The sequence below is a fragment of the Thermobia domestica genome, chromosome 9 (genome assembly GCF_964235325.1).
Source record: "Thermobia domestica chromosome 9, izTheDome1.hap1.1, whole genome shotgun sequence".
NCBI classification, from domain to species: Eukaryota; Metazoa; Arthropoda; class Insecta; order Zygentoma; family Lepismatidae; genus Thermobia; species Thermobia domestica.
Window position 1 is genome coordinate 55609842 of NC_137462.1, and position 105902 is coordinate 55715743.

A 105902-nucleotide genomic window follows, 5' to 3' on the forward strand; every position below is an offset into this window, starting at 1 on the left:
GATCTTTATAAAAAATTCAAAATTTTGTTCCGGAAATGCCAGTGAGCGTCAGATTTTTCACCACTGTCACAGAATTAATATTCTAATGCTCCTTGCATGCGCCAGTGACTTATATGGGGCTATAGCCCCATCTAAAAAAAATCACCATAAATATCCTTAGTAGTGACATACGAAAAGAAGGTACTTTTTGTCAATTAATGTGTAATTTGGCGTCGTTGTAGCACAAAGGATGAGTTTTTCACATCTGAAATGTTATTTTAGTAACCACTGCCTTAGGGGGGCACAGGGGGCGAAGCATCAGATGATAGACCTTTATAAAAATTCCAAATTTTGTTACAGAAGTTCCAGTGAGGGTCAGATTATTCACAAATGTCACAGAATTAATATTCCGATGCTCCTTGCATGTGTCAGTAACTGATATGGGGCTACAGCCTCCCTTCCAAAAATCATATTAAAAATTCATCATAAATATTCTTAGCAGGAACATAACGGAAGAAACTATTTTTTTAAATCAATTAAGTTAAATTTGGTGTTATTGTGCTAAAAAGGTATGTGTCTTTTAATATGGGATGTTACTTTGGCACCTTAAGGGGACACAGGGGGCGAAACATAAAATGATGGATGTTTATAAAAATTCCAAATTTTATTCTGGAAATGCCAGTGAGCATCAGATTAATCATAAATTTCGCAGAATTAATATTCCGATGTTTTTTTTCCTTTTGCCAGTGATTGATATGGGGCTACAGCCCCCTTCCAAAAAATCACTTAAAAAATTAGCCATAAATATTTTAGCAGGGACATCCGAGAAACCATTATTTCTTGTCAAATTAATGTAAAATAATTTGTTATCTTAGTAAAAAGGTACGCGGTTTTGAAATATAGAATGCTGTTTTGGTGACACCGGATTAGGAGGGCACAGGGCGCGCAGCATAAGCATTTGAATCTTTATTTTAAAAAATCCAAATTTTATTCTGGAAGTGTGAATGAGTATCAGATTAATCACAAATGACACAGAATTAAGATTCCGATGCTCCTTGCATGTGCCAGTGATTGATGTGGGGCTACAGCCCCCTTCCACAAATCACGATAAATATCTTTAGCAGGGACAAACCGGAAGAAGCTATTTTTTTAAATCAAGTAATGTGAAATTTGACGCTGGCATTTTTTTTAATTCGGTATAATTTTGATAACGCACCACCTTTAGCGGCAAAGGGGGCGAAGCATAAGATTGTGGATCTTTATGAAAATTCCAAATTTTATTTTGAAAATGCTAATGAGCGTGAGATTAGTCACAAATGTCACGGAATTAATATTCTGATGCTCTTTGCATGTCCCAGTAACTTATATGGGCTACAGCCCCCTTCCAAAAATCACAAAAATTCACAATAAATACCGGTATGTCATAATTAATATGTAAGTTGTCATTATTGCAAAACGAAAAAAAATATACAATAAACCTGGAAATTACTGTAAATGAATAACTTCTGTCAGTGTAACTGATTATTCATATAGCTTTGTTGTTATGGTGTCACTGGAATATAATCAAAGAATTTTATATTTTTAAAAATCAATTAGGGCTCTTTTTATAGCAGAAAATCTCACACACAAATCAACTACGTATTTTCTACACACTTAAGCAGAACCATCTCGAAATAGAACACAAAATGACAATGGAAAACGAAGCAGGAAAAAAAATCAATGTAAAGATCTTAAAAATTAAAAGTGAGCTTTAAGTTTCAATAAAGAAAAAGCATGTATTTTCATTACTTCTTACACAATAGCCGTATTATCCAACTTTCCATATAACAACTTACTCGTATGTACTGCAGACGTAATACACACGGACACACGGTTGTAATAGAAACAAATGTTTCCCGAGGAATAAGAATCAGTTGCTGGAAATTATTCTTTGTTGAAAGCAACTCTTGTTGGCTCTACTATCACTAATTGTTTAAAAAGATCATTAACCTAAGCGCAAAACCCATAAAATCAACTTACGTTTATTCGGCATGCCCTCCTCAACGAGCAAGACATAAATTAATGCGATTTACTAAAGAAACTGTGAACACCTTCTCCAACATATCTGAAGTGATCATCTCTATACTGTGGACAATCCTCTGTTTCAAGTCCTCTACACTGTTATATGATTTGTGGTAGGCAATTTGTTTTAGGAATTCCCACAAGAAAAAATCGCATGGTGTAAGATCCGGACTTCTTGGTGGCCATTCGACACTTGACCACATAGAAATAATCCGTTCCCCAAATTTCTCTCTCAAAAGATTTATAGTCGTATTTGAGCGATGCGCTGGCGCTCCATCTTGCATAAACCATAATTCATCACTTTGACCTAAATTTAAACGATTAAGTTCAGCAAATACTTTTTCTCTTAATAGCTTTTGATATGACGACGTTGTTACATTTTCATCAAAAAAGAAAGGTCCTATCACCTCAGTCGCAGTTATACCACACCAAACCATTATTCCTCGTTTGTCCATTGACACTTCTGATCTCACGTTCGGCTGTATTGATGACCAATATCTAGCATGTGATGAGGACACAGAACCATTTAAGAAGAATTTTGCTTCATCGGAAAACATCACTTGAAATAAGAACATAAGGTTTTCATTTAACTTCTCGATAAACCAGTTACAGAAATAAACACGATCGCCATATTCACTTGCACACAATTCAGAAAGCATTCGGACCTTGTATGGTTTTACCTTCAAGTTTCTTAAAATTCTTTGTAGCGTACTTTTCTTAATATTTAAGCCTAAGCTTCGACAAGCAAGGGATTTCCGCGGGGAACTAGTAACAGATAACAACACCTGTCTTTTTGTTTCTTCAGTAGATACACTTGGAGATCTTCCTGCACTTTTTCTAGATGCAAGATGGGCAGTGTGAAAACAATTGCTGCGGAACTGTTTGTACAAACAGTGAATTTGCATCTCGTGTATTTTTAATCCGAGTTCTTTAACTATACGGGATCTTGTTGCTCTTGCAGATTTTTCTGATAAAATGTACCATTCAATTACATTAGCACGCTGATCCTGAGTTAAAGACTACATGATCGAAGGACACTACAGTATGAATGCACTCTTAAAGTATACTGGAAACGACAAGTAATTATCAAATGATTAAACCAGTCTATCTCCGAGATTCACCTACTATGTAATGTCCATTTCCGAAGAAGTCAATCTAACCTAGGTGTTGATTACAGACACGAAATCCTATTGAACTGTCAACACGTTAACTCGTAAATCGTTGGTGTATTGCGATAAGAAAAGGTCTGAAACTGTTGTCAGCACACATGAACAAGAAGTTGAGTCAGGAATTAGAGGGTGTTTTATAAACAAAAGTTTGTTGACATTGCTTAAAATCAGCTTACAGTGGGACGCCAACAAATGATTCGGACGTGTTCCAGTGCTTCTTAAACATCTCTTAGCATGCATTCTGAATAGGCCAGAGAGAAGCATGGAAAATAATAAAACAAAGTGGTGTGGTTCTTTAAATTATTTTGGGACCGGGAAGGGGGAATTGAATCACTAAAGTGGTCGCTGGCACATGGAGGTAGCTTCTAAGCATTAATTTTGATATATTTCCAAATATTTTGACGCTCACGGGAAATAACGAAAAGTTTCGATTTTTCTTACTGCCTATCTTCCCCAATTTGGAGGTTTGACGTAATGAAACTAGAAACGCATGTACTATCATAGATGAAAAGGGAGGAAGAAGAGGAATGGTATCGTATTTTCTACCTAAAACTGCTAATTTACATCAAAATTCGTATAAATATAGAGCAAACTGCTTTCCGCATTTTACATTGAAACTCCAGTTAGGCCAATCAAATTTTGAGTTCACGCCACTAAAAGGGATCAACACATGACCATTATCATATTGTCGCTTTAGTTATTTTTCTAAACAATCATTTTTCGACAATAATGCCAAATTTCAATTTAATAATGAAAAATATTTACCTTCTGCCAGTAGGTCCTTGCGTATAAGGACATTCATCACGAATTTCTATTGTTTTATGAAAGGGGATTGTAGCCTAATATCAGTCACTGGTACAGTCCGCAGCAAAAACATGCAACATGAGCATATATGTTTATTGTGAAACGACGAAGTGTTTTGCTCCAAAATAAGTGTGCAGGGGAGGACGCCGAGGTTTCTCCTGGCGTGATTCATGCCACTTAGACGTTATGTTGACTACCTGTGCTGTTAGTCGTAGTTTCACAATAAACTTACATGGTCATGTTGCAGCTTCTTTGCTGCGGATTGTACATGGAAATAGCATAGGAGCATTAATTCTGTGCGCCTTGCAATTAATTTCATGCTCATTGGCACTACCAAAATAAAATTTGGAATTTTTATGCTTCGGACCCTGTGCCCTCCAAAGCCAAAAATTACCAACCGCGCCCTTTGTCCCTCTTACCAAAATAACATTTCAGATTTGAAAAATACGTAACTTTTTATTACAATAGCGCCAAATTTCACATTAATCGACCAATAAAAAAAAAGCTTCTTCTGGTATGTTCCTGTTAAGGATATTTATCGTGATTTTTGGTGATTTGTGGAAGGTGGCTGTAGCACCACATCAATCACTGGCACATGCAAGGAGCATCGAAACATTAATTCTGTGTCATTTGTTATTAATCTAATACTCATTTACACTTCCAGAACAAAATTTTCAAATTTTTATAAAGGTCTATCATCTGATGCTTCGCCCCCTGCGCCCCTCTAAGGCAGTGGTTACTAAAATAACATTTCAGATGTGAAAACCTCATATCTTTGTGCTACAACGACGCCAAATTACAAATTAATTGACAAAAAGTACCTTCTTTTCGTATGTCACTACTAAGGATATTTATGGTGATTTTTTTTTTCAGATGGACCCATACCCCATATAAGTCACTGGCACATGCAAGGAGCATTAGAATATTAATTCTGTGACAGTGGTGAAAAATCTGACACTCACTGGTATTTCCGGAACAAAATTTTGAATTTCTATAAAGATCCATCATCGAGTGTTTCGCCCCCTGTGCCCCCTAAGGCGGTGCGTTATCAAAATAACATTCCAGATTTGAAAAACGCATACTCTTTTGATACAATGACGCCTAACTTTACATTAATTAAAAAAGAAACTTCTTCTCGTATGTCCCTACTAAGGATATTTATGGTGATTTTTTTTATTTTTGAAAGGGGGCTATAGCCCCATATAAGTCACTGGCACATGCAAGGAGCATTAGGATATTAATTCTGTGACAGTGGTGAAAAATCTGACGCTAACTGGTATTTCCGGAACAAAATTTTGAATTTTTATAAAGATCCATCATTGAGTGCTTCGCCCCCTGTGCCCCCAAAGGCGGTGCGTTATCAAAATAACATTCCAGATTTGAAAAACGCATACTCATTTGATACAATGACGCCAAATTTCACATTAATTAACAAAAAAACCTTTTTCTCGTATGTCCCTACTAAGGATATTTATGTTTTTTTTTTAATTTTTGAAAGGGGGCTGAAGCCCCATTATCAGTCACTCTTACATGTAAGGACATTGGAGCATTAATTCTGTGACATTTGTGATTAATTTCACGCTTACTGGCATTCCGAAAATAAATTTTGGAATTTTGGTAACATATCACCCACCATCTTTTTACGCCCCTTGCACCCCAAAAGGGGGACCTTCGCAAAATAATGTTTGAGACGGCTTTAATAGCTTTGTGAATGAGTGTTTTTGCATTTTGTAACAAATACAACTCATTTGCTCCAAAATCTTCACGAATAATTATTGGAGAAAACTGCTTCTAAAATTTAACATTGAATCTCCCATAAGGAAAATGAACTTTCGTGTTTACACCCCTAAAAGGGGGGCTAAACAGCAATTTTCTCTTATTTTCTTTACAAATTCGAAAAATTCAGATATTTCTCAATAAGAGTGCCAAATTTTACATTAATAGTGTATAAACTTCATCTTCTCCTAGCGCTGTAGAAAATAACACGAATTATGGAACAGTCTGTATATATATATATATATATATATATATATATATATATATATATATATATATATATATATATATATATATATATATATATATATATATATAAACTTTAAAATTCGTCGATGCAACGATTGCATTGGATTTCCTTCCTCAGCCAGAGCCAATTAGCATCGACTTTCTCATGCTTGGCGTCACGTCGAGATGAAATCGTTGGCTATCGATTGATCGAACGTTATTGTGACGATCACAGCCGTGTAAAGGTTGATGTCCATTCAATCCGTGACTACCTAGCCTACCCGCTAAAACCGCCGTTGCTCGCAGTATGTAAAACGTGTCACAGTTCAATCCTTAAGACATGTTTGGCCATATATTAAGCAAACAATGCAAAAGGATGCGTAAGACGGCTCTTATCCCCGATTATCTGACTTTTTGATTTGATTAAAACTACAAAAAATCATACAAGTATTTCAATATTGATATTGATATTTTGTATTGTTGCTATTTACATTGGCAACATAAATATGAAAATAGAAGTATATACGATACTATTGCATATAGTATAGAAATATGTATATGAGACAAATCAGTTGATAAGGGGATGATGAAAAAGGAGTTGTGATTGTACAGAACACTAACATTCTTTCTTAAGAGTCGCCTTATGCATCCTCTTGCATTGTTTACTTAATATATGGCCAAACATGTCTTGAGGATGTGAACTGTGGCACCTTTTACGTACTGCGACTCTTAGCATGTTAGAGATGAACTACTGAAAAAGTGAATAAAATCTTGATGTGAAATAATTTGATATTATACCAAATTAAGTTTATTTTATGTTCGTTTCAGTTACAATGTCAAATGGCTTTCTTGCAACTGAGTCAATCAATTTTCCATTTGCCCACAGGTATTTTTTTAAAAAAATCACATTAGTCTTTACCAAAATAGATGTGAATAACTGCTGATAAAAAACTGTATGGTCGTCATTTTTCCAAGAAGAAGAAGAATAACATCTAAAATTTATGATGAAACTTGAAGAATAGTTATTCTTCTTAAAGCCTCTGTTAGAATTACCGAACATATTATTACGAATGCAGAACAAAATTCAATAGAACTAACCCCAAGGAAAATTCAGACAAAACAGACTAAATTCAAGCGACAGAAACATAGGCGCAGCCTAATAAAAGGATTATTTTTTTTCTTCAGCTGTTACGCATCAAAAATGTTATCTGAAATTCTTCACTTTACGGAAATAACATCTTTAAAAAAATGCTGAAAACCCAGTAAGAGACGTAAGACTGTTGAGCCAATTCCATTTTAAGTGATTAAGCATGTGCCGCTCGACCATCTCCAAAAAATCTAATTTTTTCATGAATGTTTATCCTATATATTACAACATCCCATGGCGACACAGCGGCTGACGCCATTTTACGTTTTTTTTCGATTTTAGGCGTTTACATTGTTTTGAATATCTCAGCATCTATTTGCCCTACCAAATTAAAAATTGTTGGACGTCTCCAACTCGTGCAGAGCTAAAACTTTGATCTAACATTTTTGGCTAAAACCACTTGAAGGGGATGAAATCAGGATCTACAGTAGCAACATTTTTTTTTTTTTTTTTTTTTTTTTTTACATTGAAGACGTTTGTGAAGATGAAACAACTGACGTAGAGGTCTGAATTCGTGTTTGTATGTAGTCCAGGGTCATAAGTTTTCAGACCTGTAGCTGCTCCCAAACGCCTGACAGAAATCGTAAAATTGAGGAATCATGCCAATTTTGCATGTTTCACTGTCCAATATCTCCAATGGGCCTGGATGAAAAGTTCTGAAATGTTGGGAATAGGTAGTTCTTTAGTATACCATAACACACTACAAAGCGGGTTTTGTGTTTTTGATCAGAAGGGAGTCTAAGTATTAAGTAATGACGTCATGCTCTAAGAGGTGTTTTGTTCATAAATTCAACTGGAAATTTGTTGTTGTGAAGTAAAATAAAGTAGGATGAGTGGTTAGACCAGTTAAGCTCGTTCCTTTCCTCTAGTTGTAACACTGTCTTATCACAACCACAGCAGCACTGGTGAAGAATGCTACTATACGTAGAAGGCGAGGAAAGTCAAAATGCACACTTGGCAAAAGAGTCCGTAAGTACTCCTTGCTCTTGCTGCTTGCTATATGAATGATATTCAATCATGTTTATTCTTGTTTTAACTGTCAACTCATGCAGAAGACTGTTGTCCTTTCGTTTGATCTACATTCCGCAGTCACTGTTTACAGCGGATAAGTGTTCACTGACTTGGGAATGTAGATTAAACGAAAGGACAACAGTCTTCTGCATGAGTTGACAATTAAAACAAGAATAAACATGATTGAATATCATTCATATAGCAAGCAGCAAGAGCAAGGAGTACTTACGATCTTTTTTGTCAAGTGTGCATTTTGACTTTCCTCGCCTTCTGCTGATAGCGGCATTCTTCACCAGTGCTGCTGTGGTTGTGATAAGACAGTGTTACAACTAGAGGAAAGGAACGAGCTTGAGAACCTTGACTGGACTAACGATTCATCGTACTTTATTTTACTTCACAACAACTAATTTCCAGTTGAATTTATGAACAAAACACCTCCTAGAGTATGACGTCATTACTTAATACTTTGACCCACATTCTGCACAAAAACACAAAACGCGCTTTGTTGTGGATTATAGTATACTAAAGGACTAACTATTCCCAAAATTTCAGAACTTTTCATCCAGGCCCATTGGAGATATTGGACAGTGAAACATGATAAATTGGCCTAATTCCCCAACTTCAAGATTTTTTCAGGCGTTTGGAAGCAGTTACATGTCTGAAAATTTTTGCGTATTTACTTATGACCCCGGACTACATGCACACTCAAATTCAGACCTCTACGTCAGTTGTTTCCTCTTCCCAAACATGTTTTCAATGTCCAAAAGTGTTGCTACTGTAGACTCTGATTTCACCTCCTTCAATTATGTCAGCCAAAAATGTTAAGAGATCAAAGTTTTAGCTCTGCACGAGTAGGAAATGTCCAACAATTTTCAATTTGGTAGGACAAATAGATTTTGATTCAAAACAACGTAAACGCCTAAAATCGAAAAAAAGAAAACGTAAAATGTCGTCAGCCGCTATGTCGCCTTGGGATGTTGTAAGAAATAATTAATTGTGGTTTTGAAATACCCTGATATAGGGAAAACATTCATGAAAAAAATAATTTTTTTCGAAAAGGTCGAGCGGCAATTTTTCTTCTTTCTCGATCACTTCGCATGGATTGATCCTGTTATAGTAAGTATATATTTCTGATTTTGATCTTTGCTATTAAGAAAAAAAAAAAAAAAAAGTCTTGATCAGTTTTTGAGAATTAAAATAAGTATTTATACATTACTCAAAATAAAAGACTGCTATATGCAAGCACACAAGAACGACATTTTTAAAATCAAATAGCATCACAGTTACTTTCCGTAATTAAAATGAATGGTTTTACTGTAATATGCTAACGTATTTCAAATGTATTAAAGGTATAATAAATAGGAATAATCAGAACTTTTCATAGTGTGAAAGTAATTAAAGCTAATCTGCCTTTTATTATAACATTTTTACGTTTTATTGAGTTTTCAGCATTTTAAAAGAAATATGAAGTTATTTCAGTTGAAAAAATACAGATAACATTTTATAATATATGACAATTGAAGGGGAAAAAATAATCATATAGGGTTTGCCTTGGTACATCCAATATATACTTCTGTGATGTTGTTCCTTGGATTTTGCCCTCGTCAGAATTTTCCTTGCATTTTCATCGCTTGGATTTAGTTCCCGCCCTCGTAACTACAACCATTTTATACATGAGTTGTGATCTGCATACAAACACGCTAGAAGTTAAGTTTTTTGGTGCTACATTTCCCTAAACATTTCCTCCTCGAATAGAATTCCCTATCTCCAAAGATTAGATAGAACGGGAATTCCCGTTCTGCCTAAAGATATGATCAGTTTAAATATTTTCCACAAAGTCCTGGATGGCTTTAGGCAGCGCAAAAATGAATCTTTTTAATATTGCAGCCCTCTAGCTGGGGGAGTGTAAGGAATTTCTTTCCGCGAGGGTGTCCGAAAATTTTTGGGCGGTAATGGTGGGGTGTTAGGGGGTGTAGATAAATCACTGGTAGGAAATCATAATATTAGGCTTTCAACTAATATTGCAGAAAAACGAAACATTTGTCAGTTGAAAGGTTTTCAGTAATTAATTTTGGCGGTACAGTTTGTGAACTCGAACTAGTAAGTACTTTTCGCGATGTAATTAAAACAATGAACTAATTGTATGGATCAATTCCTAAAATACTTCAAATAATTGTAGTTTCTTTATTTTGCGCTTAATTACATGTTTATTTACAATTTATGTGTAATGTAAGTACTTCATATTTTGGCTAGTATGGACTTTGTGGTGAACAAACACCATGCTTGTGGGCTTTCTCGGGGTTCTCCCGTTTCCTCCCACTTTCTTCATTCCACCATTTCATTCATTTCTTATCACCGTCTCCTTTAGCCTAACAGGCATATACGTGGGACGTAAAACTCGAAGATTTCATTTTTTTTCATATTTTGGCTATATCATGGTTCTAATTCTTTTTCAAATGTTAGTATAATTTCAATTGGAGAGCAATGTATTTCGTGTTTGCTTATTAGGCTGACTCTCTGAAGACTTCTTTTGTCTATTCTAAAATTTCCAGTTGACCAAAATTAAAATAAAATTCCACAAGATAAAAGCTGGAAATTACTTATTATATCATCATTAAAATGCGCGATTACATCATCTTTATTAGCGTCAAACAACGAATACTACATTAGTTGTGCACGACTCATCACATGTTTCCAGGAGAAATACGTAATTACGACAAGTCAGCCGTGAGTAAAAATTTTATGACCTTTACTTACGAATTGTGAATTTTCTGGCCTGAACTTAGTAAAGTTTTCATCCTTATACCTTGCCTCACTGCTCGCTAACGATTAGCCGTCTTGGTCTCAAAATGAAAATTTATTCTTTAAAGTATTGGAGTGTTTGACATGGGAGACGCTAGTTCGGATTCTATTTTAAGTTGTACGACCACGTCTCATAAACCCCCGCTGCTGAAAGGGACATTAAATTTCAATCCAATCACTCCTAACACTAACATACATGGTAAGAGTTTTTTTTTTTTGGGGTGTTCGAAATGATGTTCTGTAAACTTCAATCTGGCTATGGCTCTAAATGCAAACATCATCTGCTGAGAACTTGCAGTGACCGTGTTCTGAAAAATGCTTTTTCTTTTCTGGACAGGAACAATATTGCACAAATGTTAATATTTCTGCGTTTTAGAATGTTAATTTACATGATACCAGTAAGTAATATCTTTGCTGTGAATCTAAAGTATTATGCCAATATTAATTAATTAATTAATTTTTATTTATTTATTATATTTTTATATAAACATTCTCTAACAATGTATTAACATAACACAAGATCATGCGTAGATATCTGCGTATAAATTTTGTAGATACACGATTTAAATTGGTAACCTGTCAGTCTTTGGTCGATAGACATCGAAATTTCAGGAGGCCCGTTTCCAGGCCTTGACAGGAATCACTTCCTTGATACATAAACCTATAGGTATTCAACTTTAACAATTATGAGACAGTGAATAATCTAGTAGGTTCATTTCCAGATCTTGGCAGAAATTCTCCTTTTAAAATATTTACCTCTTCCATATATTTCTGTTTTTATTAACACATAAACGTACGCAATTTATGATGCAAATCTTTCCCATATTTATAATTATAGTGGTTGGTTCTGCCAGAAGCTTTCGCTTGTGCGTGATCTTCAGCCCACTAAGTTCTCTTAGATGATATTTTAGGGGTCGAATATTGTCCTAATTAAAACACCTCAGTAATTGACACTCTAAACTCTTTGAATGATATTTTAGCCAAATATTTTCTTAAACACTATGCTTTTTAACGCCTTCTTATTTCCATTTAGAAATTAGTTTTTTTTTCTTTTTTTTTTTTATTTTTTATTTTTTATTTTTGAATCTATACATATTGTTTCTTCTTTAATTTCGTTTGTAGTATTATTACAAAGTTTTGGAGCAAAAAAGAGTTAGGTTTTGTGATATTGTTACTGTTTCAGATTTTTTAAAGTTATTTTTCTCTTTCCGTATGTTATTTTATTCCACTGGTTTTCATATTTTTCTGCGTATAAACGTATAGTTTTTGCGTATAATTTTTCTACGGTTAAAACTGTACATTCTGTATACAGAGTGTTTCAAAACAACACCGACAACGTTTGGAAGGTGATTCATGACACTAAGATAAGATAAAAATATAGACCAACAGTGGTGCACAAATGCTTCCTTTCGGAGTTATATGCAGCCGAAAACATTAAAAAATGAACTTTAAAGGTCCATAGCTCCAAAACTATGGGACTACCGTAGTCGGGTCAAGACATCACTTAGGAACTAATATGTGCCCTATCCAAATATCCAAGTTTCAGAATCCTGCGGTACTTGCGTATCAATTTTTATGGAGGTAGTTGGTGAGTACTGCAAATTATTTGCCTATAGCCAAACTCCCTCTATAAAAATTGTTGTATGAGTACCTTAGGATTGTGGAACATATTTTTGGGTGGCGCACATATTCCTAAGTGGAGTCTTGAACCGACTACAGAAGCTCCCATAGTTTTGGAGCTAGGCCTTTAAAGTTCTTTTTTTCATGTTATCGACAGCATATAACTCCAAAAGGAAGCATTTGTGCACCCAGGTTGGTTTATACTTTTTGTCTTATCTTGGTGTCAGGAATCACCTCTCAAACGTTGTCGGTGTTGTTTTGAAACATCCTTTATAGGTCTTCCAATTTGTTTTCTTTATTTTTATTTAAACAAATTCTTATTATATTATTTTGCTGAATTCGTAATGGTTTCATATGCGTTTCATAGGCATGTCCCAACTTAAGATACAATATTGTAGACTTGTAGAGTATTCTGAATAAAAGCGTAATACATAAAGCTATCACGTTTTTACAGCATGAAATCGAGACTATTGAAAGTCGCTTGGTGAACCCAAAATGCAAATTTTGTACATCTATGTTGTTTCAGTCCATAAGAAAACAAGTCTATATTGGTCGCTATTTATTGACCTTTACAAATTTTATATTTTTTTTATTATGTGGGAGTATTTTGGGCTCAATCGCCATAAAATTATTGTAAGATTTGTCCCTCCGTATCTTTCGTTTTTTTTATTTTAGTGTTTAACACTCATTATACATGATAAGTACCATTTATAACGACACATAGTAGAGGGAGCGTAGGGAAGAAGTAAAATGGCTAAATTGTTATTTTGCATCTTCAAATGTTGCAAATAATTCATGTCTCTTTCTTAGGTTATCTTCCTCTCCTCTTCGCACAAAAAGAGTTTAATTAATCTTTAAGGTCCTTTCCACTTGCCCTGTCCCGGCCTGAGTCATACACACCAAAAGGCTATAAAACATATTCAATTAAACTTTCGGGTAGAACCTAATTTGACAGTACCATTGCGATATTTGCTTAGTGGGACATGAACAACTTGGATGACTGGCAGCTGGATCGAACCTATGATGTGGTACGCGAACGTCCCTTTTGTGGCAGCTAATTTTGAACTCCTTTTCACCGAAACTCTCACTTCTAAAAAACGCTGTCAGGGAAGAGTAGGACACTATCACTCACATTTTTGTGCTTTATACTGTTCACATGATGTTTAATGTCTGAGCATTCGCCATGAATAATATTGAATGTGAAGAACATCTGTTAGAATGTACGTCAGAATCAGAAATAGTTCTCTCCAGAAATGGATATTTTTTTCTGGAGAACATCGTTAAAAACACACTTACGTTTTGTACCATTACTGACACGTCAAATAACTCGGCAATTGTAAGATCCCGATAATTGTCCTACATATCACAGCACGGGTAAATGATAAAACACAGAGAAAAAAAAGTAGCTCGTTCACAGCGCGAGGCTTCCAATGAAAAGGATGAATTAATTGCCATGACAGTTATTCCTTTGTTTGCAGTCTTAAAAAAGTCGGGACACGAGTTAAAAAGAAAGGACTGTCCTGGTCAAATCGGGATGTCTGGCAGCCTTAGTAATACACCATACGTAAAACCTTTAATTCTAAACAGACTCTTAATCGTACAGATTTATACACTAATTTTCTTAAATTCTTTTGTTACATTTTAAATATTCGATGTCCACTTTCAGTGTTCATAAATTTTTACAGCTAAATAATTCTGATTCGTAACTTAATTAACCCTTTGGGGATCCGATGGTACAATTTGTACCATACGGGTGTTTCATGGTACATTGCATTATAACTCTTCTATTTGAGCTTTTTCGTCCGTTTTTTTTTCAAGTCCAGAGCCATTGTAGAAGACCTTACTTATGGTTTCACACCTTCCTGCGTCGAGACATAGGAGGTGATGACGTCATAATTTTAAAATATATATTTTCTCTTATTAAGCCTATGTTCATTATTTTTGGCGGGCTTATTTTTGCACTAGAAGATTGAAATTTTGCACAAACATTCAGTCCAACGAGTAGTATTTAACAGATTTTTTTTCAGAATTCTGCGTTAAAACAGGGGGTCCAGAGGGGCAAAAAGTTGAAAAAAGGGATATTTAGACCAAAAAATCCCTTTTTCCGGGATTTTCCCACCTTAGATACATGATGGAGACATGTGGATGGTACCGCCTGAAAGGCAGTTCTATTCTGAAGAGAATGATTGGCGGATTATAGTCCTAGCGTAAATAGAGATGTCTCAGGAAATTTTTTCCCTGAGATCATGGTATTTTGCGGTAATTTGGGGCATTGTGGGAATTCTTGATAAAATTTCTCCCGCCCTTAGTATTCAAGATAGAAACTTGAAATTTGGCACACACGTTCAGTCTACCAAGTACAATTTTCCAGATTTTTTTTTTAGATCTCTACGTTCACAGAGGGCCGTTCCAGAGGGGCCCAAAATGTAAAAAAATTCCCCCCTCGAAATTTTCCCTTTGACATCACTTTTCCCTCTCCTGGTATATGGTGTGAGCATGCAAATAGTACCATTTGAAAGCCAGCTCCATTCTGAAGAGAATGAGGTATGAACCATGATCCTAGGATAAATAGTGACGATGCAGTAGCTGCTTGACTGAAAGTCTAAAAAATAGCCCAAAAGCCCCGGATCCCTTAAGGGTTAATTGCATTACAGTAACAATGTATAATATTAACACAATTATAATATCTTAAAAACAAAGTTTTGAGGTTGGCCAATCATTCTTGTTAAATTTAGAAGCAAATAATTTTGTTCAAACTATTGATTTACGTTATTTAATGTTATTTTCGGTTTTGTATAAGTTTTTTTCTCATTTTTTTACCCATAATTATTGTGGTATCATCCGCAAATAATTGAATATAGCCATCGATTTTTAAATTGTACAAATCATTTAAATAAATTATAAACCAGGGATACTGATACTGGAAATACTTGGATTATACTGGATTTTAATTTTGATACTGGAAATACTGGAACTTTGATCCACATACTGGAAAAGTCATGAAATACACAGATATCATTCTTTATAATCTAAAGCTGCCCCTCCCAAGCGAAGTCTGAAATGACCTCCCCTGTTTCAGGCCCGTAGACACCCTGCTCGGAGGCCTGATACAGTGAGCCAAGAGCATTATTTGTATTATGTAAATGTATTATTAAGTTATATTATAACTTGTATAAATAATTATAATTATTCTATTCTGGTTTTAGTGCACGACTCTTACTACCTTTGACTTTTGGAGTTCAAAAATACAGGGTAGATATTTGTGTATTTCATGATTTTTCCAGTATGTGGATTAAAGTTCCAGTATATTTCCAGTATCAAAATTAAATTCCAGTATTATTCAAGTATTTCCAGTATCAGTAGACACCCTGTCTCTGGTTTTCTTCATTACATTTCCGCCACCACCTTCATTGTCACTTGCCATTTTCTCTCTAATCGAAGAACACTACACAGAGTGATAATATGTTGCGGTCTTATGAGTTACAGAGCGAGCGCTGATGATCAAACAACTTTTGAACCTGCTACTGTGGCACAATCAGTGGCCTAGTGTAATACGCTACGTTAAGAACAATGACCCAAGTGTGTCCCGCGCCACTAGTGGATCCCGGGCAGTTGCTGAGCTCGCAACCAGCCGTACACCGATTTGTTGGTGGCACCACTATTTGCCCTAGTGTAATAGGCTCTGTATATTTCAATGCCCCGCCACGTGCTCTGTCCACTGCTTGCTCGACCAGTTGCGCAACCAGTGGCCTAATGTAATAGGGCTCTAAGTAGTCTCGGTTTGCGATATCAGCTTCCATACTAGATAATTGATTTACCTTAACAAGAACTTCTAGTATAGCAGTTACCCTGTAAGTCTTAATAGACGAATTGTTCATAATTGCAGGATTGAAGTAGCTGGCACCTCTAACAAACTTGAAAGCAAGAGGGCTTTTGACAAAAATCTTCATGCATATATCAACAAGGAATTTTCTGCAGTCTCCATGGAACTGAAGAACTTTCCCATCTTTTATTACCTTACCTTTTAAAGCTGCTGAGGATGTAAATCCAATGTCAACAGCACGGAAGGTGTTCAGGTTTTTTATATTCTTCAAATTGAGAGAAGTTTCTTACTAGTATTTGCCGACTCCAAAACCTGATTCTCTATAATTCTTCCCAACACGTGTCGAAGCATAGTACTCAGATCAGTGAACATAAAAGGAGAAGAGGATCATTACTCTGATATTTGGAGAGATACTGTTCTAGTTCAAGAGAAATAGAACGCATGAATGCCAACTGTGCTGTGAGCACGTCATTTCTTACAAACCTTTTTATGCTTACAAAGTTTTCTAATGTTTTTTTTCTTTCTTCATCAACATACCTATTTTATGTTGATGAAGAAAGGACCCTATTTTAACCACGTTTGCCAATTCTTTTTTGAAGTATGTCCATATGTAACTAGGTATCCAAGTTTATCCTTGTGCATCTTGAACTTTTTCGCAATTTCGCTGTCGGCAAACATCACTACAAATTCCGAGACTTCTAGCAGAAGAATGGGTCATAACTTGATTAATAGTCCACAATATTTTTGCAGTAATAACTTCATCTTTCATAATAAAATTGTTAAGACTACTTATAGGCATAACACAAGAACAGAGTTTGTAGTTTCTTCCTTGGCAAATACCATATGAAACAGTATTTTTTGCTCGAACTTGAAGAATTTACTCTTTCAATATGCTTTTTGCCTTTGGCATGAGATCGAACTGAAGACACTCTCATGTTGCTATCAAAACTGTTCATACAAAAGAGCAATACCCATTATACTTATCATTTTCCAACCTCTGAAGAAAATTCAAATCTGAATTTATTGTTCAGTCCCATCGCTCATTTTTTAAATAAGTCTCTCCTCTTATTTTCCTCATTCTCTCTCAAAAGATATGTGCAACAGTAATGATCACATATAAATAAATAACAATGGATGCAGTATATTATATATATAATATACTCAAGGCTGCAAACTAGCTGTCGGGTAAAATTTACTGACTCAATACCGGACATTACTGACATCAAATCCTCATTTAAAATATGAAATAGGCTATAATATATCAAATAATTAATTGGTTTTAAAATTGGCTACCTTCTCCCCACTGAGCAGCTGTGAAAATTGAAATTCTATCTTTAAACGATAAACGCGATAAATAGGTAATGCTGTGCAATCATCAAAGCCCAGAGAAAGTCACAGCTACTCAGGCCAATTCCTTTGCCTCCGTTTTAGTATACAATATAAAAACAAAGAAGTACGTACACAAAAATTTGTACTGCATTGCTACGGAAAAAAGAAAAACTTTCAACAAACATGTCGTAGACTTCACAAAATATTTCTTCAAAAATTAATAATTAATGCGACCTGCAACAAAAAATTCAAATTAAATTAAAGAAGAGTGGTGCTGTTACGTACATGTAGCTGCCTATGAAAAAGCTGAAATATTTTACACATTATTTATACAAGTTATAATATAACTTAATAATACATTTAGATAATACAAATAATGCTCTTGGCTCACTGTATCAGGCCTCCGAGCAGGGTGTCTACGGGCCTAAAACAGGGGAGGTCACTTCAGAATTCGCTTGGGAGGGGCAAAAGCACCACTGACATAAGAATCTCACGTTTTGTACTAGTATTTTACTAGACAATCTATTAAAGCATATGTATTCCTCAAACTCTTGGGGGGGGGGGGCCGATTGCCCCCTCCTGCTCTCCCTAAATGACGCCCCTGGCCTGAAAGTCATGAATTAAATTGTCGGTCAAAGGATGCTTAAAGTCGTGAATTTGAGTTTCAGGTCATGAAATGAGTGTTTTTATAGAACAACAATACTTATGTAATACAGTACAGTTACTGAAATAATAAATTGTGATTTTCCCCAATGTTCCGGCGTTAAGACGTTACGCCACATCTCTTGGGGTTACAGATAGTCACCAACTTCTCCTTTTCTACTAATTCTGTTTTCTCCTCGTTTTTCCCGAATACTTCACGTATAATAATAATGAATACTTTATATTATATGCAATGCTTCAAGTACAGTATACAGGGCTGCAAACTTGTTCTTAACGTAGTATATTACACTAGGCCACTGGTGGTGCCACCAGTAGCAGGTTCAAGAGTTGTTTGATCATCGGCGCTCGCTCTGTGACTCATAAGACCGCAATACGTTGTCACTTTTGTAGTGTTTTTTGATTAGAGAGAAATGGCAAGTGACAATGAAGGTGGTGACGGAAATGTAAGGAAGGAAACCAGAGAAGACAAAATGCAGGAATTAGGCAAACTGATAGTCCTTTGAAGTTCTAGTACCTATTTTTAGGTACTGAAGGAGTGTCTTCATTATTCGATTAACCCGCGATCAGTCGCGCCTTATGGAGCAATGCCATCAGTCGCATGTATAGATTTTTTCTAACGCACCATTTTACCTTTAATATACTAAGATACTAATTCTGGGCACAGACGTTTTCAGCATTTGTGAAGTGTTGTAGACAGATTGCACAGAAACAACAAAATAGGAGTAGGGGAGGTATTTAAATATAAATTCAGTGAAAAAAAGAGAAGAAAAAGTTATAGCGAAAAATATATTATGGTTAGATTTTTTCTAACGGCGGGACCGATCGCTGGTTAAAAAAGAACCAATAAAGCTTTTTACTTCGTTTTTCGTTTGCTTTTTCGATTTTAGAGGCATTGCAAAACACGTTACGTATGGTTTCACGCCTTTCTGCGTCGAGACATAAGAGATGATGATGTCTTAACTTTAATAAAATTACTTTTTGTTGGCCTATTTTTATTATTTTTTGGCGGGCTTGCTTTTGCATCTACTAGATTGAAATTTTGCACAAACATTCAGTCCACCAAGTAGCATCTATTGGATTTTTTTTTAAGATCTCAGTGTTAACGCAGGAGGGTTAAGAGGCGCAAAAATGTAAAGAAAAGGGATATTTTAACCAAAAGCTCTACTTTTTCGCGACTTTCCCGCCTCAGTTACATGATGGAGACATGTGAATGATATAATTTGAAAGGATATTCTATTCTAAAGAGAATGAGGTCCAAAACATGACCCTAGGATAAATAGGGATGACTCAGGAAAATTTTACCTGAGATCAGGGTCTTTTGCGGTAATTTGGGGCATTCTGAGGATCATTGGTAAATATTTTTCCGCCCTTATTATTCAAGATAGAAGCTTGAAATTTTGTACACACATTTAGTATACACCTTGGTATTTTAAAGTTAATATTCAGGTGTCTGCGTTAACACGGAGTCCAGAGGGCTCAACATTTAGAATTTTTTCCCAGAGAAAAATCCCGATTTCTCTCAAAATTTCCCACCTCAGGGACATAATATGGAAATGTGAATAGTACCGTTTAACCCTAGATTAGGCACGTGGGTGACAGGTGTCCCCAAGTGATTTTTGTCTCAAATTTGCATCATTGTGTTTTGGTATTCTGAGTTGCACCTTTCAGTAGCTGAAGGTTAATTATTGATGTTTATTGTGGTGGCAGTAGTACACTTCTGTTTCCCGTCTGCAGTTTCTAAGAAATAAATTCTCTCTGCAGCAGCGTATTTGGGTGACAATTTTCAACCGCGCACCTATATACGTAACGAGTAAAATGTCAAAACTCCGGAAGACAAAGACAACACAAGATAAGAATGTTGCCCTGCAGTGGCTTGAGGAGAAAGAGGAGGAGTCGGATGTATGTTATGATGAGAGTGATTATGGAATTTATCACGTAATTAAGTGCAAGTGATCACAACACTGAATAGGAACAAAATGACCCATGGTGATATTTTTTGATCTTATAAAGATATGTGCAATTAATGTACTTTGCATCCTGAAATTCAATACAGGTTCACCTCGATTGTCACAAAGAAGTTGTTTTGGAGGATATCGCCTGGAAAATGATTAAACTTAAGATGCAAAACCCATGCTATATTTCCCAAATTCCAGCTGAAATTAGGAATAGGGGCCGACTCCGACTGTTACTTGGTGTAGAGGAAGAGACAATGGTCGATCTTCAGAAGCCATCAGACTCCAGAAAACGTTGCCATGCTTGCAAAACAAGGAAGTGGTACTTGAAATTGTAAGAGATGGATGTGTGGAGAACATCTCAAAGACATTTTTGCAACATGCTTGGAATCAGTTTAGTAATCATGAAACAAAAGTCAATTATATACAGTAGAACACTATGTACAATCAAAATTATAACCTGTGATTAACATTTTATAAAATAAATGAAGGAATCTATATTTAAAGATGGTTTTACTTATTGTAGATACATTTTAGGGCTGGGTGACACCTGTTACTCACGCGCCTAATCGTGCAACACAAACGTACGCGCCTAACGCAGGGTTAAAAGGTTGCTCTATTATGAAAGAAACGAGGTATAAACCATGATCCTACGGTAAATAGGGAAGATGCTGTAGCCGCTTGACTGAAAGTCTATAATTTATCTTTAAAAACCCGAAATTTTAAAGGGATAGAGAATAAAGTGAACTCTGAGGATTTTATTTGTAGTCATCCGGACAAAGATCGTCGAATAGTATGTAATATAGACCTTTATCTTACCTTGACATCAATTTTGGGTGTACGTACACTTTCTTCTTTTTTCGCCTTCTCTTTTTTATCAAGAGGGCAAGGGAAGCATGCTCTCACTCACTGCAGGCATTTTCTCATGAAAATATTCGTCTTGTTTTGGTTGCACCACTGGTGGACGATATGCAAGAGTTTGGTGGCGCCACCAGTTGCGCAACCAGTGGGCTTATGTAATAGGGCCCTTAGGTTTCTCATCAAAGGAAAAAGTAGTGAAGTATCTCAACAACTTTGATCCAAAAACTAATCGATTGGACTGTAATCGACTATAATCTAGTCGGGTCGCTGTTCGGATACCATTTATTTGTAATCAATCAGAGTCTAGTTTCTGTTCGGGCTGCCAATGAGTATTTTCTTTAGACCTGGACTTACCTGGGTAAGGCGTTGAAGAACCTCTCCAAGAAGGGATTACAAAATCGTTTCGGAGTTGCTCGCCGGTCTCAATGATGAGATGGGCTTTAGGCGCCGAGAGGTTCGGGTATCTCGTCTCGAAAACCTCACGGACGATCAGACGGTCATCCAGAGCATAACGCACGTAAACATCACTCATACACACAACGAAAACACACTGGATAAATGACTTTGTACTTATTTATTAAAATACTATTAAAAAGAAAATAGACAAGAGAAACGATCGCAACACCTAACACTGAATATATATAATTATTTCCTTTATTAAAATCACACATTACTTTTTCATTATACTGTAGCCCTTTATCACTTTGATTATATATATATATATATATATATATATATATATATATATATATATATATATATATATATATATATATATATAGACGGAAGATTATAATTGAAATTTCACTATAAATGCTTTTCTCACACCATTGACGCACTTGAGGGAATTAGCACTGGGGCAAGTGTTGCCGGGATAATCCCACGTAGTAACCTATTTGCTGCTCTAAACAGTCCTGAAGAGTCGACATGAGTCTTCAGCAAAATCAGGTAATCTCCAAAGTGGAATGCTAATGTTGGAGGGCGCGTTTATAACTTTACGCACTAGGTATATGAACCTGGGACTTATTGATTGGCGCTAGTAGTAAAAAAACGTCCTTCGCCGGCTAATAGCTTATGTCCCTTAGCAGAATGTTATACTTGATGCGACGTGCGTGGTTGCTGCCTTGAAACCTGGAGTAACACTCCCCGAACGCAAAGGTTCAAGATAAAAGCTGCAATGGTTTATGGATCAATGTTGGCAGTTCATTCTTAAAAACACTCAGGTTAAATCACCTGAGTGTAGATACATGCAAATAGAATACAAAAAAAATATGTTAATTTTAGTCTACTGGCCACGACGCACGAGACATTGCGATAACTCGGGCGTGTGAACGTACAGATAACAAACTGATAAAGCGATGTGGCTGGCGACGATCCGACTTGGCCACCTGGTCTACTCTGATCTGCCCCAATCTACTGCAATATTTCCATGAACGATTAAAAAAGCACTTAATTCAGTTTCAAATAACTGTAGAATATATACTGTGCATATTAATAAGTCAGGGAGAAACAGTGAGAAGGTTCGTCGCTTACTGAAACGTTCTCACCACAAAGCAATGTTTTAAATATATATATGGAAAAACGAAAAAACACTTCTTTGTCCAGTTGCGTGGGAAAGAAGCAATTCCCACCGAAGGAAGAACTTATTGGCGTCGCAGAATAAAGTATAAATCGAAAAAATAATCACTGTCTTTACGAAATATATAGAGCGTCCAGAAAAAATACTTCTATAACCTGGTGGCGGTTATAGGACTATTTCTACGGACCACCTATTTCCAACGCAATATTTCCGAAGAACTGCTCCAGTTCACACAAAAAGTACTGGTTTTGTTTCACGGCAACGCTGCTACTGAAATAGGTTTTCCCATAAACAAAGAATGCCTAGTAAACAATTTTCATAAAAATAGCTTGATTGCACAGCGTTTGGTGTATGATGCAGTATATGCAGCTTGTGTGGTATTAGCGGTTAGTGTTTCGAAGATGATGAACAATGTGTCCAAAAATACATCAACATTGAGAAATGAAGCTTTAGAAAAGAATCAGAAGAGTGTAGATAACAATGTAGCCAAAAGAAAGTTAGCAGCAGAAGAAGTAGAATTGAATTAGAATTAGAATTGAAGAAATGATGTGTTATGCAGAGTGCTAAGGAAGAAACAGAAGAACTGAAAAAATACTGTCTTAAATGCGAGTACCTTTTCAGTGTAAGGTATAATTATTGGGAATTAAAAATTAATAATTCACGAATTTGTTATAAAATGTATACTGTAAACTATATATCACAGTACATAAAGTTTTGTGTTACATACTTTATAAAGTACTATGTACAGGCTAATAATGTACTAGTTTCTTCTGTGTTGCGTATAAAAGTGGTTAATTTCATATATGTCTGCGTATGACTTATTATTTAGAGCAACATTTTACTTAGAATAAGCCTGGTACAGAATATTTTATGTAAAACTGGTTATTTGTCAACAAATACCTTTTTTTGTAATTGTTTTAATAGCCTTAGAAACAATGTTGTATTCATTGAGATTGTAAATTTTTCCAAAGCAAGAGTTTTATACATTTGTAATTAGACATTTAAAACAGTGGGTGGTGAGGGGAGTGGGAAGCCCTTTAAAAATCTTCAAAAATAATTTGTATTTCAAAAAATCAAGGCAAACTAAATTTATTACAAATAAGGTATTCTTTTGATGGTAAAACAATTACAAACCTGAAATAATCAAGTGTGTGATTATTCGTAAAGAACTGTAAAAAATCATTGTATTAGGTACTGGAATTTTGCTGATAGCTATACTGAATATACTGGAAATATACTGGAATTTTGAAAGTGAAACTCAGTAGACAAAATTAGGCTTAATATTGTTCTTTGTTTTACTTCATACCTAACTTTTATAAATTCACTCGTGAAATTTCCAATTTTGACAACTTGAAATATGTTACTTAAGTAACTATAGATAACCCCAAGAAAATGGGCGGGTTGCGCGCCGAACAAAAAGTGGACGTAGGGAGCAACAGCCAACGAGCATCCTACACACTTGAGACATTAACATTTGTCTCGCTCAGTCATTGTCAAGATTTCATGTTTCGTGCGCGTTTTGAAGTTTGGTACATTTAGATTACTTCATATTTTAATTTCTGTGATTTGTGATGCTTGTGCCTTTCATTTGTATTTACTTTATTTCCATTAATGTGTAAGTATTAATGTTTTTTTGTGTAGTGCTAGTGTTACTTGAAATACATTATGGATGAGCTTCCCGGTCTATCAACTGAGTGTGTAACGCTTAATAAATAAATAAATAAACCTGATCATCGAGAATTCTCGAAGAAAATTGTAGACAATGTTTACGATTTTTTGAAGAAGTTACCTGACGAAAATGTAAGAAGAAATATTGATTGGTCAATATGTCAAGAACTGGCTGCTAAAGCCTGTTCAACGAATAAATTGTGAAATTATACTTAATGGACACTTTCATTCTATTAAGAAAAGAAAATGCAAGTCGAACAAACCCCGCTACAGAGCGAACGATGACTATGAAAGGATGTCGTGACACGAACTGTTCTCGAAGTGTACGATAGAAGTGAGTTTCCTACCGCAGACAAGCTTCGTATTCGCCTTAACAAAAGATAAATTTTTCAGGGTCTTTGGCATCTATATACCAAATATTGCACAAGTTGAGGTTTCGGTATAAGAAGTGCAACGATGGTCGACGTTTCCTAATGGAAAGAAGTGATATTGTGGCACACAAGGCTAGTTTTCTTTTAAAGATCTTCGTCAAAATCAAGACACAAGACCAAGGATTTATTTAGACGAGACATGGATTAACCAGAAACATACCAAAGCTTACATTTCGCCAACAAGTGACAGCATAGGTGGACTTGAAGTCCCAGGTGGAAAAGGTGGTGGGCTAGTTATTAGTCACGCTGGAGGAGCTAAATTTGGATTCATTGATATTTGTAAATTGGTTTCTAGGAGCAGAAAGGGAGGTAATGGAGATCACCACAGCGTGATGAACAAGACAATATTTAAGGCGTAGTTTGTTCAACTATTGAATAGTCTAGAAGAGGGTTGTGTAATTATAATAGACAATTCAAAATACCATTCAGCGTTAACTGAAAAAAATCCTTACACCTCAGCTAACAAACCAGAGATCATTCAGTGGGTAAAAACACGAAGCATTTCCCACTTAGGTAGAGAAACAAAGGCCGAGCTATTGTTAAAAAAGCATATGAGCTCGACGAAATCGCTCTCCAGCATGGTTATGAAGTTATCAGACTCCTTTCCTTCCACTGTCAATACAACCCTGTTGAGCTGATCTGGGCAAAAGTGAACAACCCTCACTGTCAATACAACCCTCTAGATCCACTCCTGGACGAGTTGTAAGTGAGCCAACACCTATTGGAGCACCTGCACGCTTACATGCTATTGTCGAAGAAGACACCAACCAAGCAAATGATTGGTCCATGTAAAAAAAAGTGAAATTTTGTTTCCGAAGACCATTTTAAGTAAGAGAACTTGAAATATGTGCGTTCCGTAATCGTAATTTCCACCTCACATTGTTTCAGTTTAAGAAAACGGAGGAGTAGAGGGAGGCTCATTTTACTATTTCAGAGAGCCTCCTTGATCAAAATAATAAAAAAAAAAAGTCAAGAAAATATTTTATTCTTCATTTAATGAATGTGAACCACAAACATCATCAAATAATTGCACTTTTATTGTTCTCAGTGTTGCTAACTGTGACATCAAAGTTAACGAAGCTTCCCTAAGTTTAAAATGGTTGCACACAGAAGAAATTCAATTTTTTCCCGGAAAGCTGGTAGCTTCGTCTTACGAACCGCAAAAACCGTAAAATTCGTACCGGAAGTGCTAAAAAAAATTCGCGAAGTTCGACTTTTCAGATAAATTGACGTCCATTTGTTAATTTATGTACAAAAAAGATGCGCATGCGCAAACCAAATTATAATAAAATATAGTTTATTTATATCCCTATGTACATACCACAACAAGAATTATAACTCTACCTGTCTCCATAGCCGAATGGTGAGGCTCCGAAGTTGACCATTTTCCATGTCTTCTACAATTCATAAATTGTACTCCCCGTCTTTGATGGCCCATTACTTGGTGGGAAATTTTTTTTTTCGACAAAACAAAAAAATACGTGTCTCTTAAAAACATGTCTAGTTGCTATAAAAATGTTTCAACAATATCTGAGATGGTGATGGTACAATTTTATATTTTTGTGCTTGAGTTGAAATGGAGGGCACCATACTTATATTTCGTATAACAGCTTGCGGCACATGCACTTGTCAACAAAGACACATACCATCAATGGAGTTTGAATGTCACAAAATCATACTTCAAAAAGGTACTCGAGATCATATCCATGAAAGGGGGACAACTTTACGTTTAGCGTGCTGACATTACATTCCTTGCTTGTATAGTAATGTACAAAAGATTCACCACATCTCTTTAGAAATTACTGAAATAGAAATAACTCTCTTCCTTATTAGAGAAAATTTAATTTGTCTTCTTAGAAATGTGTAGAAGAAAACAAATTCTTCCAAAAAAAATCACTATAAAAATAAAAACGAAGCGAATTACAATTTTAAAAATATAAATCTAAATAGAAACAAGCCACAGAATCATCGGGTATTTTGTGTTAGTGATGTAGATATACACTTTTACCAAGTAGTGAAATTTCAACTCATCTTGGTAGAGTAGCTGTTAGCGTATAACTTTTTCTATGATTGTAGGTCCAACCCTTTTTCTATGATTGTAGGCTCAAGTCTCATAATCTCTAAAACTTATTTTCCGGCGTTTTCCAAATGTGAAAGAAAATATTTCAGTTATTCACTTTCATTAATCCTTCGTGTATTTTAGCCTATTGGTCTTAAACTTCAGATAGTAAATTAAAGATTTCGTTTCAGCATAGTTTGTATGACTGAAATTTATAACTTTATTATATCATCTTCTGTGGTTAATTTACGTCTATGTACCCTTACCTATATTTTATTTTCTGTTGTATATAGTATTAACACATTTTTGTTTGTTATGAAACTTATTTAGAACAAAGTTAATCCAAGAAACTCTTAGACTGTTCAATATGCGATAAGATAAACAATATAAGTAATTTGAAATGAAAAAGAGGGTGTAAGTGTCAGTAAAAAAACGAATAAAAAATATTGAGTATTATACAGTTCTAGTAAGTTTGTTTTAAATTTCCAATTGTGATCCGAAACAAGTAAATGCACGGTCTGTTGAAAATAAGATTCTAATAAGGTATTACGTTTAGTGAATAATAGAATAGCTTTATGTATACTTTCTCTCTCTGTTGTAGTAAATATGATTATACACTAGTGTTTGTTATTTTTCAGAATTAAGGACCAAAAACCAAAAGTATGTAACAAGACTTGTACTATATGTGGAGAAAAGTTTCAGTATGCTAAATATCGTCGGGATCATATGTTGAAGAAGCATAATGTCGGGGAATATAAGTGCCCACAGTGTCCTAAACTTTTCAGCGAATTTTCTCGTCTCCAATATCATTTAATAATACACTCAAAAACACGTTCCAAAGATTGTCCATGCGAAATTTGTGGCAAATTGTTTTTCGACAAGCATCAACGAAACATACATATTCGTGTTATTCATAAAAAGGACGAGAATAGTGTGAACTGTGAATTGTGTAATAAAAAGATACTAAGGATCAAGTTGAAGGACCATATGGAAACACATGCAGAAAATGTAAAGTATAGTTGTTCTGAATGTGATAAGAAGTTTGTTTCGAGAAAAAAATTGTACCGTCATAAAAACGCTCATAAAAGTCACAATGACACACTCATTTGTTGTAAAGTTTGTGGTAAATTGGTGAAGAAACTAAGTTTTACACAACATACGCAGAATCACAATAAATCAAAACAGTGTGAAGTTTGTGGTGCAAAGTTTGCCACCAGTGTTACACTTAAACTTCACATGAGAACTCACACAGGTGAACAACCATTTGTATGTGAGATTTGTGGTCGTAAATTTGCGCGTTACAGCAATTTGCAAACGCATTTGAAACTTCATGCTGGAGTGCGTAAATTTGTGTGTGATTTATGTGGGAAGAGATTTGCTCAGAAGTGGAATATGCGAACACACATGAAGTCATGTGAGAAGAGTTCTTCTGTAGCACAAGCATCTTCATAATTTAAATACTTTAGAATCGTGAGTGACTTTTAGAATACTATGAATGAGGTATAATGTTCGTTTCCTTCGTTTTAGTTTTACTAGTTACTGGTACGTATAGTAGAGAACAGTGATTTATCCAGAATTTTGAACTTAGGGGAGGTTCAAAAAATCTTGGGGCGGGGTACAATCTTGCATTAAAGTCGTATACTATTATCGTATTTTTAATTAGCGTGTTATATATATATATATATATATATATATATATATATATATATATATATATAAACTTTAAAATTCGTCGATGCAACGATTGCATTGGATTTCCTTCTTCAGCCAGAGCCAATTAGCATCGACTTTCTCATGCTTGGCGTCACGTCGAGATGAAATCGTTGGCTATCGATTGATCGAACGTTATTGTGACGATCACAGCCGTGTAAAGGTTGATGTCCATTCAATCTTGCGTTGCGTGGTTTGCTTGAAAATTTATCTTGTCGAAAGTAAGTTGTCATTCTATTGGCACTTAAAAACAAGAATTCAAAATCTTTTAAAAACAAAATAGCAAGATCTTTAATGGTGTCTTCCCGCTCTGCCTAAAAACCCTCCAGCACTTTGTAGAAAATATTTTTAGACGACAAATTCTGTCCAGGGAGAGATTTCTTCAAGAGAATTTTTCTTTAGTAATTGTAACAGATTCTGTATGTTTTATTTTAATTTCTTTAAGTTTTATCATAAATTTTAGATGTTATTCTACTTGTTCTTCTCGAAAAAATGACTAAATACAGATCTGTTATTAACAGTGTTAATCACATCTACCTGCAGAGAAATGGAAAATTGATTGACTCAGTTGTAAGAAAGCTGTTTGACATTGTAGGTGAAACGAAGATAAAACAAACTTACTTCAGTCTAGTATCAAGTCATTTCACAACAAAATTTTATTCAGTTTTCCAGTAGTTTACCTCAAACATGTAAAGGCGGGCGGCTTTAGGATTATACTTTTAGGTAGGCCCGCTCCGTCGCGTATTGATACATATGCACATTTGATTGATTACTGACAATAGGAAATTCCTTTTACAGTAGTAGTTAATGCTGTTTATTAAATAATTAATTACCATTAATATAAAAAGTTAAAAATATATTTACTTCGTATTGTATCTTTTAGTGTTTATATATTATTATTATTTTTTTTTTTTTCAAAATTTTGGGGTAGGTCCGTGACTACCTAGCCTACCCGCTAAAACCGCCGTTGCTCGCAGTATGTAAAACGTGTCACAGTTCAATCCTTAAGACATGTTTGGCCATATATTAAGCAAACAATGCAAAAGGATGCGTAAGACGGCTCTTATCCCCGATTATCTGACTTTTTGATTTGATTAAAACTACAAAAAATCATACAAGTATTTCAATATTGATATTGATATTTTGTATTGTTGCTATTTACATTGGCAACATAAATATGAAAATAAAAGTATATATGATACTATTGCATATAGTATAGAAATATGTATATGAGACAAATCAGTTGATAAGGGGATGATGAAAAAGGAGTTGTGATTGTACAGAACACTAACATTCTTTCTTAAGAGTCGCCTTATGCATCCTCTTGCATTGTTTACTTAATATATGGCCAAACATGTCTTGAGGATGTGAACTGTGGCACCTTTTACGTACTGCGACTCTTAGCATGTTAGAGATGAACTACTGAAAAAGTGAATAAAATCTTGATGTGAAATAATTTGATATTATACCAAATTAAGTTTATTTTATGTTCGTTTCAGTTACAATGTCAAATGGCTTTCTTGCAACTGAGTCAATCAATTTTCCATTTGCCCACAGGTATTTAAAAAAAAAAATTAGTCTTTACCAAAGTAGATGTGAATAACTGCTGATAAAAAAAACTGTATGGTCGTCATTTTTCCAAGAAGAAGAAGAAGAATAACATCTAAAATTTATGATGAAACTTGAAGAATAGTTATTCTTCTTAAAGCCTCTGTTAGAATTACCGAACATATTATTACGAATGCAGAACAAAATTCAATAGAACTAACCCCAAGGAAAATTCAGACAAAACAGACTAAATTCAAGCGACAGAAACATAGGCGCAGCCTAATAAAAGGATTATTTTTTTTCTTCAGCTGTTACGCATCAAAAATGTTATCTGAAATTCTTCACTTTACGGAAATAACATCTTTAAAAAAATGCTGAAAACCCAGTAAGAGACGTAAGACTGTTGAGCCAATTCCATTTTAAGTGATTAAGCATGTGCCGCTCGACCATCTCCAAAAAATCTAATTTTTTCATGAATGTTTATCCTATATATTACAACATCCCATGGTGACACAGCGGCTGACGCCATTTTACGTTTTTTTTTTTTTTTTCGATTTTAGGCGTTTACATTGTTTTGAATATCTCAGCATCTATTTGCCCTACCAAATTAAAAATTGTTGGACGTCTCCAACTCGTGCAGAGCTAAAACTTTGATCTAACATTTTTGGCTAAAACCACTTGAAGGGGATGAAATCAGGATCTACAGTAGCAACATTTTTTTTTTTTTACATTGAAGACGTTTGTGAAGATGAAACAACTGACGTAGAGGTCTGAATTCTTGTTTGTATGTAGTCCAGGGTCATAAGTTTTCAGACCTGTAGCTGCTCCCAAACGCCTGACAGAAATCGTAAAATTGGGGAATCATGCCAATTTGGCATGTTTCACTGTCCAATATCTCCAATAGGCCTGGATGAAAAGTTCTGAAATGTTGGGAATAGGTAGTTCTTTAGTATACCATAACACACTACAAAGCGGGTTTTGTGTTGTTGATCAGAAGGGAGTCTAAGTATTAAGTAATGACGTCATGCTCTAAGAGGTGTTTTGTTCATAAATTCAACTGGAAATTTGTTGTTGTGAAGTAAAATAAAGTAGGATGAGTGGTTAGACCAGTTAAGCTCGTTCCTTTCCTCTAGTTGTAACACTGTCTTATAACAACCACAGCAGCACTGGTGAAGAATGCTACTATACGTAGAAGGCGAGGAAAGTCAAAATGCACACTTGGCAAAAGAGTCCGTAAGTACTCCTTGCTCTTGCTGCTTGCTATATGAATGATATTCAATCATGTTTATTCTTGTTTTAACTGTCAACTCATGCAGAAGACTGTTGTCCTTTCGTTTGATCTACATTCCGCAGTCACTGTTTACAGCGGATAAGTGTTCACTGACTTGGGAATGTAGATTAAACGAAAGGACAACAGTCTTCTGCATGAGTTGACAATTAAAACAAGAATAAACATGATTGAATATCATTCATATAGCAAGCAGCAAGAGCAAGGAGTACTTACGGTCTTTTTTGTCAAGTGTGCATTTTGACTTTCCTCGCCTTCTGCTGATAGCGGCATTCTTCACCAGTGCTGCTGTGGTTGTGATAAGACAGTGTTACAACTAGAGGAAAGGAACGAGCTTGAGAACCTTGACTGGACTAACGATTCATCGTACTTTATTTTACTTCACAACAACTAATTTCCAGTTGAATTTATGAACAAAACACCTCCTAGAGTATGACGTCATTACTTAATACTTTGACCCACATTCTGCACAAAAACACAAAACGCGCTTTGTTGTGGATTATAGTATACTAAAGGACTAACTATTCCCAAAATTTCAGAACTTTTCATCCAGGCCCATTGGAGATATTGGACAGTGAAACATGATAAATTGGCCTAATTCCCCAACTTCAAGATTTTTTCAGGCGTTTGGAAGCAGTTACATGTCTGAAAATTTTTGCGTATTTACTTATGACCCCGGACTACATGCACACTCAAATTCAGACCTCTACGTCAGTTGTTTCCTCTTCCCAAACATGTTTTCAATGTCCAAAAGTGTTGCTACTGTAGACTCTGATTTCACCTCCTTCAATTATGTCAGCCAAAAATGTTAAGAGATCAAAGTTTTAGCTCTGCACGAGTAGGAAATGTCCAACAATTTTCAATTTGGTAGGACAAATAGATTTTGATTCAAAACAACGTAAACGCCTAAAATCGAAAAAAAAAAAACGTAAAATGTCGTCAGCCGCTATGTCGCCTTGGGATGTTGTAAAAAATAATTAATTGTGGTTTTGAAATACCCTGATATAGGGAAAACATTCATGAAAAAATTAAATTTTTTCGAAAAGGTCGAGCGGCAATTTTTCTTTCTCGATCACTTCGCATGGATTGATCCTGTTATAGTAAGTATATATTTCTGATTTTGATCTTTGCTATTAAGAAAAAAAAAAAAAAGTCTTGATCAGTTTTTGAGAATTAAAATAAGTATTTATACATTACTCAAAATAAAAGACTGCTATATGCAAGCACACAAGAACGACATTTTTAAAATCAAATAGCATCACAGTTACTTTCCGTAATTAAAATGAATGGTTTTACTGTAATATGCTAACGTATTTCAAATGTATTAAAGGTATAATAAATAGGAATAATCAGAACTTTTCATAGTGTGAAAGTAATTAAAGCTAATCTGCCTTTTATTATAACATTTTTACGTTTTATTGAGTTTTCAGCATTTTAAAAGAAATATGAAGTTATTTCAGTTGAAAAAATACAGATAACATTTTATAATATATGACAATTGAAGGGGAAAAAATAATCATATAGGGTTTGCCTTGGTACATCCAATATATACTTCTGTGATGTTGTTCCTTGGATTTTGCCCTCGTCAGAATTTTCCTTGCATTTTCATCGCTTGGATTTAGTTCCCGCCCTCGTAACTACAACCATTTTATACATGAGTTGTGATCTGCATACAAACACGCTAGAAGTTAAGTTTTTCGGTGCTACATTTCCCTAAACATTTCCTCCTCGAATAGAATTCCCTATCTCCAAAGATTAGATAGAACGGGAATTCCCGTTCTGCCTAAAGATATGATCAGTTTAAATATTTTCCACAAAGTCCTGGATGGCTTTAGGCAGCGCAAAAATGAATCTTTTTAATATTGCAGCCCTCTAGCTGGGGGAGTGTAAGGAATTTCTTTCCGCGAGGGTGTCCGAAAATTTTTGGGCGGTAATGGTGGGGTGTTAGGGGGTGTAGATAAATCACTGGTAGGAAATCATAATATTAGGCTTTCAACTAATATTGCAGAAAAACGAAACATTTGTCAGTTGAAAGGTTTTCAGTAATTAATTTTGGCGGTACAGTTTGTGAACTCGAACTAATAAGTACTTTTCGCGATGTAATTAAAACAATGAACTAATTGTATGGATCAATTCCTAAAATACTTCAAATAATTGTAGTTTCTTTATTTTGCGCTTAATTACATGTTTATTTACAATTTATGTGTAATGTAAGTACTTCATATTTTGGCTAGTATGGACTTTGTGGTGAACAAACACCATGCTTGTGGGCTTTCTCGGGGTTCTCCCGTTTCCTCCCACTTTCTTCATTCCACCATTTCATTCATTTCTTATCACCGTCTCCTTTAGCCTAACAGGCATATACGTGGGACGTAAAACTCGAAGATTTCATTTTTTTCATATTTTGGCTATATTATGGTTCTAATTCTTTTTCAAATGTTAGTATAATTTCAATTGGAGAGCAATGTATTTCGTGTTTGCTTATTAGGCTGACTTTCTGAAGACTTCTTTTGTCTATTCTAAAATTTCCAGTTGACCAAAATTAAAATAAAATTCCACAAGATAAAAGCTGGAAATTACTTATTATATCATCATTAAAATGCGCGATTACATCATCTTTATTAGCGTCAAACAACGAATACTACATTAGTTGTGCACGACTCATCACATGTTTCCAGGAGAAATACGTAATTACGACAAGTCAGCCGTGAGTAAAAATTTTATGACCTTTACTTACGAATTGTGAATTTTCTGGCCTGAACTTAGTAAAGTTTTCATCCTTATACCTTGCCTCACTGCTCGCTAAAGATTAGCTGTCTTGGTCTCAAAATGAAAATTTATTCTTTAAAGTATTGGAGTGTTTGACATGGGAGACGCTAGTTCGGATTCTATTTTAAGTTGTACGACCACGTCTCATAAACCCCCGCTGCTGAAAGGGACATTAAATTTCAATCCAATCACTCCTAACACTAACATACATGGTAAGAGTTTTTTTTTTTTGGGGTGTTCGAAATGATGTTCTGTAAACTTCAATCTGGCTATGGCTCTAAATGCAAACATCATCTGCTGAGAACTTGCAGTGACCGTGTTCTGAAAAATGCTTTTTCTTTTCTGGACAGGATCAATATTGCACAAATGTTAATATTTCTGCGTTTTAGAATGTTAATTTACATGATACCAGTAAGTAATATCTTTGCTGTGAATCTAAAGTATTATACCAATATTAATTAATTAATTAATTTTTATTTATTTATTATATTTTTATATAAACATTCTCTAACAATGTATTAACATAACACAAGAACATGCGTAGATGTCTGCGTATAAATTTTGTAGATACACGATTTAAATTGGTAACCTGTCAGTCTTTGGTCGATAGACATCGAAATTTCAGGAGGCCCGTTTCCAGGCCTTGACAGGAATCACTTCCTTGATACATAAACCTATAGGTATTCAACTTTAACAATTATGAGACAGTGAATAATCCAGGAGGTTCATTTCCAGATCTTGGCAGAAATTCTCCTTTTAAAATATTTACCTCTTCCATATATTTCTGTTTTTACTAACATATAAACGTACCCAATTTATGATGCAAATCTTTCCCATATTTATAATTATAGTGGTTGGTTCTGCCAGAAGCTTTCGCTTGTGCGTGATCTTCATCCCACTAAGTTCTCTTAGATGATATTTTAGTCGAATATTGTCCTAATTAAAACACCTCAGTAATTGACACTCTAAACTCTTTGAATGATATTTTAGCCAAATATTTTCTTAAACACTATGCTTTTTAACGCCTTCTTATTTCCATTTAGGAATTAGTTTTTTTTTCTTTTTATCTTTTTTTTTTTAATCTATACATATTGTTTCTTCTTTAATTTCGTTTGTAGTATTATTACAAAGTTTTGGAGCAAAAAAGAGTTAGGTTTTGTGATATTGTTACTGTTTCAGATTTTTTAAAGTTATTTTTCTCTTTCCATATCAGTATGTTATTTTATTCCACTGGTTTTCATATTTTTCTGCGTATAAACGTATAGTTTTTGCGTATAATTTTTCTACGGTTAAAACTGTACATTCTGTATACAGAGTGTTTCAAAACAACACCGACAACGTTTGGGAGGTGATTCATGACACCAAGATAAGATAAAAATATAGACCAACAGTGGTGCACAAATGCTTCCTTTCGGAGTTATATGCTGCCGAAAACATTAAAAAATGAACTTTAAAGGTCCATAGCTCCAAAACTATGGGACTACCGTAGTCGGGTCAAGACATCACTTAGGAACTAGTATGTGCCCTATCCAAATATCCAAGTTTCAGAATCCTGCGGTACTTGCGTATCAATTTTTATGGAGGTAGTTGGTGAGTACTGCAAATTATTTGCCTGTAGCCAAACTCCCTCTATAAAAATTGTTGTGTGAATACCTTAGGATTGTGGAACATATTTTTGGGTGGCGCACATATTCCTAAGTGGAGTCTTGAACCAACTACAGTAGCTCCCATAGTTTTGAGCTAGGCCTTTAAAGTTCTTTTTTTCATGTTATCGGCAGCATATAACTCCAAAAGGAAGCATTTGTGCACCCAGGTTGGTTTATACTTTTTGTCTTATCGTGGTGTCAGGAATCACCCCCCAAACGTTGTCGGTGTTGTTTTGAAACATCCTTTATAGGTCTTCCAATTTGTTTTCTTTATTTTTATTTAAACAAATTCTTATTATATTATTTTCCTGTATTTGTAATGGTTTCATATGCGTTTCATAGGCATGTCCCAATTTAAGATACAATATTGTAGACTTGTAGAGTATTCTGAATAAAAGCGTAATACATAAAGCTATCACGTTTTTACAGCATGAAATCGAGACTATTGAAAGTCGCTTGGTGAACCCAAAATGCAAATTTTGTACATCTATCTTGTTTCAGTCTATAAGAAAACAAGTCTATATTGGTCGCTATTTATTGACCTTTACAAATTTTATATTTTTTTTATTATGTGGGAGTATTTTGGGCTCAATCGCCATAAAATTATTGTAAGATTTGTCCCTCCGTATCTTTCGTTTTTTTTATTTTAGTGTTTAACACTCATTATACACGATAAGTACCATTTATAACGACACATAGTAGAGGGAGAGTAGAGAAGAAGTAAAATGGCTAAATTGTTATTTTGCACTGTTATAATTATAAATCTTAATTTCATTCCTTGATTCTTCAAATGTTGCAAATAATTCATGTCTCTTTCTTAGGTTATCTTCCTCTCCTCTTCGCACAAAAAGAGTTTAATTAATCTTTAAGGTCCTTTCCACTTGCCCTGTCCCGGCCTGAGTCATACACTCCAAAAGGCTATAAAACATATTCAATTAAACTTTCGGGTAGAACCTAATTTGAGAGTACCATTGCGATATTTGCTTAGTAGGACACTATCACTCACATTTTTGTGCTTTATACTGTTCACATGATGTTTAATGTCTGAGCATCCGCCATGAATAATATTGAATGTGAGGAACATCTGTTAGAATGTACGTCAGAATCAGAAATAGTTCTCTTCAGAAATGGATATTTTTTTCTGGAGGACATCGTTAAAAACACACTTACGTTTTGTACTATTACTGACACGTCAAATAACTCGGCAATTGTAAGATCCCGATAATTGTCCTACATCTCACAGCACGGGTAAATGATAAAACACAGAGAAAGAAAAGTAGCTCGTTCACAGCGCGAGGCTTCCAATAAAAAGAATGAATTAATTGCCATGACAGTTATTCCTTTGTTTGCAGTCTTAAAAACGTCGGGACACGAGTTAAAAAGAAAGGACTGTCCTGGCTAAATCGGGATGTCTGGCAGCCTTAGTAATACACCATACGTAAACCTTTAATTCTAAACAGACTCTTAATCGTACAGACTTATACAGTAATTTTCTTAAATTCTTTTGTTACATGTTGAATATTTGATGTCCACTTTCAGTGTTCATAAATTTTTACAGCTAAATAATTCTGATTCGTAACTTCATTAACCCTTTGGGGATCCGATGGTACAATTTGTACCATACGGGTGTTTCATGGTACATTGCATTATAACTCTTCTATTTGAGCTTTTTCGTCCGGTTTTTTTTTTTTTTTCAAGTCCAGAGCCATTGTAGAAGACCTTACGTATGGTTTCACACCTTCCTGCGTCGAGACATAGGAGGTGATGACGTCATAATTTTAAAATATATATTTTCTCTTATTAAGCCTATGTTCATTATTTTTTGGCGGGCTTATTTTTGCACGTAGAAGATTGAAATTTTGCACAAACATTCAGTCCAACGAGTAGTATTTAACAGATTTTTTTCAGAATTCTGCGTTAAAACAGTTGGGTCCAGATGGGGCAAAAAGTTGAAAAAAGGGATATTTAGACCAAAAAATCCCCTTTTCCGGGATTTTCCCACCTTAGATACATGATGGAGACATGTGGATGGTACCGCCTGAAAGGCAGTTCTATTCTGAAGAGAATGATTGGCGGATTATAGTCCTAGCGTAAATAGAGATGTCTCAGGAAATTTTTTCCCTGAGATCATGGTATTTTGCGGTAATTTGGGGCATTGTGGGAATTCTTGATAAAATTTCTCCCGCTCTTAGTATTCAAGATAGAAACTTGAAATTTGGCACACACGTTCAGTCTACCAAGTACAATTTTTCAGATTTTTTTTGAGATCTCTATGTTCACAGAGGGCCGTTCCAGAGGGGCCCAAAATGTGAAAAAATTCCCCCCTCGAAATTTTCCCTTTGACATCACTTTTCCCTCTCCTGGTATATGGTATGAGCATGCAAGTAGTACCATTTGAAAGCCAGCTCCATTCTGAAGAGAATGAGGTATGAACCATTATCCTAGGATAAATAGTGACGATGCAGTAGCTGCTTGACTGAAAGTCTAAAAAATAGCCCAAAAGCCCCGGATCCCTTAAGGGTTAATTGCATTACAGTAACAATGTATAATATTAACACAATTATAATATCTTAAAAACAAAGTTTTGAGGTTGGCCAATCATTCTTGTTAAATTTAGAACCAAATAATTTTGTTCAAACTATTGATTTACCTTATTTAATGTTATTTTCGGTTTTGTATAAGTTTTTTCTCATTTTTTTTACCCATAATAGTTATTGTGGTATCATCCGCAAATAATTGAATATAGCCATCGATTTTTAAATTGTACAAATCATTTAAATAAATTATAAACCAGGGATACTGATACTGGAAATACTTGGATTATACTGGATTTTAATTTTGATACTGGAAATACTGGAACTTTGATCCACATACTGGAAAAGTCATGAAATACACAGATATCATTCTTTATAATCTAAAGCTGCCCCTCCGAAGAGAAGTCTGAAATGACCTCCCCTGTTTCAGGCCCGTAGACACCCTGCTCGGAGGACTGATACAGTGAGCCAAGAGCATTATTTGTATTATGTAAATGTATTATTAAGTTATATTATAACTTGTATAAATAATTATAATTATTCTATTCTGGTTTTAGTGCACGACTGTTACTACCTTTGACTTTTGGAGTTCAAAAATACAGGGTAGATTATAAAGAATGATATTTGTGTATTTCATGATTTTTCCAGTATGTGGATTAAAGTTCCAGTATATTTCCAATATTTCCAGTATCAAAATTAAATTCCAGTATTATTCAAGTATTTCCAGTATCAGTAGACACCCTGTCTCTGGTTTTCTTCATTACATTTCCGCCACCACCTTCATTGTCACTTGCCATTTTCTCTCTAATCGAAGAACACTAGACAGAGTGACAATATGTTGCGGTCTTATGAGTTACAGAGCGAGCGCTGATGATCAAACAACTTTTGAACCTGCTACTGTGGCACCATCAGTGGCCTAGTGTAATACGCTACATTAAGAACAATGACCCAAGTGTGTCCCGCGCCACTAGTGGATCCCGGGTAGTTGTTGAGCTCGCAACCAGCCGTACACCGATTTGTTGGTGGCACCACTATTTACCCTAGTGTAATAGGCTCTGTATATTTCAATGCCCCGCCACGTGCTCTGTCCACTGCTTGCTCGACCAGTTGCGCAACCAGTGGCCTAATGTAATAGGGCTCTAAGTAGTCTCGGTTTGCGATATCAGCTTCCATACTAGATAATTGATTTACCTTAAGAACTTCTAGTACAGTAGTTACCCTGTAAGTCTTAATAGACGAATTGTTCATAATTGCAGGATTGAAGTAGCTGGCACCTCTAACAAACTTGAAAGCAAGAAGGCTTTTGACAAAAATCTTCATGCATATATCAACAAGGAATTTTCTGCAGTCTCCATGGAACTGAAGAACTTTCCCATCTTTTATTACCTTACCTTTTAAAGCTGCTGAGGATGTAAATCCAATGTCAACAGCACGGAAGGTGTTCAGGTTTTTTATATTCTTCAAATTGAGAGAAGTTTCTTACTAGTATTTGCCGACTCCAAAACCTGATTCTCTATAATTCTTCCCAACACGTGTCGAAGCATAGTACTCAGATCAGTGAACATAAAAGGAGAAGAGGATCATTACTCTGATATTTGGAGAGATACTGTTCTAGTTCAAGAGAAATAGAACGCATGAATGCCAACTGTGCTGGGAGCACGTCATTTCTTACAAAACTTTTTATGCTTACAAAGTTTTCTAATGTTTTTTTTCTTTCTTCATCAACATACCTATTTTATGTTGATGAAGAAAGGACCCTATTTTAACCACGTTTGCCAATTCTTTTTTGAAGTATGTCCATATGTAACTAGGTATCCAAGTTTATCCTTGTGCATCTTGAACTTTTTCGCAATTTCGCTGTCGGCAAACATCACTACAAATTCCGAGACTTCTAGCAGAAGAATGGGTCATAACTTGATTAATAGTCCACAATATTTTTCCAGTAATAACTTCATCTTTCATAATAAAATTGTTAAGACTACTTATAGGCATAACACAAGAACAGAGTTTGTAGTTTCTTCCTTGGCAAATACCATATGAAACAGTATTTTTTGCTCGAACTTGAAGAATTTACTCTTTCAATATGCTTTTTGCCTTTGGCATGAGATCGAACTGAAGACACTCTCATGTTGCTATCAAAACTGTTCATACAAAAGAGCAATACCCATTATACTTATCATTTTCCAACCTCTGAAGAAAATTCAAATCTGAATTTATTGTTCAGTCCCATCGTTCACTTTTTAAATAAGTCTCTCCTCTTATTTTCCTCATTCTCTCTCAAAAGATATGTGCAACAGTAATGATCACACATAAATAAATAACAATGGATGCAGTATATTATATATATAACATACTCAGGGCTGCAAACTAGCTGTCGGGTAAAATTTACTGACTCAATACCGGACATTACTGACATCAAATCTTCATTTAAAATATGAAATAGGCTATAATATATCAAATAATTAATTGGTTTTAAAATTGGCTACCTTCTCCCCACTGAGCAGCTGTGAAAATTGAAATTCTATCTTTAAATGATAAACGCGATAAATAGGTAATGCTGTGCAATCATCAAAGCCCAGAGAAAGTCACAGCTACTCAGGCCAATTCCTTTGCCTCCGTTTTAGTATACACTATAAAAACAAAGAAGTACGTACACAAAAATTTGTACTGCATTGCTACGGAAAAAAGAAAAACTTTCAACAAACATGTCGTAGACTTCACAAAATATTTCTTCAAAAATTAATAATTAATGCGACCTGCAACAAAAAATTCAAATTAAATTAAAGAAGAGTGGTGCTGTTACGTATATGTAGCTGCCTATGAAAAAGCTGAAATATTTTACACATTATTTATACAAGTTATAATATAACTTAATAATACATTTAGATAATACAAATAATGCTCTTGGCTCACTGTATCAGGCCTCCGAGCAGGGTGTCTACGGGCCTAAAACAGGGGAGGTCACTTCAGAATTCGCTTGGGAGGGGTAAAAGCACCACGTTTTGTACTAGTATTTTACTAGACAATCTATTAAAGCATATGTATTCCTCAAACTCTTGGGGGGGGGGGCGATTGCCCCCTCCTGCTCTCCCTAAATGACGCCCCTGGCCTGAAAGTCATGAATTAAATTGTCGGTCAAAGGATGATTAAAGTCGTGAATTTGAGTTTCAGGTCATGAAATGAGTGTTTTTATAGAACAACAATACTTATGTAATACAGTACAGTTACTGAAATAATAAATTGTGATTTTCCCCAATGTTCCGGCGTTAAGACGTTACGCCACATCTCTTGGGGTTACAGATAGTCACCAACTTCTCCTTTTCTACTAATTCTGTTTTCTCCTCGTTTTTCCCGAATACTTCACGTATAATAATAATGAATACTTTATATTATATGCAATGCTTCAAGTACAGTATACAGGGCTGCAAACTTGTTCTTAACGTAGTGTATTACACTAGGCCACTGGTGGTGCCACCAGTAGCAGGTTCAAGAGTTGTTTGATCATCGGCGCTCGCTCTGTGACTCATAAGACCGCAATATGTTGTCACTTTTGTAGTGTTTTTTTAATGGAGAGAAATGGCAAGTGACAATGAAGGTGGTGACGGAAATGTAATGAAGGAAACCAGAGAAGACAAAAGGCAGGAATTAGGCAAACTGATAGTCCTTTGAAGTTCTAGTACCTATTTTTAGGTACTGAAGGAGTGTCTTCATTATTCGATTAACCCGCGATCAGTCGCGCCTTATGGAGCAACGCCATCAGTCGCATGTATAGATTTTTTCTAACGCACCATTTTACCTTTAATATACTAAGATACTAATTCTGGGCACAGACGTTTTCAGCATTTGTGAAGTGTTGTAGACAGATTGCACAGAAACAACAAAATAGGAGTAGGGGAGGTATTTTAAATATAACTTCAGTGAAAAAAAAAGAGAAGAAAAAGTTATAGCGAAAAATGTATTATGGTTAGATTTTTTCTAACGGCGGGACCGATCGCGGGTTAAAAAAGAACCAATAAAGCTTTTTACTTCGTTTTTAGTTTGCTTTTTCGATTCTAGAGGCATTGCAAAACACGTTACGTATGGTTTCACGCCTTTCTGCGTCGAGACGTAAGAGATGATGATGTCTTAACTTTAATATAATTACTTTTTGTTGGCCTATTTTTATTATTTTTTGGCGGGCTTACTTTGGCATCTACTAGATTGAAATTTTGCACAAACATTCAGTCCACCAAGTAGCATCTATTGGATTTTTTTTTAAGATCTCAGTGTTAACGCAGGAGGGTTAAGAGGCGCAAAAATGTAAAGAAAAGGGATATTTTAACCAAAAGCTCCACTTTTTCGCGACTTTTTCGCCTCAGTTACATGATGGAGACATGTGAATGATATAATTTGAAAGGATATTCTATTCTAAAGAGAATGAGGTCCAAAACATGACCCTAGGATAAATGGGATGACTCAGGAAAATTTTACCTGAGATCAGGGTCTTTTGCGGTAATTTGAGGCATTGTGAGGATCATTGGTAAATATTTTTCCGCCCTTATTATTCAAGATAGAAGCTTGAAATTTTGTACACACATTTAGTATACACCTTGGTATTTTAAAGTTAATATTCAGGTGTCTGCGTTAACACGGAGTCCAGATGGCTCAAAATTTAGAATTTTTTCCCAGAGAAAAATCCCGATTTCTCTCAAAATTTCCCACCTCAGGGACATAATATGGAAATGTGAATGGTACCGTTTAACCCTAGATTAGGCACGTGGGTGACAGGTGTCCCCAAGTGATTTTTGTCTCAAATTTGCATCATTGTGTTTTGGTATTCTGAGTTGCACCTTTCAGTAGCTGAAGGTTAATTATTGATGTTTATTGTGGTGGCAGTAGTACACTTCTGTTTCCCGTCTGCAGTTTCTAAGAAATAAATTCTCTCTGCAACAGCGTATTTGGGTGACAATTGTCAACCGCGCGCCCATATACGTAACGAGTAAAATGTCAAAACGCCGGAAGACAAAGAAAACACAGGATAAGAATGTTGCCCTGCAGTGGCTTGAGGAGGAAGTGGAGGAGTCGGATGTATGTTCTGATGAGAGTGATTATGGAATTTATCACGTAATTAAGTGCAAGTGATCACAACACTGAATAGGAACAAAATGACCCATGGTGATATTTTTTGATCTTATAAAGATATGTGCAATTAATGTACTTTGCATCCTGAAATTCAATACAGGTTCACCTCGATTGTCACAAAGAAGTTGTTTTGGAGGATATCGCCTGGAAAATGATTAAACTTAAGATGCAAAACCCATGCTATATTTCCCAAATTCCAGCTGAAATTAGGAATAGGGGCCGACTCCGACTGTTACTTGGTGTAGAGGAAGAGACAATGGTCGATCTTCAGAAGCCATCAGACCATGCTTGCAAAACAAGGAAGTGGTACTTGAAATTGTAAGAGATGGATGTGTGGAGAACATCTCAAAGACATTTTTGCAACATGCTTGGAATCAGTTTAGTAATCATGAAACAAAAGTCAATTATATACAGTAGAACACTATGTACAATCAAAATTATAACCTGTGATTAACATTTTATAAAATAAATGAAGGAATCTATATTTAAAGATGGTTTTACTTATTGTAGATACATTTTAGGGCTGGGTGACACCTGTTACTCACGCGCCTAATCGTGCAACACAAACGTACGCGCCTAACGCAGGGTTAAAAGGTTGCTCTATTATGAAAGAAACGAGGTATAAACCATGATCCTACGGTAAATAGGGAAGATGCTGTAGCCGCTTGACTGAAAGTCTACAATTTATCTTTAAAAACCCGAAATTTTAAAGGGATAGAGAATAAAGTGAACTCTGAGGATTTTATTTGTAGTCATCCGGACAAAGATCGTCGAATAGTATGTAATATAGACCTTTATCTTACCTTGACATCAATTTTGGGTGTACGTACACTTTCTTCTTATTTCGCCTTCTCTTTTTTATCAAGAGGGCAAGGGAAGCATGCTCTCACTCACTGCAGGCATTTTCTCATGAAAATATTCGTCTTGTTTTGGTTGCACCACTGGTGGACGATATGCAAGAGTTTGGTGGCGCCACCAGTTGCGCAACCAGTGGGCTTATGTAATAGGGCCCTTAGGTTTCTCATCAAAGGAAAAAGTAGTGAAGTATCTCAACAACTTTGATCCAAAAACTAATCGATTGGACTGTAATCGACTATAATCTAGTCAGGTACCATTTATTTGTAATCAATCAGAGTCTAGTTTCTGTTCGGGCTGCCAATGAGTATTTTCTTTAGACCTGGACTTACCTGGGTAAGGCGTTGAAGGACCTCTCCAAGAAGGGATTACAAAATCGTTTCGGAGTTGCTCGCCGGTCTCAATGATGAGATGGGCTTTAGGCGCCGAGAGGTTCGGGTATCTCGTCTCGAAAACCTCACGGACGATCAGACGGTCATCCAGAGCATAACGCACGTAAACATCACTCATACACAACGAAAACACACTGGATAAATGACTTTGTACCTATTTATTAAAATACTATTAAAAAGAAAATAGACAAGAGAAACGATCGCAACACCTAACACTGAATATATATAATTATTTCCTTTATTAAAATCATACATACATTACTTTTTCACTATACTGTAGCCCTTTATCACTTTGATTATATATATATATATATATATATACGGAAGATTATAATTGAAATTTCACTATAAATGCTTTTCTCACACCATTGACGCACTTGGGGGAATTAGCACTGGGGGAAGTGTTGCCGGGATAATCCCATGTAGTAACCTTTTTGCTGCTCCAAACAGTCCTGAAGAGTCGACATGAGTCTTCAGCAAAATCAGGTAATCTCCAAAGTGGAATGCTAATGTTGGAGGGCGCGTTTATAACTTTACGCACTAGGTATATGAACCTGGGACTTATTGATTGGCGCTAGTAGTAAAAAAAACGTCCTTCACCGGCTAATAGCTTATGTCCTTAGCAGAATGTTATACTTGATGCGACGTGCGTGGTTGCTGCCTTGAAACCTGGAGTAACACTCCCCGAACGCAAAGGTTCAAGATAAAGGCTGCAATGGTTTATGGATCAATGTTGGCAGTTCATTCTCAAAAACACTCAGGTTAAATCACCTGAGTGTAGATACATGCAAATAGAATACAAAAAAAAAATGTTAATTTTAGTCTACTGGCCACGATGCGCGAGACATTGCGATAACTCGGGCGTGTGAACGTACAGATAACAAACTGATAAAGCGATGTGGCTGGCGACGATCCGACTTGGCCATCTGGTCTACTCTGATCTGCCCCAATCTACTGCAATATTTCCATGAACGATTAAAAAAAGCACTTAATTCAGTTTCAAATAACTGTAGAATATATACTGTGCATATTAATAAGTCAGGGAGAAACACTGAGGAGGTTCGTCGCTTACTGAAACGTTCTCACCACAAAGCAATGTTTTAAATATATTTATGGAAAAACGATAAAACACTTCTTTGTCCAGTTGCGTGGGAAAGAAGCAATTCCCACCGAAGAAAGAACTTATTGCCGTCGCAGAATAAAGTATAAATCGAAAAAATAATCACTGTCTTTACGAAATATATAGAGCGTCCAGAAAAAATACTTCTATAACCTGGTGGCGGTTATAGGACTATTTCTACGGACCACCTATTTCCAACGCAATATTTCCGAAGAACTCCAGTTCACACAAAAAGTACTGGTTTTGTTTCACGGCAACGCTGCTACTGAAATAGGTTTTCCCATAAACAAATGCCTAGTAAACAATTTTCATAAAAATAGCTTGATTGCACAGCGTTTGGTGTATGATGCAGTATATGCAGCTTGTGTGGTATTAGCGGTTAGTGTTTCGAAGATGATGAACAATGTGTCCAAAAATACATCAACATTGAGAAATGAAGCTTTAGAAAAGAATCAGAAGAGTGTAGATAACAATGTAGCCAAAAGAAAGTTAGCAGCAGAAGAAGTAGAATTGAATTAGAATTAGAATTGAAGAAACGATGTGTTATGCAGAGTGCTAAGGAAGAAACAGAAGAACTGAAAAAAATACTGTCTTAAATGCGAGTACCTTTTCAGTGTAAGGTATAATTATTGGGAATTAAAAATTAATAATTCACGAATTTGTTATGAAATGTATACTGTAAACTATATATCACAGTACATAAAGTTTTGTGTTACATACTTTATAAAGTACTATGTACATGCTAATAATGTACTAGTTTCTTCTGTGTTGCGTATAAAAGTGGTTGATTTCATATACGTCTGCGTATGACTTATTATTTTGAGCAAGATTTTACTTAGAATAAGCCTGGTACAGAATATTTTATGTAAAACTGGTAATTTGTCAACAAATACTTTTTTGTAATTGTTTTAATAGACTTAGAAACAATGTTGTATTCATTGAGATTGTAAATTTTTCCAAAGCATGAGTTTTATACATTTGTAATTAGACATTTAAAACAGTGGGTGGTGAGGGGAGTTGGGAGGCCCTTTAAAAAATCTTCAAAAATAATTTGTATTTCAAAAAATCAAGGCAAACTAAATTTATTAAAAATAAGGTATTCTTTTGATGGTAAAACAATTACAAACTTGAAATAATCAAGTGTGTGATTATTCGTAAAGAACTGTAAAAAATCATTGTATTAGGTACTGGAATTTTGAAAGTGAAACTCAGTAGACAAAATTAGGCTTAATATTGTTCTTTGTTTTACTTCATACCTAACTTTTATAAATTCACTCGTGAAATTTCCAATTTTGACAACTTGAAATATGTTACTTAAGTAACTATAGATAACCCCAAGGAAATGGGCGGGTTGCGCGCCGAACAAAAAGTGGACGTAGGGAGCAACAGCCAACGAGCATCCTACACACTTGAGACATTAACATTTGTCTCGCTCAATTACTGTCAAGATTTCATGTTTCGTGCGCGTTTTGAAGTTTGGTACATTTAGATTACTTCATATTTTAATTTCTGTGATTTGTGATGCTTGTGCCTTTCATTTGTATTTACTTTATTTCCATTAATGTGTAAGTATTAATGTTTTTTGTGTAGTGCTAGTGTTACTTGAAATACATTATGGATGAGCTTCCCGGTCCATCAACTGAGTGTGTAACGCTTAATAAATAAATAAATAAACCTGATCATCGAGAATAACAATGAACTACATAGTTTATACGGTTTACCCAACATTGTTAGGGTCGTCAAGTCTAGGAGGCTTAGGTGGGCAGGTCATGTGTAAGTATTAATGTTTTTTGTGTAGTGCTAGTGTTACTTGAAATACATTATGGATGAGCTTCCCGGTCCATCAACTGAGTGTGTAACGCTTAATAAATAAATAAATAAACCTGATCATCGAGAATAACAATGAACTACATAGTTTATACGGTTTACCCAACATTGTTAGGGTCGTCAAGTCTAGGAGGCTTAGGTGGGCAGGTCATGTAGCTAGAATGGAAGAAAGTAGAAACGCTTTCAAAGTCTTGACTGGAAGACCCATAGGAAAACGACCATTAGGAAGACCTAGACGCAGATGGGAGGATAATATTAAGATGGATCTCGAAGAGATAGGAATACAAAGTAGAAACTGGATGCAATTAGCTAAGGATAGAAGTCAGTGGAGAGCTTTTGTGAACGCGGCACTGAACCTCCGGGTTCCATAGGCCATAGAGTTAGTTAGTTAGTTAGTTAGATCATCGAGAATTCTCGAAGAAAATTGTAGGCAATGTTTACGATTTTTTGAAGAAGTTACCTGACGAAAATGTAAGAAGAAATATTGATTGGTCAATATGTCAAGAACTGGCTGCTAAAGCCTGTTCAACGAATAAATTGTGAAATTATACTTGATGGACACTTTCATTCTATTAAGAAAAGAAAATGCAAGTCGAACAAACCCCGCTACAGAGCGAACGATGACTATGAAAGGATGTCGTGACACGAACTGTACGATAGAAGTGAGTTTCCTACCGCAGAAAAGCTTCGTATTCGCATTAACAAAAGATAAATTTTTCACGGTCGTTGGCATCTATATACCGAATATTGCACAAGTTGAGGTTTAGGTATAAGAAGTGCAACGATGGTCGACGTTTCCTAATGGAAAGAAGTGATATTGTGGCACACAAGGCTAGTTTTCTTTTAAAGATCTTCGTCAAAATCGAGACACAAGACCAAGGATTTATTTAGACGAGACATGGATTAACCAGAAACATACCAAAGCTTACATTTCGCCAACAAGTGACAGCATAGGTGGACTTGAAGTCCCAGGTGGAAAAGGTGGTGGGCTAGTTATTAGTCACGCTGGAGGAGCTAAATATGGATTCATTGATATTTGTAAACTGGTTTCTAGGAGCAGAAAGGGAGGTAATGGAGATCACCACAGCGTGATGAACAAGACAATATTTAAGGCGTAGTTTGTTCAACTATTGAATAGTCTAGAAGAGGGTTGTATAATTGTAATAGACAATTCAAAATACCATTCAGCGTTAACTGAAAAAAATCCTTACACCTCAGCTAACAAACCAGAGATCATCCAGTGGCTAAAAACACGAAGCATTTCCCACTTAGGTAGAGAAACAAAGGCCGAGCTATTGTTGAAAAAGCATATGAGCTCGACGGAATCGCTCTCCAGCATGGTTATGAAGTTATCAGACTCCTTTCCTTCCACTGTCAATACAACCCTGTTGAGCTGATCTGGGCAAAAGTAAAGGGAGAAATAGCTGAGCGTTAAAAGACATTTAAATTAGCTGACATACAGAGGATAACTTAAGACGTTTTGGATTCGATGAGAAGAGCTATTAGGAGAAACGCGTAGCCCCTGCGGAAAAGCTGCAAGAGAACGATTATCTACGTGTATGTTCAAGGGATAGGATTCTTCATCCAGTTGTTATCAACTTGAATGAAGATAGCAATAGCGATGACGACACCTCCTCTTACTTTGACCATGGAGAAAACGAGATAAGTGACTTTGAGGTTGAAGAATTCGGTTAGTTTTAACTTTTAATATTTTAAAATTCTTTGTTTTGAATTGCTTCGTTAAAGTGGACTACGCAGCGTTCACGGTGTGTTACCAAAAGAAAGATGAAAAACTTTCGTCAGAATGACCGATCCGGAGTTTAAACTGAAGACCAATGAATTGCAAGCCGAACAGTCTTCTACGCTCGATTATTCAACACATTTGCTCTGATAGTGTAATGTCGCAAATTATCTCATCACCTATGTGAACCTGAATAAAGTTCTTTCTTTGGAGATAAGAAAAAAGTAACGAATACCTTTTTAATTTATGCAAGGTTTGAATATGAAATGTCACTGTACACTTAGATGTATATAATGTTGAAGCTTGGTTACAACAGAGCGTGGGCTTTAAGCTGTGGCTCGCTAATGTTTTGTCGTCTACTTATTCCTCCAACAGGAAGGGAAAGAAAGTGACACATGAGAAGTGAGGATTGACAACAGCAAGCTGTATGGTGCGTGGTCTCTGGTTCGATCCCAGCTCGCGCCGTGTGGACTTTGTGGTGGACAAACACCGTGGTCGTAGGTTTTCTCGGGGTTCTACCGTTGCCTTCCACTTTCTTCATTCCACTCTTTCACTCATCTCTCATCATCACTGTCTCCTTTAGCCTATATTACATTTTTTCACTACTGCTATTTTCAGATTTTCTATATATACACTACCGGCTAAGAGTGCGACCGATAACTGGTATTCAACGAAGTCATCTTTGGCCTTCGGAAAATGGCGAAGTTTTTATGGCAGTAACGGGTCACCATGAACTAACTTCATGCTTCCTCTAAAATCGAACTTCTGCAATTCAAAATGTAGATTTAAGAAATGTGCAAAAAAGGAACTTTTGTTACATACATATATGTATGATGACCCGTGGTGCGTAGCAGAAATATTATGAATAAATCATGAATTACGTGAAGTGCTGTTTATGCTTCCACATGGACCTTCAGCATTTGTGACTATCGACAATGTGCTACGCAGGGGCGGATCCAGGACGGACTTCTCGAAGGGGGTGGTGGTGGTAGTAATACTGCTACTTAGAGCTACTTTTAAGAGCTCCAAACTCTGAGATCGGTATTATTTATATATAAAATAAAAAAGTTTCTTCGCTCTAAATCCACTCCTGGACGAGTTATGAGTGAGCCAACACCTATTGGAGCACCTGCACGGTTACATGCTATTAGCGAAGAAGACACCAACCAAGCAAATGATTGGTCCATTTAAAAAAAGAAAAAAAAGGAAATTTTGTTTCCGAAGACCATTTTAAGTGAGTGAACTTGAAATATGTGCGTTTCGTAATCGTAATTTCCACCTCACATTGTTTCAGTTTAAGAAAACGGAGGAGTAGGGGGAGGCTCATTTTACTATTTCAGAGAGCCTCCTTGATCAAAATAATAATAATAAAAAAAGTCAAGAAAATATTTTATTCTTCATTTAATGAATGTGAACCACAAACATCATCAAATCATTGCACTTTTATTGTTCTCAGTGTTGCTAACTGTGACATCAAAGTTAACGAAACTTCGCTAACTTTAAAAGGCTGCAGTTAATTCATGAAACATTGGTCGAGAATGGTATTTGGTGTGTTTATTATTCATGTAAAGTTGAACCATCAGACAAAATTTCAGAATTTTAAAAGATGGTGTTTTCGAGAAAATGGCGCCCAAAATTGGCGATTTTTCAAAATTTTACAATTTCTCGATTTTTTTTTGCAACAAAATGGTTGCACACAGAAGCGATACATTTTTTTTCCCAGAAAGCTGGTAGCTTCGTCTTACGAACCGCGAAAACCGTAAAATTCGTACCGGAAGTGCTCGAAAAAATTCGCAAACTTTGACTTTTCAGATAAATTGACGTCCATTTGTTAATTTATGTACAAAAAAGATGCGCATGCGCAAACCAAACTATAATAAAATATAGTTTATTTATATCCGTATGTACATACCACAACAAGAATTATAACTCTACCTGTCTCCATAGCCGAATGGTGAGGCTCCGAAGTTGACCATTTTCCATGTCTTCTACATTCATAAATTGTACTCCCCGTCTTTAATGGTCCATTACTTGCCGGGAAATTTTTTTTTTCGACAAAACAAAAAAATACGTGAGTCAAAAACATGTCTAGTTGCTATAAAAAAGTTTCAACAATATCTGAGATAGTGATGGTACAATTTTATATTTTTGTGCTTGAGTTGAAATGGAGGGCACCATACTTATATTTCTTATAACAGCTTGCGGCACATGCACTTGTCAACAAAGACACATACCATCAATGGAGTTTCAATGTCACAAAATCATACTTCAAAAAGGTACTCGAGATCATATCCATGAAAGGGGAACAACTTTACGTTTAGCGTGCTGACATTACATTCCTTGCTTGTATAGTAATGTACAAAAGATTCATCACATCTCTTTAGAAATTACTGAAATAGAAATAACTCTCTTCCTTATTAGAGAAAATTTAATTTGTCTTCTTGGAAATGTGTAGAAGAAAACAAATTCTTCCAAAAAAAAAAAATCACTATAAAAATAAAAACGAAGCGAATTACAATTTTAAAAATATAAATCTAAATAGAAACAAGCCACAGAATCATCGGGTATTTTCTGTTAGTGATGTAGATATACACTTTTACCAAGTAGTGAAATTTCAACTCATCTTGGTAGGGTAGCTGTTAGCGCATAACTTTTTCTATGATTGTAGGTCCAACCCTTTTTCTATGATTGTAGGTTCAAGTCTCATAATCTCTAAAACTTATTTTCAGGCGTTTTCCAAATGTGAAAGAAAATATTTCAGTTATTCACTTTCATTAATCCTTCGTGTCCTTTTAACCTATTGGTCTTAAACTTCAGATAGTAAATTAAAAATTTCGTTTCAGCATAGTTTGTATGACTGAAATTTATAACTTTATTATTTCATCTTCTGTGGTTACTTTACGTCTATGTACCCTTTCCTATATTTTATTTTCTGTTGTATATAGTATTAACACATTTTTATGTTTGTTATGAAACTTATTTAGAACAAAGTTAACCCAAGAAACTCTTAGACTGTTCAATATGCGATAAGATAAACAGTATAAGTAATTAGAAATGAAAAAGAGGGTGTAAGTGTCAGTAAAAAAACGAATAAAAAATATTGAGTAATATACAGCTCTAGTAAGTTTGTTCTAAATTTCCAATTCTGATCCGAAACAAGTAGATGCACGGTCTGTTGAAAACAAGATCCTAACGAGGTATTACGTTTAGTGAATAATAGAATAGCTTTATGTATACTTGCTCTCTCTGTTGTAGTAAATATGATTATACACTAGTGTTTATTATTTTTCAGAATTAAGGACCAAAACCCAAAAGTATGTAACAAGACTTGTACTGTATGTGGAGAGAAGTTTCAGTATGCTAAATATCGTCGGAATCATATGTTGAAGAAGCATAATGTCGGGGAATATAAGTGCCCGCAATGCCCTAAACAATTCAGCAAATTTTGGAACATGCAACAACATGTACTAATACACTCAAAAACACGTTCCAAAGATTGTCCATGCGAAATTTGTGACAAATTGTTTTTCGATAAACATCTACGAAACATTCATATTCGTGTTGTTCATAAAAAGGATGAGAATAGTGTGAACTGTGAATTGTGTAATAAAAAGATACTAAGGATCTCCTTGAAGAACCATATGGAAACACATGCAGAAAATGTAAAGTATAGTTGTCCTGAATGTGATAAGAAGTTTGTTTCAAGAATGAAATTGTACTATCATAAAAAAACTCATAATCCTACTTTCACCTGTTGTAAAGTTTGTGGTAAATTGGTGAAGAAACGAAGTTTTCCAAACCATATGAAGTACCACAATAAATCAGAACAGTGTGAACTTTGTGGTGCACAATTTGCCATCAGTATGGAACTTAAACTACACATGACAACCCACACAGGTGAACAACCATTTGTATGTGAGATTTGTGGTCGTAAATTTGCGCGTCACAACAATCTGCGAACGCATTTGAAACTTCATGCTGGAGTGCGTAAATTTGTGTGTGATTTATGTGGGAAAAGATTTGCTCAGAAGTGGAATATGCGAACACACATGAAGTCATGTGAGAAGAGTTCTTCTGTAGCACAAGCATCTTAATAGTTTAAATACTTTAGAATCGTCAGTTACTTTTAGAATACTATGAATGAGGTATAATGTTTGTTTTCTTCGTTTTAGTTTTACTAGTTACTGGCACATATAGTAGGGAACAGTGATTTATCCAGAATTTTGAACTTAGTAGAGGTTCAAAAAATCTTGGGGCGGGGTACAATCTTGCATTAAGGTCGTATACTATTATCGTCTTTTTAATTAGCGTGTTTTATATATATACAGATGGTGATCAGAAAAAATGGAAACACCTGTAATTGGCAACACGTCAGATGTATGGGTTGGCAGTGGTGTCGTGGCGCCCGCAGCGCCGGGCCGCTGGTGGTGGTATGTTAGGTCGGTCTCCATACTACGTCAGGCGCAGTGGAACAGTAGTGTCCAGTGGCTGCAGCAGAGGGAGGTAGTGTAAAATGGGAGACCTCTCAGATTTTCAAAGAGGGCAAATTGTTGGTGCGCGGTTATGTGGAGTGAGTGTGACGGCAGTGGTTACTGTGTTAGGTGTGTCGCGTGAGACAGTGGCGAAGATGATGACGGCCTACACAACACACGGGAAAACCACATCGGGTAAGCGGAACAGTGGGCGGAAGATAATCATGGATGACAGGTTACGCCGGGTATTAAAGCGCATTGTCACGCAGAACCGTCGTGCCACTGCGGAGCAAGTGACGGAGGAACTCAATCAGCACCTCCCGCTCCCTGTTTCGACAATCACAGTCCGCCACGAATTACATGACATGAACTTACGGGGTCGTGTTGCACGGGCCTAACTGCTCATCAGGGACCATAACGCTTTCGCACGCCGCAAATGGTGCTGCGACCATGCAACTTGGACCGTTGAGGACTGAAAACGTGTGATATGGTCGGATGAGTCATTCTTCACCCTATTCCCAACCACGGGCCGTGTTTATGTGTGGAGAACGCCCAAAGAAACTTATGATCTGCCAACTGTAAAACATGGCGGCGGCTAGGTGATGCTGTGGGCCGCAATATCATGGTTTTCATTGGGTCCTGTGGTCACACTTAGCGGACGAATCACTGCCAACGATTGTGTCGCAATTTTAGGAGACCACTTGCATTCTATGGTCCGGATGTTGTTCCCGGATAATGACGCCATCTTCTAGGATGATAATGCACCCATTGACACAGCTGGCGTTGTTGAAGCGTGATTTGAGGAACATGGGGATGAAGTTCAACACCTCCCCTGGCCTGCCCAATCCCCATATCTCAACATAATTGAACATCTGTGGTCCGGCTTGGAAACACGACTCCAGCGACGATTTCCACCTCCATCCTCTCTCACAGAACTGACCGATGCCCTGCACGAGGAATGGTGTAAAATTCCACTTGCTACCATTCAAGACCTCTATGCCTCCATCCCACGTAGCATCAAGGCTGTTCTAAAGGCGAAAGGTAGCCCGACACCACATTAATCTAGTAAGTTGCAATTTGGTTCAGGTGTTTCCATTTTTCTGATCGCCATCTGTATATATATATATATATATATATATATATATATATATATATATATACAAACTTTAAAATTCGTCGATGCAACGATTGCATTGGATTTCCTTCCGCAGCCAGAGCCAATTAGCATCGACTTTCTCATGCTTGGCGTCACGTCGAGATGAAATCGTTGGCTATCGATTGATCGAACGTTATTGTGACTATCACAGCCGTGTAAAGGTTGATATCCATTCAATCTTGCGTTGCGTGGTTTGCTTGAAAATTTATCTTGTCGAAAGTAAGTTGTCATTCTATTGGCTCTTAAAAACAAGAATTCAAAATCTTTTAGAAACCAAAATAGCAAGATTTTTAATGGTGTCTTCCCGTTCTGCCTAAAGGCCCTCCATCACTTTGTAGAAAATATTTTTAGACGAGAAAATCTGTCCAGGGAGAGATTTTTTCAAGAGAATTTTTCTTTAGTAATTGTAACAGATTCTGTAAGTTTTATTTTAATTTCTTTAAGTTTTATAATAAATTTTAGATGTTATTCTACTTGTTCTTCTCGAAAAAATGACTAATTACAGATCTGTTATTAACAGTGTTAATCACATCTACCTGTAGAGAAATGGAAAATTGATTGACTCAGTTGCAAGAAAGCTGTTTGACATTGTAGGTAAAACGAAGATAAAACAAACTTACTTGTCTAGTATCAAGTCATTTCACAACAAAATTTTATTCAGTTTTCCAGTAGTTCACCTCAAACATGTAAAGGCGGGCGGCTTTAGGATTATACTTTTGGGTAGGCCCGCTCCCTCGCGTATGGATACTTATGCACATTTGATTGATTAATGAGAATAGGAAATTCCTGTTACAGTAGTGGTTAATGCTGTTTATTAAATAATTATTTACCATTAATATAAAAAGTGAAAAATATATTTACTCCGTATTGTATCTTTTAGTGTTTATATATTTTTTTTTCAAAATTTGGGGTAGGTCCGTGACTACCTGGCCTACCCGCTAAAACCGCCATTGCTCGCAGTATGTAAAACGTGCCGCAGATCAATCCTTAAGACATGTTTGGCCATATATTAAGCAAACAATGCAAAAGGATGTGTAAGACGGCTCGTATCCCCGATTATGTGACTTATTGATGTGATTAAAACTACAAAAAAACATACAAGTATTTCAATATTGATATTTTGTATTGCTGCTATTTACATTGGCAACATTAATATGAAAATAGAATTATATATGATACTATTGCATATAGTATAGAATTATGTGTATATATATGTATAAATCAGTTGATAAGGTGATGCCGAAAAAGGAGTTGTGATTGTACAGAACACTAAGATTCTTTCTTAGGAGTCGCCTTATGCATCCTCTAGCATTGTTTACTTAGTAACTATTGTATCAGGCCTTGTTTCCATTTTGTACTAATAGACAATAACACACTGAGCAAGGCTATGTGATAATATGAAAAAAAAAAAAAAAACAGTATCACGTAACAGTTTCAACACACTAACTGTGTCTTCATCAGACTTCCACTCCTTTTGGCTGCTTGGAAGTTGGTCATCATTTATATACTCTCCGGAGATCACCTTTTAATTAGGCTCCGCCCCTTCTTTAAAAAGTAACACTTGTGTGGCTTTCACTTTCACTTTTTAGGTGCACACGTGTCCAATTAAAAGTTTACCTTTTCTTTGGATACATTCTGTCTCCTAATTATCTGTATTTTCCTTGGGAGACAGACAAAATCTCGCGGCCGAAACCTCGCGTGGCCAAAACCTCGCCGCCCAAAATCTCGCGTGTCCAAAACCTCGCCGCCCAAAACCTCGCGGGACAAAATCTCACCGGACCAAAACCTTGCGTGGCCAAAACCTCGCCACCCAAAACGTCGCGTGGCCAAAACTTTGTGGGTCCTGAGATCAAGCCAACGCTCAAGAATTATCCAAACTTCAACACTCCCTTACGAGGAGCATTTTGCAACTTACATTCTTATGGTACAAGGAGAAGATTTGTACCAAAACGTAAAGGTTCTATGCTTAGTAGTTTTTTAGATCTGGAGAACGGCAAAATTCATTCAAGGCCATCCATTCCATTCCTCTTTACGGCATGCATTTCGCAAAATATTGTCTTATCTGGAGCTTGTGCCCTTGTGAAGCAAGAAGATTTATACAAAATGTCAAGTTTCAAAACCTAATAAGTTTTGTAAATCTGGCGATAGAACATTCTACATTGAAGAAATCGTAGTGAAAAGGTTTTATCCTGACGACATTTCTTCCCAGGCGACACTACGTCTCGCTTAATTTAGACCAGGCGAGATTCTGTGTCGCGAGATCATTACAACGAGTCGATATTTTGAGTATGGCGATATTTTGGGGCGCGAGGTTTTGGCAAGGCAAGGTTTTGGCCCCGCGACGTTTTGGGCGGCTAGGTTTTGGCCAGGCGAGGTTTTGTACCCAAACCATTTTCCTTATTAATTTTTCCTCTTTCTTTCTTCTTCCTTTTCATTTCTTCTTCTTTAAGCAGATCTTTTCCCACTCTTTATTTATCGATCCTGCATTCCAATTCATCACCTTGTCTCCTGCCTTCATAATCTCCCTGGCTTCCTCCCATTTTCTCACCAAAGTTCTGTTCTGTACCTCTATGACCCCTCTCCTTCTCATCCTATCCTGTGGTTTGTCTCTTTGTGTTGCTTGCATATCGCAGTGTTGTCCCTTTTCAATCTTACATCATCCTGGTGCTGTTTAATCCTTTCTTGCATTTTCTTTTTTGTTTCTCTTATGTAAATTTTGTTACACTCCGCGCATCCTACTCCCCTTTGATCTTTCTCCGCTACTGTTTTTCTCTTGGTTCTTCTCAATAGTTCAATTATTCTGCTTCCTCCTTTCCTGTACGTCCTAATTCCTGCTTTCCGAAGCATTCTCTTTATCTTCTCTGTTTCTTTGCCTAGGCTTTCTATTCCAAACCATTTTTTGTTCTTGTCTTCTTCCTCTTTCTTTCTCTCTCTTGCTATGTTTCTTATGATCTTATCCTCTTCGTTGTATCCATTTCTCCTTAGCTGTGTCCAGAAGTTCTTTAAATCTGTTTTCCTCTGTTCTTCATTTGTGTTTAGGTCTTCTATTCTTTCTTCCATGCTTTTTATGAAATTCTTCTTTGTACCCTCATCCACATCACTTCGTTTGTGGCAATACACTCCCGCTGCACACTATTTTTGGTACCAGGATGTAATAAACTCTCCCCCTTCCGACTTCTTAATTTTCATATCTAAATAGTTTATCTCATTGTCTACTTCTATTTCATTTTCTAGTCTAATCCCTTTCTTTTCATCTTCCACGTCCCTTATGAATTTGTCCAGCTGCCTTTTCGTTCCCTTCCATATTCCTAAACAGTCCTTCACATAACGCAAAAAAGAAGCAGTCTTTCTCCTCCTCTTTCTATCGTCTCCTTCAGAACAGAAGTTTGGTGAGAAAATGGAAGGAAGCCAGGGAGATTATGAAGGCAGGAGACAAGGTGATGAAATGGAATTCAGGATTCTCGATAAATAAAGAGTGGGAGAAGATCCTGCTTAAAGAAGAAGAAATGAAAAGGAAGAAAAAAGAAAGGAAAAATTAATAAGGAAAATAACGATAATTAGAGGACAGAATGTATCCAAGGAAAAAGTAAACTTAATTGGATACGTGTGCATATAAAAAGTGAAAGTGAAAGCCACACAAGTGTTACTTTTTAATGAAGGGGCGGAGTCTAATTAACCCTTTCCGGATTCCGGTTTTTTGGGCTATTTTTTAGACTTTCAGTCAAGCAGCTACTGCATCGTCACTATTTATCCTAGGATCATGGTTCATACCTCATTCTCTTCAGAATGGAGCTGGCTTTCAAATGGTACTACTTGCATGCTCACACCATATATCAGGAGCGGGAAAAATGATGTCAAACGGAAAATTTCGGAGGGAATTTTTTTCTCGCAATTTGGGCCCCTCTAAAAGCGGCCCTGTGCGAACGTAGCCATCTAAAAAAAAATCTGATAAATAGTACTTGGTATACTGAATGTGTGTGCCAAATTTCAGGTTTCTATATTGAATACCAAGGGCGGGAGAAATTTTATCAGGAATTCCCACCATGCCCCAAATTACCGTAAAACACCATGATCTCAGGTAAAAAATTTCCTGAGACATCGCTAATTACCCTAGGGTCATGTTTCGCCCATCATTCTCTTCAGAATAGAACTGCCTTTCAGGCGGTATGACTCACGTGTCTCCATCGTGTATCTAAGCGGGAAAATCCCGGAAAAAAATTTGGGGGTCTAAATATCCCTTTTTTTTTAAATTTTAGCCCACCTGGACCCCCCCTGTTTTAACACACAGATCTGCAAAAAAATCTGGTAAATACTACTCGGTGGGCTGAATGTTTATGCACAATTCCAATGTTCCAGTTGCAAAAGTAAGCCCGCCAAAAAAAGTATACCGACAATGTCCCATATTCCCGTATACAGAGGGAAATTTTTAAACATTGCCTGAGACATCCCTAATTGCCCTAGGGTTATGTTTCGCCCATCATTCTCTTCAGAATAGAACTGCATTTCAGGCGGTACCATTCACTTGTCCCCATCGTGTATCTAAGGCGAGAAAATCCCGTGAAAGTGATTTTTTGGTAAAAACTTCCCTTTTTCAACGTTTAGCCCCTCCGTACCCCACTGTTTTAACGCAAAGATCTGAAAAAAAAATCTGGTAAATCCTACTCAGTGGACTGAATGTTTGTGCAAAATTTCAATCTTCTACGTGCAAAAATAAGCCCGCCAAAAATACTTTACATAAACTCCCCCAATAATATCACATGAAAATATATATTTTAGAATTATGACGTCATCACCTCCTATGTCTCGACGCAGGAAGGTGTGAAACCATACGTAATGTCTTCTACAATGCCTCTGGACTTAAACTGGACGAAAAAGGTCAAACCCGTATGGTACAAATTGTACCATGAAATCCCCAAAGGGTTAAAAGGTGATCGCCGGAGAGTATATAAAAGATGACCAACTCCCAGGCAGCCAGAAGGAGTGGAAGCGTGATGAAGACACTGTTAGTGTGTTGAAACTGTTACGTGATACTTTTTTTTTTTTTTTTTTTTTTTTTTTTTTTTTACATATTATCACATAGCCTTGCTCAGTGTGTTATTGTTTACTTAACTAAACACGTCGTGGCCTAACATGTCTTGAGGATGTGAACTGTGGCACCTTTTACGTACTGCGACTCTTAGCATGTTAGAGATGAACTACTGAAAGTGAATAAAATCTTGATGTGAAATAATTTGATATTATACCAAATTAAGTTTATTTTATTTTCGTTTCAGTTACAATGTCAAACGGCTTTCGTGCAACTGAGTCAATCAATTTTCCATTTGCCCACAGGTATTTTTTAAAAAATCACATTAGTCTACCAAAATAGATGTGAATAACTGCTGATAAAAAAAACTGTATCGTCGTCATTTTTCCGAGAAGAATAACATCTAAAATTTATGATGAAACTTAAAGAATAGTTATTCTTCTTACAGCCTCTGTTAGAATTACCGAACATATTATTACGAATGCAGGACAAAATTCAATAGGACTAACCCCAAGGAAAATTCAGACAAAACGGACTAAATTCAAGCGACAGAAACATAGGCGCAGCGTAATAAAAGGATGACTTTTTTTCTTCAGCTGTTACGCATCAAAAATGTTATCTGAAATACTTCACTTTACGGAAATAACATTTTAAAAAAAAAAAAAAAACTGCTGAAAACCGAATAAAAGACGTAAGACTGTTGAGTCATTTCCATTTTAAGTGATTAAGCATGTGCCGCTCGACCATCTCCAAAAAATCTAATTTTTTCATGAATGTTTATTCTATATTAGGGTACTTCAAAACCACAATTATTATTATTATTATTATTATTATTATTATTATTATTATTATTATTATTATTATTATTATTATTATTATTATTATTATTATTATTATTTTACAACATCCCATGGCGACACAGCGGGTAACGCCATTTTACGTTTCTTTCGATTTTAGGCGTTTACGTTGTTTTGAATCAACATCTATTTGTCCTACCAAATTGAAAATTGTTGGACGTTTCCAACTCGAGCAGAGCTAAAACTTTGATCTCTTAACATTTTTGGCTGAAACAATTGAAAGAGGTGAAATCAGAGTCTACAGTAGCAACACTTTTGGACATTGAAAACATTTGGGAAGAGGAAACAATTGACGTAGCGTCTGAATTTGTGGGTGCATGTAGTCCGGTGTCATAAGTAAATACGCAAAAATTTTCAGACCTGTAGCTGCTTCCAAACGCCTGAAAAAAGTCTTGAAGTTCGAGAATTAGGCCAATTTATCATTTCACTGTCCAATATCTCCAATGGACCTGGAAAAAAAGTTCTGAAATTTTGGGAATAGTTAGTCCTTTAGTATACCATAACCACTACAAAGCGCGTTTTGTGTTTTTGTGCAGAATGTGGGTCAAAGTATTAAGTAATGACGTCATACTCTAGGAGGTGTTTTGTTCATGAATTCAACTGGAAATTAGTTGTGAAGTAAAATAAAGTAGGATGAATCGTTAGTCCAGTCAAGGTTCTCAAGCTCGTTCCTATCCTCTAGTTGTAACACTGTCTTATCACAACCACAGCAGCACTGGTGAAGAATGCTACTATACGCAGAAGGCGAGGAAAGTCAAAATGCACACTTGACAAAAAAGTCCGTAAGTACTCCTTGCTCTTGCTCCTTGCTAAATGAATGATATTCAATCATGTTTATTCTTGTCTTAATTGTCAAATCATGCAGAAGACTGTTGTCCTTTCGTTTAATCTACATTCCCAAGTCAGTGAACACTTATCCGCTGTAAACAGTGACTGCGGAAACAGTGTCCAAAAGTGATCCTACTGTAGACTCTGATTTCACCTCTTTCAATTGTTTCAGCCAAAAATGTTAAGAGATCAAAGTTTTAGCTCTGCTCGAGTTGGAAACGTCCAACAATTTTCAATTTGGTAGGACAAATAGATGTTGATTCAAAACAACGTAAACGCCTAAAATCGAAAGAAACGTAAAATGTCGTCAGCCGCTGTGTCGCCTTGGGATGTTGTAAAAAAAAATAATTAATTGTGGTTTTGAAGTACCCTGTATAGGGAAAACATTTATGAAAAAATTAGATTTTTTCGAAAAGGTCGAGCGGTAATTTTTCTTCTTTCTCGATCACTTCGCATGGATTGATCCTGTTATAGTAAGTATATATTTCAAATTTTAATCTTTGCTTTATATATATATATATATATATAAAGTCTTGATCAGTTTCAGAATTAAAATAAGTATTTATACATTACTCAAAATAAAAGACTGCTATATGCAACCACACAAGGACGACATTTTTAAAATCAAATAGCATCACAGTTACTTTCCGTAATTAAAATGAATGGTTTTACTGTAATATGCTAACGTATTTCAAATGTATTAAAGGTATAATAAATAGGAATAATCAGAACTTTTGATAGTGTGAAAGTAATTAAAGCTAATCTGCCTTTTATTATAACATTTTTACGTTTTATTGAGTTTTCAGCATTTTAAAAGAAATATGAAGTTATTTCAGTTGAAAAAATACAGATAACATTTTATAATATATGACAATTGAAGGGGAAAAAATAATTATATAGGGTTTGCCTTGGTACATCTAATATATACTTCTGTGATGTTGTTCCTTGGATTTTGCCCTCGTAACTACAACCATTTTATACATGAGTTGTGATCTGCAAACAAACACGCTAGAAGTTAAGTTTTTCGGTGCTACATTTCCCTAAACATTTCCTCCTCGAATAGAATTCCCTATCTCCAAAGATTAGATAGAATGGGAATTCCCGTTCTGCCTAAAGATAAGATAATTTAAAAGATTTTCCACAAAGTCCTGGAGGGCTTTAGGCAGTGCAAAAATGAATCTTTTTAATATTGCAGCCCTCTAGTTGGGGGAGTGTAAGGAATTTCTTTCCGCGAGGGTGTCTGAAAATTTTTGGGCGGTAATGGTGGGGTGTTAGGGGGTGTAGATAAATCACTGGTAGGAAATCATAATATTAGGCTTTCAACTAATATTGCAGAAAAACGAAACATTTGTCAGTTAAAAGGTTTTCAGTAATTAATTTTGGCGGTACAGTTTGTGAACTCAAACTAATAAGTACTTTTCGCGATGTAATTAAAACAATGAACTAATTGTATGGATGAATTCCTAAAATACTTCAAATAATTGTAGCTTCTTTATATTGTGCTTAATTAAATGTTTAATTACAATTTATGTGTAATTTAAGTACTTCATATTTTGGCTAGTGTGGACTGTGTGGTGGACAAACACCGTGCTTGTGGGCTTTCTCGGGGTTCTCCCGTTTCTTCCCACTTTCTTCATTCCACCATTTTATTCATTTCTTATCATCACCGTCTCCTTTAGCCTAATCGGCATAACCGTGGGACGTAAAACTCGAAGATTTCATTTCATTTTTTTCATATTTTGGCTATATTATGGTTCTAATTGAAGGCATGAAAATGACAACCAGATAAAGACCAATTTCTCAAAAATGAGATTTTCATATATTCGAAATCTATGTTCAGTGGTCTATCAGTGAGTGTGAAAACAAGAGTTGCATGCTTACCCATTCCCCCACCAGAGAGCTTTTAAACTTACCCGTTTTTTCGTTGACAATGAGAACCAGACAAAGACCGGATCAATCTGGTTTTCGTTCTCAGTTTCTGAATAAATATGTTCTGGCTAGCACTACCATTTTGTGCGTAGTTGCTTTCAGACGAACACGAGTATTGTAGTCCTCGTACCACAAGTACTGCGTTATGATGAAACTAAGCAGCGATAGTTTTGTGGACGATTCAGATGCCTATCCAGATTTTATTTCAAGTGAATGTGATGATCGTGATGTGATACATATACAGCGAAAAAAAAAAAAAAAAAAAAAAAAAAAAAAAAAAAAAAAAAAACGTAAGAAAAATGTGAAAAAGTGGAAGCAGAACGTTCGCAAACGTAATCTTAATAGCAGGACACCATATATATCTAAGAAAGGAAAGCCGATGGCAGGACGTGTTTCCAAAGACTGTTCTTGTAAGAATAAGTGCACTCAATAGTTTTCCAGTTCAGCAAAGGATAAGATACTACAAGACTTTAATATTCTGAATGATAAAGTATTGCAAGACACATACCTGTCAGCGCTAATACGATTCTGTGAGATTCAGCGAAGGCGTCCTGACCTCATATTGAAGAGACGGGGTAATCCATCACAAAAGGAGTTTGTAATTCAAGAGAAGAGAAATGTGCCATTTAAATATTATGTAAACGTAGATGGCAAAGAACACCAAGTTTGTAAGAGTGGCTTTTGTAGTTTACATGGCATCAAAAAAAAGTAGGGTTGAAAGGCTTGCCTTATACATAAAGGTCGGTAGCACGTCTCCGATGGATATGAGAGGTAAATATGAGGGTTCCAGGGATAATAAAAAGCCAGAGAATGTTGTGCGTCAAGTAATAGACCACATCAAATCTTTTCCTACCAGGAAATCATACTATTCTCGAAAGAAAAAATGTTTACAACCGGACCTTACTGTTAAAAAAAAAAAAAAAAAAAAAAAAAAAAAAGCATGAACTTTACTTGGAGAAACGTGAACCAGAGGTTTTCCAAAATATTTCTCAAGTGACAAATGTAAGCCAGAAATTCCGTACGAATATTATAATAATGTTTTTAACACCACATTCAATTTAGCTTTTGGTAAACCTCGCAGTGATGTGTGTCCTACTTGTGACGAATTAAAAGTCAAAATTGATAGTACAATAGATGAGGATAAAATGAACTTGCAGTGTGAAAGAGAGGTGCATTTGTTAAAAGCACAAAAATTCTACGATGACTTGAAAGAAAAAAACAAGCAAGGCCAGGAAGATCCATCAGTCGATGTTTTATGTTTAGACTATCAGCAGAACTTCTGTCTCCCTGTTCTACCTGTTGGAGAAATATTCTATAATAGACAAATATGGATTTATAACCAGTGCATTTATTCCACCAAGACAGGAACATAAAAAATGTACATGTATGATGAAACAGTCGCAAAAAAGAGAGCAAATTAAACTATGTCTTTCCTTAATCATTACATTGAAAATTTCGTGGACCTTAGTGTAAAAACTCTGTACATTTTTACAGACAACTGTGGAGGACAAAAGAAAAACTTAACTCTTGTCCAGTATTTGTCCTTACTTGCTACTATTAAGAAATTTGAATATATTGTTCATCACTATCCAGAACGGGGACACTCGTTTCTCCCATGTGACAGACAGTTTACACAGATTGAAAAACTCAGACTTCAAAAAGAGTATGTATATATACCGGAGGAATGGTATTTACTTGTTCAGATAGCATCCAAAAAGTTTCGCGTCATAAAAGTTCAGCAAAACATGGTCAAGGACTTTCATAATTTCTTGTCACCTTGGTTCGTTAGGAACATAAGGAATGCGGACAAGGCGTTCAAAATCTCTACTTACAAGGTTTTCCAGTATGAAGGCAAAAACATTTGCGTATCCCACGGACACTCTCCGGAAATATAATATGATTGTTTTATCGGAGTCAAGAAGATTGCAGACATTAGTGAAGTAAACCTGAGCAATGCACCTCGAGCTTACTTCAACTCACTTCCAATTAGCGCAAATTGTGTTCCAAATATGTTCCAGACATTTATAAAGGATGGTATGCCAATCTTCACTGTGTAGAAATGTAAAATAACACGAGTGAAACTGATACAGATATGAACAAGTAGCAGACATTTTCAGTGAGTGTGAAAAACAGATATCTCCATTTGCATTTTTGTATTTCTGTAATAATGATCCGTAATAATAAAAAATAAAGATCTTTTTATTGTTAACTACAAGTATATTGTACAGTTAAGGGTTCCACTTAATTCCAACCATGTTGTAGCAATTATATTGGATATACGTAAGTATTCTTTGGTCTTTACCTTGTTATCACTCTCACTGAGTTAATATTTTTATCTGGTTTTGTTTTCTACGTCTCTTGTAAAATTAGCATTTTGGTCTTTATCTGGTTGTCATTTTCATGCCTTCAATTCTTTTTCAAATGTTAGTATAATTTCAATAGGAGAGCAATGTATTTCGTGTTTGCTTATTAGGCTGACTTTCTGAAGACTTCTTTTGTCTATTCCAAAATTTCCAACAGACCAAAATTATAAAATAAAATTTCACAAGATAAAAGCTGGAAATTACTTATTATATCATCATTAAAATGCGCGATTACATCATCTTTATTAGCGTCAAACAACGAATACTACATTAGTTGTACGCGACTCCTCACATGTTTCCAGGAGAAATATGTAATTCCGACAAGTCAGCCGTGAGTAAAAATTTTATGACCTTTACTTACGAATTGTGTATTTTCAGGCCTGAACTTACTAAAGTTTTCATCCTTATGCCTTGCCTCACTGCTCGCTAACGATTAATCGTCTTGGTCTCAAAATGAAAACTTATTCTTTAAAGTATTGGAGTGTTTGACACGGGAGACGCTAGTTCGGATTCTATTTTAAGTTGTATGACCACGTCTCGTAAACCCCCGCTGCTGAAAGGGACATTAAATTTCAATCCAATCAGTCCTAACACTAACATACATGGTAAGAGTTTTTTGGGGTGTTCGAAATGATGTTCTGTAAACTTCAATCTGGCTATAGCTCTAAATGCAAACACCATCTGCTGAGAACTTGCAGTGACCGTGTTCTGAAAAATGCCTTTTCTTTTCTGGACAGGATCAATATTGCACAAATGTTAATATTTCTGCGTTTTAGAATGTTAATTTACATCAGACCAGTAAGTAATATCTTTGCTGTGAATCTAAAAGTATTATACCAATATTAATTAATTAATTAATTTTTATTTATTTATTATGTTTTTATATAAACATTCTCTAACAATGTATTAATATAACACAAGATCATGCGTAGATGTCTGCGTATAAATTTGGTAGATACACGATTTAAATTGGTAACCTGTCAGTCTTTGGTCGATAGACATCGAAATTTCAGGAGGCCCGTTTCCAGGCCTTGACAGGAATCACTTCCTTGATACATAAACCTATAGGTATTCAACTTTAACAATTATGAGACTGTGAATAATCCAGGAGGTTCATTTCCAGATCTTGGCAGAAATTCTCCTTTTAAAATATTTACCTAGTCCATATATTTCTGTTTTTACTAGCACATAACACATAAACGTACACAATTTATGATGCAAATATTTCCTATATTTATAATTACAGTAGTTGGTTCTGCACAGAAGCTTTCGGTTGTGCGTGATCTTCAGTCCACTAAGTTCTCTTAGATGATATTTTAGTCGAATATTGTCCTAATTAAAATACCTCAGTGATTGACACTCTAAACTCTTTGAATGAATCTTTTTAACCAAATATTTTCTTAAACACTATGCTTTTTAACGCCTTATTTCCATTTAGGAATGTTTTTTCTTTTTGACTTTTTTTTTTTTTTTTTTTGAATCTATACATATTGTTTCTTTAATTTCGTTTGTAGTATTATTACAAAGTTTTGGAGCAAAAAAAGAATTAGGTTTTGTGATATTGTTTTGTTTACTCTTACTGTTTCAGATTTTTTTGGAGTTATTTTTCTCTTTCCATATCAGTATGTTATTTTATTCCACTGTTTTTCATATTTTTCTACGTATAAAAGTATAGTTTTTGCATATAATTTTTCAACGGTTAAAACTGTAAATTCTGTATACAGAGTGTTTCAAAACAACACCGACAACGTTTGCGAGGTGATTCATGACACTAAGATAAGACAAAAAGTATAGACCAACATTGGTGCACAAATGCTTCCTTTCGGAGTTATATGCTGCCGAAAACATTAAAAAATGAACTTTAAAGGTCCATAGCTCCAAAACTATGGGACTAACGTAGTCGGGTCGACATAACTTAGGAACTAGCATGTGCCCTATCCAAATATCCAAGTTTCAGAATCCTGCGTTTCTTGCGCATCAATTTTTATGGAGGTAGTTGGTGAGTACTGCAAATTATTTGCCTGTAGCCAAACTCCCTCTATAAAAATTGTTGTGTGAGTACCTTAGGATTGCGGGCGCACTTATTAGTTCCTAAGTGGAGTCTTGAACCGACTACGGTAACTCCTATAGTTTTGGAGCTAGACCTTTAAAGTTCATTTTTTCATGTTATCGGCAGCATATAACTCCGAAAGGAAGCATTTGTGCACGCAGGTTCGTTTATACTTGTCTTATCTTGGTGTCAGGAATCACCTCCCAAACGTTGTCGGTGTTGTTTTGAAACATCCTTTATAGGTCTTCCAATTTGTTTTCTTTATTTTTATTTAAACAAATTCTTATTATATTATTTTGCTGAATTTGTAATGGTTTCATATGCGTTTCATAGGCATGTCCCAACTTAAGATACAATATTGTAGACTTGTAGACAGTGGCGTCGGAAGTATTTTTCAGCTGGGGGGGCAAACTGCTGTCTAGAAAATAGACACGGGAATGTAACATAGGTAAGATAATACGAATATATGTTTGTAATGTAACAATAATTTGATTTGATTGGTTAATAATAATAATAATAATAATAATAATAATAATAATAATAATAATAATAATAATAATAATAATAATAATAATAATAATATAATGAAGCTGTAAACAGTTTCGTGAGAGTGAAATTTCCATCTATTAGAGGCATCTTAGTTTACATCTTTAGATTAATTAATCCCGTGTCAGTTTGGTGCTGGATTTTGGTCTGGTGCAGAAATTTTCAACCACTGAAATCAAAATTAAAAACATAAAATTGTAAAATTTGTACTGCTCACAATGACTGTTTGTAAGTACAAATTTTACTATTTTATATACTGGTACATATTTTTAACTGTATTGGACATGGCCACACGGACACTATTACATAATCTTAAAGCTACTTAAATCACTTGGAAATGAGGAAATTAAAATTATATTTTTAAAAATCCATTTCTGGTGTTGCAGTACACTGTAATATTAGAAATTGCTATTTAGAACTACAAACTTTGTAGCACTTTGTAGTAGAAAGTAACTTGTACATTATAAAACAGGCTACATAATTAAGTAAAAAATAAGAAAAAATATTTTTTCTACCTACTTGACTTCGTACCAGAAATGGAAAAATGGAATTTTCACTAAACACTTCATAAAATTTATATAGAAAATTCAGTTACACTAATTATCCAGAGTTATTTGTAATTTTTACTGCACTTACTTCAGTATATCCAGTTTGTTATTACATTCACCTCTCTTCCTAATCTCATTATATTCACTTCACTTCACACTAATAAAGTACGACACAATTAATAAGAAATAATTCAAGTTTATATTGAATTTTAAGTGCTATTTTGTAATTTAAATAATTGGTTATAATACGCATAATATTTTCACTTACGTAATTCTACATTTATTTCTTTTCAAAATTGACCAATAGGGCGCTTGTCTTTGATATGAATTCTCTTGCAATGGTGTTTAAATCTGGTCGCTACACATATGCAACAACAGCAGATGAGCCAATCTTTCCTGCGTCATGGACGTCCTCAAATATGTCTTTAGACTACGCAAACAGTAGCATCATTTCAGATTTGGCTTGGGGGGGGGGCAAGACCCCTTGATATATGAAAAATTTCGCGTTTTTCATTGACTTACTACTATTATATTGATAAAATCTATATAAATCTCACTCAGGAGGGGGGAAATACCCCTCCCTGCCTCCCCTAAATGACGCCCCTGTACGCAAATAGCTTAATGATCTTTCGCAAATGCTCAAGAAGCTGGCATAGTGAGAACGAAAGTCCCTAGACGAACAGCTTGGTCGAGAAGACTGCGAACAGTGGGGTTTCAGCACTAATAGTTTTTAATATTCTGATGATCATCAGCGACTCAGTCGTCATCAAAGTGGGTGGAAGCAGCCTGAGCTGAGCTCATAATCTATCCACGTTAAAATCCGTCAAGTGAACTCCCAATACCTGCTTCAAATATTCTCTTGAGAGAGGCCCACCTGATTGATGTGGCTGACTGAAACGACACTGCACTTCATTCAACAAAGAGTCAATGATTTCGAAGTACATTTTTCGAAGATGTGATACAGGTTCTAGGGTAGCTGCTATAGAAGGATTATCAGTCTCCTCCAACCTAATTGGTATTCTCTTTGATCTTGATGAAGTGGGCAATTTTAAGTGTAATATGTCTGCATTTTCCTTTGCTTCCTTATAGATGTTTTCAAATGCACTGTCCGTTCGTAGGTTTCTCAGAGTGTTGCTGCTCTTTTAGCTCCAGAAGCAGAAGCTTCAGAATTTTGAAGCACTTTCGCCAGTTGTCCACAAGGTACAAAAGCACGTATACTGACTATCAGAAAAAATATCATTATGAATTTATTCATTCTTTTCAAATGTCCTTTTAGAATTATTTTTTGATCATCGTTTGGACCACTTGTATTACTGATGATTCTTTTCGAACGTGATTTGAATTCGTTTGTAGTAGATTGAAATCTGATTAGAGATTTTCACCTAACACACCAGCGAGTAGGACAAACAGGCAATAAATGTTTAGGATTACTTTTGTTGATAGTTTTACAGGGTTCAAGAACAATGTCGGCGTGCTTATATTGTCTATCGTTTTGAAGAATCCAGGTTGATGTTTCAAACGTCTTTCACTATGGCCCGCACGTCACACAAAGGTTCGCATTTTCGTGCTACTTCTTGCAATGGAAGATCTAATGCATGATTACTGCACTGAATGTATACAGCTTTCGGATGTTGAGTCGAAGTTATCTTCTGCACACCACTCACTCGTCCTGACATGATAGCTGCACCATCATGACACTGTTCGCGTATATTTTCTGCATTCGGGTTAGGGTTCGTTAGAATATCTTGGATCGTAAATTCTGTTTCCTATTTTGTGCCATGTGGGGTGATCATTTCCATAAATATTTTGTTGGGTTTCATGAATCAGAATCAATACAGCGCACACAGATACAACTGTTCTTTCTTTGAAATATCAGTCGTGGAGTCGGCTATGATTGCATAAAATGCAGACTCTTTAACTTCTGCTACCAAGTCTCTCTATATTGCATGTCCCATAATCTTTAAAATTCTTTCAATCAGCACTAAGCCAGTTATCCTGTCGATTAATCCATTGGTTGAGAACAGGCACATCCATTTTTCTTTCATCCAGGAGTGACATCAAATTACCCGTACTATGCAAATGTCCACTGATTGCTCGACCACTGCGAGCTAAATATCTCACACTACTAGTTATTATAAGCAGTGACTGTCTTTCTTATTCTTGTTTACAAACTTGGTCTGAAAGGAGAGCTGAAATAGAGGTTCTGTTTCTGCACTCATATCTGAACCCTTTCACTACCACTGGGATATATGTGTCCCACGATACATTCTCAGAGAACCCTTGTAATTTACCACATTTTATTGCTATGAATCGATGTTCCCCTGGTAAAGAGAAGCCCGCTAATGGTTCGCAGAATTCTTATTAATATTATCCAATAGACAGTACTGGAAGTGAACGTGAACAATGAAAGTGATAATAGAACAGATGAAAGTGAGGAACAATGTACTAGTGATAAAGCAGTAGTTGCATGTACTGTAATTTGGAAAAGGATTCCGAAATGTAAAATATTTGTAATCATAAATACGACCCAATTGTTTTTCTGACAATACACATTTCATAATTGAAAATACAAGATGATCATTCATGTCAATACCACTGGGACATAAAGGTCCCACGTAAAAATATCAGAGGGATACATAATGTGCCACCCTTCACACATCGAAAAACGAAACGGTGGAAAATGTTTTTTTATATATATTTATACGTTTGAAAACAACTTAAAATAGCCATATATTAATGTTTTTCACTCCGAAAAAAATGGTAGTGAAAGGATTAAACAAACGGAACGACAATAGAGTTCGCATTTTTCATATGCTCTGAATTATTAATCCTACCTTATACATTTTTCCTCCTCACTATAAATCTTATTGCACTCTGCATATTGTTTGTAAGAACATTAATTTAACTTTATGGAAAATGTATTTAGTTCCTAAATGACCTGTTACTCATTTAAACTGTTATATTTTTCAAACTTTAAAATTTCGCTCCACGACTCGTTTCATATTGCAGACTTACGATTACTTAAACAAAAATTTTAAAATAATTTACAGTGTTTTGAGAATGTACACCAATGGAAATAAAGAGAATTTTCAATTCTTTTCCTAACTCTTTCTGTCTAACATGGGGGCAGAAAAAGCGCCCAGTGTCTTGTTTCAAAGAGAAAGATGAATCTGGAATATATAATTTTTTTTCACATTACTATAAAAAGCAAAATTTAGTTCATATAATCAGTGTTGTGTGATGTTTCTACAGTCTGAAAGTGAGGGGGCAAAAAGGGTATCTTGCCCCCTTTGAAAATTTCAGGAGGGGCAACTGCCCCCCTTGCCCCCCCGGTTCCGGCGCCCCTGCTTGTAGAGTATTCTGAATAAGAGCGTAACACATAAAGCTATCACATTTTTACAGCATGAAATCAAGACTGATGAAAAGAAAACAAGTCTATATTGGTCGCTATTTATTGACCTTTACAAATTTTATATTTTTTTATTATCTGGGAGTATTTTGGACTCAATCGCCATAAAATTTTTGTGGGATTTGTCCCTCCGTATCTTTCGTTTTTTTATTTTAGTTTTTAACACTCATTATACACGATAAGTACCATTTATAACGACACATAGTAGAGGGAGAGTAGAGAAGAAGTAAAATGGCTAAATTGTTATTTTGCACTGTTATAATTATAAATCTTAATTTCATTCCTTGATTCTTCAAATGTTGCAAATAATTCATGTCCCTTTCTTAGGTTATCTTCCTCTCCTCTTCGCACAAAAAGAGTTTAATTAATCTTTAAGGTCCTTTCCACTTGCCCTGTTCCGGCCTGAGTCATACACACCTAAAGGCTATAAAACATATTCAATTAAACTTTCGGGTAGAGCCTAATTTGACAGTACCATTCCGATATTTGCTTAGTGGGACATGAACAACTTGAGTGACTGGTAGCTGGATCGAACCTATGATGTGGTACGCGAACGTCCCTTTTGTAGCAGCTAATTTGAACTCCTTTTCACCGAAACTCTCACTTCCAAAAAACGCTGTCAGGGAAGAGTAGGACACTATCACAAACATTTTTGTGCTTTATACTGTTCACATGATGTTTAATGTCTAACCATCCGCCATGAATAATATTGAATGTGAAGAACATCTGTTAGAGGGTACGTCAGTATCAGAAATAGTTCTCTTCAGAAATGGATATTTTTTTCTGGAGGACATCGTTAAAAACACACTTTCGTTTTCTACCATTACTGACACGTCAAATAACTCGGCAATTGTAAGATCCCGATAATTGTCCTACATATCACAGCACGGGTAAATGATAAAACACAGAGAAAAAAAAAAGTAGCTCGTTCACAGCGCGAGGCTTCCAATAAAAAGGATGAATTAATTGCGATGACAGTTATTCCTTTGTTTGCAGTCTTTAAAAAAGTCGGGACACGAGTTAAAAAGAAAGGACTGTCCTGGCTAAATCGGGATGTCTGGCAGCCTTAGTAATACACCATACGTAAAACCTTTAATTTTAAACAGCCTCTTAATCGTACAGATTTATACACTAATTTTCTTAAATTCTTTTGTTACATGTTGAATAATCGATGTCTACTTTCAATGTTCGTCAATTTTTACAGCTAAATAATTCTGATTCGTAACTTCATTAATTGCATTACAGTAACAATGTATAATATTAACGCAATTATAATATCTTAAAAACAAAGTTTTGAGGTTGGCCAATCATTCTTGTTAAATTTGAAACCAAATAATTTTGTTCAAACTATTGATTTACCTTATTTAATGTTATTTTCGGTTTAGTATAAGTTTTTTCTCATTTTTTACCCATAATAGTTATTGTGGTATCATCCGCAAGTAATTGAATATAGCCATCGATTTTCAAATTGTACAAATCATTTAGATAAATTATAAACCAGGGATACTGATACTGGAAATACTTGGATTATACTGGATTTTAATTTTGATACTGGAAATAATACTGGAACTTTGATCTACATACTGGAAAAGTCATGAAATACACAAATATTCTTTATAATCTACCCTGGATTTTTGAACTCCAAAAGTCAAGGGTAATAACAGTCGTTGCATTAAAACTAGAATAGAATAATTACAATTATTTACGCAAATATAACTTAATAATACATTTAGATAATACAAATAATGCTCTTGGCTCACTGTATCAGCCCTCCGAGCAGGGTGTCTACGGGCCTGAAAGTCATGAATTGGAGTTGTCTGTTAAAGGATGCTTAAAGTCGTGAATTTGAGTTTCAGGTCATGAAAAAAGTGATTTTATAGAACAACAATACTTATGTAATACAGTACAGTTGCTGAAATAATAAACTGTGATTTTCCCCAATGTTCCGGCGTTAAGACGTGACGCCACATGTCTTGGGGTTGCAGATAGTCACCAACTTCTCCTTTTCTACTAATTCTGCTTTTTTCCTCGTTTCCCCCAATACTTCACGTATAATAATAATGAATACTTTGTATTATATGCAATGCTTCAAGCACAGTATACAGGGCTGCAAACTAGTCAGTAAAGTCAGTAAAAGTATGCCCAATGATGGGAAACTGAGAGCCAGTTTTAATGCTTTGTATGGATGTGGCATATTGCTTATGTAAAGATTTCAGCTCTTTCATAGGCAGCTACATACACATAACAGCACCACTCTTCTTTAATTTCATTTGAAATTTTTTGTTGCAGGTCGCATTAATTATTGATTTTTGAAGAAATATTTTGTGAAGTCAACGAAGTGTTTGTTGAAGGTTTCAGATAGAGTTTCAGTTTTCACAGCTGCTCGGTGGGGAGAAGGTAGCTAATTTTAAAACCAATTAATTATTTGATATATTATAGCCTACTTCATATTTTAAATGAGGATTTGATGTCAGTAATGTCCGGTATTAAGTCAGTAAATTTTACCCGACAGCTAGTTTGCAGCCCTGAGTATATTATATATATAATACATATATTATTATTTATTTGTGTGATTATTACCGTTGCACATATCTTTTGAGAGAGAATGAGGAAAATAAGAGGAGAGACTTATTTAAAAACTGAGCGATGGGACTGAACAATAAATTCAGATTTGAATTTTCTTCAGAGGTTGGAAAATGATAAGTATAAAGGGTATTGCTCTTTTGTTTGAACAGTTTTGATATTAGCAACACGAGAGTGTCTTCAGTTCGATCTCATGCCAAAGGCAAAAAGCATATTGAAAGAGTAAATTCTTCAAGTTCGAGCAAAAAATACTGTTTCATATGGTATTTGCCAAGGAAGAAACTACAAACTGTTTTTGTGAATGCTGTTCCATCAATTACAAGCTCTGTTCCAGTGAAAGCTGAACTTTGTGAAGTGCGAACTTCAGTTGTAAATAACGCACATACTTGTTTTATTGATAACAAGACCACAACATTCAGTACTTGTATTATGAAATCACTACTTGTACTTGTATTACAAGTAGTCTTAATAATTTTATTATCAAAGATGAAGTTATTACTGCAAAAATATTGGGCTGTTAATCAAGTTACCCATTCTTCTGGTAGAAGTTTTGGCATTTGTAGTGATGTTTTTAAAGTGATGTTTCCCGACAGCGAAATTGCGAAAAAGTTCAAGATAAACTTGGATACCTAGTTACATATGGACATATTTCCAAAAAGAATTGGCAAACGTTTTTAAAATAGGGTCCTTTCTTCATCAACATAAAATAGGTATGTTGATGAAGAAAGAAAAAAAAAAAAAAAACATTAGAAAACTTTGTAAGCATAAAAAGTTTTGTAAGAAATGACGTGCTCACAGCACAGTTGGCATTCATGCGTTCTATTTCTCTTGAACTAGAACAGTATCTCCCCAAATATCAGAGTAATGATCCTCTTCTCCTTTTATGTTCACTGATCTGAGTACTATGCTTCGACACGTGTTGGGAATAATTATAGAGAATCAGATTTTGGAGTCGGCAAATACTAGTAAGAAACTTCTCTCAATTTGAAGAATACAGTAAACCTGAAGACCTTCCGTGCTGTTGACATTGGATTTACATCCTCAGCAGCTTTAAAAGGTAAGGTAATAAAAGATGGGAAAGTTCTTCAGTTCCGTGGAGACTGCAGAAAATTCCTTGTTGATATATACAAGAAGATTTTTGTCAAAAGCCCTCTTGCTTTCAAGTGTGTTAGAGGTGCCAGCTACTTCAATCCTGCAATTATGAACAATTCGTCTATTAAGACTTATAGGGTAACTGCTGTACTAGAAGTTCTTGTTAAGGTAAATCAATTTGTAACAACCCGTTTAACCGGTTGTTTACATTGGTGCTGTTGATGATAAAGTTGGCCCCCGTATAGTGCTACTGTACCAGTCATGTTGTTCTATTATTCTCGTTTTATGTTGTCATATTGTTTGGTAATTATAATTTGTTTTCTTTGTTGCTGGTATGGAGGCATGTCCGTAATATTGGTACAGATGAGATATATCTATTCAACCTAATTTATGATATGAAACACATACCAAAATTTTAATCCAAAAGCGAATATTTCTCTCAAGTCGGTTACTATAGATTTAGTTTAAGTTACGGCATGATGCGTAAGAGTTTTTATTCCTATCGTATACGATATTCTTAAAACGAGCTTAATATCTAATTAAACCTAATTATTTAAAATTTATATTACCTTGCTTATAAACCTACAACTTCCGCTTCGTTGCAGTATGTGCCATTCTTTTGTTAATAGTAGAGGGGTAGTTCTTGCTATTACAGCAAGAGGGCGTTTGAATCGCTATTTGGTGCATACGTAATGCTGGTTTTTGTAAAATGGCGTCTAAAAGGTTGATGAAATTTCTTGTTGCTCCGGCAACAAGTAAACATCGACAAGGAGAGAATAGGTGAGTTCTCAATTTTATGCTATACGTTATTTTCAGTAATTAGAAAATTAAATTTAATATATAAAATTACGGTTTAGGCGGCTAGGTTCCTGTACTGCGATATAATTGTTATAAAATTGTCTTAGTTTATAGTCGAGTATATGATATTGAAAACGCGTTTATCAAGGCCTGGTTCCGAGAGAGGGAAGACGCAGTTAATTCTAATGTACTAGTGTGGTTAGACGGTGGCCGTGTCAGTGCTCCAAAAATTTTAGAAATTTCGTAACAAAACATTTATTTCGGACTATAACCTTGGTGAAATCATTGTTTTTGCCCAACCTAGTTTACTGTTTTTGAAAAAAAAAAAGAAAAAAAAAATAGGAGGTTGACTTAAAATTAGTAGATAACCTTCTTTCGGCAGAAGGCCACCGAATATCACCTCCGCCATTACTATAATTATAAAGTAATGAGGCAGGAGGTATATTTGTCGAAATCCGTTGCTTCGGACTACGAGAGCTACTTTCTATAAATCTTAGAACGTCAAACTGGTGGCTGAAGAAAGGGAATCCGATGTTTCAATTCAGAGGTTGGACGAATCATAGCCTCTCCTGCATAATCCAAGATTGAGGGAGCCAGTTTGTGTAAACTTCTAGCGAAAGGCGTTGGAGAAGTGGTAATATCAAAATTTCCTTTCTAATTCTAGACAGTATGGTAACTTATGGAATGAAAATCTTCGCAACCAATATGTGCAGATAAGTAAGGGTGCGTCACGCGTCTTCGTAGCTCACCACATTTTTGTCCACTCCTAAGTATATTTGATAAAATCGAAATGTAATCGAATCATTAAACGTGCTACTTTTAATATGTCCGTTTGGTAAAATTGTCTTGTGAAAGTGTGTGTTTTTATTATGTCATAGATTAGGTTGACTTGGTAGAATTTTACTTTGACCGTTCCTATGAATATGTTTTATCTCATTGTAGTTTAGGTATAATTTTACTGTGACCATGTCCCTGAATATGTATTTTCTCGTTGTAGTTTAGGTACAGTTTTACTTTGACCGTGCCTATGAATATGTTAGTTTGGTATAAAAATTTTCTGTTCGTGATTGCTGAATCGGTTGTATAGGGGATAACGAACTCATATGCGGCATTAATTTAATTCTTACGTGCTTATGTGTATTGTAATATGTTAAGTCGATCCAGGGTAATATTTAAACAGTAAATTTTTAGTGTTTTCTTTTTGGTTATAATATTGTAAATTTTGTCTTGTGTTAGGTTAGATCAATTCGGTTACTCACATATTTCGTAGGTTAGGTTGATTCGTCTTGAATTTTATTTCGATCGCATTAACGCATATTTGTCATGTCGCAGGTTAATATAGGTTAATCTAATGTAACTCAACTTGCCACTCTTCAACTAAAACTATCTATACATATAGGATAGACTGATATTCGTTATGTGGATGCATCACTTTTAATAACGAATTGTGAAGCTGAAATGTTAAAAGTTTTGAGAATGACGTTCTGGTATCATTGACGATATGTAGACCCTGTCACATAGATGTAGGTTTTTTTCTTTTTTTTCTTTTCATTGATCATTTGTAAATATTTCATCTTCGCTCCATTAATAGTAGTGCTCGTAGTAGTAGATGTGTTGCTTAACTGATGCATAGGCAAGAGTAGCTTGGTATATGCTACTTACTTACATTCGAATTGAAATGAAAGTATAATAGTAGTGGTACATGCTTATGTCTGTTGTTATATTCGAAATATGAATGACAGGAGTAGTTATTGGTTAAATCGAACGAACGTCAATATAATAATAATTTTGTAAAGAAGTAGAGAGGATGGATCACTGATATGTCTGGGTTAATTTTTTTTCTTTCCTTGATTTATCATGATTTAACGTGTACTAATGAAGAGTGCTGAAATTTTGAGAATCCAGACAAGAATCTTGTGCTATAATAATGTAACAGCATAATCACATAAAAATATATACTTGAAATACTGCGACATAGGCAAATATTCGGAATAACAATGACTTTGATATTAATTATATATATATTTATTGATTGCTGAATAGAAATTCGAATGCAAAATTTTATTTTTAACTAAAGTTTGACTTTTGGATAAAGGAAAAAAAAAATGAAGAGAGACAATTTGTGTCATTCAGCTCCGGACTGATTGTAAGTGCAAACTTCATTATTTCGAATGTCCTCTGTTAAACGAATATTCTTGCTACTTTTTCAAAAAGTTAATATTTGTTACTGTGTAATTATTTATTGATTGGCAAGAATAAATAGTTACAATAATCTGGCTTTATAATTTCGAATAACTGCTCTTAGATTTAAATCCATACAGCTCTAAATGTACATATGTAGGTTTATATATATATATATATATATATATATATATATATATATATATATATATATACATAGTGTGAAGTTGTAGTTCAGTAACAGCGTTAGAATTTTCACTCTTGGTTTTGCCGTTGAAACAAGAACTTGAAATCTTTTGATATCTTCCGTTGCGCATATGAATCAAATATTCTATTATAAATTTTGTTAGGTTAAATTAGCCCTAGTAGATAATAATTTCATTTCTGATAAATGTAAATGTATGATACATTTTATAGGTTAGGGACAGTTAGGAAAATCTAAAGCTAATACAACCTGATATTTTTTTTTTTACTATACTCTGAAATTGGTATAGCTATAAATTGTCTAGTATGGAACTGATATTGCAAACCGAGACTACTTAGGGCCCTATTAGAGTAGGCCACTGGTTGCGCAACTGGTCGAGCAACCAGTGGACAGAACATGTGGCGGGACATTGAAATATATAGAGCCTATTACACTAGGGCAACTAGTGGTGCCACCAACAAATCGGTGGACGGTTGGTTGCGAGCTCAGCAACTGCCCGGGAACCACTAGTGGCGCGGAACACACTTGGGTCATTGTTCTTAACGTAGCGTATTACACTAGGCCACTGATGGTGCCACAGTAGCAGGTTCAAAAGTTGTTTGATCATCGGCGCTCGCTCTGTGACTTATAAGACCGCAATATGTTGTCACTTTTGTAGTGTTTTTGATTAGAGAGAAATGGCAAGTGACAATGAAGGTGGTGACGGAAATGTAATGAAGAAAACCAGAGAAGACAAAATGCAGGAATTAGGCAAACTGATAGTTCTTTGAAGTTCTAGTACCTATTTTTAGGTACTGAAGGAGTGTCTTCATTATTCGATTAACCCGCGATCAGTCGCGCCTTATGGAGCAACGCCATCAGTCGCATGTATAGTTTTTCTAACGCACCATTTTACCTTTAATATATTAAGATACTAATTCTGGGCACAGACGTTTTCAGCATTTGTGAAGTGTTGTAGACAGATTGCACAGAAACAACAAAATAGGAGTAGGGGAGGTATTTTAAATGTAACTTCAGTGAAAATAAAGAGAAGTAAAAGTTACAGCGAAAAATGTATTATGGTTAGATTTTTTCTAACGGCGGGACCAATCGCGGGTTAAAAGAGAACCAATAAAGCTTTTTATTACATTTTTCGTTTGCTTTTTCGATTCTAGAGGCATTGCAAAACACGTTACGTATGGTTTCACGCCTTTCTGCGTCGAGACATAAGAGATGATGATGTCTTAACTTTAATAAAAATACTTTTTGTTAGGCCTGTTTTTATTATTTTTTGGCGGGCTTACTTTTGCACCTACTAGATTGAAATTTTGCACAAACATTCAGTCCACCAAGTAGCATCTATTGGATTTCTTTTAAGATCTCAGTGTTAACGCAGGAGGGTTAAGAGGCGCAAAAATGTAAAGAAAAGGGATATTTAACCAAAAGCTCCACTTTTTCGCGACTTTCCCGCCTCAGGTACATGATGGTGACATGTAAATGATGTAATTTGAAAGGATGTTCTATTCTAAAGAAAATGAGGTCCAAAACATGATCCTAGGATAAATAGGCATGTCTCAGGAAAATTTTACCTGAGGTCAGGGTCTTTTGCGGTAATCTTGGGCATTGTGAGGATTATTGGTAAATATTTTTTCCGCCCTTATTCAAGATAGAAGCTTGAAATTTTGTACACACATTTAGTATACACCTTGGTATTTTAAAGTTAATATTCAGGTGTCTGCGTTAACACGGAGTACAGAGGGCTCAAAATTTAGAATTTTTTCCCAGAGAAAAATCCCGATTTCTCTCAAAATTTCCCACCTCAGGGACATGATATGGAAATGTGAATGGTACCGTTTAACCCTAGATTAGGCACGTGGATGACAGGTCCCCCCAGTGATTTTTGTCTCAAATTTGCATCACTGTGTTTTGGTATTCTAAGTTGTGCCTTTCAGTAGCTGAAGGTTAATTATTGATGTTTATTGTGGTGGCAGTAGTACACTTCTCTTTCCCGTCTACAGTTTGTAAGAAATAAATTCTCTCTGCAACAGCGTATTTGGGTGACAATTGTCAACCGCTCGCCTATATACGTAACGAGTAAAATGTCAGAACGCCGGAAGACAAAGAAAACACAAGATAAGAATGTTGCCCTGCAGTGGCTTGAGGAGAAAGAGGAAAAGTCGGATGTATGTTATGATGAGAGTGATTATGGAATTTATCACGTAATTAAGTGCAAGTGATCACAACACTGAATAGGAACAAAATGATCCATGGTGATATTTTTTGATCTTATAAAGATATGTGCAATTAATGCACTTTGCATCCTGAAATTCAATACAAGTTCACCTCCATTGTCACAAAGAAGTTGTTTTGGAGGATACCACCTGGAAAATGATGAAATTTAAACTTATTTTTAAAAACCCGAAATTTTAAAGGGGTAGACAATAAAGTGAACACTAAGGATTTTATTTGTAGTTATCCGGACAAAAATAGTCGAATAGTATGTAAGATAGACTTTTATCTTACCTTGACATCAATATTGGGTGTACGTACACTTTCTTCTATTTTCGCCCTCTCTTTTTTATCAAGAGGGCAATGAGAAGCATGCTCTCACTCACTGAAGGCATTTTCTCATGAAAATATTTGTCTTGTTTTGGTTGCACCATTGGTGGACGATACGCAAGAGTTTGGTGGCGCCACCAGTTGCGCAACCAGTGGGCTTATGTAATAGGGTCCTTAGGTTTCTCATCAAAGGAAAAAGTAGTGAAGTGTCTCAACAACTTTCATCCAAAAACTGATCGATTAAACTGTAATCGACTATAATCTAGTCGGGTCGCTGTTCGGGTACCATTTATTTGTAATCAGAGTCTAGTCTCTGTTCGGGCAGCCAGGGAGTATTTTCTTTAGACCTGGACTTAATGATGAGGTGGGCTTTAGGCGCCGAGAGGTTCGGATGTCTCGTCTGGGAAACCTCACGGACGATCAGACGGTCATCCAGGCCATAACGCACGCAAACATCACTCATACACACAAGGAAAACACACTGGATAAATGACACTATACTTATTTATTAGAATACTATTAAAAAGAAAATAGACAAGAGAAACGATCGCAACACCTAACACTGAATATATATAATTATTTCCTTTATTAAAATCACACATTACTTTTTCACTATACTGTAGCCCTTTATCATTTTGATATATATATATATATATATATATATATATATATATATATATATATAGACGGAAGATTATAATTGAAATTTCACTATAAATGCTTTTCTCACACCATTGACGCACTTGGGGAATTAGCACTGGGGGAAGTGTTGCCGGGATAATCCCACGTAGTAACCTGGTTGCTGCTCCAAACAGTCCTGAAGAGTCGACATGAATCTTCAGCAAAATCATTTAGTCTCCAAAGTGGAATGCTAATGTTGGAGGGCGCGTTTATAACTTTACGCACTAGGTATATGAACCTGGGACTTATTAATTGGCTAACTCTAACTCACTCTATGGCCTATGGAACCCGGAGGTTTAATGCCGCGTTCACAAAAGCTCTCCACTGTCTTCTATCCTTAGCTAACTGCATCCAGTTTATACTTTGTATTCCAACTTATGCGAGATCCATCTTAATATTGTCCTCCCATTTGCGCCTAGGTCTTCCTAATGGTCGTTTTCCGATTGGTCTTCCAGTCAAGACTTTGAAAGCGTTTCTACTTTCTTCCATTCTAGCTACATGACCCGCCCACTCAAGCCTCCTAGACTTCACGACCCTAACAATGTTGGGTGAACCATATAAATTATGTATTTCCTCGTTATGAAGTTTCCGCCATTCCCCATTCCCGTTCGTCTTGGGTCCGAATATTCGTCTCAGGATCTTTTTCTCAAATACATTCAGTTTATGTTCTTCCCTCAGAGTAAGTGACCATGTTTCGCACCCATACAGAACAACAGGCATGATTATCGTTTTATATATTTTAAGCTTCAAATTCCTCGACAGAATTCGCGACGATAAGAGATTTTGAACCGAATAGTAACATGAATTTCCTGCTTTTAGTCGACATTTAATTTCTCCGTGAATGTGATTTTCCTCTGTTAATATTGATCCTAGATATTTGAAACTATCCACTTTATCAAAAGTATTATTTAATATTTTAACGCATCCATAATTTGCTGTATTCCGGTCCCGCCGCACTTCCATGTATTTAGTTTTCTCTGCATTTACTTCTAAACCCATGTCCCTGCAAGCGTTTAATAAGATCTCTGCATTTCTTTCTATTGTTCTCCTATCATCCCCTATTAAATTTATATCATCAGCATATGCCATAACCTGGTGAATACGGTTCAACTGTAGGCCCTGGTTGCTATCTTTGATTTTCCTTATAGCGTATTCCAGAACGAAGTTAAATAATAATGACGACAACGCATCTCCTTGTTTCAGGCCATTTTCGACGTGAAAGCTCGTAGACAAAAATTTTTCTACCCGGACTTTACTTTGGGATTCATTTAAACATATCTTAATTAATCTAATTAGCTTTCTCGGTACTCCAAGTTCTGTAAGAACGTTGTATAATGTTTCTCTCCGAATCGAGTCGTACGCCTTTCTAAAATCAATAAATAGTTGATGTACCGGGGTATTGTATTCCCACTTTTTTTCGAGTATTTGGCGAATGGTAAATATTTGAAGGGCTCGGTGCAATAAGGAGCTAACCCTCACTTTTGTCAAAATTGAGATAAACAGTGTACTACATTAGGCATGAAGGTCTGCTTCATTCATCAACAGATGGTGCTTGTGCTGTGTCGTCATCGCGCGCAATTACGTGATATCCTTCTTGAGAAGAAACGTACAAGCGGAAAGTTGTGTGCAACAAGGTGTTAAGCCACAGGAAAATGTCAGTTATCGAGAATGTTATGCAGAGCACCTCCGCACATATTAGTGTTTCTGATGAAGAAGATGGCCCCCTACTCGGTGAAAACAGCTTTGATGACCCAGAGTATGTGTTTGGAGTGTCAAGCAACAACAGCACCGACTCTGAGGTAAGAAACGAGTTTTATTTTTGTTATTTTGTTAAAATGTTGGTTAACACCTTATTGCCTCAGATATAGGCTTGTAAAAAACGGTCTTTAAGTGTGAGTTTTTACGTGCATCTTAATACGCAAATCAATTCCCTATGCATTCGTCAGGACTCTAGCGAGTTGGTACAGAAAAATCTTGAACTTTTTCTGATGACAACAGCTGCTAATATAATGAATGTTGGTTAGCGCCATATTGCTGAAATAATTAACCACAAAGAAAGCGACATTACACATGTACATTTTTCTCTGATTATGACAAATTCTGACAATGTAGCGTCAAGAACGGTGCTGTAAATGCTATGAAATGAGAAAGGTAATAAAGCAATCATGTCAGGACAGTGTTGCCACAGTCCTAGGTCTGAAGGGAGCTGAAAAATAGTACCAAATTGAAACAAAAAGGGTTGAATTTATTCCAGTGTAATACATGACTCTGTAACACGAAACTAAAATAAGTAAATTTCTAGACCTCCCCCCCCCCCCTCTTTCAAGGGTCCAAATCAACGCGTCGATACAGATCTATAAAACGGAGAAATGTTCGGGTATCTTTATATACGTCAATATGGCGTAATTAGAAACAACTTACCGCGGTAAGGCAGGAATTATGTCAATATATTTTTCGTGCTATTTTCGTTTGGTGTAAAATCTTTGCAACGACGCATAAATTATAGACTTATTTGAGCATAGGCTGGTTTTCTTCAGAATATTCAACACTTGGTTCAACGTATTTGTGTGTTATTATTATTATTATTATTATTATTATTTTAAGAATATATTTCCACAACACTGTTACTTTCTCGTCTAGTTCATACGGGGCTCGGATGCGCCAATGTATCGTCATTTATTTCCTGGTATAGTTTCTAGCGTTAAGCGATGCAACGTCAAAGAATGAATGTCCAACAGCATTTTTTAAGAGTCCAACACACAGTATGAGTACTGTAAAATGTAGGAAAAGTCTTATTGACATTTTTGAAAATGTGAGAAGTATTTGTTACATTGGGTACAATTGGGTACAATTGTACCAACTTTTTCACAAAAGGGGATGAAAATGGGCCGTTGAATGACAAAGTGCTGAATTTGGTACAATTGCACCAAGTGTGACAACACTGTGTCATGATAAATGATCAGAATTGTTTTGTCATTTTCAATAATGAATTTGTTTCGAATATGTATGATTTTCGAGTGGATTGTACAGTCAGTGACAAAAGTTCTTTCCATTTCGTAAAATTATTTTGGGAATAATGCTAGTGTGGCTGGAATGTACAGAAAATTACAGTCTTTTCAATTTGCTAAAAATGTATTCAAATTTCCCTTACATTCTGAAGTTATTTACGAAACAATTTTCATCAAATGGAAATAATTTTTGTTACTGACTAGGATTTTTGCTAAATTTCGCGCACGCAGAATAGCAGTGGGGTTGAGACGTCATATCGGTTTAGAAATACAGTAGATTCAATAGCACTATGGCCAGAATATTTTCATTAGGTATTTCTAATTTCCTGTTGTAAAGAACCTAGTGTGTATTTATTAAAATCGTACTCTTATCCTTTTCAGAATGACCTTCACATCACAAGGACGACAGAGGGATCTCCAATCAAACGTCCTCCAGCCAGAAAGAGACGATGTGAGAGGGATAACTGGGAGAGAGTGAAGCGTAAGAGAAGAAGAAATAAAGGGGAGCAATATACCTCCAGTCATTCGAAGGATGTTGTTTCAGCCAGGAAAGTGGGTGAACCATGTAAATGTCCAAAAAATTGCTGGAAAAAAATTAAAGGGGACATAGAGTTTATTTTTCATTCATTCTGGGACTTGGCTGATTATGCAACACAAAACACCTACCTCATGCAAAATATGAGAATTCAGAATACGAAACGTTCCTACACAAAAGGACAATCTTCGAGGAGATCATTCACGTTTTTTTATAATTTGAAAATTAATGGTGTAGATGTTAGTGTGTGCAAGAAGGCCTTTCTTGCAGTTCATGGACTTCACCGCAGCAGAAAACGAATACAGCTACTTCAGGAACAAATCAAGGGTGGAAACATCACAGCCAAAAGTGATGGAAGGGGTAGGCATCACAACCGGCCAAATGCTTTTACAGAAGCCAGTTTGGAATCTGCAAGGAAGTTTATAACATCCATACCGAAATATGCCAGTCACTACAGCCGGAGCCAAAACGCGAACAAGCAGTACCTGGACTGCGATCTCACGATAAATTCTCTATATGAGACAAAGTATATTCCGTGGTGTGCATCTCAGCAGACAACGTCCATTAGTTCTGACAGATTCCGAAGGCTTTTTTGTGAGGAATTTTGTATAGGGTTTAAATTACCTAAGTCAGACACTTGTTCCTTTTGCGACTCGAATAAAATAAATTTGGATCATGCTAAATCTGTACATGACGAAAACGAAGCCAAACAGTTAGAAGCCAGTAGAGCGCTACACCTAGCTAGGGCAGAAGCCGCTAAGGAGAAACTCACCTATCTCTCACAGCTTGCTTCTTCAGATCCTACGAAATATCATGTAATCTGCGTTGATTTACAAAAGACCCTCCCAACTCCAAAATTAACGGTTAGTCCTGCTTTCTACAAGAGAAAACTCTGGAGTTATAATTTCGCAGTTCATGATTGTGGCTCGGACATTGGCTTTATGTTTCTCTGGAGTGAAAATATAGCTAAACGCGGTTCCTCTGAATTTCTAGTTGCATACTTAAATACATTATGGGAAATAACGTGCAAAGTGAAGAACTTCATATTATTAGTGACAATTGCAAAGGGCAAAATAAGAATTGGACCTTGATTGCCTTATATGAAGCACTGCTTCGGTGTGGACGATTTAAGAAAATTTTTCATCATTTTCCAGTCGTAGGCCACACACAACTGCCATGCGATCGTGATTTTGGCCGCATAGAACTGTACGCACGTAGGCATCACCCCATTGTGTATACAACAGATGAGTGGGCACATGTAATCAGCAGTGCCAACAGAAAGAAGAAATTTCATGTAACTCGCATGCAGCAAACCGACTTCAAGGATTTCACACCACTTGTGTCATCAATTTCCAAGAAAATAACCACAGACACCAAACAGCCTCTCAAGTTTTCAGATGCAGCCGTGTTTAAGATGGAATCAGCTACTCCCTATGTTTTGCATGTAAGCTATTCGTACCAGAAGGAAGCACCTGTATGGACTACGTGCAACCTAAAGAAACGAGGCCGCCCACAGCCAGATGTGAACCTCAACGATTTGCCATGCAAGTACCAGGAAGGAATTCCTATAGATATCCGGAAATACTCTGATCTAATGTCTCTGTTGGAATGGATCCCCCCAATATACCATAATTTTTATCGTAGCCTTGTTCCGACGGAAGTAGCTGGAGAAGAGTGTGTAGAAATGTTGGATGGACTTGATGATTGATGCATAAGAAGGGTCAACCTTGGTTGAATTCAATGTAATTTGTGACCTGCAATAATATGCCACTATTTCATGTCAGCGCTAAGAGCATTGTGACTGACTTACATATTCATTAAACTTGTAAAGTATTTAGTTTTCCTTACATACTTCAGTTTGATTTTTCATTATTATGTATATTTTTTGTTAACAATATAATTCTTGTGCATTTATGTTAGTTGTTATCCCACAGAACTGACTCCTAAAATTCTGATGCAATAAGGAGCTAACCAACAATGAGTAATATTGAATTACAAAAAGAACAAATTCAACCTCTTTTCATTTTAATTGTACATAATTGTATGTCTTTATATAAACTAGAAACTTTAGTGAAGCTTTTCGAATGAACTGCACAACATAAAAATAATAATTCCGATTTATGGATTTTTTCAAACTTTCAAAAGCTATTATCTCGGAAACAACTTTTTGAGGGTTAGCTCCTTATTGCACCGAGCCCTTCATTTATTTGGTCGATAGTTGATCGATTTCGTCTGAATCCGCGCTGATAATCTCCAATAATTTCATCTGCGTATGGGGTCAGTCTTGCTAATAAAATATTTGAAAGGATTTTATAGGATGTTGACAGAAGAGAAATGCCTCGATAATTATTACAATCAGTTTTGTCGCCTTTCTTGTGAATTGGAACAATGATTGATTCTTTTCACTCTTGTGGCAATTCTTCCTTGTTCGAGATAAGAAGAATGAGTTTGTGTATCTTGTTCCACAATTTTTCGCCTCCAGCTAAAATTAACTCAGCCGGAATTTCATCTACACCCTGAGATTTGTGTTTCTTTAGTTTCTTTATAGCGGTTTCTACTTCTATTCGGCTGGGTTCTGGAATATACAGTTCTGCGGTGTGTATCTCCTTTTCTCCACGCACACTAGTTTTTGGTTGCGTGTTAAGCAAATCGTCAAAGAAATATTTCCATCTATTTAAGATGCTATCCGTGTCAGTGAGAACTGTACCGTCAGATTTCTTTAATATATAAGCACGAGGTTGATAGCCTTTCTTAAATTCGTTGATTCCCTTATACATGTCCCAGATCTTTTTAGTTTTACTATTATCTTCAAGTTCCTTTATTTTAGCTTTCAGAAAATCGCGTTTCTTTGTTCTAAAAGTTTTGGAAGTTTCCCGCCTGATATCTGCGAAATTTTGTGTAGTTATTTCATTCGGGTTTTGTAGCCAGCGTAATTTTGCCTGTTTTCTCTTCTCTGCTAGTTTTATGCATTCCTGGTCGAACCATGGTTTGTTCCTAGGTATTTCCGCGTGTCCCAATTTTTCTTTTGCTGAAATTTTAATGCTATCTCTAATTTCAATCCAGGTATCCTCAACACTAGTGCACTCCGAATCTTCTAAAGCCGAGAATCTATTCGAAACTTCAATCTGGTATTTCTCTCTTACCTGGCTCTCTTCTAATTTCTTTAAATTGAATCTCTCCGTTTTCGGACAATGAATATTACCTTTATTCAACGATAACCTCTCTCGTATTATCGCTGCTACCAGGTAGTGGTCAGTGTCACAATCAGCCCCTCTAAACGATCGGACATCAATTATGCTAGATTGCCTTCTTCTATCTACTAAAACGTGATCAATTTGATTATGTGTTTTCCCGTCTGGTGATGTCCAAGTGTATTTATGAACGTCGCGATGTGGGAATTTTGTACTCTTCACGATTAGGTTTTTTAATGTTGCAAAGTTCACGAGTCTATCACCGTTGTCATTACTTTCCTTATGCAGGCTTTCCCTATAATCGGTTTGAAAATATCCTCTCGTCCTACCTTCGCTTTGAAATCCCCTAATAAAATTTTAATATGGTATCGCGGGAGTTGGTCAAATATCCGTTCCACTTCTTCGTAAAAACTGTCTTTTATATCGTCATCCTTATCTTCAGTTGGGGCATGTACATTTAAAACAATAATATCACACCACCGTCCCTTAAGAGTAATAAAAGAAAGTCTGTCAGTAACAAATTCAACCCGTTTAATTGCTGGTAATATACGTTTATGAACGAAAAACCCTGTTCCTGACTGGTGATTTTTATTTCCTTTCCCGTAAAAGAACGTAAATTTTCCGGAATTCATAGATCCATTTCCTTTCCACTTAACTTCCTGAACCCCTACTACTTCCATCCTGTATTTCTCTAACTCACTCGTTACGGATTTTAACGCGCCTGCCCTATAAAGACTCCTAATATTCCATGTTCCAAATCTCATGTCCATTTTCTTTTGCTGAGGTGCCAAGTTATCAGTCCTTGTCCGAGGCTTTTGTGAATATTTCTGAACAAGTGCTTCTTTTTTTTTTTTTTTTTTTTTTTTTTTATATACAGGATGTGGTTGTTAGCCCTACCCAAACCCCCAAGCTGGAGGACCACTCCTAGTCGGCTATCCGCGACTGCTTATTCAGTATATTCGCAGCTAACCTCTATATCTAGAGGCGTCTCCTCGATCCGCAACCTGAGGACGCGCCATGCCGTGGTTGGTGCTAGTAATAAAAACAACGCCCTTCACCGGCTAATAGCTTATGTCCCTTAGCAGAATGTTATACTTGATGCTTGACGCGACGTGCGTGGTTGCTGCCTTGAAACCTGGAATAACACTCCCGGAACGCAAAGGTTCAAGATACGAGCTGCAATGGTTTATGGATCAATGTTGGCAGTTCATTCTCAAAAACACTCAGGTTAAATCACCTGAGTGTAGATACATGCAAATAGAATACAAAAAAAATGTTAATTTTAGTCTCGACTGGCCACGACGCGCGAGACATTGCGATAACTCGAGCGTGTGAACGTACATATAACAAAATGCTAAAGCGATATGGCTGGCGACGATCAGACTTGGCCACCTTGTCTACTCTGATCTGCTCCAATCTACTGCAATATTTCCATGAACGATTAAAGAAAGCACTTAATTCAGTTCCAAATAACTGTAGAATATATACTGTGCATATTAATAAGTCAGGGAGAAACACTGAGAAGGTTCGTTGCTTACTGAAACGTTCTCACCACAAAGCAATGTTTTAAATATATATATGGAAAAACGATAAAACACTTCTTTGTCCAGTTGCGTGGGAAAGAAGCAATTCCCACCGAAGAAAAAACTTATTGGCGTCGCAGAATAAAGTATAAATCGAAAAAATAATCACTGTATTTACGAAATATATAGAGCGTCAACAAAAAATACTTCTCTAACCTGGTGGCGGTTATAGGACTATTTCTACGGACCGCCTATTTCCAACGCAATATTTCCAAAGAAGTGCTCCAGTTCACACAAAAAGTACTGGTTTTGTTTCACGGCAACGCTGCTACTAAAATAGGTTTTCCCATAAACAAAGAATGCCTAGTAAACAATTTTCATAAAAATAGCTTGATTGCACAGCGTGTGGTGTATAATGCAGTATATGCAGCTTGTGTGGTATTAGGTGTTAGTGTTTCGAAGATGATGATCAATGCGTCCAAAAATACATCAACATTGAGAAATGAAGCTTTAGAAGAGAATCTGAAGAGTGTAGATAACAATGCAGCCAAAAGAAAGTTAGCAGCAGAAGAAATAGAATTGAATTAGAATTAGAATTGAAGGAACGATGTGCTAAGGAAGAAACAGAAGAACTGAAAAAAATACTTTCTTAAATGCGAGTACCTTTTGAGTGTAAGGTATAATTATTGGGAATTAAAAATTAATAATTCACGAATTTGTTTTAAAATGTATACTGTAAACTATATATCACAGTACATAAAGTTTTGTATTACATACTTTATAAAGTACTATGTACAGGCTAATAATGTACTAGTTTCTTCTGTGTTGCGTATAAAAGTGGTTGATTTCATATATGTCTGCGTATGACTTATTATTTTGAGCAAGATTTTACTTAGAATAAGCCTGGTACAGAATATTTTATGTAAAACTGGTAATTTGTCAACAAATACTTTTTTGTAATTGTTTTAATAGCCTTAGAAACAATGTTGTATTCATTGAGATTGTAAATTTTTCCAAAGCAAGAGTTTTATACATTTGTAATTAGACATTTAAAACAATGGGTGGTGAGGGGAGTGGGAAGCCCTTTAAAAATCTTCAAAAATAATTTGTATTTCAAAAAATCAAGGCAAACTAATTTATTACAAATAAGGTATTCTTTTGATGGTAAAACAATTACAAACTTGAAATAATCAAATGTGTGATTATTCGTAAAGAACTGTAAAAAATCATTGTATTAGGTACTGGAATTTTGCTGATAGCTACACTGAATATACTGGAATTTTGAAAGTGAAACTCAGTAGACAAAATTAGGCTTAATATTGTTCTTTGTTTTACTTCATATCTAACTTTTATAAATTCACTCGTGAAATTTCCAATTTTGACAACTTGAAATATGTTATTTAAGTAACTATAGATAACCCCAAGGAAATGGGCGGGTTGCGCGCCGAACAAAAAGTGGACGTAGGGAGCAACAGCCAACGAGCATCCTACACACTTGAGACATTAACATTTGTCTCGCTCAATTACTGTCAAGATTTCATGTTTCGTGCGCGTTTTGAAGTTTGGTACATTTAGATTACTTCATATTTTAATTTCTGTGATTTGTGATGCTTGTGCCTTTCATTTGTATTTACTTTATTTCCATTAATGTGTAAGTATTAATGTTTTTTGTGTAGTGTTAGTGTTACTTGAAATACATTATGGATGAGCTTCCCGGTCTATCAACTGAGTGTGTAACGCTTAATAAATAAATAAATAAACCTGATCATCGAGAATTCTCGAAGAAAATTGTAGACAATGTTTACGATTTTTTGAAGAAGTTACCTGACGAAAATGTAAGAAGAAATATTGATTGGTGAATATGTCAAGAACTGGCTGCTAAAGCCTGTTCAACGAATAAATTGTGAAATTATACTTAATGGACACTTTCATTCTATTAAGAAAAGAAAATGCAAGTCGAACAAACCCCGCTACAGAGCGAACGATGACTATGAAAGGATGTCGTGACACGAACTGTTCTCGAAGTGTACGATAGAAGTGAGTTTCCTACCGCAGACAAGCTTCGTATTCGCCTTAACAAAAGATAAATTTTTCAGGGTCGTTGGCATCTATATACCGAGTATTGCACAAGTTGAGGTTTAGGTATAAGAAATGCAACGATGGTCGACGTTTCCTAATGGAAAGAAGTGATATTGTGGCACACAAGGCTAGTTTTCTTTTCAAGATCTTCGTCAAAATCAAGACACAAGACCAAGGATTTATTTAGACGAGACATGGATTAACCAGAAACATACCAAAGCTTACATTTCGCCAACAAGTGACAGCATAGGTGGACTTAAAGTCCCAGGTGGAAAAGGTGGTGGGCTAGTTATTAGTCACGCTGGAGGAGCTAAATTTGGATTCATTGATATTTGTAAATTGATTTCTAGGAGCAGAAAGGGAGGTAATGGAGATCACCACAGCGTGATGAACAAGACAATATTTAAGGCGTAGTTTGTTCAACTATTGAATAGTCTAGAAGAGGGTTGTATAATTATAATAGACAGTACAAAATACCATTCAACGTTAACTGAAAAAAAATCCTTACACCTCAGCTAACGAACCAGAGATCATCCAGTGGCTAAAAACACGAAGCATTTCCCACTTAGGTAGAGAAACAAAGGCCGAGCTATTGTTAAAAAAGCATATGAGCTCGACGGAATCGCTCTCCAGCATGGTTACGAAGTTATCAGACTCCTTTCCTTCCACTGTCAATACAACCCTGTTGAGCTGATCTGGGCAAAAGTGAATGGAGAAATAGCTGAGCGTTAAAAGACATTTAAATTAGCTGACATACAGAGGTTAACTTAAGACGTTTTGGATTCGATGAGAAGAGCTATTAGGAGAAACGCGTAGCCCCTGCGGAAAAGCTGCAAGAGAACGATTATCTACGTGAATGTTCAAGGGATAGGATTCTTCATCCAGTTGTTATCAACTTGAATGAAGATAGCAATAGCGATGATGACAGCTCCTCTTACTTTGACCATGGAGAAAACGAGATAAGTGACTTTGAGGTTGAAGAATTCGGTTAGTTTTAACTTTTAATATTTTAAAATTCTTTGTTTTGAATTGCTTCGTTAAAGTGGACTACGCAGTGTTCACGGTGTGTTACCAAAAGAAAGATGAAAAACTTTCGTCAGAATGACCGATCCGGAGTTTAAACTGAAGACCAATGAATTGCAAGCCAAACAGTCTTCTGCGCTCGATTATTCAACACATTTGCACTGATAGTGTAATGTCGCAAATTATCTCATCACCTATGTGAACCTGAATAAAGTTCTTTCTTTGGAGATAAGAAAAAAATAACGAATACCTTTTTAATTTATGCAAGGTTTGAATATGAAATGTCACTGTACACTTAGATGTATATAATGTTGAAGCTTGGTTACAACAGAGCGTGGGCTTTAAGCTGTGGCTCGCTAATGTGTTGTTGTCTACTTATTCCTCCAACAGGAGGGGGAAGAAAGTGACACATGAGAAGAGAGGATTGACAACAGCAAGCTGTATGGTGCGTGGTCCCTGGTTCGATCCCAGCTCGCGCCGTGTGGACTTTGTGGTGGACAAACACCGTGCTCGTAGGTTTTCTCGGGGTTCTACCGTTGCCTTCCACTTTCTTCATTCCACCCTTTCACTCATCTCTCATCATTACTGTCTCCTTTAGCCTAACCGGCATACGCGTGGGACGTAAAACTGAGATTTCATTTTTTCACTAGTGCTATTTTCAGATTTTCGGGCAAAGTGCCTGTTTTTAAATTCATTATATATATATATATATACAGTACCGGCTAAGAGTGCGACCGATAACTGGTATTCAACGAAGTCATCTTTGGCCTTCGGAAAATGGCGAAGTTTTTATGGCAGTAACGGGTCATCATGAACTAACTTTATGCTTCCCCCAAAATCGAACTTCTGCAATTCAAAGTGTAGATTTAAGAAATGTGCAAAAAGGAACTTTTGTTACATACATATATGTATGATAACCAGTGGTGCGTAGAAGAAAAATTATGAATAAATCATGAATTACGTGAAGTTGACTTGCTGTTTATGCTTCCACATGGACCTTCAGCATTTGTGACTATCGACAATGTGCTACGCAGGGGCGGATCCAATACGGACTTCTGGAAGGGGCTGGTGGTGGTAGTAATACTGCTACTTAGAGCTACTTTTAAGAGCTCCAAACTCTGAGATCTGTTTTATTTATATAGAAAATTAAAAAGTTTCTTCCCTCTAGATCCACTCCTGGACGAGTTGTAAGTGAGCCAACACCTATTGGAGCACCTGCACGCTTACATGCTATTATCGAAGAAGACACCAACCAAGCAAATGATTGGTCCATGTGAAGAAAGAAAAAAAAGTGAATTTTTTTTTCCGAAGACCATTTTAAGTGAGTGAACTTGAAATATGTGCGTTTCGTAATCGTTATTTCCACCTCACATTGTTTCAGTTTAAGAAAACGGAGGAGTAGGGGGAGGCTCATTTTGCTATTTCAGAAAGCCTCCTTGATCAAAATAATAAAAAAAAAAGTCTAGAAAATATTTTATTCTTCATTTAATGAATGTGAACCACAAACATCATCAAATCATTGCACTTTTATTGTTCTCAGTGTTGCTAACTGTGACATCAAAGTTAACGAAACTTCCCTAACCTTAAAAGGCTGCAGTTAATTAATGAAGCATTGGTCAAGAATGGTATTTGGTGTGTTTATTATTCATATAAAGCTGAACCATCTGACAAAATTTCAGAATTTTAAAAGATGGTGTTTTCGAAAAAATAACGCCCAAAATTGGCGATTTTTCAAAATTTTACAATTTCTCGAATTTTTTGCGACAAAATGGTTGCACACAGAAGCGATACAATTTTTTCCCGGAAAGCTGGTAGCTTCGTCTTACGAACCGCGAAAACCGTAAAATTCGTACCGGAAGTGCTCAAAAAAAATTCGCGAAGTTCGACTTTTCAGATAAATTGACGTCCATTTGTTAATTTATGTACAAAAAAGATGCGCATGCGCAAAGCAAACTATAATAAAATATAGTTTATTTATATCCCTATGTACATACCACAACAAGAATTATAACTCTACCTGTCTCCATAGTCAAATGGTGAGGCTCCGAAGTTGACCATTTTCCATGTCTTCTACAATTCATAAATTGTACTCCCCGTCTTTGATGGCCCATTATTTGGCGGGAAAATTTTTTTCGACAAAACAAAAAAATACGGATCTCTTAAAAACATGTCTAGTTGCTATAAAAAAGTTTCAACAATATCTGAGATGGTGATGGTACAATTTTATATCTTTCTGCTTGAGTTGAAATGGAGGGCTCCATACTTATATCTCGTATAACAGCTTGCGGCACATGCACTTGTCAACAAAGACGCATACCATCAATGGAGTTTCAATGTCACAAAATCATACTTCAAAAAGGTACTCGAGATCATATCCATGAAAGGGGAACAACTTTACGTTTAGCGTGCTGACATTACATTCCTTGCTTGTATAGTAATGTACAAAAGATTCATCACATCTCTTTAGAAATTACTGAAATAAAAATAACTCTCTTCTTATTAGAGAAAATTTAATTTGTCTTCTTGGAAATGTGTAGAAGAAAACAAATTCTTCCAAAAAAATCACTATAAAAATTAAAACGAAGCGAATTACAATTTTAAAAATATAAATCTAAATAGAAACAAGCCACAGAATCATCGGGTATTTTGTGTTAGTGATGTAGATATACACTTTTACCAAGTAGTGAAATTTCAACTCATCTTGGTAGAGTAGCTGTTAGCATATAACTTTTTCTATGATTGTAGGTCCAACCCTTTTTCTATGATTGTAGGTTCAAGTCTCATAATCTCTAAAACTTATTTTCAGGCGTTTTCCAAATGTGAAAGAAAATATTTCAGTTATTCACTTTCATTAATCCTTCGTGTCTTTTAGCCTATTGGTCTTAAACTTCAGATAGTAAATTAAAGATTTCGTTTCAGCATAGTTTGTATGACTGAAATTTATAACTTTATTATATCATCTTCTGTGGTTAATTTACGTCTATGTACCCTTACCTATATTTTATTTTCTGTTGTATATAGTATTAACACATTTTTGTTTGTTATGAAACTTATTTAGAACAAAGTTAATCCAAGAAACTCTTAGACTGTTCAATATGCGATAAGATAAACAATATAAGTAATTTGAAATGAAAAAGAGGGTGTAAGTGTCAGTAAGAAAACGAATAAAAAATATTGAGTATTATACAGTTCTAGTAAGTTTGTTTTAAATTTCCAATTGTGATCCGAAACAAGTAAATGCACGGTCTGTTGAAAATAAGATTCTAATAAGGTATTACGTTTAGTGAATAATAGAATAGCTTTATGTATACTTTCTCTCTCTCTGTTGTAGTAAATATGATTATACACTAGTGTTTATTATTTTTCAGAATTAAGGACCAAAAACCAAAGGTATGTAACAAGACTTGTACTATATGTGGAGAGAAGTTTCAGTATGCTAAATATCGTCGGGATCATATGTTGAAGAAGCATAATGTCGGGGAATATAAGTGCCCACAGTGTCCTAAACTTTTCAGCGAATTTTCTCGTCTCCAATATCATTTAATAATACACTCAAAAACACGTTCCAAAGATTGTCCATGCGAAATTTGTGGCAAATTGTTTTTCGACAAGCATCAACGAAACATACATATTCGTGTTATTCATAAAAAGGACGAGAATAGTGTGAACTGTGAATTGTGTAATAAAAAGATACTAAGGATCAAGTTGAAGGACCATATGGAAACACATGCAGAAAATGTAAAGTATAGTTGTCCTGAATGTGATAAGAAGTTTGTTTCAAGAAAAAAATTGTACTATCATAAAAAAGCTCATAATCCAACTTTCATCTGTTGTAAAGTTTGTAGTAAATTGGTGAGGAAACTAAGTTTTCCAAACCATATGAAGTACCACAATAAATCAGAACAGTGTGAACTTTGTGGTGCACAATTTGCCAGCAGTATTAAACTTAAACTACACATGACAACCCACACAGGTGAACAACCATTTGTATGTGAGATTTGTGGTCGTAAATTTGCGCGTTACAGTAATTTCCAAACGCATTTGAAACTTCATGCTGGAGTGCGTAAATTTGTGTGTGATTTATGTGGGAAGAGATTTGCTCAGAAGTGGAATATGCGAACACACATGAAGTCATGTGAGAAGAGTTCTTCTGTAGCACAAGCACCTTAATAGTTTAAATACTTTAGAATCGTCAGTTACTTTTAGAATACTATGAATGAGGTATAATGTTTGTTTTCTTCGTTTTAGTTTTACTAGTTACTGTCACATATAGTAGGGAACAGTGATTTATCCAGAATTTTGAACTTAGGGGAGGTTCAAAAATCTTGGAGCGGGGTACAATCTTGTATTAAGGTCGTATACTATTATCGTCTTTTTAATTAGCGTGTTTTATATATATACAGATGGTGATCAGAAAAAATGGACCACCTGTAATTGGCAACAAGTCAGATGTATTGGTTGGCAGTGGTGTCGTGGCGCCCGCAGCGCCGGACCGCTGGTGGTGGTGTGTTAGGTCGGTCTCCATACTACGTCAGGCGCAGTGGAACAGCAGTGTCCAGTGGCTGCAGCAGAGTGAGGTAGTGTAAAATGGGAGACCTCTCAGATTTTCAAAGAGGGCAAATTGTTGGTGCGCGGTTATGTGGAGTGAGTGTGACGGCAGTGGTTACTGTGTTAAGTGTGTCGCGTGAGACAGTGGCGAAGATGATGACGGCCTACACAACAAACGGGAAAATCACATCGGGTAAGCGGAACAGTGGGCGGAAGAAAATCATGAGTAACAGGTCACGCCGGGTATTAAAGTGCATTGTCACGCAGAACCGTCGTGCCACTGCGGAGCAAGTGACGGAGGAACTCAATCAGCACCTCCCGCACCCTGTTTCGACAATCACAGTCCGCCACGAATTACATAACATGAACTTACGGGGTCGTGTTGCACGGGCCAAACTGCTCATCAGGGACCATAACGCTTTCGCACGCCGCAAATGGTGCCGCGACCATGCAACTTGGACCGTTGAGGACTGGAAACGTGTGATATGGTCGGATGAGTCATTCTTCACCCTATTCCCAACCACGGGCCGTGTTTATGTGTGGAGAACGCCCAAAGAAACTTATGATCTGCCAGCTGTGAAACATGGCGGCGGCTCGGTGATGCTGTGGGGCGCAATATCATGGTTTTCATTGGGTCCTGTGGTCACATTTAGCGGACGAATCACTGCCAACGATTGTGTCGCAATTTTAGGAGACCACTTGCATTCTATGGTCCGGATGTTGTTCCCGGAAAATGACGCCATCTTCTAGGATGATAATGCACCCATTGACACAGCTGGCGTTGTTGCAGCGTGATTTGAGAAACATCGGGATGAAGTTCAACACCTCCACTGCCCGCCCAATCCCCATATCTCAAGATAATTGAACATCTGTGGTCCGTCTTGGAAACACGACTCCAGCGACGATTTCCACCTCCATCCTCTCTCACAGAACTGACCAATGCCCTGCACGAGGAATGGTGTAAAATTCCACTTGCTACCATTCAAGACCTCTATGCCTCCATCCCACGTCGCATCAAGGCTGTTCTGAAGGCGAAAGGTAGCCCGACACCACATTAATCTGGTACGTTGCAATTTGGTTCAGGTGTTTCCATTTTTCTGATCGCCATCTGCAGGGACGTACACAGGGGGTGGGTCCTGGGGGTCCGGACCCCCCCCCCCCCGAAATCCGGACTTTTTGTAAATTTAGTCTAATTTTAGGGGCAATTTTACAATTTTAATATAATTTAGCCTGAAATTGTGTTTGGACCTGCCCCGGAAAGGTTTGGACCCCTCCCGAAATAAATTCCTGCGTACGTCCCTGGCCATCTGTATATATATATATATATATATATATATATATATATATATATATATATATATATATATATATATATATATATACAAAATTTAAAATTCGTCGATGCAACGATTGCATTGGATTTCCTTCCTCAGCCAGAGCCAATTAGCATCGACTTTCTCATGCTTGGCGTCACGTCGAGATGAAATCGTTGGCTATCGATTGATCGAACGTTATTGTGACGATCACAGCCGTGTAAAGGTTTGATATCCATTCAATCTTGCGTTACGTGCTTTGCTTCAAAATTTATCTCGTCGAAAGTGAGTTGTCATTCTGTTGGCACTTAAAAACAAGAATTCAAAATCTTTTAGAAACCAAAATAGCAAGATTTTTAATGGTGTCTTCCCGTTCTGCCTAAAGGCCCTCCATCACTTTGTAGAAAATATTTTTAGACGAGAAAATCTGTCCAGGGAGAGATTTTTTCAAGAGAATTTTTCTTTAGAAATTGTAACAGATTCTGTAAGTTTTATTTTAATTTCTTTAAGTTTTATCATAAATTTTAGATGTTATTCTACTTGTTCTTCTCGAAAAAATGACTAAATACAGATCTGTTATTAACAGTGTTAATCACATCTACCTGCAGAGAAATGGGAAATTGACTGACTCAGTTGTAAGAAAGCTGTTTGACATTGTAGGTGAAACGAAGATAAAACAAACTTACTTCAGTCTAGTATCAAGTCATTTCACAACAAAATTTTATTCAGTTTTCCAGTAGTTCACCTCAAACATGTAAAGGCGGGCGGCTTTAGGATTATACTTTTGGGTAGGCCCGCTCCTTCGCGTATGGATACTTATGCACATTTGATTGATTAATGACAATAGGAAATTCCTGTTACAGTAGTGGTTAATGCTGTTTATTAAATAATTATTTACCATTAATATAAAAAGTGAAAAATATATTTACTCCGTATTGTATCTTTTAGTGTTTATATATTTTTTTTTCCGAAATTTTGGGGTAGGTCCGTGACTACCTGGCCTACCCGCTAAAACCGCCATTGCTCGCAGTATGTAAAACGTGCCGCAGATCAATCCTTAAGACATGTTTGGCCATATATTAAGCAAACAATGCGAAAGGATGCGTAAGACGGCTCTTATCCCCGATTATGCGACTTATTGATTTGATTAAAACTACAATAAAACATACAAGTATTTCAATATTGATATTGATATTTTGTATTGCTGCTATTTACATTGGCAACATAAATATGAAAATAGAATTATATATGATACTATTGCATATAGTATAGAATTATGTATATAAGACAAATCAGTTGATAAGGTGATGCCGAAAAAGGAGTTGTGATTGTACAGAACACTAAGATTCTTTCTTAGGAGTCGCCTTATGCATCCTCTAGCATTGTTTACTTAGTAACTATTGTATCAGGCCTTGTTTCCATTTTGTACTAATAGATAATAACACACTGAGCAAGGCTATGTGATAATATTAAAAAAAAAAAAAACAGTATCCCGTAACAGTTTCAACACACTAACTGTGTCTTCATCAGACTTCCACTCCTGGCTGCTTGGAAGTTGGTCATCATTTATATACTCTCCGGAGATCACCTTTTAATTAGGCTCCGCCCCTTCTTTGAAAAGTAACACTTGTGTTGCTTTCACTTTCACTTTTTAGGTGCACACGTGTCCAATTAAAAGTTTACCTTTTCTTTGGATACATTCGGTCTCCTAATTATCTGTATTTTCCTTGGGAGACAGACAAAATCTCGCGGCCGAAACCTCGCGTGGCCAAAACTTCGCGGCCCAAAATCTCGCGTGTCCAAAACCTCGCGGGACAAAATCTCGCCGGACCAAAACGTCGCGTGGCCAAAACCTCGCCACCCAAAACGTCGCGTGGCCAAAACCTCGCCGCCAAAACCTCATGGGTCCTGAGATCAAGCCAACGCTCAAGAATTATCCAAACTTCAACACTCCCTTACGAGGAGCATTTTGCAACATACATTCTTATGGTACAAGGAGAAGATTTGTACCAAAACGTAAAGGTTCTATGCTTAGTAGTTTTTTAGATCTGGAGAACGGCAAAATTCATTCAAGGCCATCCATTCCATTCCTCTTTATGGCATGCATTTCGCAAAATATTGTCTTATCTGGAGCTTGTGCCCTTGTGAAGCAAGAAGATTTATACAAAATGTCAAGTTTCAAAACCTAATAAGTTTTGTAAATCTGGCGATAGAACATTCTACATTGAAGAAATCGTAGTGAAGAGGTTTTATCCTGACGACATTTCTTCCCAGGCGACACTACGTCTCGCTTAATTTAGACCAGGCGAGATTCTGTGTCGCGAGATCATTACAACGAGGCGATATTTTGGGGCGCGAGGTTTTGGCAAGGCAAGGTTTTGGCCCCGCGACGTTTTGGGCGGCGAGGTTTTGGCCAAGCGGGGTTTGGCCAGGCGAGGTTTTGTACCCAAACCATTTACCTTATTAATTTTTCCTCTTTCTTTCTTCTTCCTTTTCATTTCTTCTTCTTTAAGCAGGATCTTCTCCCACTCTTTATTTATCGAGAATCCTGCATTCCAATTCATCACCTTGTCTCCTGCCTTCATAATCTCCCTGGCTTCCTTCCATTTTCTCACCAAAGTTCTGTTCTGTACCTCTATGACCTCTGCTCCTTCTCATCCTATCCTGTGGTTTGTCTCTTTGTGTTGCTTGCATATCGCATTGTTGTCCCTTTTCAATCTTACATCATCCTGGTGCTGTTTAATCCTTTCTTGCATTTTCTTTTTTGTTTCTCTTATGTAAATTTTGTTACACTCCGCGCATCTTACTCCCCTTTGATCTTTGTCCGCTACTGCTTTTCTCTTGGTTCTTCTCAATAGTTCAATTATTCTTCTTCCTCCTTTCCTGTACGTCCTAATTCCTGCTTTCCGAAGCATTCTCTTTATCTTCTCTGTTTCTTTGCCTAGGCTTTCTATTCCAAACCATTTTTTGTTCTTGTCTTCTTCCTCTTTCTTTCTCTCTCTTGCTATGTTTCTTATGATCTTATCCTCTTCGTTGTATCCATTTCTCCTTAGCTGTGTCCAGAAGTTCTTTAAATCTGTTTTCCTCTGTTCTTCATTTGTGTTTAGGTCTCCTATTCTTTCTTCCATGCTTTTTATGAAATTCTTCTTTGTACCCTCATCCACATCACTTCGTTTGTGGCAATACACTCCCGCTGCACACTATTTTTGGTACCAGGATGTAATAAACTCTCCCCCTTCCGACTTCTTAATTTTCATATCTAAATAGTTTATCTCCTTGTCTACTTCTATTTCATTTTCTAGTCTAATTCCTTTCTTTTCATCTTCCACGTCCCTTATGAATTTGTCCAACTGCCTTTTCGTTCCCTTCCATATTCCTAAACAGTCCTTCACATAACGCAAAAAAGAAGCAGTCTTTCTCCTCCTCTTTCTATCGTCTCCTTCAGAACAGAAGTTTGGTGAGAAAATGGAAGGAAGCCAGGGAGATTATGAAGGCAGGAGACAAGGTGATGAATTGGAATGCAGGATTCTCGATAAATAAAGAGTGGGAGAAGATCCTGCTTAAAGAAGAAGAAATGAAAAGGAAGAAAAAAGGAAAAATTAATAAGGAAAATAAAGATAATTAGAGCACAGAATGTATCCAAGGAAAAAGTAAACTTAATTGGATACGTGTGCACCTAAAAATTGAAAGTGAAAGCCACACAAGTGTTACTTTTTAATGAAGGGGCGGAGCCTAATTAACCCTTTCCGGATTCCGGTTTTTTGGGCTATTTTTTAGACTTTCAGTCAAGCAGCTACTGCATCGTCACTATTTATCCTAGGATCATGGTTCATACCTCATTCTCTTCAGAATGGAGCTGGCTTTCAAATGGTACTACTTGCATGCTCACACCATATACCAGGAGCGGGAAAAATGATGTCAAACGGAAAATTTCGGAGGGAAATTTTTTTCTCGCAATTTGGGCCCCTCTAAAAGCGGCCCTGTGCGAACGTAGCCATCTTTAAAAAATCTGATAAATAGTACTTGGTATACTGAATGTGTGCGCCAAATTTCAGGTTTCTATATTGAATACCAAGGGCGGGATAAATTTTATCAGGAATTCCCACCATGCCCCAAATTACCGTAAAACACCATGATCTCAGGTAAAAAATTTCCTGAGACATCCCTAATTACCCTAGGGTCATGTTTCGCCCATCATTCTCTTCAGAATAGAACTACCTTTCAGGCGGTATGACTCACGTGTCTCCATCATGTATCTAAGCGGGAAAATCCCGAAAAAAAATTTTTTGGGTCTAAATATCCTTTTTTTTTCAAATTTTAGCCCACCTGGACCCCCCTTCCTGTTTTAACGCAGAGATCTGAAAAAAAAATCTGGTAAATACTACTCGGTGGGCTGAATGTTTATGCACAATTCCAATTTTCCAGGTGCAAAAGTAAGCCCGCCAAAAAAAAATTTACCGACAATGTCCCATATTCCCGTATACAGAGGGAAATTTTTAAACATTGACTGAGACATCCCTAATTGCGCTAGGGTCATGTTTCGCCCATCATTCTCTTCAGAATAGAACTGCATTTCAGGCGGTACCATTCACTTGTCCCCATCATGTATCTAAGGCGAGAAAATCCCGTGAAAGTGATTTTTTGGTAAAAATTTCCCTTTTTCAACGTTTAGCCCCTCCGTACCCCACTGTTTTAACGCAAAAATCTGAAAAAAAAATCTGGTAAATACTACTCGGTGGACTGAATGTTTGTGCAAAATTTCAATCTTCTACGTGCAAAAATAAGCCCGCTAAAAATACTTTACATAAACTCCCCCAATAATATTACACGAAAATATATATTTTAGAATTATGACGTCATCACCTCCTATGTCTCGACGCAGGAAGGTGTGAAACCATACGTAATGTCTTCTACAATGCCTCTGGACTTGAAAAACAAAAACAAAAAAACACACAAAAAAAAAAACTGGACGAAAAAGGTCAAACAGGAGACTTATAACGCAATGTACCATGAAACACCCGTATGGTACAAATTGTACCATGAAATCCCCAAAGGGTTAAAAGGTGATCGCCGGAGAGTATATAAAAGATGACCAACTCCCAGGCAGCCAGAAGGAGTGGAAGCGTGATGAAGACACTGTTAGTGTGTTGAAATTGTTACGTGATACTTTTTTTTTTTTTTTTTTACATATTATCACATAGCTTTGCTCAGTGTGTTATTGTTTACTTAACTAAACACGTCGTGGCCTAACATGTCTTGAGGATGTGAACTGTGGCACCTTTTACGTACTGCGACTCTTAGCATGTTAGAGATGAACTACTGAAAAAGTGAATAAAATCTTGATGTGAAATAATTTGATATTATACCAAATTAAGTTTATTTTATTTTCGTTTCAGTTACGTCAAACGACTTTCGTGCAACTGAGTCAATCAATCCATTTCCATTTGCCCACAGGTATTTTTTTAAAAAATCACATTAGTCTACCAAAATAGATGTGAATAACTGCTGATAAAAAAAACTGTATCGTCGTCATTTTTCCGAGAAGAATAACATCTAAAATTTATGATGAAACTTAAAGAATAGTTATTCTTCTTACAGCCTCTGTTAGAATTACCGAACATATTATTACGAATGCAGGACAAAATTCAATAGGACTAACCCCAAGGAAAATTCAGACAAAACGGACTAAATTCAAGCGACAGAAACATAGGCGCAGCCTAATAAAAGGATGACTTTTTTTCTTCAGCTGTTGCGCATCAAATATGTTATCTGAAATACTTCACTTTACGGAAATAACATTTTTTTTTTAAAAAAAAATGCTGAAAACCGAATAAAAGACGTAAGACTGTTGAGTCAATTCCATTTTAAGTGATTAAGCATGTGCCGCTCGACCATCTCCAAAAAATC

General features: G+C 35.9%; 1 protein-coding gene and 1 long non-coding RNA gene across 2 annotated transcripts; one reads left to right on the forward strand and one right to left on the reverse strand.

Moving 5' to 3' along the window:
• The first annotated feature begins 52809 nt into the window (after window positions 1-52809).
• On the forward strand, window positions 52810-99996 carry LOC145694664 (uncharacterized). The gene is made up of 3 exons (XM_081771136.1): window positions 52810-53658; window positions 74987-77152; window positions 97503-99996. The coding sequence occupies exons 2-3, from the start codon at window positions 77082-77084 to the stop codon at window positions 98302-98304; spliced, it is 873 nt and encodes a 290-aa protein (XP_081627262.1). The 5' UTR covers window positions 52810-53658; window positions 74987-77081; the 3' UTR covers window positions 98305-99996.
• LOC145694667 (uncharacterized) lies at window positions 56543-57727 on the reverse strand. The gene is made up of 2 exons (XR_014133037.1): window positions 56882-57727; window positions 56543-56850 (listed from the first exon to the last, which is right to left on the reverse strand). It is a non-coding gene; the product is annotated as an uncharacterized LOC145694667 (long non-coding RNA).
• Window positions 99997-105902: the final 5906 nt, after the last annotated feature.

Bases quoted from the DNA above. Each gene is read 5' to 3' on its own strand.
- LOC145694664 (XM_081771136.1), top strand. From the start codon at position 77,082: ATGGCGTCTAAAAGGTTGATGAAATTTCTTGTTGCTCCGGCAACAAGT. The intron at 77,153-97,502 runs GTGAGTTCTCAA...ATTATTTTTCAG, and splicing joins CATCGACAAGGAGAGAATAG to AATTAAGGACCAAAAACCAA.